The following is a 140,101-nucleotide window of genomic DNA, read 5'->3' as shown; positions in this document are numbered from 1 at the left end:
GGGCACTGAGTATATAGCAGCAATGTGCCGGCAGGTCCAGGCCGCAGCCGCAGGCTCTGGCAAGGCACAGACTTCCCTTTCTGCGCCGGTTAATCCGTACTAGGCAGGGCAGCAGAGGGGTTTATAGCTTTGGCAGATGAAGGTGGAAGCAGCCGCTATCCAACTTTCAATAACTTCCAATAGTCCAGGAGCTGAACAGCAGACGTCCATCTCTGGTCACACACTAGGCACACAAAATGGCCACCGTGACTTTTGTCCCGGGCCCCACCCCGTGAAATCTTGCAGACAGCCTAGCTTCACGTGGGATTTCAGGGAAAAAGTGCGCCAAAAGCTTTTTTGTTGAGTGACAGTTCCTGTGGCCAATGGGGATGCTCGGGGAGAACCTTCAAGCCCGAACCCATGGCCAATTAGTATTCAGGATTTACGATCAGGCCTGCAGGCGCCTTTGCCTATTGCGTTCGGCAGTGCCTGTCAGGAAAATTTAAAGTGACACACACAGCTACTCAGTCCCTCAAGGCAATGGCTCCGCTTTTAATAAAATGGATTCAAAGCACGTTGGGCGCCAAATGTAACACTAGTTTGGTTTAGATTAGGCAAAACAAGGCTAGTAGTGTATTGTAGAGCATGTGTTACATGTGACCCTTAATTCTTAGGCATGGGCCTCCGCTATATGGGAGAAGCTGGATAGGAGCTGAGGGTGTAGTTGAACTACAACTTGCTGAGGCTGTGTAGTGCAGTTGATATAAATGGATGCCAGAAAGGTTCTTATGGTGAACTATATTACAGATTTATTGTCCAAGACAAAGCAGAGTTATCATACTCCCAAACACAAGCAGTGTAGATGGTACAATTGAGGAAATGCACTTTTGCAGAAGAGAGGGTATGCACCTCTTGGTAGAGTCTGGGCCGGGATACACACCTTTCAACCAGTATCCCTTTGGAGGTAGTCCAGGTAATAGGGACTCTTTCAGGTTGATAACCTCTAGTGGATGAGTCCTCAGGGTGAGTAGGATCAGGAGTTATCCTGCCTGTCACTATCTCTACTCCATGGCCCTGCACTGAGGCAACATTGGCGGATAGGAGAACTACTCCTGGATCTAATCACTCCTTTGGTGGGGCTAATGGCTGCCCTTTCTAGCTAGAGCTAACTATGCTCACTTTCCTAGAAAGTGCTATTAAATAATCTGACTGTGCTTGCTAACCTCGTTCACGGGGCCCTGTCCCCGACTTTCACTAGAGGTATAGTGTCCTCTAGGGTACAATGGCTTCTGGGGCCTACAGTCTGCTCCCAGGCTCAGATGGAGCTCTGCTTGGGACACAGAATGCAGTCAAAAGAGGAAGCCACTCCTCCTTGCAAGACACTATATCAGTCTCCAAGGGGAGTGGTCAACCTGACTAAACCTATAAGGAATACAGTTACCTAACTAAACCTGAATATTAGAGCTTTGCCAATAACAGAAAAGATGTAAAGAGGTAGGGTATAAAGCCATAGGGAACTTAATCCTATGGGTCCCTACATCCTCAATCGGGTTTTCCTCTTGGCTTACTATTTTTCCTTCCTTTTTGGCTTCTTTCCTACTTACTTTACTTGTATGTAATGTATGTATGGCACACCTATTATTATGTGTGCAACTTAATACAACAAATTAGGACAGTAAATAGGGGGGTCATTTAAGAAATATTTCCCAAAATACTTAATGCCCTGTACTCTCCTTCAGGCCCGGATTTGTGGCGAGGCCACAAAGGCCCGGGCCTAGGGCGGCAAAAATTTAGGGGCGGCATGCCGCCCCGCCGCAATAAAATGTGTAAGTTTGCCTCCCTTACGGAGCAATGGGGACCTCTCCCCACTGCTCCGTATCGGACTTTAAATGCTTGCGCCTGAGCGCTTGCGACCGGGGGGTGGTGGTTCAGAGTTCGCGCATGCGCACATGGGGGCGGTGGTTCCGCATTCGCGCATGCGCACACGGGGGGGGGGGCTTAGGGGCGACCAACGGGGGTGGCCTAGGGGCGCCGAAAGGACAAATCAGGCGCTGCTCTCCTTTATCAAGGAGGATTATTGTGAAAGCATTGTTTAATAAAGAGTATAAGGGAGAGCCCTGGGAGTTAGTGAGGCCACTTAGCAGCAACTTGCAGCATTTTAGTAGGGTTTGTGTCAGAGCATGCCTTAGTATTGTTACACTTGAAAGTAAAGGGAGTTGGGGATCTATTTGTGTTGCATGTGGGGGAATCACCTGCTCAAACCATTTCTTTTGGAAGTGGGTTCCATGAAAATAAATCTTTTTTTTTTTGGAGAAGTTGTTTGGTATTTCTTGTTTATGGGATTACAGATTGTAGGTACTTATAGGAAATGTAATTGGCAACGATTTGTCCCCGGACTTCATTCCCTCTGGCATCCGCACCTCGGACAGGATCTTGGGGATGTATGGGGTCATCCAGGTCCTCAGCCACATCCCCTGGTAAGCCGTGCCGGTTCGCAAGATTGAGCAGTACAGCACATGCAGCCACAATTTGGGCAACTTTGGTGGGGCTGTACATAAGGCTGCCTCCTGATTTATCCAGGCAGCGGAACCAGCTTTAAAGAACCCCAAATGTCCGCTCAATCACAGACAGACATGTGCTTCGTTAAAAGCACACTCAGCCCGTGTACGCGGCCTGTGAATGGGTGTGATGAGCCACCTAGAGCATGGGTAGTCAGCATCTCCTGAAATAAAATAAGATGGAATAAGATGCAGCAAACAAATAAGCTGCTTCCAGTCTCCCTCTGTCAAAACACGGCCCTTTTGCAACAGATGTGACAGTGTGAGACTGATATGTGACACTACAAGTAGCTGCTTTGACTCTCCCAGTGGCAAAAGAGGGCACTTTTCAAATTGCAAAACAAGCTTATGGCAGGCAGGGACTGGTTTGACAGTGGGAGACAGAAAGCAAATGTGGGTAAGTTGTGCTAGATAGGTGACACAAATACTTACCTAACAGCCACCCGTGAGGCATTTGTCCTGTCTCGAAAGCATCGTAAAGTGCGGACTGCCTTAGGGTGTAAGCATTGTGAGAGGAGCCGGGGAACCCAGACACGATGCTCAGGATTGAATGGCTACACAACAGCTTTGTTTATTTAAACTATAGTAGGGTTTTTCAGGCATACATACAATTTTTGGTGTTACTGTACCTTTATCTAAACACACCTTGCAGGACCCGTTTCAGTTTTGACATGCAACAAAAACTCAGTTGCATAGATGGATGAAAATCTTAAATAAATGTACCTGATGGTAATGCTGGTTCTCAATAAACAGAGTTGTCACAGCTGTCAACTTTACTGAATGGACAGTGTTTGCTGTCATGCCCTACAGCAGTGCAGCCACGTGGATCAGCATGGACTAGAACTAGAAACATTGCTTCTGAAAGAGCTGTTGTTCAGGGCAGTAGTTGGCAATCATTTCTTACAAGCCATCATTTCTATAGTAATCTGTATAGGCCACTATGACTAGTCATGGCCTTGCTGTTGGGGTAGACAGTAGGATGATAGGCCTGTCCAGTACCTTTGGTCAGGTACAGAGAGGGGGCCAGTTAGCTGACCGAGTTTATGCTCAGAGGCCACATATTAACAACTGTCACATTTAGAATCTTAGAAGGGTGCTTGGACCATCAGCAGGCTAGGCTGTGGGTCAGACCCATGAGCTAAGTGGCCTATGGGATTAAGCACTGTGATACAGTTAGTATGGGTCAGTTTCCTTTTAAATCAATAGGTGGATAAATTTATGTCCCCTTACCTAGATTTAATCCTTTCATTATCTGGGTCTTCACTTCCTGTGTGGTGCCCCTATTTTAGAGCATGCAAATGAGTCATGGGCTCTAGATCCAATCTACATGATGAAATCTATTATCCTTTTCAGGGCATATATCCTCATAGGTAACAGGTATAAGAGTTCATCTCTGCAAATGCTAGTCTGGTGGGCATGTAATACAGTTGGACCCCCATTCTATGGCGTGCAGATCCCGTAGTACCATCCAAATTATGCTTGGGCGGGATACCAGGAGTGTAGGATAAGGATCAGTTTTGGCCTTGTCTGAAGCTTGATTTATGCTGTTTCTTCACAGAGGCAGGTACTGTTCATGTCCAGTGGTGGCATGTAGTCTCTGGGGGTTAGTATCTGCAAACCATTCGTTAATAACGTGTGGTAGGTATCAAACTGGCCACTTGGTAGGCTTATGTGTAGGGTACCATCTTAGAGCCTACTGGACTGCCAAGGCTCTTGACTGGCTGGATTTGCCAGGTTATTTTCCCTGAGTCTATTATGCTTAGCTAGATTATTCCCCACATGACTCCTGGCATGGTGCATGGGTTTTGGGGTCTAGGACATGGGCAGGCCCTTTTGCACTCTGTAGACATCTTACAGACATATTGGGCCTGATTCACTAAAGGGCGATAAAAATTATCGCACGCTTTTTCGCGTTAAAAAACGCAAAATAATTTGCGTGCGATTCACCATAGTATTATCGCGTGCGAAAAATCGCCATTTTCGCATGCGGTATTTCTCGCACTAGTTTTACCGCATGCGTTAATTTCCGCCCTGAAAAGAATACAATCGCATGATTCACTATAACTTTTGCGCGCTAAATATCGCATTCGGCTATGCAAAAATTAACACCTACTACAGGCAGGCGAAAAATTATAGAAAAGTACAGTAAATGATTTTTTGCAATAAAATATGGACTTACAGTGTTATTTATTCAAGTCTGTGTTTCCCCTAGAGTGACACAGCCGCCAGTTTGCAGCGAAATGGTCATTTTTAATACAGTAATTTTCTGCAAGTATTGGCGTGTATGGCTAACATGGCGTGCGTTCATTTGCGCGACTATTTCTATTTGGCTACAAGTGATGAAATGTTTCGCCAGGCATGGATTCGCAGCGAAGTTTTGGACGTGCGTTGAATTTTTTTCGCAGCGGATTTTTTCATGCGTTTCTCAAAACAATCTGCCAATGGCAAAACGCATGAAAAAATTTGCCACGCAAAAATTCACCGCACATCCAAAAATTGATACAAGCGTCAAAAAATAATAGTCACAGCAACAATTTTTTTGCCCGCACAACATTTTTGCCGTTTCGTGGATCTTTCGAAAGATTTGCTAATTTTTCACTAAAGAAACCAGAACACATTTGCTCATCACTAGTGGCTACTATTTATATACTACTATTTATATGATACCATTCATATGCGGCGATTATTCGCGTATTTAGCGCATGTACCGGCAAATACCGCATTGAAATAGCCTTTCGTGAGTTAAATAACGCAGGCCCATTATCTATAAGATGCGTCTGTTTTGCAGGGGAAAACAAGATGGCTATCTGTAATAGCTTGTCCTGGTCTGATACATATATATTGTCATTGACTGTGTTTGTTTTTTATTTTTTTCAGCTGCTAAGTCTTTTTCCTCAGGTTTTTACTACTGTAGCTGTTCCAGTAGTGATCGCTGAGAGAGCATGTTATCAGAGGTGTGCTGGTAAGTAGTGGAAGTGAGAAGACCTTCTGGTCTGTTGCTATCCTCCTTCCTTATCAGTAAAGTGTTTAGTCCACTTTCCCCAGATGTGGGTTGCACACTCGGTATCATTACTTTGGTGTGGGCTTTGCCTTTATAGCGTTCTAGTCCTTTCTCGGTCTATCCACACAGCTCATTCCTCTTTAATTCAGTCCAGATTCCTGGGCAGATATAGAGTTCACAGGTTTATACCAGGTATTTGTTTCTACACCCCACAGTGGGGTTTTCTCTTGGTTTGGGATGTATCTGGAATAGATTCATACTCTGGGATCCAGATTTCCTTCCTTTGTGGAACTTTACCCTCCCGATTAGGGATATTAGCTTGCTATGTCCCGGTAAGTGTTGACATGGAGTGGCCAGGGAATAAGGAAAATTGTATCATACTTACCATGATTTTCCTTTCCTGGCCACTCCATGTCAAGGTTCCCACCATTTGTCGGTAGTTTCTAGAAGCTCATTACTAGACGCTGGAGTGGAGGTGGGGTTGGGCTTTTAAAGCTTTGGGGAGGGTCCTTCTGATGGGAGCAGAGGGGAGGGGCTATCCCGGTAAGTGTTGATATGGAGTGGCCAGGAAAGGAAAATCACGGTAAGTATGATACAATTTTCCTTATACCTTCTATAGCATGGAAATGCTATATGTGCATTTCCATGCTCTGTGTGAAAACACAGAGCTACTTAGTAACAGCCAGGGTCAGACTGGGTTGCTGGGATCCTGGGAAAAACCCCAGTGGGTCCCTGTGGCCCAGACCCAATCCCCTTTACTGCCCCCCGCAGCCAGCAGTGTCCTCCCCTGACGCGTTTCAATTGCGCATTCAATGTAGGATGTCGAGATGGTGGCGGGAGCCCCTGTGGGGGGTTAGGGGGGAGCAGCAGGGTCACCTGTGGAGTTGCAGGGGACACAGCTGGCGGGGGCACCCAGCGCCGGATTTCTAATCCGGGCGCCCCGAGGCCAACCCCATTTACTGCCCCCCCCCGCATGCATACGCATTCGCGCAGGTGCCCATTTAAACTCATGGAGCAGTGGGGAGAGGCCCCTATGGGAGCAAAACTTTGGTGCGGCGGGGAAGCATGCCGCCCCTAAATTTTTGCTGCCCTAGGCCCAGGTCTTTGTGGCCTTGCCACAAATCTGGGCCTGGGGGCACCTAGGGGGGGTGCCGTAGCCTGGTGGGCCCTGCACCCCCCCAGTCCGAGCCTGGTAGCAGCTACTTTTCATGGCTACTAAACTCCAGAAACTACCCTGCCATAGAGAATACTGAGAATTGCCTCTGCTAAAACACACATAGAGATAATTATCAGTAAATGATCAGCACTGTCTATTTTAGTAGCCGTGACACGTAGCTGCTAATAGTAGCTCTGTGTGTCTTCACCCTAAGGGCATATATAAATGTGTAGTTATATAACTACATTTCTGTCTGCCAAACATGTACTTCTTCTGTCACCAGATTTATTAAATGTAATTCGAAAAAGGTCAACTCCCGGAGATATTTATACAACACGTGGGCCAGCCAAGTCACACAAACGAAAGGGCATGATAAGAAAGCATAAATCATATTCATGTCACACTGGGAAACATTTTTTTTATTTAAAGAACTGAAGTCTTTTCCTGGGACAAGAATAGAAAAAAATATCTATTTAGGTCCTAGAGGTAAGAAGAGAAATACCAGGTAAAATGTTTAATTAGAAGCAAATCAATTTCAATTCAAACGTTTTGTATTTTTGTATTTACTGTTGCACTTTTCCTTGTACAGGTACAGGGCCCGTAACCCAGAATGCTCGGGTTTTCCACATGAGGTGTCCTGTAATTTGGCTCTCAATACCCTAAATCTACTAATTTAATTAATTAAATAAACCCAATTGGATTGTTTTGCCTCCAATAGAGATTAATTGTATCTTAGTTAAGATATAAGTAGAAGGTTCTGTTTTATTACTACAGAGAAAAAGAAAATCATTTCTAAAAATTTGAATTATTTGATTAAAATGGAGTCAACAGGAAATGGTCTTCTTGTAATTTACAGCTTTTTGGATTAAGGTTTCCTGAAAATTAATCCCAAACCTGTACCTGATCCAGCAAAGTACATGGGCCACACTTGTCACATACACACACACACACACACACACAAGTTTGTATTTAGTGAAGGTCCCTCCGAAGATTTATTCTCAGGGGAGCTCGGCGAACGCTAGTTACATCACTGGGTCAAGAGAACAGTAAGAAGATTATTTCAAGTTGCAAATTTTCCAAATCAAAACATTTACGATTGAGCAAATCAGTCAAACTATAGTTTATTTATGTTTTAATTATCATTGGGATTACTCCACAACCCTTTATATTATCCCACACTTCTTCCTGTAATAGTTAGAGCTCCATTATTTCTGGTCATGTGATCTCTGAGGGAATACACAGCTCATCACAAAATGGTGGATCAAGGGAAAGGATGTAAAAGGGCAATATTTCCTGATATATATATTCCAGTTTGGTAATATTATTTAATAGGCTGCTTAATATGGTATCAACTATCTTTTGGTTAAGTAGTTATTCTGAAGGTATAGTTTTCCTTTAAGTGTTTATGTCCCTCACTCTGTATCTAAAGAGCCACCATGCTCTCACAAAGTGCATGCATCCCAGCTAGGTTACATCAGGCAATGAATGAATTTACAGAGCTTCTCTTCTCTCCAGAGAGTTGAACATTTCCATTAATTTGTACTCCCAGACTTTCCTTTCATTCTCTGTTTTAAAGTTTTCCTTAAGGACCAAAATACTTAAATCGTTTATGGAGTGGTGAGGGCTGTTAAAATGTTTCCCTACTGGTGTGTCCAGTTTTTTATTTGTTATGGTGGTGTGTATTTCTCTTTCTCAGGCTTTGGCCAGTCTCTCCTATACACAGTCCTCCTGTTGGGCATCTAGTGCACTGTATTTGTACACCACATTGGAAGAAGAATAGTGGTACTGGCCATGGATGCTGTATTGCTCTAATGCGTCTGGAATCTTTATTTTGTCTGAATTACAGATGTGTGGGCAGGTTTTGCATTGTTTTTGCCACAGGGATAAGTTCCATTTTTGTTGGGTTGTATTAAGGCACTTCTTGTTATTATTTTTTTTAGGTTTGGGGCTGCCTGAATGCCAGAAGTGGTGGATCTGGGAATATATTTTGGAGCCTCTCATCCTTATGAAGTGTACACTCTAGATCCTTGGCTATTTTTCTGAGGGTCTTTAGTTGGGGATTGTATGTGACCAATAGAGGAATCTGATTTGTTTCTGTTTTTTGTTTGTATTGTAGAAGTTGACTTCTGGGAATCCTGGTGGCTGTATGGATGTATTGATCCACAATCCTTGGGTTGTAGCCCCTGTTAATGAAGCCTGCTTTGAGTGTTTTTATGTATGTTTGTATATCTTTATTTATAAAGTGCTACTTATGTACGCAGCGCTGTACAGTAGAATAGATTAATACAAACAGGGGGTTATTAAGATAATAATAGATAAATACAAAGAATAGCAATAAATACAAGACACAATGACGCAAGAGTATGGAGGTCCCTGCCCCCACCCTTTAGGTGGTGGTCCCTTTTAGTAGTGTCAGAACATATCTGATTATATCATAGAGCCCACACAAACTCCTATGTTCTGGAAATGCCATAGAGATGTAAATACAGTTTACTTCACATGTGCCTAATCTTTTTAACAAATGTGTGCTAGTCAACAACAGAAACCTGTTATGAATTCCTTATCTCCATACGGGACAGGTTGATCCAATACAAGGTCCTGCACCAACTATATATTACACCCACAAAACTCCACCGGTTCGGCAAAGCGCCTGACGATTGCTGCCCCAGGTGCAAATCCCCCCGAGCGGACTTTATTCACCTAATCTGGAGCTGCCCCCCCCATAGCGCAGTTCTGGACTGCTGTGATGGACACTATCTCAACAGTGCTAGCGCTACCTAATGTCATCAATCCCACAACCTGTCTCCTAGGCACGGTGGAGGATATTCTCCCCACCAATGCAGCCAGAATAAGATTTAGATCCCTTACATTCTACGCCAAAAAAGCTATTATAATGAGATGGATGGGCAACAGTGTACCCACGCTCGAACTCTGGCAACAACTCGTCAACGCCGCCCTACCCCTTATAAAACTTACCTATGAGACCAGGGGGGCACACGGAAAATTTGAAAAAATCTGGGCCACGTGGTGTGAATCTAATGGGCCCCTCACCCCTTAAAAGAACCGCGTCCGTATTAATACCTTGTAACAAAACTGTACTCATGATAACAAATCTGTATAACCAACTTGTATTGTGTAAAGTAACCAACCACTCATATCCATATATGTAACCTGTTTGTTTATGTTAACATTTTATTTCACTATCAATAAAAAGAAAAATAAACCTTTAAAAAAAAAAAAATGTGTGCTAGTCATTGAATACAGGGATTACACTTTCTGAGAAAGCAATGACCATTGTGTAGCTGCAGATACAGTTTGGTATCTAAGTCAAAAAATAAGATGCACTGCAAGTCCAAACAAGTTATTACTGTTATTAGCCCTGCACTAAACTGCTGCTTGCCATAATGTTCTTATTCTCGCTATATATACATAATAGATAGAGTGTAAGCCCACATGTGGTATTAATGCTAAGTTTGGGGGATCACTGCTTTTTGGCAACTCTTTCTTTAATGTCGTCAACAAGTTACCACACACCCCTTGTACAGAGGGTTTCCCAGATATATACACAGCATACAAATACAGTATTTAACACACAAACTAATGCTGATACACACAGACTGGAGCAGATTAGATGTATTTATAAACTCACAGCATAAGATACACTCACCATTTGCCTGCACTGACTCCATTCTGTGCTCGCTTGCACTTTGCATATGATAAACAGTCTGAAGAAATGAGAAAGCAGAAAATACACAAATTGAAGCTGGGATTGAATAAAGCCAATGTGACTGAAACCTCTTTCTGTTGTTAAGCACATTCAGTGTTTTTTCACAGTGTAATTTACATTATGAGCCATGCACTGATAGTGACATTGTGCAGGAAGATATTTACAGAATTACAATTACACATTTTATTAACTGATCCTGACCTGCTGACTGCACAGCTAATATACAGCGTATTCTCACCCTGGGCAGTAACTGTGCACTTCCTGCTGCTCCCTCACTACTTCCTCCTCTTTACTCCGCCCATCTGTAACTCACCTGAACTGATTCTGAAGTCAGCCTTGCTCCCTGCCCGCTCCTTTGGCAGAGACAAAAAGCTTTAAAATACAATTCTGGAAAAGGTCAGTGAGGCTGTCCATATGATTTGGTTTGGGGAGGCTTAGCCTTCATTAAAATCCACCTATGCACACCAGTAGGATACCATTTTTTTACAGCCCTCACCAGTCCATAAACGATTTAAGAATCTTGGTCCTTAAGGGAAACTTTAAATCAGAGAATGAAAGGAAGGTTTGGGAGTACAAATTAATGGAAACGTTCAACTCTCTGGAGAAGGGACTGAACCTGGGCCTTGGATTTATGTCAAATTATATAGATTAAGAACTGCCTGCACCCAGCCAGAAATACAAACATCTGTAGAGACACTGGGCCAGTTAATCACATGGAATTCCTCTTACTTCACACTTCAGTAACTTACCCTAATTTATATTATTATTAACATTTATTTATAAAGCGCCAACATATTCTGCAGCGCTGTACAATAAGTGGGTTTATACATTGGACATACTGAGTAACATATAAAGCAATCAATAACCGATACAAGAGGTGAAGAGGGCCCTGCCCAAAAGAGCTTACAATCTACAAGGGAAAAGGTTGAGACACAAGGTGTGGGCAAGCCACTTTGATCCACATTATCCTGTACCTTATCTGTTTGTCCCTCGAGGCCCCCTTTTATATGACTTTGTTAACACCTTCCACATAGATAGACTTTTTTCTGGTTATTTGATCTATGGGATGAATGTTGTATATATATCAAAGAGCCAACAACAAAAGATCCTCTGCACTCACCCATTATCGATATATATAGGACATTAAGACATTCGGTGCATTAAGCTACTAAGAAATGCCCTTCCCTTTAAGCAAAACAGGGATTGTTTGTCCATATATTGCAATATACTTCAAGCTGGCCAACTGCGTCAAAGTCATCCCTTCTGGCCAGTCCTACACTGACTTATGCAATGCATTAAGAATTCTACTGCTTCAATATACATTTAGCAATGTGGTCACAACCTCATTGCACCCCCGCCTAATGGTTTAAAATTTAGTGGTTGAGCACAACTTTCCCTTTTTTTTTTTTTGCTATATATCAAAGAGCACCACAGCTTCATTGTAATCAGCTTGAAAAAGGAACTAAAATGTTCTGAAAACTTGCTATGATTATCTTAGTTAGCCAATAAAGCTATCGCCTTTATACCACTTTTGTTATTTTTTATTTCAAAAGGGTTACCCTGTAAGTGCATGCAGATACAAATAAACAAAGGGAATTCTGGTAATCTGATCAACTATTATCCTGGCTTCTGCTTTTAAAAACCAGTGGGTGAGATTTAGTTTATAGCAGTGCTGCCCAACTGGCGGCCCACAGGCCATATGCCCCCACCTGTCTGGCTGCTATGACTGCTTACCTTAGTGTAAGCTTTAAATGGTATCAGTACTGAGATCAGTACTGGCCCCCCTGCATGGTTCACACCTAAGATTCAAGATGTAATCCTCCTGTATTGTTTAAACATGTAATCCCTTATGATGTTCACACCTTTTAATCTCTACATTGTTTACCCCCTGCATTGTTCACACCTCAGGCTCAGACTGTAACCCCCCACATGGTTCACCTCCTCACAGCTGTAGGAGCAGTAGAAACCCACAAATAAACCCTGCACACTATAAAAAGAACATATACTGAGGTGGTACTGCAATTAAAAAGTTTTTTTAATATTTAGATATTGTGCAGGCTGTAGGAGCAGTGCTAGCATAGTGTCACTGTATGCTGCCTGTGTGTGCCATACTCTGCCTGCCCTATGCTGCCTGAGTGTGCCATACTCTGCCTGCCCTATGCTGCCTGTGTGTGCCATACTCTGCCTGCCCTATGCTGCCTGAGTGTGCCATACGCACAGGCAGCATAGGGCAGGCAGAGTATGGCACACACAGGCAGGGTAGGGAAGGCAGACTATGGCGCACTCAGGCAGCATAGGGCAGGTAGAGTATGGCACACAAAGGCAGAGTGGGGCAGGCAGAGTATGACACACACAGGCAAAAGCAAGAAGCAATATACAACAATAGTTTTTCCTGGTAATATTCACAGACTCAAGAAGTAGGGACATATTAAATGATGGGGACATATTAAAACACATACTTATTCCACAAATTGTCTGGTGAAGCAAAACGGGGCAGTCTCACTTATCTCTAATAAGTAAATTCCTAAAGAGTAGATATGAAGCAAGTGAGCCCTTCAGGCAAGTGGCAGTTTGGGAACAATAAGGGACTAGACAAGCAGAAGAGGCTGAATATCTAGAACAGGACTAGATGGAGCAGGTGACGAAAAAGAGAATGGAGCTTGACAGAGTGGTCGGAGAAGTGGGACACAGCACACAAAGAAGCAGAACTGACTGGACCATGATGAAGTGGGCAAAAACAACAAAAAAAGGACAGGAACAAGACCAAGGCAGGACCACATAATACATGACAGAGCAAAAGCCAGATGAAGAAAGAGCCAGGCTGTTGGAATGTAGCCTACAATGGGGAAGTCAGGTGAAAAGACCAGATTTACCAGTAACCTTATAACTGCTTTCCTGACCCAGTGGTTAGGGAAGGGCGACTAGTAAACTAGAGTAAAATTCCAACAGAACATTATATTATGATGATGCCTACAAATAATTATCAGTTTTATATGTCTGTCCGTTTTAATTTGGCATGAACTCTCCATTTTATTCCACAGATAAGACCACAAAGTCAAAGTGAAGTATAAGTTAGATTTCCTAGAGGTGACGAATCAGTTAGTTTACTGGAACCATGTGTCTGTGCTATAATGGTCCCATATGGCCTCCACTGTGCCTTCACTGTTCACATCTCCAGTGTTACAGTGTTCCTGTTTTAATGACCACAGTTTTCTTTCCTACAGTTAGGGGCACATTTACTAAATGTGTTTTTTTCTGGCCTTGAAACGTGATATGGTATAAATTTGAAATAACCATGATAACTTCTGTGGTTCTAAAATGTCTCGACAATGCTTTTATCGTTCGTATGAAAATATCACAATTGCATTCTGAAAGTCACAAAATTTTGGCGCCAAAAAGTTTGTAAACACCACGAAAACAGTTCTGGCTTAGGAAGCCTTCCATAGGACTCAATGGCACTCAATAGATCAAACCTGGCGAATATACAGTCCTGATGACAGTGTAACCCAACGAATTCCGAAGTGTTCGTAATCTTTGTGCAAAATACAATTTTTTCGTGGAAATTTACCAAAAACCACGAAAAACTTTTTAACGAAATTTTCGCACACATTCCGAAATATTCTATCATTTAGAAAAAGTACAAATTTATCTGAAAATTGTTTAGTAAATGGGCCCCTTTATTGTTTTCCAAGAATGAGTGCCAGTGCTCCTAAAATGGCTGCTGGAGCAAATCTTGTTTGGGAAAAATAAAGAGGAGTCATGGAAACAAACATCCGTTTAAATGCAAAGTTGTCGACAAATTTGCTGTTTTCAAATGTAAACTTGAAATGTTATTATTATGTTGGGTTGAAAACCCCAACATACTGTTCTTCCACTTTGGCTTATTCTTCCGCTTCTTCCGCTTCTTCTTCTTCTTATTCTTAGCGCCCCCCATTTTCTAAACGCTACTCCTCCTACAGTTTTAGGGGTACAACACCCAAACTCCCCACACTTCTTCGCCCTATAGCGGAGCAGGTTGCTTGTGCTTTTCTAAGCGATTGCGCCCACCGTCTTTTTGTGGCGCCGCTCCGAACCCCCCAATTTTCCCATTGACTTTGACAGGGAAGATTTTCAAACTGCTGCCACACTTACAGCTTTGAAGCTACACCCCCCAAACTTGAATAACATAATCATGGGGTCACCCCGAATGAAGCAGCAACATTTGTTGGATGACCCCAAAGTGGGAGGGGCCAACAACAGCCAATCAAATTTTAATCATTGACTTTAATGGGGAAATTGAAACTGCTGCCAGTCTTACAGCTTTGAGGCTACACTCCCCAAACTTGAATCACACAGTCATGGGCTCAGCCTGAATGAAAATAGGATGATTACTGGATGCCCAAAAGTGGGCGGAGCTGTGAACCGCCAATCAGATTTTACCTATTGATTTGGCAGAAATTCAACCTGCTGCCAGTCTCACAGTAATAACGTCGGGGTCCCCAAACTTTTTACACTTGGTCACTAGGGGACTGCAGTTTAAGTTTTGAAAAGTGGGCAGAGCCACCAACAGCCAATCAAATTTCACCTATTGATTTTTATTGGTTTGATGCCAGATTTTCCAAACTTTGCACAGTCAGTCACTGGGTGACTACGCATTCAGGGTTTTTTTTGTTTTGTTTTTTTAAACCGCAAAGTGGAAGGGGCCAACAACAGCCAATCATATTGTACCCATTGACTTTTATGGGGAAATTGAAACTGCTGCCAAACTTACAGCTTTGAGGCTATACTCCCCAAACTTGAATCACACCGTCATGGGCTCAGCCTGAATGAAAATATGATGATTGTTGGATGCCCAAAAGTGGGCGGAGATGTCAACAGCCAATCAGATTTTACCTATTGACTTGGCAGAAATCCAACCTGCTGCCAGTCTCACAGTAATAACACCGGAGTCCCCAAACTTTGCAGAGTTAGGCACCAGGTAACTGTGGTTCAAGGTAAGAAAAAGTGGGTGGAGCCACCAACAGCCAATTAGAGTTTACCTATTGACTTTCAATGTGGAAATTCAACCTGCTGCCATTCTCACAGAATTAACACCAGGGTCCCTAAACTTTTCACAGTTGGTCACTAGGGGACTGCAATTTTAGTTTTGAAAAGTGGGCGGGGCCACCAACAACTAATCAGATTTCACCTATTGATTTTTATTGGTTTGTTGCCAGGGTTCCCAAACTTTGCATAGTAAGACACTGGGTGACTACTCATTTAAGGTTTTTTGTATTTTTGTAAGTGGGTGGAGCCACCAACAGCCAATCAGATTTTACCTATTGACTCTAAATGGGGAAATTCAACCTGCTGCCATTCTCACAGTATTAACACCAGGGTCCCCAAACTTTTCACAGTTGGGCACTAGAGGACTACAGTTTTGGTTTTGAAAAAGTGGGCAGGGCCACCAACAGCCAATCCGATTTCACCTATTGAATTTTATTGGTTTGATGCCAGAGTTCGCAAACTTTGCACAGTCAGTCACTGCGTGACTTTGTACTCAAGGTTAGAAAAAGTGGGCGGGGCCACCAAAAGCCAATCACATTTCTTTCATTGTTTTCAGTGGGAAAATTTTAACTGCCGCCATTCTCACATGTTTAATGGCAGGGTCCCCAAACTTTGCACAGTTTGTCACTGGGTGACTATGTTCCAAGTTTAGAAAAGTGGGTGGGGCCAACAACAACCAATTAGATTTCACCTATAGACTTCATATGTTTAAATTTAAACTGCGGCCATTCTTTAAATATTAATACTAAGGTCTCCAAACTTTGCAGAGCTAGTCACCAGGTAATTGCAGTTCAAAGTTAGAAAAAGTGGGTGGAGCCAACAACAGCCAATCAGATTTTACCTATTGGTTTTCAATGGGAAATTCAACCTGCTGCCATTCTCACAGTATTAACACCAGGGTCACATAGGGAACTGCATCTTTAGGTTTTTAAAAGTGGGTGGAGCCACCAACAGCCAATGAGACTTCACCTATTGAATTTTTTTGGTTTATATTTAAAATGTTGCTTTGCTCACACAAACAAGTGGGAGGAGCCACCAACAGCCAATCCATTTCCACCCATTAGATTTCATTGGTTTATATTTAAACTGATGCCATTATTTAAATATTAATTCCAGGGTTGTTAAAGTTTCCAGAGTTAGTATTTGCCATTCAAAGTTAGAAAGTGGGCGGAGCCACCAACAGGCAATAACATTTCACCTATTTACTTTCAATGGTGAAGTGTAAAATGCTGTCAGCCTCACAATTTTTATGCCTGAGTCCCCAAAATTTGCAAAGTTGGTCACTGGGGGACTGCAGTTCAAAAATAGGAAAAGCAGGTTGGGCCACTAACAGCCAATCAGATTTCATCCATTGAATTTTATTGGTTTAAATTTAAAATGCTGTCATTCTCAAACTATTTATGCCAGGGTGCACACTGTTTGTCACCGGGTGTCTGCGACTCAAGGTTAGAAAAAGTGGGTGGAGCCACCAACCACCAATCACAATTTACCTATTGACTTTTATTGGTTTAAATTTTAATTGCTGCTGTTCTTTAACTATTAATCCTAGGGCCCCTAAACTTCGCAGAGTTAGTCACTGGGTAACTGCAGTTCCAAGTTAGAAAAAGGGGGTGGAGCTACCAACCGCCAATCAGATGTCGTTGACTTTCAGTGGGGAAATTTAAGTTGCTGCCATTCAGACACTATTAAAAGGGTCCCCAAACTTTGCACAGTGGTTTTTACTGTATAACTGTGGTCCAAGGTTAGAGAAAGTGGGCAGAGCCCATTCAGTGACTTCATGTTTTTCAACCCAACATGAAGTTTGTTCTCAAACTTCCCTTTCTAGTTAATAATAATAATATTTGTTATTGTTTGCTCTAAGTTATTGCACCTGAGCAAATTGTATGCCTTTTAATATATATAGGTGTATAGCTTTTGGTTGTTTCCCTTATTATTTCTTTTATACAGTACAGGTATGGGATCCCCTATCCGGAAACCCGTTATCCAGAAAGTTCAGAATTATGGAAAGGCCATCTCTCATAGACTCCATTATAAGAAATTATTCTAATTTTTAAAAATGATTTTCTTTTTCTCTGTAATTATAAAACAGTACCTTGTACTTGATCTCAACTAAGATATACTTAATCCTTATTGGAGGCACAACAAGCCTCTTGGGTTTATTCAATATTTAAATGATTTTTAGCAGACTTAAGTTATGGAGATCCAAATTATGGAAAGATCCCTTATCCAGAATACCCCGGATCCCGAGCAGTCTGGATAACAGGTCCCATACTTGTACAAGTTACTTTAGTTTTCTTACTCTATACATATAACCCAAAATATAACTAAAGAAAACGTACTAATATATTGATCAGTCTGTCACTAGGCTGAGCATACAATAGACACCACAGTGAAAACACCATTCAGTACCGCATTCTACTGAAAACAATAAGAAACACTATACCTATGGCAAACACATCTCCAGTAAATGAAACAAGGATTTCTGAGTAATGCTCTTTGTCACACATGTTTCCCACAAGCAAAACATCTCAGTTAGGGTAACGGCTAAAAGAAACCAAAGACACCATCACAATGCAACAATGTAGTGAAAGCCTTTGTCACGATTGGTATCCCAAAACTCATAACAGGTGCCAAGTGTCCAGTCACAGCTCACCCTTCCGCCTATAACAACCACCTCTCACGTCAGGAGAAGCCCTTCGCTACTCAGATGCCGCCAGGGCTTATAGTGAGAGAAAAAGGAGAGAGTTCTCAGCAGGCACGGGAACCAAACCATGTGGCAGGAAGAAAGGGAACAAGTCAGCGTAATCAGCGGTCAGGCACGCACGATAGGCACGCATGTGCACTCATGTGCGTTAAGAGAAGGACGCACGCGCCTAACAGAAGATGGCGGGCATCCCCGTATGGGATGTGGCGGGTATCCCCACCGTCCCACTAGACCACCAGGTATTGCTCCATTACCCCCCTCCAGAGGGGGCCCCCGGACCCCTAGATTTATCAGGAAACCTAACATGGAACTGACGTACAAGAGGATCTGCCCGAGCATTAGAAGCCAGAACCCAAGACTTCTCCTCAGGGCCATAACCCTTATAGTGCACCAATTACTGTAATTTACCCCTGGAGAGACAAGAATCTACTAACCTCTGTACCACATATTTATGTTGCCCTTCCACAGATATTGGAGGAGGAGGAGACCTCTGCCAAACAGTTCTAGCAGGTTTTAACAAAGAGACATGAAAAGAAATCTTGAGCTCAGAAGGTTCTAACCAGACTGTAATCTTAGATACAGAAAAAGAGCAAATAAATTTAGGCCCTAAGTTGGCAGAGGGAACCTTCAAAGGGACATTTTTAGAAGAAAGCCAGAATCTATCACCAATCTGATACTCCGGTGACATTTTATGACGCTTATCAAAGGCTTTCTTTTGGACAGCAACTGCAGAAGATAAAGAATTTTGAGCATCTTGCCAAATCTTAGAAAAATGATCAACCAAAGAATTGCGGGCACATCAGAGGGAGCAGTAAAAAACGAAAATGCTATAGGATGATAACCGAAAACAACAAAAAAAACGGGGATTCCCCAGTGGATAAATGAGTAGAATTATTAAATGCAAATTCAGCCCACGGAAGAAAATCCGCCCATAAAGATTGATTACTGGAGACATAACATCTGAGGTTCTGTTCTAGAGACTGATTTGTCCTTTCCGCCTGGCCATTAGTCTGCGGGTGATAAGCAGAGGAGAAGGACAAACCTGTACCCATCAGTGCACAAAAAGCTGCCAAAACCTTGAAACAAACTGAACCTCCCTATCAGAGACAATGTTAAGAGGGGCACCATGGAGCCTAAAAATATTGTATACAAAGGGTTCAGCAAGGGACTTTGCAGATGGGAGAGTGGGAAGGCGAATAAAATGAGACATTAAATCCATGGAAATATGAGTCCATGGTCTTTCAGGGATAGGAAGCGACTGTAGTGACTTGACTGAGGCAAGGATCTGGAGGGTTTAGAGCGTTGGCAAACAGGACAGGAATCAATATAATTTCCTGTATCTTGTCTTAAAGTTAGCCACCAAAGGGTGCAAGACAGGAGAGAACAGGTCTTGTTGCAGCCTGGATGCCCAGCTACCCTAGAATCATGGGATTCCAAGAAAACCGCCTCACAAAGGTGTTCTGGAACAGTTAACTTTCCCGTGGGGTACATTAGGAGGAGAGTTAACTTGGACTTCAGTCAAGGAGGAAAGTTAATCCGGACTCAGTGCTGCTACAATCATATCTTTAGGAATAATATACAAGAGATTCTTATGGTCTGTGAATACTGTAACCACATGTTTAGCCCCCTCCAAGAGATGTCTCCATTCTTTGAATGCCAATTTTATGGCCAATAATTCCCTATTACCTATATTATAATTCATCTCCATAGGCGAAAACTTTAGAAAAGTAGCGGCAAGGGTGAACCTTATTGGTAACTGGGTGACTCTGAGATAGGGCCACTCCTGCCCCAACTTCAGAAGCATGCACCTCTACCTGAAAAAGGAGAGCAGCATCAGGATGCAGGAGAACAGGAGCAGACATACTTTAGATGAATATTGTTTGGGAGTAGAAACGCCATTGCCCAAGCAGAACTCCCCAGACCTGCTTAGGCTCTGTTGTTTCCCGGCCTTTTGGGCCAGGTGCTACGGAAGTGACCCCTATCCCCAGAGTACAGACATAACCCATTAGCCCGCCTCCGACCCTTTTCTTCAGAAGATAAATGGGTAGAACCCAACTGCATAGGTTCTTCTGAAGATTTAGAGAAAACCACCTCAGGTTGGGTACAGGTTCTACAGAAAAGGTTTGTGGAGCAGCTGCAGGAATTCTTTACTGGCGTCTTTCCCTATGCCTCCTACCAATTTGAATGGCATGATGCATCATGGAGCATAGAGAGGACAGAGCAGGATAATGTATCAGGCTATCCTTTATAGCATCCGATAGCCCGACTCTAAACTGACTACACTGGAGAAGAGGCGCTTAAGAGGTGACATGATAACTATGTATAAATATATAAAGGGATCATATAATAACCTTTCTAATGTTTTATTTACCAGTAGGTCCTTCCAACGGACACGAGGGCACCCACTCCGTTTAGAAGAAGGGAGGTTCCATTTAAATATTCGGAAAGGATTTTTTACTGTGAGAGCTGTGAAGTTCTGGAATTCCCTCCCCGAATCAGTCGTACTGGCTGATACATTATATAACTTTAAGAAGGGGCTGGATGGATTCTTAGCAAGTGAGGGAATACAGGGTTATGGGAGATAGCTCTCAGTACAAGTGAGGGAATACAGGGTTATGGGAGATAGCTCTCAGTACAAGTGAGGGAATACAGGGGTATGGGGGATAGCTCTTAGTACAAGTTGATCCAGGGACTGGTCCGATTGCCATCTTGGAGTCAGGAAGGAATTTTTTCCCCTCTGCGGCAAATTAGAGAGGCTTTAGATGGGGTTTTTTGCCTTCCTCTGGATCAACTAGTAGTTAGGCAGGTTATTTATAGGCATTATGGTTGAACTTGATGGACGTATGTCTTTTTTCAACCCAACTTACTATGTTACTATGTTACCAAAGGCAGTATCATTCCAGCCCGTTACTACCGCCCAGGTAGAATTCAGTACAATAATCCTTGAACTGTTGTTTACTTTGCCTGAGATTATGAATCGCAGAGGTAACAGAGGTAGAAAGATCAGGGTCGTCATAGATTATTGCCATGGCCTTAAAAAAGTACTCAAGGGATGTACGGGCTGGGTCATAGGGCTGTAAACTAAACTCCAATAATTGAGCACTATTTTATGGAAGCCTATCACCCGCAGCTGGATCCATGGGTGTGGCTTAATGTGAGGCTTGCCATTTCAAAGTCTGGGCATCATGATGAACATTTCCTTTGCCTTACTGTTCACCAATTGGTCAAAAATATATTCCTCCTGCACTTTTATTGACTGTGCACAATTTATCTTACACAAGTCCAGATCTGTTGCTGTGCACTGCAAATCTGTATTTTTATTAATTCCCCTGCTATGCAGAATACTAATATCCACCAGTGGACCAGGACTCCCTGCCCTCAACATCAGGGCATTCCTATTTGTTGCTCTTTTATATACTCATGCTGCCATGCCCCCACTCCATTAATGTCAATGATGGTGTTGGGTCAAGTGGCTCACCAGGTCAGGCTGGGTACGGGTTGATAGAGTTTGGGTTAGGGTCAGGTGCTGGTCGACTTCTTGTTGACCCACACACCGCTGGCCAGAACATATGCTTAAGTGCTGATGTGCCTGACATGGTGGCCCAATGCAGATTGGGGTTGGTAACTTTTTGCAGCTGACCAATTATAAGAATTACATTGCAAGCTGAGTATCTCTGCACCACTTAGTCACTGGTTATACATAAACACTGTCAATATGATTCTTTTGGATAGTTAAACCTATTTATTGATGCAGGGAAAAGCTGAACATCCTGTTTAAACCGAATACACACAGCCAGGTTCTCAGTACTTTTTATTATGTTTGCTATAGGTTTCATAACTTTGTTTCTTAATTTTAATTAAAGCAACTAAACTTGTAACCTGGATCTGCTGCCATAATCCTAGGTCATTATTTAAATATATTCTGTCTTGTTTTAAAACATGGTGTGGTTTTAAAGCATTGATCCATTGCACCATTATTGACTATCACATATAAAAGAAATTACATTTGGAACAATCTTATCTGGACATATTATACATATTCATAATATTTCTTGTTATTTTTTTGTAGATTGTCTCTTTAGTAGGGTTCCTACTATAGACTCTTAATAAAAATAAAAAATATATTGTGTACCCACTACCAAATAAATCAGTGCCCCCAAATCAGGTAGTTATTTTTGAATTCCTGACTTGGGGGCAAGTTTTGGTTGAGTAAAAACAAGATTTACTACCAAATAAAGCCCCCTGTAAGCTGATAGTGTGCATAGAGGCTGCCTAATAGCCAATCTTAGCCCTTATTTGGCTCCTCCATTAACCTTTATGGTGCTTGTGTTGCTCTCCAAGTCTTTTTACATTTCACTGTGGCTCATGAGTAAGAAAGGTTGGGGACCCCTGAAATAAATGCTATTTTGCAGTAATCTCTGCTTGAGGTTTTCCCGGTTATACTATTGATTGGCAATACATGTGAGATCTATTATTATCATATGGGATATATTATCCAGAATTCTTGGGACCCGAGGTTTTCTTGATTATATCTTTCTATAACATGGTTCTTCATACCTTAAGTCTGCTAAAATCTTTTTAACATTAAATAAGTCCAGTACGTTTTTTGACCACCTCTCATACAGAGAATGGGTTATTACAGAGAAAAAGAATTTCAGGCAAAATAATTATTTGAGTAAAATGGAACCTCCTGAAATTCAAAGCTTTTTGGATATCAGGTTTTCGTGTAAGAGATCCCATACCTCTACTATAGTTTATGGAAGAAGGAAAGGTATAATCATTCACCTGAGACCCAGGTCATGACAAGGGGACTCCTCAATTTCCCTTCGCCTTCAGCCATCCCTCTGAACCCCATTGTTACATACATTAATAAAACACCAGGAGCCGGAAATGGGTAAAAAGAGGCCACAGCATTTATTTACATTTTATCAAATAAATAGGACCTTGCCAGCCTCACCCCAAGGCAATATTCAAAGCCAGAATTCCATAAGAGATCACTACTATGCTCTGCTGTTCCTTACTGAAGACTTGAGATCAGCACTATGTCATTATATCCACCACTGAGTATTAGGCTGCCTCTACCTACAGAGAGGATGGCCCCAAACTCTGCTACCAGCAGGAGCTGCATCTCCCACCATGAGAGAAGTTCAGCAGCCCTGCTGCCGGTCCTGAATCTGCAGTGCCTCGATGATAGGAAATCCAAGCAGGCTGTCAGCTAGCACAAGCAGTAGTAGCGTCTGTATCAATCAACCCACCGTGCAGTCAAAGGAGAGAAGCTCCTTTCTCCCTCTTCTAAAATTTCCTGTGCAGTACTCTGGCAAGGTCCTACCGCTGCTGTGACAGAAACAACTTAAAATACATTAACATATATCCACTGTTTTGATCCAGAGGAAGGCAAAAAACCCAGCCTGAAGCCTGTGCCAATTATGCCTCAAAAATTCCTTCCTGACCCCACCTGGCGATTGGAAAATTCCCTGGATCAAGGATTTGACTTTTATTTAACATAAATAATACCATGCAGACTCTCACATTCATACTGTATAGTGTTACCGAAACCGCAATATAACAGTGCATATAGGAAAACATTCACATTCTGTTATTAATAGATAATATGAGAGCATAAAGAAGAAAATATCCTAGCATTTTACAAAATATGCAAAAAAGAGGTGAGGGTGGGTGGGATGTTTCTACCTGTTCAGAAGATAGGAAGTGAACTCCTTATTTTGTGACATCATATCCCTATCCTTCTCCACCCCCCGGCCCAGCTTTCCCCCTCCTTAACTTACTGCTTCTCACCCAATCACAGCTGCATCTGATTTTTCCAATCTTTAAACATAAACCAGTATAATCTGGCTGCTGGTCATTCGGATCCCTTGTCATGCAGCCCCTGCGTTTATAGCTTCAGGGCTTCCTGTTCTTCTGTTCACTGAAAACTTCACCACTCAGGGTACTACTCTTGAAGTGCCGTACCGCCATCTTCTTCCCCTTGTGGATCTGTGTAAACTGCTTCAGTACTTTTCCTTCTCCTAACAGAAAAAATATTGATATAATTATTAATTAAATAAAAGTCTATAATAACCTACTTGCTGGGGTCAGTGGGTTGAGCAACTGGACTGCTTTTTAAAATTTCAGGCCTGAAATAATTAATACTAATATTATGGGGCTCACGTACATCTGCAAGTGCATTTGCAGTCCATGCACTTTTCCTGCAGCCATTTATGCACAAAACCACTTTCATTTAAGGGATTTGCATAAAAATGCACTCCTTGCAGCCCCCTATAGTTGTGCCCAGCGCCTCTCAGTCCTTCCTGCCTTCTGTCCCTGGAGCCACCTCCAGACCAGGCGGTAGCACCCTACATCAATTACCTCTCTTACACGCAAAACACCAGGAATGTCGCCATTGCGGCCAATTTGCATCAAAGCACAGTTGTGCACATTTTGTACAATCTGGTACAATTGCATCACAAGCATCACCCCTTTGTGTCCATAATGACACCAGAATTCTGGGGAAAAAATACTGCATTATGCTAAAAAAACATGGCTATTGGGCTTCAAATTGCACTTATATCCCATGACTTGTATAGGGAAATGTACAAAGAATTATATCACAGTGGAAATAAACTGATCCAAACACAATGGTAACCTATGTTGCTTTACTAAATTGTATTGTTTATACAGTAATTTCAGTGTAATTGCTTGATTGATAAACCTAATGGATTCTTTGGATATAAATAATGGGGGTGCAAAAGTAAAAGAAATAGAATGCTGATGTCTTCCAGTTAATAAATGATCCCTAATATTTTATAGTCAATTGCAGGAAATGGTTTAAAATTGGTCTTAACCACCAAAGAATGACTTAAAATATAGGATAACCTTAATTGTAACAAATAATAACATTTACAGGGGATAAACTCAATGATAAAATCCAGGGAAATATTCCAAATTTGAACAGCAAGGGACTGCAAGAAACACTAAACACAAAGATAGGATTGCTAATATGGAAAGTTCATGCAATAAATGTTCCCCAGAGAGTTCCTAAGAACCCCCTATTACTAGATTTTAAACTCTTTCTATCAATTCTGTATCTATTTATTTGGTTTCTAGCCCATATAGTCCATGTAGCATAGATACTCTCTGTACTCCGCAGCACAATTATGTTTAGCAAACCACAGACAATCACTATTTCTATAGTAAGGTCACATCAGTGTGTACTGTATTCTTGTCAAAGAAGAAACTGAGATTCTAAAAAAATTGAATTTCAAATGAAAAAAAGGAAAATATAAATCCTAATAATTTCTAACTGCTGTTTCATCTTTTATTTGATTTAAAACACAACACAAATTGTAACAACTTCTCCACAACTAAGCAGAAACTACATGACCCACAATGCATTGCACTGTGATGTTCCTTTCCCTATTGACATAATGTGTGCTGGGAATTGTGGGATTTGGAGGATGCAGGCTGAAGGCAGGCTGAGGACAGGCGACTACTGTTACATTTTATTGGAGTCTCAAAGTAGTCAGTCAGATCAGCAGGGGAACAGGGGGCCCGGTTTAGGTAACTGTTCCAAACCATATTATTACATATTATTACATTAGAAATCATGAAAAGGCTGCATACTTTTTAATTGATATATATTGTAAAGTTGAAATTATGTTTGCTTTTCAAAAAGCGCAAGTTGTGTTTGGGTGGAGTTCCCCTTTAAAAAGGGGATTGGCACCTGCTACTTATGTAATATATTCTTATGTAATAAACCTTATTAAAAAAACAGTTATCAAGATTATCAGTAACAGCAGCAAAAGGTTACGTAATAAACCTTATTAAAAACCCAGTTATCAAGATTATCAGTAAAAGCAGGAAAAGGTTATGTAATAGATAATAAAAACTTGGTGACTACCTTCTATTTTGACGTTATTTTTGCAGCCAAACCTTAATTACAAGCTATCAATGCTGGCACACTTGTAGTGTATGCAGAACGCTTAGGTAAACACAGTGTCAGGCTGACCCACAGGGATACCAGGAAAACTCCCGGTGGGCCCAGGTGTCAGTGGGCCCTCCTGCCTCTAGCCATTTGGCCTAATTCATGGTCATTTCTATTTCTCTATGGGAACAAATCTATTAAATATAAAAAATAGATTATGGTACATAAAGATAAAAAACTAGGAAAATATAGGTTTAGTGAAAAGCAGATGAAAAATAGTTTGTGTGGGCCCAGGGTATAAGGTTTTCTGGTGGTTCCCTGGCATCCCAGTCTGACGCTGGGTGAATACCTTATTTGGCAGGTTACGCTGTGAAGTTTGGGCATTTGGATGCAAGATTGCCTATTTATTTTATGGGACAGAGCTTGCACGTGGTTTAGTTGTGCTAGACAGTGTTATGGTGTTTCCAATTCGACACCCAGTTACTAACATCTATGGATGTTTGGACCTAAATCCTCCAGTGGCTTTAATTACTCATCATAATGCCTGTTTTTATCAGTGACTTCAGATACTGTTGATATTGGTGGGGCAGTGCATAAGGGGTCATCTTCCATATGGTTCTTTTTACCTGATTTTGATCCTTTGTACATTATACATGTAGATTAATTCCAAAATCATCAAAATGTCTAACTGGTGGGAGGTGAAAGGTACTTGGAATTCAAAACTGAATTATATGATCACACTATCTGTTAAATTTGGAAATGATTGTATCCACTTTAACTTCTGTGGTTATACATTTAAAATGAACTATATTTATTTTATACTGAACAGAAGAACAGGAAGCGCTTGTAGAATGCTATTCCAAATAAGCAGCTGACATTATTTAACTAGGCACAGACAACCAGGGCAATGTTACTCATTATATTTACACTCTGTGATTAGCAGTGTGATGCCCACATACAACCCACAGACAGGGTTGGACTGTGGGGTGCAGCTCCCGCCAGCAGCGTCCCCTACCAACAACCCCCCCACAGGGGCTCCCACCCGACGTCCTCCCCTGAGCGCGCGTACATTTAACGCGTCAGGGGGGGAACTTCGGGCAGAGGGAGCACCGGCAAGGGTTGGGTCCTGGACGCCAGGGCCCACTAAGGCCGGGGGCAACCGGGATTTTATACGTCACCCACTTTGACAACTTACGTATATGAGATTAGTGGAAAGCAACCACACTTGAACTATCCCTCAGTTTGCTTATATGCAGCTGAGGCATGCATTTATGGCACAGTTTTCTACACTGACATGCCTAATTCAGATAGCTGTGTATAAATCAAGTCTGAGTGCTCCATCCCCCAAACATCTTATAGGCAGTTTGTATGCCTTTCAGTCCCCCCTGTTCACCCAGGGTCATGAGAAATGAAAAGGAACTTTCCATCTATAGAGGAAAACACCTGGGAAGAAGGCACACAAAAAGCCTTCCAATTCCCAATAGCCACTAGGAACAGATAGATCAAATTTAAAACTTTGCTCCAATTATATATGACCTACTTAGGTATATGAGTAACACAAACACTCCTGGCTGCCCCAAATGCGGAAAACACAAAGTCAATTTTAATCATATGCTCTAGTTCTAGCCCCAAATTTCCATCTTTTGGAAGGAAGTAGAGGGCTACAGTACATACAGGATAAGATTGGATTCCCCAAAATGTTATCACCAGAGGTTTGCCTCCTAGGGGCAGTAGATGAAGTGGTGTCAACTAACTTGCAAAGGGACCTCAGGAGAACTCATTTGTGGCTAAAAAGGACAATAATTAGGAACTGGATGTCCCCTAACACTCCTTCATTCGAGAGCTGGTTGATCTCAATAAGAGCCATCTTCCCGCTCATCCAGCTGTCATCATGGTTCTCAGCAAGCCTAGAACATAGTGTAAATATTCCCTCATTTAGTTTAGCATAACTTCAGTGTGCTGTTAAAAGCAATACCCTGTGCTACATCGCTCAATATTCTTAATTCTGATCTTGCCTATTCCCACACCTTGTGGTCAACCCCTTCTCTTTATAGATTGCAAGCCCTTTTGGGCAGGGATCTCTTCACCTCTTGTATTGGTTATTGGTTGCTTTGTATGTAATTCTGCTTCTTATTTCTTTGCAGTGGTGCAATTGAAAACCTGAACTAAGAAAAGTTCATTTAGGGATCACTATGTGGTGCTCATTGCAAAGTACCCTGGGCCAGTGCAATTTCCTACTAACAGAGTATCAGGTAAGTAATTAATATCACTAGAGAGAGCTTAATGTTTAGCATTCCCCTTCTTCTTTAACTTATAGGTTTGAGGATTGAAATGAACTATTCGTAGAACATTTCCTCCAACAAGTTGCAGTGGAGCATCTCAGCAAAGCAACTTACAATGTCATATCCCATCCTTTGTAGGTAACCAGCACCCCAGAACTTTCCCCATCATTGCAGACTTTCAGGATAAAAGTTGAGAAATGCATATAAAAAACATTGCACAATGATAAAATGTTCCTTCAGACTCAATATAAAATAAATTACCTTTTATAGACCCATTTAGCAGCTTTTATTACTGCTAAATAACAGGTGTGTGTTCATAACTATTTCAGTTTGCACTGACTTCAAAGTCCAGTTTTATCTTCGTCAAACAATTTAGGCTTAATTATCAGCATATTGGAGGAAATGTTCTCGGAATAGTTCATTTCAATCCTCAAACCTACTAGGGATGCCAAACGTTAAGCTCCCTCTAGTGATATTAATTATTTACCTGATACTCTGTTAGTAGAAAGTTGCACTGGCCCAGGGTACTTTGCAATGAGCACCACATAGTGATCCCCAAATGAACTTTTCTTGAAAGTTCAGGTTTTCACTTGCACCATTGCAAAGAAATTAGAAGCAGGCAGAAGATCACTGAATGGGAAATATGGGGGGACTTACTGGCACTATTGAGAGAACTGAAGGTATGCCTGTAGCTTGAGATTAACTCTTTATTAGCCTTTCCTTCTCCTTTAACAGTGGACCCAATTGTGCAAGATTCAGTGAGCAGACATTTATTTTTTTCCCCAAATTGCCTGTGGAGTTGAGCTGATCTGCTCTGGAGTAGTGGGGCAGACGTTTCATGTAACAGTAGAGTACTAACGGCAGCCTGGCACTTCTATTCGCTAGTTTTTCAGGCTGGACTGTTGCGCAGTCACTTCTGCTTCCTGGAATTAGGAGAAAATGGGGTTTAACAAGTGATTTTATTTAAGTGAAAGGATAGCAGGAGGACATAGTATATTCTTAACCTGAATCTGCCACCTGTGACGCTCCAGCATTTGTGTCCCTGCCTATAGTAAATATTTCCTTCGGTCCTCTAAATTGTTAGTGATCAGAACCATGGTTTCCAAATCCCCAGTATATCTGCACCCTGAATACTACTGTATGTACTGACAATCTGACACCTCCCTTGTAAAATTCTTCAAGTTGGAGAAAATAGTTCTGTAATTTTAAATGGTCTGAGACCTGTGTCATCTAGAATTAATTGTAATTCTATTCAGCCTCATGTCAGGCTTATATCCACACAGGGTCGTACTGGGGGGTGCAGGGCCCACCGGGGCTTCTGCCTCAGGGGCCCCTGCACCCCCGAATGGCCCCCACCACCTTCACATCCCCCCAGAGGCCCCCAACACCCCCTGACACTCTCCCCTGAGCGCCCCTAAATGAAACTTACCTGTGGTGCTTCGGGGGAGGGAGACCGACGGTTCACAGGAGCACCCTGGGAAGGATCGGATCTGGGCCACTGGGGCTCACCGGGTTTGTTCCCGGTACCCCGGCAGCCCAGAGTTGGTCATTGGGGGACTGCAGTTCAAAAATAGGAAAAGTGAGTTGAGTCACTTTCATCCATTGAATTTCATTGGTTTAAATTTAAAATGATGTCATCCTCACACTATTTATGCCAGGGAACTTTGCAGTTTGTCACTGGGTGAAAAAGTGGGCACACCCACCAACCACCAATCACAATTCACCTATTGACTTTTATTGGTTTAATTTAAACTGCTGCTGTTCTTTAACTATTAAGCCTAGGGTTCCTAGACTTTGCAGCATTAGTCACTGGGTAACTGCAGTTCCAGGTTAGAAAAAGTGGGCGGAGCCACCAACTGCCAATCAGATGTCACTTGTTGACTTTCAGTGGGGAAATTTAAATTAAAACCTATGATATAATTTAATGCAGTGGGTCTTATCCTGTAGTGTTGCCCTCCTTGGTGCACATGGAGCAGTGGCCAGGGGGGTCACTAAAATAGGATGAGATTTGGGGAGAATATTTGCTCTTTTTAGACACATTTTCTTTCTGACATGTTTGCAGAGTCAGACTGGGGTAACCAGAGCTCAGTGGGTACCCAACTCAAGGGCCCACCACCCAGCCACTGCTGCCCCATGCATGCCCTCGCTACTTACTTACTTTACTGTCTATTAGGACGCACCTCCAGGGGAAAAAAATTAAATATGCCTGTGTCTTCCAATGTACATTCCTCATATTTAAACACATTTTGTGTTTCTATCTTTTCAAAGGGCCCAACAGGGTCAGGGCCCTCCAAGATTTTTCACGGTGTCCCCATGGGCCAGTCCAACTCTGTATGTTTAGAACTACAGCTGAATGACTGATAAACCAATATGTTTCTGCATCTGTAACCTTGTTATGAGCTAAGGGGATGCTGACCAAAGGCTGGACCTCTAAAGGGAAACTAAAAACATCCAATAACTACTGGTCTAACATAATCAATTCAATATTAAAACTAAGTCAGTTTTGATCCCAGTTATACCCTTTATTTTTGTAAATAACATGGATTTGTTTCTGCTTACTTTTACACACTTCTCCATGACCTTCAATGCATGTTATATTGCAGTAAAATTAAAAGCACCACTTGAAATTTTTTTTACAAAAAAAAGCACTTGATTTTTTCAGGTTGTATTTTTGACACCAAAATCCAATTTGTTGCAGAAAAAAACTGAGATTTTGTCAGGATTTATTATGTAACAAAATCGTGCCAAATTTGAATGCAAAAATATTATAAAACCGGTCAAGATCATGGCAAATATCCCTTTTACAACTGGTAGATCTTTCCTTTCTTGGTTTTAGAGGTTTTTTTGATACTGGCTTTTATGCAACAATACGTAAAAGTTGTGGTCTCAGGTGACAAAATGAAAAAGCTGCAGTTTGCGTGTTTTTTTCCACGTCTTTTTTTCGTTCATGCTTATTAAAATGCCTTTATTGGATATATTTGGCACAGATTTGAGACAGCAGCGTTCCACGGCTGCACTGACCTTTTATCAAGCTAACCACACCTGCTCTTTATCACCCTTATATAGTACAGACCGCCACCTAGTGGTAATACAAGCCACATTAGTTTTACAAAAATAAAATGTATTAATTACAATGTGAACATTATGATAAAAGTTCATTTTAAACAAAAAAACCTAAAACAAATATGTAAATGAAGAATATCAGTATCGCAAGATAATAGGAGTTATTCCTTATACAATCCATGGGGTATCAGTCTCCAGTCTCCCCTCTCTGTTGCAACTCTTTACCTCTATCATTGCCATGGCAGAATGTATCCCCTGCATCTGTTATCTAAAATTTGAATTGGTTTCATTGTTGAACTCCTTGAAACCTCTTCTGGTTTTTTTGTGTTAATGGCTGACTTCAGTCTTAGGTTCTAATCAGTGTCGGACTGGCCTATTAGGATACCAGGAAAACTCCCGGTGGGCCCTCTTGCTTCTATCTATTTAGCCTATTTCATGGTCATTCCCTATTTCTGTATGGAAACATGGAAGTGTAGGGGAGCTGTGTATACTTGTGTAGGGGTTTACCAAAAACGGACCCTTAGGACAGGAACCCCTAGGACAGGCCACAGGGTGGGGCTGGGAAACAGGGACACTGGGATGACTGGGTTGTCAATAGTTAATAGGGTGTACACCTGTAGTTCGGGTTATGGCCACAGGGTGGTGCATAGGCCCATATAAGGGAAGCAGCAGGTGCTGTGGGGTTGGTTAGTCCAGGGACTGCTCCAGTAGTGGAGAGAGTGCCCTGGGCATAGTTCTAGATAGGAGTCCTGTAATAGATCGCTCTAGGAGTGATATGTAGGGCAGCCTAGGTTAGAATGGGCGGACATGGCCCCTCCAGGAGTAGTAGCGAGGTTAAGACCTCCCGGCATTATATCAGCCGGAGTGCAGGGAACTAAGAACTAAGAACTGGCTGAAGGATAGAGTACAAAGAGTGGTTGTAAATGGAACATTTTCTAATTGGACCAGTGTGGTTAGTGGAGTACCGCAGGGGTCAGTCCTTGGGCCTTTGCTGTTTAACTTGTTTATTAATGACCTGGAGGTGGGCATAGACAGTACTGTTTCTATTTTTGCTGATGACACTAAATTGTGCAAAACTATAAGTTCCATGCAGGATGCTGCCGCTTTGCAGAGCGATTTGACAAAATTAGATAACTGGGCAGCAAACTGGAAAATGAGGTTCAATGTTGATAAGTGCAAAGTTATGCACTTTGGTAGAAATAATATAAACGCAAACTATCTACTGAATGGTAGTGTGTTGGGGGTATCCTTAATGGAGAAGGATCTAGGGGTTTTTGTAGATAACAAGTTGTCTAATGCCAGGCAGTGTCATTCTGTGGCTACTAAAGCAAATAAAGTGCTGTCTTGTTTAAAAAAGGGCATTGACTCAAGGGATGAGAACATAATTTTGCCCCTTTATAGGTCCCTGGTAAGGCCTCACCTTGAGTATGCGGTGCAGTTTTGGGCTCCATTCCTTAAGAAGGATATTAATGACCTGGAGAGAGTGCAGAGACGTGCAACTAAACTGGTTAAGGGGATGGAAGATTTAAACTATGAGGTGAGACTGTCGAGGTTGGGGTTGTTTTCTCTGGAAAAGAGGCGCTTGCGAGGGGACATGATTACTCTGTACAAGTACATTAGAGGGGATTATAGGCAGTTGGGGGATGTTCTTTTTTCCCATAAAAACAATCAACGCACCAGAGGTCACCCCTTTAGATTAGAGGAAAGGAGCTTCCATTTGAAGCAGCGTAGGTGGTTTTTCACGGTGAGGGCAGTGAGGTTATGGAATGCCCTTCCTAGTGATGTGGTAATGGCAGATTCTGTTAATGCCTTTAAGAGGGGCCTGGATGAGTTCTTGATCAATCAGAATATCCAAGGCTATTGTGATACTAATATCTACAGTTAGTACTAGTGGTTGTATATATAGTGTATGTATGTGAGTGTATAGATTGGTAGGTGTGGGTTAAGTGTGCTTGGTTTACTTGGATGGGTTGAACTTGATGGACACTGGTCTTTTTTCAACCCTATGTAACTATGTAACTATGTAAGTGGCTAGGGAAGGTGTACCAAGGCACCACTAGTCCAGGAGGCCGGATCTGAGGATGCCCAATGAGAGTACCGGTGTGGGTCCCTGTGGGGTAACGTCCTAGCGTGAGTACTGGGGGAACTCTATGGTAGAGTGTCTTGCCGTGAGTACCGGGGAGAGCCCCTAGAGGGGAGCACATGTCGGGAGTACCATTGGGTAGACCAACAGGAGATGGTACTCAATGAGACGTATGGAGATATACCCTGCACTGCTTACTATTGTCAAGCTGCTCCTGGAGAGGTGTTCGTCCAATAAACCTTTTCAGTTACTTTATTCATATACCTGTGTGGTGAGATCTATTAGTCTGGAAAAGCCCACCATCCTATGAAGTTCCCAGGGGGGTAGGACATAAGTCCATACCACTATCCCTGGGTGGAGGCACGCCATTGTTGGGAAACGCCTGTCCCCAAAGTAAGCGGGGCTCAGGGCTCCTGTAGCGCCAAGCAAGCAAGTAGTACCACAGATATCAGCTCAGGTGGGCTACATTTGGAGGCACTGCTGAGATGAGAGCAGGAACTTTTTGCCAGACCAGGTCCTAAAGGAACTGAGGCCTAGTGGGTCTGTGAAACCCTTCTTCCGACCGGGCTAGATTTGGGCCATCCTGATCCGCATCCCCAGGTGGGATTTGGCGCGAAAAGAGGAGCAAGGCCGCTCCTAGCCAATAGGATTGCAGGAAAATTGGCGCCAAGAGAGAGCCGGGGAAGACACGTGAGATTGAGGCGTGCCAGAGGGGGAAACTACCTAATTTGCATACCGACCGCCCCGTGAGGTTCAGCGGCCAATAGGACATGCTAGAAAGAGCGCCAAGGGCTGAGGAAGTGACGATGCTAGTTGACGTCACGGCGGCCATTTTGGGACTTTCTCAGTTGATAGTGAGCCGCGAGAGTAAGCTCCTCTGCGATTTCACAGCAAGCATGTCGATCAAGTCCGGAAGTGAAAGAGGGAGTGCGACACCACTGCTTCCTAGACCGGAAGATGGTAGCCTGTATGATGCTAATATTCGCTACGTGTGGCTAGGATCTTTTGTGGAAAAGCCCACGCAGTTGGGAGAATTCATCATGGTGCCAATATGTGGTGACTGCGGGGCCGAAGCCCATTCAGCCCTAAAACAGGCCCTGGGTCGCTGCCCAAGCTGTGGACACAGATGCTGGATGGGACCTTTGAGAGAGGACAAGCTGAGCGGTGGATACGGAACCACGCTGGCAATGTTGGCGACTCTAAATACCAACCAGCCAAGTCCAGCCGTATATGGGCGATACCTAGGGGACGGTGACCTTACCCTGGTGTCCGGACCACTACAACTGTATCCCTGGAAGGTGGAGATCTCGGGGTCAGTAGCCTCAGGGGACGTAAGTAATGAGAAACCCCAGGGGGTGAATGAGGAGTCCCAAGGTTGGGAATCCCAGGCCGAACGGGTAGAGAGTGAGCCTGCAGCCATTTTACCCGAAGCCCCTAGTATCAGTCCAGCCCAGGCTACGGTTGAGCCAGAACCCCAAGGGGTGCAGCAAGGCCCGGAGGGGGCCGAGCAGAGTCCCGAGCCCACTAGTGATAAGGGGGGACCACCTGAAGTAAAGTCTCTACCACCCTATATAGAGGTTCTCAAAAAGAGGAATGAAGCCTCTGAAGGAGCCAACGGGGCAGTTAGTACCCCTAATCCCGGATGGGATAACCTGGATGAGACTGAGGAGGAAGACTTCTATAGTCCTCAGTTGTTTAAACTGCCTAACAGTATCCTAGCTCCTAGAAAAATTACGAAAGAGGAGGAGAAGGACTTCTGGGTCCTGCCTGGTAAGGGTGACCCCGATATATTCTGCCGAGTGTCCAGAATACAGCGGGTCATGAATTACAAGATATTTAGGCTATGGGGATACTATATGCCGTACGCACCCCTCTGGGTGTATGATAAAATGGAGTCCCTAATGGACGATTGGGTGGTGGCGGAGATAGCAGCCAAGGAAAAGAAGGCTGGGAAGTGCCTGTACCACGCTGATCCCCTGAAGAAAATGGCGGCCTGGAAGTTTGTCAGGGCGCTGGAAAAAGAGTGGTGGTGGGGCCGCACTGTGCTACGCCACACCGTATATAGCTGCGGGAGAAAGAGCCCAGAGCCGCGCTATTTTAGTACGGAAGTTGAATTGCCCAGTGGGGTACAAGTGGAAAAGCCACACCCTTGCTACTACGCTTCATATATTGATATACAGATGCGTTTTGCGTATATGGTGTGAGAGAGTCTTCAGTGGGACTTGTTTAATCCCAGGAGGGAACTTTTCAGTTCAGGGGTGAGTGACACCTGCCGTTTAGGTGTGCCCCTCAGGAGGGACTTGTCCTTTTCCCAGGGAGGAACCGTCGGCGATGGGTAAGGACCACCCACGTCGCAGCCAACCGGCTGGTTGGGAGGAAAGTGTCGCTTCTGTCACGATTCCCGGAGGGGAGATTCTGAGTTAGCCCAAGAGGGCGCAAGTTTGCCAGATGTCCACCCGTTGGTGGATGAACGGACCCCAAGGTGCTGATCGCCTTGGGAGCTGGACTCCCTCAAGGAGGAGGGGGGGCCAAGAAGAAATTTAGTTTGCTGTGAAATAAAGAAATTGTTGATTTGGGCAATAACTTGTCCTTTGTGTGTCTTTGAGTGTGAAATGTTTAAGGGACAGAGACTCTTGTGGGGACTTTCACAAAGACTTTGGAGGGTGGGAATGTTGTTATATCTCACTTTTCCTTTTCAGTCATCCATTGTACCCTGGCAGTCTCCTGGAGGAACTGTGAAGCGTGATGTGAAAACAACATGGTAAATGTATTGTATTTAGTAGAATGTGTGTCAGCCAGGAGGTGACAATTTTCTTGTAGGGGGAGAATGTAGGGGTTTACCAAAAACGGACCCTTAGGACAGGAACCCCTAGGACAGGCCACAGGGTGGGGCTGGGAAACAGGGACACTGGGATGACTGGGTTGTCAATAGTTAATAGGGTGTACACCTGTAGTTCGGGTTATGGCCACAGGGTGGTGCATAGGCCCATATAAGGGAAGCAGCAGGTGCTGTGGGGTTGGTTAGTCCAGGGACTGCTCCAGTAGTGGAGAGAGTGCCCAGGGGATTGTTCTAGATAGGAGTCCTGTAATAGATCGCTCTAGGAGTGATATGTAGGGCAGCCTAGGTTAGAATGGGCGGACATGGCCCCTCCAGGAGTAGTAGCGAGGTTAAGACCTCCCGGCATTATATCAGCCGGAGTGCAGGGAACTAAGTGGCTAGGGAAGGTGTACCAAGGCACCACTAGTCCAGGAGGCCGGATCTGAGGATGCCCAATGAGAGTACCGGTGTGGGTCCCTGTGGGGTAACGTCCTAGCGTGAGTACCGGGGGAACTCTATGGTAGAGTGTCTTGCCGTGAGTACCGGGGAGAGCCCCTAGAGGGGAGCACATGTCGGGAGTACCATTGGGTAGGCCAACAGGAGATGGTACTCAATGAGACGTATGGAGATATACCCTGCACTGCTTACTATTGTCAAGCTGCTCCTGGAGAGGTGTTCGTCCAATAAACCTTTTCAGTTACTTTATTCATATACCTGTGTGGTGAGATCTATTAGTCTGGAAAAGCCCACCATCCTATGAAGTTCCCAGGGGGGTTGGACATAAGTCCATACCACTATCCCTGGGTGGAGGCACGCCATTGTTGGGAAACGCCTGTCCCCAAAGTAAGCGGGGCTCAGGGCTCCTGTAGCGCCAAGCAAGCAAGTAGTACCACAGATATCAGCTCAGGTGGGCTACACTTGTCTCTCCTCTGTGTTGTTAATGTGCAGGAGGAGGAGCCCCCACCCCCTGTGTGAGCTGACAGGAAGGAAGTGAGATAAGAGGGTGCTGCTGGGAACGAGGAAGCAGATAGACAAGCAAGGTGCTGGTAGCTCACACAGTGCTCTGTATAATAAAGTAATTGGGAATCCTCCCCAGTGGCAGAAAGCGCGCTCTCTTAGGGTGCGGAAGGAAAGGGGGTCCTGTACAGGGCTCTGAAGAACAAAGCGTGCTCTTCTCAGGGCACGGAAAGCCAAAGGGAGTTCTAAGTCTCTGAAGCACTTGCCATATAAGTGGGGGATTCCCCTCAGCAGTTCAGAGAGTACCACCTACTGTATGTTATGTAAGTGAGGTTGCCCCTGGCTGGCAGGCTGTATCTATCTCTGCTAATTTAAAGGTATAGCGCCCTGCCAAAAAATCCATCAACCTTTCCTGTGTTTGTGAGTTGTGGATCAGAGAAGTTTCCCAGGGAGGGGTACCGCAGTCCAACCTGTCCCGGCCCTGGGTGGAGGCACGCCATTATCAGTGTACCTGCTCTTCCATATAGCGGAGGCCCAGGGCTCCTGTAGCGCCACACACAGGTGAATGCGTGCTAGATCTCATGCAGTAGCAAAAGAGGGCTACAGAAGCATGGTAGATGGAAGAATAGAGTATAGTATGTAGAGAAAAGAGACTAGGATAATAAAGAGTTTGAGGGAGGAGAGGAGGAATTTAAGCTCTGAGAGCAGGCCCATTGTCCAGGGTTTCTGGTGAGTCCTGCCATCTCAGTCTGACACTGATTGTAATGGAATATGCCCTAAGAGAAGGTAAGATAAAAACTAAGCTTTTGTAAGTGAGGTCTATGTAAATATACCAATAACCACTCATTGTAATGATACTTTTAGTCCTCTCTAAAATGAAACACCATATTTTTTTTCCATTCATTATGTCCACATGATCTTCTGTTTCAGGCTTTCTTCAGGGCACAGCACAAGCCTGTGCAGCTTCCTCCTTTCCCCTCCCCATTTCCTTCTCCTTCTCCCTCCACTCAGCAACGAGAAATGAGAAATAGAGGCAGCGGGAGAGATGCAAGCAGGGAAGTGATGTCAGACCAAGCTAAAATGGCTGCTGCTATCTTAAACAAATGGAGGGAGTTTCTATGGCTGTTTACTCAGGTATGGTAAAGCTTTCTGCAGAATAAATATAGCATTCTAGCTTGCACTATAGTGACTAATCTATTGGCAATACCAAAATACCTCAGTAGCTTTCCTTCTCCTATAACAGCATGCTTATAACCTGAATATCCATATGCATATAAATAAGAAGGAGATTTGTAATACAGATTACCTTATAAAATACCATTATGGTACATATTTCATTTAAATTGAAAAAGAATTTGGCAGAATCTGCACTGTACTTCCAGGTCTGCAATAGGCAACAAATCTCCCATACATCTTCATGAGAAAGAGTTGTGCGGAATCAGTGGAATTTGAATCACCCCAGGTGCCATTAGCCTTAGAAATGAGCAAAGAACAAATGAGGTTACTGCAGCAACACAGTAAAGAACTACTCCCAGTGTCTAAGTAAGATAAAGACATACTTTAAAGCAACAGTAACACCAAGAAATGAAAGTTTTTTAAAGTAATTAAAATATAATGCACTGTTGCCCTGTACTGGTAAAACTGGTGTGTTTGCTACAGTAACACTACTATAATTTATATAAATACCCTGCTGTGTAACCAAGGGAACAGCCATTCAAGATGGAAAAAGGGAGAAAAGGCACAGGTTACATAACGGATAACTGCTAAACTTAATTATATACACGGGAGCACTTTACACTTAACTCCAAATGTGCCACACGCAGGCCGGATCCCAAACGCCCACAGCACCAGAAGAAAAATAAAGAAAATTGTGGAGCACCAAGAAGAGAGTACTAACATACACAACATACAGCATTTCTAACCTACTTATTTGTAAAGCATCAGTTCTAACTAAAAGTCTATCATAATTAGTTTCTGATGTGTAAATTCAGTGTCGGACTGAGATGCCAGGGCCCACCAGGAATCCTTGGACCATAGGCCCAATTATGACAGAATCCCTTTAAGGAATTGTCAGATACTCAGGGTATCATTGGTACATGGTGTGAAATAAATAGATCTTTTTCCTACTACAGTGTCGGACTGGTCCACCAGGATACCAAGAAAACTCCCGGTGGGCCCAGGTGTCAGGGGGCCCTCCTGCTCCTGACTATTTGGCCAATTGCATGGTCATTCCCTATTTCTGTATGGGAAAAAGAGATGGAAGGATAAAGAAAAGGAACTTGGATAATAAAGAGGCTGAGGGAGGAGAGGAGGAATAATAGTTTGGAAAGTGGGCCTATGGTCCAAGGATTCCTGGTGGGCCCTGGCATCTCAGTCCGACACTGAATTTACACATTTACACAGAAACTAATTATGATAGACTTTTAGTTAGAACTGATGCTTTACAAATAAGTAGGTTAGAAATGCTGTATGTTGTGTTTTGGATTTCAGTACCAGCCCAAAGATACCCCAGTAGCCCCCATCTTCTTTTCTGCTGATTCCCTGCACATGCTCTGTGCTGCTGTCAGTTACTGAGCTTAGGGGTCGACTCACAATATACAGTATATACAGAATTTAAATGTCACAATACAAGACTCATTATTAATTTGTTCAGATTCTCATTACACGGCAGCTGTAATTTGCATCAGAATTTAGCAATCAGCCCTGTAGCATAAACTTCTATAACAGACAAACCTCATTTTCTTCTTGATGATTTGCAACAACCCTAAGTTGTCTTTTCAACAACTGTCTAGACCACACTGAGCATTTGAGTTTCACTGGGCTTTCCTTGCTTAGAAGGGCAATATACTGACCTGTATACTTGCTAAGCAACATTTTAAAGGTATTCCATTTTCCTTCTGTGTTTAACCCTGTGGCTTTACATACAAACAAACTCCTCCGCCCTTTCTAATCCCTCTGTTTCTCCTAACAAGGGTATAACCATTTGCATTCAAAGCTAATTCACATGTTTCATCCCACCAGGTCTCAGTGATACCAATTATATCATAATTTTTAGCACATGCAATAAACTCCAGCTCTCTTAATTTACCTGACAAGCTCCATGCATTAGCCAGCATACAGAGTTCTACTTGTTTCCATGTAAAAAAAACACATTAAACAATAAAGAGTACTTTAAACTATTACAAAAAATAAGGGCAGAATGGTGCGCAGGAAGGGAAAGAAAAGTGCCCTTCAAGTATGCACCTTCCCATTCAGCAGTGTTACCCTGGAGAATTAGTTCTTATATCTAAAATATATTGTACATTTTTTTAAAAAAGAGGATAAACCTATGTCCTTATAACTTACAATCCTTTAGAGCAGGGAACAGTAGGTTGTACTTATAGTTACATAGTTACATTGTTACATAGGGTTGAAAAAAGACCAGTGTCCATCAAGTTCAACCCATCCAAGTAAACCCAGCACACACAACCCACACCTACCAATCTATATACTCACATACATAAACTATATATACAACCACTAATACTAACTGTAGATATTAGTATCACAATAGCCTTGGATATTCTGATTGATCAAGAACTCATCCAGGCCCCTCTTAAAGGCATTAACAGAATCTGCCATTACCACATCTCTAGGAAGGGCATTCCCCAACCTCACTGCCCTCACCATGAAAAACCCCCTACGCTGCTTCAAATGGAAGCTCCATTCCTCTAATCTAAAGGGGTGACCTCTGGTGCGTTGATCGTTTTTAAGCAAAGTGCAGTTTTCGCAATCACCATGATTTTTTTAACATGTGAATCAATTTACAAATGAGAGCTTCATGAATTCTGAAGGAATAATTAAATGGCGTTAGTATTATTAGTATAGCATTATACTTTATTACACAGCTTCAGCAATGCACATGTCCTTCTGTAGAACATTTCTTTTGGAATGTAAAAAACTCAACTCTTTGTTTTCACTGTCCATCATTATGATATGTAAGAGCTGTGTATGTAATATTTCATGTTTATAAAGGGTACTCAGCATGTCCTGAGTATTGTTCCCTTTAGTGTAGCCTTCTGCACAGCTTTTCCTCGAAGGGAAGCGTCCTGTCCCAGTGCTCCATATGTGAGCGGAAAGGATGCGCATGCACGTGTTCTGGGGGGGATACATCCAGCGCACAGGGTTCTCATACAATAAGGGCAGTTCCAGAAACTGATTTAAATTCCAACATCCCCACCGCATCCCCAGTTGCAGGCAGAACAGTGCCCTGGTCTGAATCAAACCCAAGATCCTTTTACAAGACATATTAACATTAATATGTCTGCAAACACCATTGTGGAACCTGGAGCCAGAAGTGACGCGGCCCAACATTGCAACTCTCACCTTGCTGAGCATCTCTGCAATTTGCCACCCAATGAGCAGTTCACATTTACAAACTTGGGGTGATTCATTTGGGGAGGAGGGCAGTGCAGAGTGATCAATAGTTTAAATGTAAGTAGGGGGGCTTATTAGCTCTTTAAGTACAGCAGCAGGTTGTGCAATCTAATGAGAGAAGTTGCAGAACAGTCTGATAATCCACAAGGTGGCAGCCTTGTACCATAAGTAGTATATTTCTATACAACATCATTAGTTTATTGTACAAGAGTGCTGTCGACATGCTGTGGCCCTATAAGGGATTTTTCCCCCAACCTGGCTCAAGGGCTCCAAAAACCTATTTGTACAAGATCAGAAATTCAATATAATCCAACCTTTGAACATGTGGTATGAGAAATAACCATCACACTACACATAAAATTAAACAGTGCTATTATAGAAATATAATATTAGTGTTTCTAGTAGGTTCTTTAATAGTGTTGCTATGGAAATTTGCCCATCTCTGCAGATGTAAACATTCCTGAACCCACTAATCCTTAGGGGCACATTTACTAAACTTGTTTCCAAGAGGATTCATCTCATTGATCCAGCAAAGAGACCAGTGCCGCTGGCCTGTGTTATTATGTAGGGTAGTACATGCACTCTGGATCATAACAGAGTTGTTAGTGGATTTCAGGAAGCCTTTCTCTGTTCCAGCATTGTCATCTCATAGTAAGGGGCGATTCCCCCCCACTTTCCTTGCTTACCTTTCCAGCAAGGTAGGGGCGTCCTGGGGATGGTGTGTGGCTTAATAACCCGACTTAAAGTTACTAGGAGTGGCTTTTTGTCGCCCCTGGTTATTAGGGGGCACTGCCACCTGACGTAAGGTTCCCATCATTGGGGATTAAAGTTTTCAGACAGCAACCCACTATGGTTTTGTCATCTTGCTTAATTACAGGGGTGCTCCTGTCATGGGGCAAGTTCAGAAACTTGTTTAAGCAGCACTGCCCCCCCCCCCCCCACCCCCAGTAACTAGGCTAACAAAAAGCCACTCATGTTAACTTTATTTAAAATGCTTGATGCCAATGTTATTAATAGGGGAAAAAAAGGCAAAAACATAGAAAGGCCGGTATTTTTTTCCCTAGTTATATATCATCCCCAAAGGGGATTCCAACCTCTACTTCTGGTCACTATTCATGTTCCGCTACTTATGATGTATGTGCAATAAAATCCCTATGGGCCAGTCTTTATATAGGGCAGAGCTCTAGAATGCAAAAACACAGGTCTGAGTGGGACTTTCATTGTACATTACTGTGGTTATATTAAACAATTAAAGGGAATCTGTCTCAAAAATGAAAAAATGAGTATAAGTCTAACCTCCTGGAAATAAAAAGCTTTATAAATATAATATAATGTAATCAATTTACACTTTTACATTGCCTAGGGAGCACCCACCAATATATCTGACCTGTCAGCCACATACTTACTCCTGGCATCTAGGGAGACAGATTGCTGGGATACTGAAGATTATCTGGATTATTTTAGAAACGTTGCAGAATTTTTAATTGATCATATTTAGAAATTTCATCATTTCATGAGAAAAAGGCTCATATTTAGTGATAGTTCCCCTTTACAATTGCATTACCGACAATGCACACAAGATGGCGCTGCAGCAGCGCTGATGAAAGGAAGTGTACTTGGCTATGCAGCTTCATACAGAGCTGTGAGTGAGCGCAAATGTCGCTTATTTGCTGCAGCACAGACAATTGTTAAACAATATATGGACTTCTGCCCAGTGAGCTCTGCTTGGAATTGATCTAATATTCTGGGGATAGTTCACCCGTTACAGAATCATTTGCAAAAAAAAAGCGAGTGATGCCTGTAAATCGTGCTGAGAGAAGAACAACAAATCCCAGAATTCCCTTCAGGAAAAAAAATCCCACCCCTGAGCTCATTTCCTGTGCCACACGGGAGTCAGGCAGTAGGTAGGTATGTGCGTCTCTGCGCTGCTATTGTATCACTCGGGGTATGTACAGAGAAAGGAGCATTTAGCCCTGTGCCTGTAGGTGCCAGGGGGGTATATACACATGCACTTACACATACACTTATATATATATACACCAGACTGGCATTGGCCTCTCACTTCAGCCTTTCTGCCTAAACACCAATTTATGTCTGTTTGGCCAATTCCAAGTACAGGTGTAGGCTCTGTTGTCCAGAATGCTAGGGGGTTTCCAGATAAGGGATCTTCTGGTCATTTGGATCACCATACATTAAGCTTATTTACCATAAAGTACAAGGTACTGTTTTATTATTACAGAGAAAAAGGAATCATTTTTTTAAAAATTGGAATTATTTACCTAAAATGGAGTTTGTGAGAGATGGGCTTCTTGTAATTCAGAGCTTTCTGGATAAGGGATCCCATAAGTTACAAAGGTGGATGGTATATTAACTGCTCAAAGAGCAAAATAGAGGGATGCAATTAAAATAAAGTAAATAACGGATGGTAAGGTTTGCAGGAAACCCTCAGTCAAGGGTGATAAATGCAATTTAAAGTAATAATTAGAGAAGCAGTGTTAGGTAAGATTCAAAAAATCATTTATTAGGACAGAAAAAAGGGGGGCAGCCTAACGCGTTGTGCCTTGTAGGGCATTTACTCATAGGCAATATATATTGCTAATGGGGTGCTTTAATCAGTGACCCCACTGATACGTTTGTGCTGCTACTACATATTCATACATTCTGAGCAACATCGGCATATGATGGGCATGGGACATGACTGGGCCAGACTAAGGGGCTTATTTAACAATCCTACAGAAACAAGTACATGTGCTGGAGTCCTGAGCGGATCAAAACGTGCACCCCTTAGGGCCCATATAGAAAGCACTAGCACCTGAGGGAATGGCACCCCAGCACGAGGTACAGAGAGTGGTGCTGCCAGGCCTGGATTTCCACACTGGGCGCCCCTAGGCTGGCACTGCTCGCCCCCCCCCCCTTATTTGTGTGCCAATGTGCAGGCATGCAGAAGTTTTTTCTCGTCCGCTCCAGAGCACTGAGGATTGGCACGTGGGACTCCCTAGCTTGCAGTGTGCTCCTATCTCCCTTCAAGCACCACTGCATTCAGAGTAGGGTTGCCAACTTTTTCTAATGGTAATACCGGCCTTTATGCCTGGGGCAGGCTGCGATGTCATTTGGGGTGGGGCTATGATGTAATGGGCGGGAAATTTGATGGACTAGGCCTGGAATTGGGCCATTAAATGGGCAGGGAAATGGGGGGACTGGGTGGGGAAATGGGCAGGGTAGAGGTAGGCCTGGGATTATCAAGGCTGATCGGCAGTGGAGAAGGTGAGGAAAGTGTGGGATTTATAGGGTACCAGTGCCTGCCCTAGCTGGTGATTTACAGGCTAGAGTACAACTCTCTGCAAAGCAATCTGAGAGTGCAAAGAGCTGTGCCTCTGGTCAAAAGAAGCTGGGAGATAAGCAAAATGTACTTTGTGCCTGTTTATGTATTTTCTTTTGTACATAAGGCCTTGAGGTCACATACATGTTCTCTGCATATGTGAGTCCCCAAGGTACCAGGGTGCATGTGCTGCCCATTAGAGCCTGGTGCCTGTGGGTCTCCTGAGTACCCCACCTGTTGACCTGCTGAACTTCAGGTACTGGAATACTAGTAGCTAATATTTATAGGAGAAAGAAAGGCATTTTGGCATTTTATTGCTAACAGATCAGCCACCTTAGTGTAAGCTAGAATGCTATATTTATTCTGCAGAAAGCTTTACCATACCTGACATACCCTAGAAGCTCCTTTTGTTTGTTTAAGATAGCAGCTGCCATTTTAGCCTGTTGTCAGTAACTGCCGTGCTGCAGCTTTGGCTGCTGGTAGCTCAGATTACACAGCACAGGTGGAAGGGAGAGTGAGAGATGATGCGAGGGGAAGGAGAAAAAGGGGGGGGGGGAAGAGAAGAGCAAACTGATCAGACTTGTACCGTGCCCTGAGAGATTTTTCTAAAAGAAGGAAGTCTGACACTGAAGAACGTGTACACAAAAGGAGACAAGAAATCCTGAGTTTCTTTTGATAGAGGACTCAGTACATCTTTTCTATGAGTGCTTATGGCTGTATTTACATAGACCTTTATGATAAAGTTTACTTAGTTTTTATCTTTCCTTCTTCTTAAAGAGGAGCATTGCAGGTAGAGGGAATTGTACAAATGCCCTCTACCCTATCACTGCCCTATCTGTATCTCTCCTTCCCCTGTAACTAATGCTGGGATCACACGCACATTTATTAGTGCTGTTCAGTTGGGAATGTATCAAGTGACATATTTAGTGGCGTTAAGTGAGCTTATTTACCAGAAGTGCACAAATCTGCACCTGGGTAGTAACTTATAGCAACCAATCGGTGATTAGCATGTTTGTGTGAGGTAGACCAATGAAAGCCAAAATGTGATTGGTTTCTAGGTGCAAGTTTGCCCACTGGTACCATATGAGATTAGGCCGACCTTAAATTTATGGGTGATGTTTTGCAAACATCAGTTAGAGCTTTGGCACATTCACAAGGCTCCCTAGCAGCCACAGGGTCTGCTGTCATTGCTTTGCACATGGTTATATTATCTCATTATGGGATCTTTTATCCTTTTTTTTTTTTATTCCTTTTCAGTAGGTTGCACCCATGCAGCACCTGTTGGACCCAATAATACTCAACACAATGAATAAAGATAAGAAGCAAATGACTGAGAAGATATTGAATCATGCCCTGGGTATTATATTCTTACTCACCGGCGAGGTATGAGCGATTTCTATTCCTTGTGAAATATTGCACTAATTTCTTATAAAATCTTTATATTGTTTCCTGTATTTAGTTATAATATGAGAAATGTGCTTCACTGTACTCCCTGCTTCAAGATGAACCATCCTTATATTACTTTTAATTTCTATACAAGTTCTCAGCCCAAAATGTATCTTTAATGCCAGATCCAGCTCCCCTCTTTCTCTTGTTTTTAGGGCAGTGGCATAGCACAGGTAATTGCTCCCTTAGGTCTAGGCTATTCATTGTGGGACTGGGAAACAGGGTCGTACTGGGCCGTTGGGGCACCAAGAAAAAACCCTGTGGGCAAGGCCGACCCTGACCTGATGTAGGAGTGGAAGGCAAATAATTTGAAAAATTATAAACAATGAAGACCAACCGCAAATTGCTAGGAATAGGACACTCTACAACATACTAAAAGTTACTGTATAGGTGAACCACCTCTTTAAAGTCAGTGGGGTGAAGGCAGATTGGCAGCATCAAAGCATTTCAGTGAAAAGAATGCACCTGACCAGGACAGGGCCTACCAGGAGTCCCCCCCCCGTACTCCAATGGACCAGTCTAAGCCTGTTTCCATTGATAATGCAGGTGATGTCTTTTAACTAGGCAAACCTAATAGAAAGGGTAGTTGATGATAGTAATGTCAGTTTTATATCTCTGCCAGAATTGCCTGATAATTATCACTTGTACACCTGGGCGCCTGATAGTCTTGGGTTTCCATTTAATTTAACTGTGCATTAACCAACCCAGGGGCAAGTACATTTCTACTGTTTAGTTATATCTTATTAATGAGTTTTGGGCTATGATAGAATGTACAGATAAGTGATCTCTTACCTACAGCCTTTCACCTGTTACTGCTCTACAGGTGTGAGCTCCACACTCGTGTGGGTCTTTCCCCAATATTCCCATTTAGAGGTGGACAATATCAGATGCCGGCTGTCGGGACAAGGACCACATCGTCGCACTGATGCACTCCTTGCCCTGACCAGATTTTTAAACCTCAATCAACATCTGGACAATTTTTAAGTAGATATCTCATGGTCCCATACATGGGCCAATAAGTTTGCCAACTGATCGCCTGCAGCTTTTATTGGCCCCTTTATGGCCATTTTTGCTCAGGAGTATTGCATGAGCTAAACAAGGTTCTGGCCAAAGGTGGACCTTCAAGTGGGGCAGGAACCAAAAAAGATTGACAACCTCTGCCTTACGGCACTTAACTTATGAGTCTGTGTCTCATGTACAGGAATACATCATTGTGAAGAAGAATTATCCCCACAGTAGCATTCAGCTGCTAACTGGAGAGGTGAGCTCTTCTATTCTACTAACTCTTTTTCAATCTGTTGTGTGTTGTCATAAAACATCTCACAAAAAAAATACTGTAAAAAGTATCTGGGCACCTGCCCAACCAGTATTCCAGTCTTTCTGGGCCTTTCATTGAGCATGGCCCCTATATGGACTCGTCCTGTGACTCTTCCCCACTGATAGCAGCACTCAATACATATATTTATATTTTTGGGGCCTAATGGAACTGGTAGATTTATTGTAATTTTATTTCCATAATATAGATTGTAATCAGCCCAGGTTTAAGGAGGAGATAGCTTGATAGATGGGTTGTAGCCTTCATATAGTTATTATATGCAAGTACTGTATATTTAATAAATGTTAAAATTTTGTGTTAATTGAAATTTCTATTACTTTATATTAAAATTCCATTATTTTCTCATAATCATTACTGCACTGAAACACACTTCAGCATTTTTGGGCAAAAAAATCACTAGAGAAACAGGATGGCTCAGTGCGGTGCGGTGTTACACTGTATGTGCCACAGCCCTTAGATGATCCAAGGAGCATTGGAGTACAAATTCATTTGTTTTTAGGTTCCAATAAAGTGTGGGGATGTTGCAGTCTATTTCTCCATGGAGGAATGGGAGTACATAGAAGGACACAAGAAGCATTACACGGATGTTGTAACAGACAATCAGAAGTCTTCAGAAGTTCCAGCACAAGAACACCCTGGTAACACTTTCTTATGAGGTCTATGGACTTTAGGGGAAAAACACTGGTGGTCCAAATGTCTCTATTTGCTGCTTCAGATATAAATGTACGGTAAACACTTTGCCCTTGGGGATTATAGGCAGATCACAGCTCAGAGAGGTTTGACTTGAGAGTCTTGAGAGAGTGAAACTGGCTTATGGGAACTATTGAAGCCTTTCTATGAGTTAAGCTGCCCATGCACATGCCAATAACATAATAATCACAACGTTTTGTATGACTTTGATATGGATATCAGTCAATTCTGGAATTATTCAGTTTAGCAAATGGACCCTGTCGGCCAGTTCATGGTGCATTGAAACAGCAGCTTGCACAAACAATAAAAGGAAAGCAGCCATACTATGTGTGACTCCTCATCCAATCAGCCAGTGCAAAAAGGGTACACGGACGGTATGCGTATGGCCGCTTTTATATATAGAAGCCCTTATTTGGTAATATTGTTGAAATCTCTTTAATTTCCAGGCCTTTGTGACAGAAATCAAAACATGGCGGCAACTAATGACGTGGACAAAATGGAGAAACATGGTAATGCTGTTCAGCAGGATCCTGTTGGTTCAGACACTGGCCCAGGTGGGTAATAAAATCATTCTGCTGGGGTATTTTGGTATCAGATGGAATGAGTGCCAGGGAACCTATTTGTAATAGTAATAGGTTATATTGTTATATTTATAGTGTTTTTCAGTTACATTTTAATGAACATTCTGCCACTTATTACATATTAGGTATAATTTACAAAGTGCAGGGTACAAGGTGCAAAAAAACCTAAGCAAACCACCATATTTTTGTTACGCATTTGCCCCTCAGCCCTGCACTTTTCTAAATTGAATAGAGCACTGCAGCCTACATGTGCCCTATGAATACAGGGCTGCCTGCATTTGGTAATGCTGTATTCATGATAAGTGGTTGAGGATGGGAATTAGGCATCCTCACGCCTGCCTTTTACCCATCCCTTAGGTCAGTGGCCCATGTACAGATAAGTCGCCAGCAGAAGCACTGATTTACTGCAGGCAGCCAGTGGCCCACAGTGGATAATCTCGGCTACCGTGTGCAACTAATCTCCCAGTAATACCTTCCCACCGGCAATAAAGTGCATCGCCGGTGCGAAGGCACAAGTGTTGCTTCGTTTTCCTGCAGGGTGAATAAGTACAGAAATGATGAAAACAGCAGCACACCAGTTTGTTGAAAAAGTGATAACTTTACTTAAGTGCCAAATGCAACATTTCGGGCTTCAATCCAGCCCTTATCAAGCCAGCTCATTCTATTTGTTTTCCTGCAGGAAACTTAAGACGACTTCAGAAGAACAAGATGTGTATGCCTACCCACCAGAGAGTCACTTTTATTGCTGGTGGAAACACATTTCAGGAAGTTTAGTTTCCCGCTGAAACCGAGATTAACCGCAGGCGACTAAGCTCCCCATGGGCCAACCCCTTTAAAGAACATGTAAACCCCTCACAAAAAAATGTAATCAATGAACAGCTTCTTTTAAATTTTTAATTACCTGCCACTCCCGTTGTTCAAAGGTTAATAGTAAGGCTGCAGCCTCCCCTTAAAGGAGGGCTAATAAAGAGTTAATCTCAAGCTGCAGGCATACCTTCAGTTGTCTCAGTAGTGCCCTTAAGTCTCCCCATATTTCTCCTGTTCAGATGATCAGAAGCCAAACGGGAAGAAAAACGCTGAGCTCTGTAAAGAAAGTTCCCATAATGCCTCACACCTGCACAGACACCCAGACCAAGTGAACATGCTCAGTTAGTATGACTATGAGTCAGCTTCCTGCTGATTGGCTCAGATCCAAATTCCTAAGGGGAGAGAGTGAGTTCTTAGCATTCTTGAGGGAGGGGGGAGCAGGAGAGAGCAGAGAGCTGTGTGTCTCTGGCACATGAATTACAGACACAACAAATCTTTTGACAGAGAAGTCAGTGCAGCGTTTCTGTGAGTGCTTATGGCTGTATTTACATAGACCTTTCTGATAAAGCTTACTTAGTTTTTACCTTTCTTTCTCCTTTAATCACTTAGATTTCCTGCTCCTCCTGTTACCCATTCAGCCCCCTCCCTCAGGAACTGACTTTGGCTATTGGCTACTGAGCATGCTCAGTTCTTCTCAACTCAGGTTACAAAACACACCCTCCAGCCTAGCTGATGGCACTGCAGGTTTCCATAGAGACTCTGCTCTAGCTTTGCACTTTTTTCCCTAACCTCCTCTCCTGAGCTCAGTTTAACCATTACCTTTAACTTGTATGTTACTTATATATGCAAGTTGGGGAGCACTGGTGGATGCAGGCTGAAATGGAACCTTGTACATATTACATGCCCCATGGGAGGCAGAAAGGACAGGTCTGCCATTGGCCTACTAGCGTTGCACTCTGCACCTAGCAACAATTTATTGGAACCAGATTAGCCCACGTATGTCCAGCTTTAAATACGATGGCAGATCCTGACAGAAGCAATAAATATACGTTAACAATTGTTATACGTGTACAAATGTTATTCCAGGCTTAAGCTAACTTAGCATTTATATTTGTTTTTAAAGGGTGTTTTTTTAAAAAATAAAAGGCATGTAGTAATGATTGCAGTGTGGATCTGTATTTATTCCAGCAAATACACAGAACAAAGCTCCAGAAAATGTGCTTATTGCCAAGGAGGAGAAAAAAAAGACTGAGGATTTAAATAGAAATCAACATGGGAAAGTCCATTCTGTCTTTTATACCGGTAAGAGATGATAAAAGTAATAATTCTAAATGATGTGTGTATTTTGCTTAATTGTCAGAAAATAAAGCTACTTTTAAAGGGAATCTCTACCCAAAACATTCTAAACAAGTTCAAAGCAACACGTTCTATGCAACTTTGTAATAAAAAAAAAATCCAGTGGTTTTAAAGTTAGGTGTAAATATCATTGCAGCTAAAAGCGGTGTTTATCCCTTATTGAGTCAGTAGCTTGTATGGGCCAGTGGGGCTCATTTATTAACACTGGGCAAATTTGCCCATGGGCAATAGCCCGTAGTAATCAATCGGTGATTGGAATTTTCCAGTCAGCTGCAGGCAGAACAGTGAATGCAACAATTTGATTGGTTGCCATGAGTTCTTTGGTAAGTGGATTTTACCATGTATGGGCTGTGTCTGTTAATGCTCACCACTTGTTTGGTTTGGTTGCACCCACATGCAGAGCCATATCGCTCTATTCCGATCACTGGGCCCAGGGTATACAGAGGACCACATCAATATGTCGACATGTTACTCATCCGAAAAGATTTTCAAACCTGCCCCATTAATATGTGGCTTAATTTCCCCCAGATATTGGTCAGGCAGGCTGACTATATGGTCCAGAGGTACCAAGTTGGCAGCTTTTATTGGGCCTCGTATTACCCCCTTAACATTTCTACTGTGTATTAGAAAGTTATGGGAAAGTTGCATAGAATTACAGTTTTTTCATTAGGCAAAAAACTGGTTTTGGGGTAGAAATTTCCTTTTATATAAGAATTTTTTCTCTTGAGTGTTTGACAGCCTCCCAACCATCCATCGTGTTGTACTATAGGAAAGGAAAATCGGCAGGATATATGTTGCCTATATAAATGGGAGGGAACTCTCACTTGTTAAGTAGGGATCCTTAGCGTAATGGCACTCTCTGCACTTTATTTGCATCTACATAGTAACAAGGGATCCGTGCAGGAACTGAAGTGATGATAATGCTCAGATCTTGCTTTTATCTGGAGCCGGAGCCAGGCCAAGTAGTATTGCTGCCCAAGGCAAACGCTACCTACCACTTTGCTTGGAACTGAGCCCCAACTCAAGACTTTGCTCTGCTCTTAGTTTCTACTGCATGTGGAAGAATGTCTTGGGTAGACTGACACATATTTGCACAGGCTGGTATTGGAACCCCGGAGCTGGCACCACCTTCAGGTGGCTGTAGCTCCAGGATTCACCTGCTTCAGGAAGCGCTCCTGTGCTCAGTTTGGAACAGACTGAGTGGGGCCTAGTGCCAACTGTGCCGAAGTTCAAGAACCAGCTTTGGACGCAAGTACATTAAAGGGATGGTTCCCCTTCAAATAAACTGTGTGTTACAGAATGAGAAATTCTTAACAACTTTTCAATTGGTTTTCAGTTTTTAGTTTGCGTAATTATTCCTTCGTCTGTTTACAACATTTAAATGGGGGTTGCTGACCCTGGATGCCAAAACCTGTTACTCTGTAAGGATACAGATTTATATTCATATTTCAGTCTCTCGCTTACACTGCTGCTTGGTTGCTAGGGCAGTTTGTACCCTAGTAACAAGATAGCTGCTAAAATTCCTATTTGGAGAATTGTTCAACAAAAAGCTAAACAATTTGAAAACCACATATGTTAAAAAATAAAGACCAATTGCAAATTGTCTCAATCATATTAAAAGTTAATTGAAAGGTGAACTACCTCTTTAATGATTGGGAACTTTTGTGCAATGACTGCAGGCAATTTAGCAAACTTTATTGGTAATGTTTCTTTCTCTTTTTTTCAAACAGGGGATTCGCATAACGGAGTCTGCACGAAACATGAAATGAGGCCCTTAAAAAAGAATTTATTAGGAGCTTCCCACAATGCAGTCTGCACATCAGATGAAAGGATGTGCATGAAAAGGAATATATTAGGGGATACCCATAATGCACTCTGCACATCAGATGAAAGGATGTGCATGAAAAGGAATATATTAGGGGATACCCATAATGCAATCTGCACATCAGATGAAAGGATGTGTATGAAAATTAATAAGTTTGGGGATTCCTACAGTTCAATGAATACATCTGAGGCAGTGATGCGTGTCAAAAGCAAAATATTAAACCCCCGCAGTGCACTGGGTACATCAGAGGAAGTGATGCATAGGAAGAATAATATATTAGGAGGCTACACTAATGCAGTTTGCAAATCAGAGGAAGTGATGCATACAAAAAGGGATATTATGGTAAGCTCCCACAATGCAACCCACACAACCGATAAAATGGTGTTTGGTAACACTCGCTTTTGTACAGAGTTTCAGGGCAGAAACTATGGAGTTCCACATAATGAACAAAAGCCGTTTGGAAAAGTCATTCTTACACCTTTTTCAGTACCTTGCCCACGTGGCTACAAAACCCAGGATCTGCGTGAGCAGTTTGTCGCTGGGAGCAATGATGGCGTATCCTATATTAAGTCCATGGTGAATGATCACCAAGCAAAACTTAAGGATGAAAAACCATATAAATATGAAGTTCAGAGACAGTTATCGCCCAAATGCAGAGATTCTGAGGAAAAGCCCCATAAATGTAACGTTTGCGGAAAGCAATTCCCCACCCTTTCAAAGGCTTCCTCGCATTCGAGAATTCACAACAAGCCGTTTGTGTGCCCAGAATGTGGCAAGGGCTTTCCTTTTAGGTCCAATCTGAATAAACATCTCAGGACTCACACAAAAGTAACCCAACATGCCTGCCCTGAATGCGGCAAATACTTTGACAAAAGAACATTGCTGGAGAAACACTTCAGAACCCACACGCAAGAGAAGCCATATGTGTGCCCTGAATGCGGCAGATGCTTCTCTCAGAGGTCGTGCATGGAAACGCACTACCGAATTCACACAAAAGAGAAACCGTATTCTTGCCGGGAATGCGGGAAATGTTTTGCTCAGAGGGGACATCGCAATATGCACCAAAGAATTCACACAGGAGAGAAACCATTTCCTTGCCCTGAGTGTGGGAAATGCTTTACCCAAAGGATACATCTCGACGTCCATTACAGAGTCCACTCGGGAGAGAGACCGTACCCCTGCCCTGAATGTGGCAAATCCTTTACAACAAAGGCTAATATGGATGCACATCTGAAAACCCATGCTCTTTTGAACCCATGTGACCCCTAAATTGGGGATAATTTCATACATTTTAGTTTTGTTAGCCAGCAGTTAGCACATGCTGGAAAGGTGTGTATTATGGGTTATATTTATCATGTGCATAATATGGTGTAATCTCAGATTTCTCAAATGGGTTAAACTCAGTTGAGTAAATTGTATTTGGATGTTCCCAGCACTTATCTCCTAATCCCAGCATTCCTTGTTGTCACCAATCAGGCAACATTAAAAAAAAAACAAAACCTCAATATTTACATTTTCAACAGAAAATTGATTATCTAAATCCCACTGATTTCAGTCATATCACTTTCCAATTCAACAGATATTTATTCCATTTATGCACAAATATATCTCTCTCTCACACACAAAATCTGTATTTTTGTTTAGTTGTTTAGTTTATTTTGTGCTAAAATGTAATTTTCTTTAAAAAATATTGAATAAAACATTAATTGAAGTCGACTAGTTTGGAGTCAGGATCAATAAGGAGTGTTTTTATTTTATTTATTCAGGAGGACTTTCTACACAGGAATCTGTTGGACAAGTCATTGTAGTCTTAATGGATACTGGCCAATGTTGTAGTCCACAGCCTCATGGCATCTGTCCAAAACCGCCATTGATTATACCGTGAGAGGTATACTGCACCAAGTGGCAATCAATTTCTCCTGTTATTTTAGGGACTAAAGATCAGACCCTGACAACCACTGAAATACTTGGGCCAGAAACCTTGCAAACCTGCAACAACAAAGCACCTGTGTGCCACTGCCCTTAAGCCTAATATGTTAGAAAATGATGTTGGGCGGAAAAGTACGGTAACCATGCTTTGACAATCTGTTAATCTTGATAACTTGGTTTCTCGGTAGATAAGCACAATACTAAATAGATGTAACAGTTTATCAAAAGAGTGGACAATATTATTAAATGCTTAACAGGGTTGATTTTTCTTCCCCAAAGATGATTAAAGTGTGTGTGTATGTATGTGTGTATATATATAATATGTATAATTATTTATTGTATATTAATATTACCCTTTTATTTGTATAGTGCCAACATATTCCATATTGCTTTACAAATACATAGAAAAGAAGCATTTCTACAGCATAATGTTAAGTCTTGCATTACTCTGTGTATTTACATAAAGTCTAAACAGTAATGGCTATAGTGGGCCTCTAATATACAGTATTAGTTGACCTAAAATGTAGCAGCTTCTGTACTTATTTTAAATGGAGATCCAGAGGCTACTCACAAAACAATAACTTTAGCAAAATTATCACAGCTTTAAAATAGAAACTAAGTTGTATACAAACTACACTATATGGCCAAATGTATCTGCACACCTGCCTGTCCAGCTTCTCTTTCCCAATCCATAGGTTTTTCATTGCTGCTGTAACAGCCTTTACTCTTCTGGGAAGGCTTTCCGCTAGTTGTGGGGGCAGGGGGTTGTTTCTCTTTAGCCACTAGAGCATTACTAAGGTTGACACAATGTTGGAGATCAGGCCAGGGTTTCAGTTCATCCCACAGTTGTTGGAAGTTATGTTGGTTTGAGGTCAGGACTCTGTGTAGGCCAATCAACTTCTTCGATTCGCATCTCAGCCATACATTTTAGATGGACTTCTGCCAACATTAGGCATTGCACATAGTGATGTTAGGTATGGCTGTTCTGGCATTGTTTCCATGGAAAGTTTTGAACTTGGCAATGAGTGTTCCAAGAGAGGACGTGTCATTTTAGATGCCATGGAGACTTCAATTACACAGAGGGGAGTGATTATAAAAACCTTGATACAATCAATGATGATGTTCTAATCTTCTCCAGAGTTAGAACGGTCAGTCTATGCAGTTTTTATCTCTGTAGTCTCCAAGATACACATTATTTTGCCTTTATAAATCTGTCTACTCAAATAAATAGTGGGTGCCACTTAGCTACAGGTTGACGCAATGTCTGCATCATAAGTTCCCAGTGTCCATCTTCTGCTTTGGTATTCTGGTTGCCTAGGGAGGTCTGTCCAATAAGTTTCCTCCCACTAGCTATAGTTTCATACAGTGAGACAAGAATCAGACAGTGAGTTTTCCCAGGGTCCGGCAGGCCAAAGAGAAAAGTCTCATTAAACACTGTTACTTTGGATTTAGCACGAAGGCTAGATTTCTGGTGCTTCTGTTTATGCTGGTTGGTAAAAACATCTATTCTGGCATACACGTCTGTAAATTAAAGAAAATAAGTAAGGCAAGGTATTGTCAGGTTAGAAGTAGCTATAAAAATATTAGTCCTTTGAAAGGACCTACGTGTAGATATATAGAGAAGCCTCAGCAGCATCTACCCAAGGTAGAACAAAGTGTACTAGCTGCTCAAATTGTTATATTGTAGATAGGTGAGCAAGCAGTTGCATCACGGCCGTGTATCCCCTAGGGTGCTAATAAAGATGCAAAACATGCAGTGATAATTCATGGGGCCCCCTATAGTGCATCATGTAGTTTTTATGGTTGTTGACAAATACTCTCTTTACTTTTAAATTGTGATGAAACGTTCTACTGTATTCCCTTCACCACACATGAATTTAGCTATCCAATTGTTGCTCATTTATCAATAGCCATGGGGATACAGCAAGTTGTACAGCTTTTTGCTGTCTTTTAGGCTTCTTAGTCATTTGAAAGCTATGCTACAATCCAGAATAAGCTGGTTGTTGCATAAAATGCAATAATGGGAAAAGGCACATCACAAACTAGTTTATCTTTTACCTGCTGTGTAAACATGTACCGTAAGGTGGCCATACACTTATTGGCTTGTGTATGGGGCTCACTGACAAGCATGCATGACCGATATCTGGCTGAAAGTTGGCTCAGTATCAATCAGAAAGGCTTGATATTCGTGTCTGATTAGGACTGCGTAAGCTTTTTGATGTGGTCCTTATCTGTGTGACCTGTAGGCCCCAGGGTGTTGGTGGCTAATTTGGACCCAGAGCCATTAATTTGGCAACTTCGCCAAACAAGCGTATCTGGCAGTGTATGGGCAGCTTGTCTGCCCCCATGGCAACACAGCCACTTCTTTATATAAACTGTAGAGGTGATTCTAAGGCAAATGCACAATATTTACCAGCGCAGGGTAACTGCCCTTTTCTCCTATTAGGCTGAAAACATTTTTACAACTCTATATCATAACATACCTCTTTCTGAAATTGTGCTCAGTGAACTGGTTTTGAATTTTAAAATTCCGACTTCTATTTTTTGTGCCGTGGGCAAACATTTTAATGAAATCAAGACCTCGCCGATAGCATCCTACAATACAATAAAAAAGAGAGGGTTACAGAAGTAGTCTTGGGTTAGTCACAAACAAAACAGCTTATACTATGATCAACTCTTGTGTTTTATATGTTGGAATGAAAAAGTCATCTTTTTAACTGGCAAATAGGTATCTCATAGAACCTAGAAAGTGTATTACTCTTTTAATATCAAGCACAAACCATGTAGGGTCAATATTTTATACCCAAAGGTTCATAAAGGCAGAGAGATACCCTGTATAAGATATAACTGTAAGGAGCCTGGAATTCTTGACCCCCAAAGTAGATAACATCCCTTCCCACTTCACAAAGTATGACCTGCACCTTGCATCAATTTTGCCTTTATTGTCACATCTAATGAAAGGTAGCCCCATACTTAATGCCTTGAGCAGGTCCAAGAACCATGTGGGCAGACAAATGTATCAAACATAAGCACAGAGACAGCGAGGAAGGAGCAATCCTGATCGAACACACAAGTACAATATCTGAGACAGAAGCAGAATTGTCAGTATTGCAGCAACATTGAAATTCAGAAACAAGGGTTGTGCTAAATTTTAAAAGTGACAGTGATTGTAAACAAAATATTGCCACATTCAGTTTTAAAAAGCTTTAAAGTCGCATGATTTGAGGGTGCAGTATTGGTTTGCTGGATTCTGAATACTGCAAAAAGCCCGAGGATTTGGCAGAATCCCGGAACGATCCTTCAGTGGATCACTAGCAGAAACGATTTATCTTTTACATTAGACAAATAAAAAGGCAAAAGTGGTCCTTAAAGGGCATATTTACCACCTTTTTGTCAAGGGCGTTCTGGCCCCTAGTGCCACCCTGAGATGGTTTATGAAATGCCGCCTTCCCCACCTCTCCAAATTTTTTTTGGTTGTGGGGCTGCATTACTATCCATGATGGATCTTGGGACTTGAAGTCCCTATCCTTGCCATGGAAACTGTGCAACACCCACTATGGAAAGCGGAGGGACCTCAAGTTCCAGAATTCTTCACTTTACAAGGTGTTGTGCTACCTTGTGATGGCCATGTGGTCCCTGCAGCCCAGGAGATTATCATGGTTTCCTTTTGTTTTGTTTATTCACCTTTTATGCATTAGTCCAACTGAATGAGCTCATAAAGGAGGTATATTTCCTTTTTAAAATAAGGTTAAATAAGCATTTGTTGTATGATAAGCAGATAAGTGTTGTAACGGGCTGTGGCAGCTATAGGGTCAGAGTGGACCTGCATCTATTCTGCTTTCACACATATGGCTTCTTTAACACATTTTTTTAACTAGTTTTCCTTCCTGTCCAGAATGTACATGTAAATATAATATATTGTAAATATACAAATGACCTGGATGAATGAGAACTTTCACAGACACGGGGCAGCTGGTTAAAGAAGACAGCAGGGTTTAGGGAGATACCCATCTGGAAGGTCCTCTTGTGGTAGGAATATATACATAGAAATGTTACTGTACCCTTTCATGGTTCTGCTGGAAAGTATTTAAATCTTTACTTCCTCTTAATGAACCTTAATTGAAAACATTTTTAGGAACCATCAAAATAAAATAATAACTATGAAAGATTGCATTTTAAGAAAAATGTTAAAGAGAACTCTGGCTTCCGAACAAAAATTTGTAAAAGATCCCCACACAACGCAGAAACCCCTACTATACCTATCACTGTAATCTCTTCTCTTAAAAAGTATGAATAAATATTATTTTATATGCTGAAATCCAGCTACAAAAAGAGTTCTTCTCTCTGTATTGTTTAAGAGGAGGAGAGACTAAAACATTGATGTTATAAATTGTAACAACTTCTCCACAACTTACAGACAGCATGCAGAACCTACATAACCAAATGTTCCTTTCCTTATTGACTTCGCATGTGCAGGGAATTGTGGGATTGGGAGAATGCAGGCTGAAGGCAGGCTGAGGAGGACAGCCGACTACTTTTACATTTTTTATTCTCAAAGTAGTCAGGCAGATCAACAGGGGGTGGGGCTTAGGGAACTGTTCCAAACCATTGTTTACATTTCAAAAAGCTCAAGTTGTGTTTGGGTGGAGTTCCAATTTAAAATAAAAAAAATGATCTCTCCACCTAAAAAATGCTGAGATTCAGGTTTAAGAAACTGAGGGGACCAACCGCAACAATCAAGAATTGGGGGAGGACGTGTTCTGTGATCTAGGCAAATTGTGTTGTGCTTTCTCCCAGTTCTTTGGTGACATTAGCCACAGGGTAATTGAAGATGGGCCATTTTGGGCATGTAAGGCCCCCTAACTGATCTCTACTGATTCCAACAAGACTGTGCCATATAGCAGAACATTTCCCTCAATCAGAATGGGAAGCAGCTGGCTGGCCAAGGTTGATTTCTGCAGTTCTTCCAGAGTAGACTATGGTGGTCAATACATCTTATGCAACATTGTTTAAAAAAGCAATATAAATATCTGATATAAAAGGTACCAAAGTATCTTTCATTACCTTCGTTTTTTCTTGCAGATCTTCATAAAGCTCCAGTGTTTTGGAAGTCTTTAAGCCCTGTAGCGTGGCCCTTGTCTCCCCTATTAGGGTATGTCTGGAATATTTGTCGAAATCTTTTACCTTTTTTTGCAAGAAAGAAATAAGACAGAGAAACATTTAATAGTGTTAACTAAACAAGGTCTGGTACAGCCACGTTTTCTGCATAATGAAATAAAGGGATATCAATAAGAACATAGGTTTTGGGACGTAAGGCTCTGTGATGGTGAAGGAACTTTACAGGTAACTAATGATACTTTATATTGTTTATATGCATTGAGGTTCATAGAATTTGTTGTGGTAGGGGAGGCCATTTATTATAGGAATGAGGCTGCCCTGCCGCTTTTCACAGGCAGCATATCTTTTATAGAAACCAATAAAGTAGAATCCTAATCATTGTAATAATATAAAATGGACCTACTAGTAAGTTTGTCATGGAGTGTAATGAGTTAATAATATGAGGGAAATTAAAGCTACTCAATGTTTAGTTCTTGCAGTAAGATCATTAAATAACCAATGTAAAACCTACTCCTTTCACCCTTTGTTGTGGCTGTTTTTAGCAGGAGTCTTATATCTGTACACAGCTAATCTAATTATCTACCACACGAATATCAAACATGGAGTAGATTCCCCTGTTTGCCCTATTTAGCTCAAGAAATTACAAAAATCACCAGGCAAAGATTAAGCACAAACCCTATTGAATGAGCTCATGTTGAAAATGCAGTATATTGTCTCTTTAATCTTAGATTTATTAATAGTATGCAAACAATGACTTGGTATAAAGATGGCAATGCTCATACCTCAAACTTCAGACTGGTAGATAGCAGCTGTGATTCTTTTAAAGTGCAAGTGAAGGACTCTACAAACACTGGGTTTCTGCTGTTTTTCACCACCTTGGTGTCCCATTCATGAATGATGGTTTGAACAGAAGAATGCGGATCATCTGCTTTGGAGAATACCTTAATTCTTACAAATGGATCGTGACTATGGGCTGGGAGGTCTGTGGCTTCAATAACATTAATAAGCAGGGCCATTTTCTTCTTATCATAATAAAGGGATAATTTTAGTTTCCCTCTAGGCATAAGTGGAGGGTTAGAATCCAAATCATCCAAACTTTCTGTACTGGGAGGTGAAGGAGTAAGACGCTCTTCCAACTTTTCCATTTCCTTTCGCATTAGTTGAATCTGAAAACCAGACAATCAAATCATAGCATAAACGCAATAGCTGTGAAAGGTGCTACTTTCTGTACTTTCCTGTGTAACATCTATAGCTATAAGGTTTTACCATAAGATGTGCCATCATGGAACTTCCTTTGGCTCCTTCTTCTAGTGATATAAGTGGCATAAAGCTTCATCTAGGGATATGCGTGGCATAAAGCTTCATCTGGGGATATGCGTGGCATAAAGTTCAGCTATGGATGTGCATTGCTTAAAGCTTTAGCTATGGATATGCATGGCATAAAGTTCAGCTAGGGATATGCATGGCATAAAGTTCAGCTAGGGATATGCATGGCATAAAGTTCAGCTAGGGATATGCATGACATAAAGTTCAGCTAGGCATATGCATGGCATAAAGTTCAGCTAGGGATATGCATGGCATAAAGTTCAGCTAGGGATATGCATGGCATAAAGTTCAGCTAGGCATATGCATGGCATAAAGTTCAGCTAGGCATGAAGCTTTATGTAGGGTTATACAGTAATATATATAGTAATATGCATGGCATAAAGCTTCATTTAAGGATATGAATGGCATGACATTTTTTGTCAAAAGAATCATGTCTAGAAATATGTCACAAATGTAACTGAGCCTCATTTAACAAACTTACCACTAAGCAATTTTAAACCATTAATGTATTGACATAGTTGTCTAGCTTGCATATATTGCAATATATGATGGACAAACAATCCTTGTTTTGTTTAAAGAGGAGTAATTATTAGTACCATTATACACATAGTCGTTATATATTGATAATAAGTGAGTGAGAAGGATTTTTTGTTTTTGTGCACTCATTTAACAACATGCCTTGTGGTAAGATTTGCAGAACAGGCTTAATTCTGCATCCAAAGTGCTGTACAGAAAAGGTTTGCTTCATGCTATTTACAGCATAACACAAGCATTGTTTTACCTAGTGTGACTAAATCTAGTCTTTTTCCAGAAGATCAGCTCAGCAAATCTTTACCGAATTTGGCAACCCACACGCTGGCCCAAATCAGTGTGCAGTGCAATATTATAGGTGCAAGTTGGCCCTGTATTATAACATCGGCCTTTGAGCAGCCATTAGATCCAAGGTCTTACTAGCATTCTGAGCCAACATATAAATGTCAGGATCAATTATTTAGTGCAAGTAGAAGGAATGTCCATATGACACCCATATTGATGCTTAAGCCACACATACAATACTGAGTAACAAAGCAGGAACTTACAAAGTTTACAGAATAAAAATAGAACAGGAGAGACCTGCTCAGAAGAGCTTGCAAATTGCATGTCCTTACTTATATTTTATATTATATCAAAGATTGCACTAGGAAATGCTTGGCACTTTGTGGTTCCTGCTATTAGTACATTACACGTTGATATTTACAAACTTTAAATGTCACTTTGATAAGATAACATTTTCCTACAAGATTCAGAGTACATTTTTAATACAAACATATTTCTAACATGATGGTTTCCTTCTAAGACATGCAGATGACTAGCAGAAGATTAAATCATTTACAGCCACAAGCCTAGTTACCTGTGGGAATAATCTGAAATGTCAATACATAACCCCTCGTGCCCTGCCTGTGCATTTAGAATCCTTTGTTTATCGCATTGCCATATTTATTACAGCATATAAATTAGGAGCAGACTGGCCCTAGATCACAGTTATTTGAAAGAATGTACATGTGTTTGCCTTAAACTAGAGTGCTATTGTAAAGGGCCAATTGAAAAAAATAAGTTGATGATTTGCCGTATTAGTATTAGTTCATTAAGTGTTCCCCTCCAAATTAATGCTGTGGGCTTTGAGTATGGGCCAGCAAAATGCCAGTACCCAACTTTAAAGGGTTAAGGTGGCCATGTATGGGCTGAAATATTCTATAGACTTGGTCAAGTAAGACCAGGCTGATAATTTATTGTCCGGGGTATCAGTTTTATATCTATCTGGGTGGTTTAAAGATCACAATGGATTAGGAACATATCAGCACCTTGATGTGGCCCACTCCCAACAGATCACTTATGATCCAATCATTGGCCTGGCAGGCAAATCATTTTTACTTGGTCAAGGATATTGGTGGCCAAATCAGAGTAAGACCCGTGCCAAATGGGTAGATTTTAAAGTGCATGTTCACCTTAACACGCCAAGCCAGACCACCAGACAAATTAGTTTGTATCATATTTTATAAGAATAAGCGTGGTAATGGAAAACAGGGATGTTTGATGACACCCACCAGTAGAGGAATAGGGCCATGGGACATTACTGGGGAAGAGAATACAATGATATTAAGACTAATTGGCCTGTTTACTGGTGGGTCAGCTATATGGCCTTGTGTGATTTCAACAAACCTATGCCAAACAAAACAGGCCAACTAGAAAGGACAATATTTTGTGATAGTTTAACAAAGATCTGGTAGCATTAATATCAAAGGTAAGAATGCTTTTCTTATTTTGTTGAATATCTCTAATTACTAATGGTCATAGTATATTTCAGTATGGTCACAGATACAAGATAACTTGCCTTTGAGTCTTGTTCTTTTCTGGTTATCTCTAGAAAGGTTGGAGCTACACTTTTCAGTAGGATGTTGCTGGTAGTTTTCTTCTCAACATATGTTCCATCAAGGTATGTCTTTTCTGCAGAAAATCATGTAAAAATTTAGCTACCTAAGAGTAATATAGTAATAGAAAACACTCCAAAACAATGGGCCTTACAATTCTTGTTGGTAAAACACTAAGGGGCCGATTCACTAGGGGCCGATAAAACGAGCACTATTATAGCTATTTCCGCCACGTGCGACATTTCCCGCCGCGCAATATATTTCACTGTGTGCGATATTAGCACACGATATTACGCATGTAACCATTACTTTCGGAAACACATACTTGAAAAAATCCCACTGCAAAGTCCATGTTGTGTTGCCAAAAGCTCACAAACTGCAATTTTTTTAAGTACTGCCTGCCCCAAGTAGGTGTTAATATTTGAACAGATTAATGCGATATTTTGCACGTTTAACGCTTCATATGTGTTTGTGAATCATGCGTTAGTATTATTTCTATTCCCTAATTAACACAATGCGTTAGAAATAACGCTTTGCGATGATGCGGTTTTTTTTCCACATGCGATATGCAGATTAACGCATGTGAAATGACTTTGATGAATCGGTACTTATTTATCGCATGCTTTGTAACGCAAAAAAACATGCGATAAGCGTTATCGACCTTTAGTGAATTGGCCCCTAATTTTCTATTTGTGGACATTATGGATTTTTATGGAGAAATGTTACTTTTATCTATCTTTTAGCTGATAGCTGATACACAGTGTGTTGGGCCTTAATATTCCCTTTAGTTAAACAATACAATACAAAAAAAACCTATACAAATATTTTATGGAATAGTTTAATCTCAGTTGGGACAAGCAATATGGAAGGTTCTACGCATTTGTACAATAGCAAATAAAGGCACATCATCCCTCCAGACATATCTGATATGGTCAAAGTACTTTTCTAATTTGTTTTGCAAGTCTTACCATTTCTAGCAACAGATGATTTATATCTTAGGTACTTGTAAAGGTTGTAGACTAAAAGGAAGATTGCCACCAGGAACAAGAATATTGCCACCCCCAGAAGAATGTATTTAACTGAATTGGAAAAGGGGAGAAATATCTGGAACGAAGCGAGGGCAATTTGCAGCATTGTCCCTGTTGGAGAAAAAAGAAGGTAGATTAAACATACATACTGTAAATAGATGCTCATATTTCATATGTGGGTAAGACATACATGACTTGAAGGCAAATTTAATTATTACCCCTCTAAACACATGACTCTGTAAAAAGATTTAGCACAAGAACACTATATAAAGAATTTGTATTAGTTCTTTTAAGTGTTGGATCAGCCTGCCTATTCTTACATTTCTGCTGCCTGTATGGCCTCTTTCAGAAGCCAGTTATCCTACTAGAATGTTTTTAGAATGTTAATGAATCTGAGGGAAAACCAACATAGTTCCCTTTCAGGTCAGCCTAGCTGCTAATTGGTTCCTATCCTACAGTGCAGTGTGCTGAGTGCTGCTTCCTCCCTGTACAGCCTGGGAAAGGAGGCAACAGGAAGTGAAACATATTGGTGGGACTAGTAGGGTTTTTGGTGAATTTTTCAATAAATCAGTCTGAAAAGCACATTCCTTTAGAGGGGTATTTGAGGAGTATAATGATTCAGTATAGGGATAAAGGAAGACATTCCAGGTTCTAGATGGGGGTAAATATTTAAATGGCAAATTTTTCAAAGGCTAGGCGTTGTCTATTGTGTAATGGCCTAGGGCAGTACAAGCTGGTAAAACACCCTCAGGCTAGTGGCGCACATCTTGTAAAAACACCAGCCCAGGAAACGTCAGTTTCAGCCTCCTACATACGATTGTCCATTTGAAGCAGCGTAGGTGGTTTTTCACGGTGAGGGCAGTGAGGTTGGGGAATGCCCTTCCTAGAGATGTGGTAATGGCAGATTCTGTTAATGCCTATAAGAGGGGCCTGGATGAGTTCTTGAACAATCAGAATATCCAAGGCTATTGTGATACTAATATCTACAGTTAGTATTAGTGGTTGTATATATAGTTTATGTATGTGAGTGTATAGATAGGTCAGTATAGGTTGTGTGTGCTGGCTTTACTTGGAAGGGTTGAACTTGATGGACTCTGGTCTTTTTTCAACCCTATGTAACTATGTATGTAACTATGTCTCTGTTTATCCCCCCCCACCCACACTGCTCCTAAATAATACAGCACTAGTCAGCTCACCTACAGACTCCAATGTCCGCAAAGCCTTGTATTTTCTGTGTTTAAGAGACCTTTACAGAAGAAGAATCCTAGGAGTGTGCAAGGTATTGTGGGAAATAGAGTCTATGCTAGAAGGGAAAAAGTGTGCAAAGTATTGTGGGAATTAGAGTCTTGGCTGGAGGGGAGCTACTGGTACATTTTTATCAGTAAATGAAGCCAGGGTTAGAAGTGCAAAGAATAGAGAAAGATAATGCCTTAAAATAGAAAATACATTTACAAATACCCTTATAATAACTGAAATATTTATTACGGAATATATTGGAAAGATTAAATTTGCATTTGTTATGCACATTTGGGTTTCAATTGCCTTTAGAAATTTAAAGTTGAAAAGTTGCCAATAATATTTATTTAGACATATACTACATCAACAGTCTCTGTTTCCATATAGGGTCAGGTTATGATAAAACTAAGAGGTCTTAAGAGCTTTTGAGAAGCTTAGAAGCCATACAAATGACTACATTCACTAAATAATGTGAGTAACAATTCAGAACAGAAAGAAAGCTATACATTACCAGGCTATCCCAGACACAAGGAGCAAAACTGAATTCAGCAAAGAGTATATTCAGGGCGGCACGCTCCAGTGTATTGAGCATTTGTCTGTAGCTGACGCCCACAGGAAACCATCTGATGGGAAAAAACACACAATTTACAAATTATAAACTCAAAATATTAACCATAGTGGGAGTGCACAGTGTTCCTCCAGCACAATTACACCAACCTAATATCTGTATAGCTAAAAGACAATCAATATTTAAATGTCATGCTCAGTTTTCTCTGTAGTCAGTACCCGCTGCCAAGTGTATGAAGGCTAAAGTCCAGCTGGGACAAAAGAACTGAAGAAATGACAGAAAAGCAGGGCCCTTTTAATAAATGAGTAAAAGGGGCATTTGCCCAGGGCCCACTGAGACAGTGTCCACAATTAAAGCTTTGTCTGCTGTAACTTTTGGCCGAAGCATGCCCCAGAAATAATGGACTCAGATAGAATTTCAATATAATTTTTTTTCATCGGAAAGAGCTCTTCAAGATATCCATTTAATGTATTTGTTTTGCTTTCTTATTTATACTTTTTTGTGATTTATCCTCTCCCATGACTGTTGGGCCAAAGCAGTTCCCCAGGACCTTATGTTTACTTCAGTAAGCATTTCCTAATTGCCTGCCTTCGTATATTTAAACTAACCTGCTATAGCGTAGTTCTATCCCAAATCTATTGGCTGTGAGGACCCACCAATGAGATCTCTGCCCTGGGCCCACTGGTACCTTAAAGCAGCCCTGCACAAAGGTAATGATGTATTCTTAATGGTATAGTGCTGTAAAGGAATTCATTGCATCCTGGAGAGGCATAAATATGCCTTTGCCCTAAGCCAAAACATAAATGTATACATGTATATCATATGGTATCATCTAGGACGTTTGCACGAAAAAATCGGAAAGGTTTTACCGCTGTTTACAATTGTCCGGTACGAAAATTTCGGGACTTTCGGATCGCCAATATGATATTATCGTGACTAATACGATTTTTTCGTAAGCATTTTCGTGATATATGCGATCTTCCGAAATTTTCGTTTCCAATACGATTTTTTCCCATTCGTGATTCGGATTCGTGGATTAGTAAATGTGCCCCTTAGCGTGAATGAAAAGCTGCATATCAAATCATAATAAAGACTAGAAAGGCCTGGCAAAGCTATGTAAATACAAAGTTGTCATTGCACAGAAAGCTTTAGCCAGAATGGCAAATATTTTTATACCCTGCACAGCACTGGAACATAAAACTTCATACCAAATTCAATTAAACATATTAAAGTTTTGACACCCAGACATAAAAAGCTGTATAATAAAAGTCCTTTTCAAATTAAACATGAAACCCAAATTATTTTTTACTTAACACATTATAAAGGCAATTAAAAATCCCAGTTATCAGTCATATATTAACTGCTCCAACTTTTGTTGCCTGATACCCTACACAAGCACACTACAGCAAGGTGCAAGATGTGGACAGCAAAGATGTGGACACCCAAAATATGCAGCAGCAGAGCTTCATCCCATCATGCAGCTCCACTTTGCTCCTGGCACAGCACTATGAGTTGCACCACTGCTTTCATGCAGTTGTATCTCAGGGCATTGCACTGTTCTGTATGGGCCACCACAAATGGTCCTGAGCTGAACGCTAAAACAACGCCTAACAACAGCACAATTTTGACCTAAAATAAATCCAATACCAAATGATAAGACCAAAAACTGTGAAAATGAAAGAGGTCCTCTTATTAGATCCACACCTTTGATCAGTGGTGTTTGGGCTATTTGGGTTTAAGCTCCAAAATTTTTTCAGTACTTCCTTATATTCAATTTCATTTGGGCATCCCATCCATTTCTGTAGGTTCCATATTGGAGGACAAGCCCAACAGTTTGAGAACCATTGCCATAAATTGAGGAAATATGGGAGTGTTAGGGCAATGACCCATGGGGTGATTTGCAACCAGAATTAAAAAATCACTACTTCCCAAAAATGCCTTGCCATAGACTAACATTGGGATCGCCATGAGTAAACATGGGAAGGAACATGGGAATGTTAAAACTGTCCTTCCATCCTCTCATTGACTGTATTGCAAACCATCTGAAAGCGTGTGTCCTTGCCTTTCCACCTGCAGTAATGCGAACCACCAATGAGAAGGCATACGTATTGCAACCCACCTGAAAGTGCATGTCTTTGGGGATCTCAGCCCTTAACACCCAATAAAATTTCTTTTGGGCTAGAAACACCAGTACTTGAACTTCCCAGCAGTTTGCATTAGTCAATGGAAAGTCTCAGAAGTAGTTGTGTACACTTCACTTCCCGCTGCAATAATCCTACAGAGGAAATGCACTGTGTTCCTTCAGTTTTAGGTTCTATATGGTAAGGCTAATGCCCCATGGGGAGATTAGTTGCCTGTGATAAAACTCTTCCCTAAATGCCTTCCCACCTGCAATAATGTGAACCAGCGGTGGGAAGGCATACGCATTGCTAAGTCTCCCCAAGTTTCCATTACCAAATGCTTTCCCACCGGCAATAATGTGAACCGCCGGTGGGAAGGCATTTTGTGGAGAATGGAGATAGCAGAGATTTATCGACGAGTATCTCCCCATGGGGGATATGCATTAACCCTTTTACTGCCAGCCATTTTGGTCAAAGCGGAACTTGTATTGCCAGACAGTTTTTGAACATTTTGCACTGTTTCACTTTAGGGGCCTTTCCTCGGGGGGACTTTTAGTTTACCAAGGAAAACAATATATCGTTTTTTTCAGAACAACCTAAGCTTTCAAAATATGGTAGAATTTTTGTGTAATTCCAATTCTGTAACAAGATATAGGCTTCTAAATGTCTAAAAATGCAAAAAAAATCAAATTTTCCATAATATAATCACACATACTAGAAACAAAAATTATTTTATGCACGAATATACTCACTTGTATAGGTCAAAAACTCCCAGCAGTACACTACCAAATTCCCAAAGCACTGCTCCAAAAAAACTGCATACTTTGGATTTCAAGGCCAAAATTCCACTAACAGAAGGTTTATCCCAGAAAATTGTACATTTTTGGAAAGAACAGATTCTGGGGAATACAGAATAGGCACAACTGTCTGTCTACTCCAAACTATCAAGTCGCAATGCTTTCCTAAAGTTATTGGTTTTTATCAAAATTTGTGATTTTTTTTTAAAATCGCTTCAAAGCTTCTAGTCTATAGTATCTTATCTCCTACAGGTCATAAAGTAACCAAATAAAACACCCTAAATATGAATGCCTGGGGTCCACTGAACAGTTTGATGCCCAATATGTATAGGTTTACCTAAGTATGTGGCATGTAGGGGCCCCAATGTGAACATACCCCATATGAACTGTCATTTCTGTCATTTCAGCTTCTGCAAAATCAACACATTTACATCATTATATGTGGGATGAAGCTAGTAAAAAGTACGCTCACCCCAGAAAGTCATATATTTTTGGAAAGTACACATTCCCCCGAATCTAAAATGGGTACCCATGTCTTTCTACTCCAAAGTACCAAGCCGCACAGCTTTTCTAAAGTTAGCAATTTTGATGACATTTCCAAAAATCCCCTCAAAGCTTCCACTTTGAAGCATCTTATCTCCCACATAGCATTAGGTACCAAGATAAAACACCCTGAATTTGAACGCCAGGGGTCCACTGAACAGTTTGATGCCCAATATGTATAGGTTTACCTAAGTATGTGGCATGTAGGGGCCCCAATGTGAACATACCCCCATATGAACTGTCATTTCTGTCATTTCAGCTCCTGCAAAATCAACACATTTACATTATTATATGTGGGATAAAGCTACAAAAAAGTACGCTCACCCCAGAAAGTCATATATTTTTGGAAAGTACACATTCCCCCGAATCTAAAATGGGTACCCATGTCTTTCTACTCCAAAGTACCAAGCCGCACAGCTTTTCTAAAGTTAGCAATTTTGATGACATTTCCAAAAATCCCCTCAAAGCTTCCATTTTGAAGCATCTTATCTCCCACATAGCATTAGGTACCAAGATAAAACACCCTGAATTTTAACACCAGGGGTCCACTGAACAGTTTGATGCCCAATATGTATAGGTTTACCCAAGTATGTGGCATGTAGGGGCCCGAATGTGAACATACCCCCATATATACTGTCATTTCTGTCATTTCAGCTTCTGCAAAATCAACACATTTACATCATTATATGTGGGATAAAGCTAGTAAAAAGTATGCTCACCCCAGAAAGTCATATATTTTTGGAAAGTACACATTCCCCCGAATCTAAAATGGGTACCTATGTCTTTCTACTCCAAAGTACCAAGCCGCACAGCTTTTCTAAAGTTAGCAATTTTGATGACATTTCCAAAAATCCCCTCAAAGCTTCCACTTTGAAGCATCTTATCTCCCACATAGCATTAGGTACCAAGATAAAACACCCTGAATTTGAACGCCAGGGGTCCACTGAACAGTTTGATGCCCAATATGTATAGGTTTACCTAAGTATGTGGCATGTAGGGGCCCCAATGTGAACATACCCCCATATGAACTGTCATTTCTGTCATTTCAGCTCCTGCAAAATCAACACATTTACATTATTATATGTGGGATAAAGCTACAAAAAAGTACGCTCACCCCAGAAAGTCATATATTTTTGGAAAGTACATATTCCCCCGAATCTAAAATGGGTACCCATGTCTTTCTACTCCAAAGTACCAAGCCGCACAGCTTTTCTAAAGTTAGCAATTTTGATGACATTTCCAAAAATCCCCTCAAAGCTTCCACTTTGAAGCATCTTATCTCCCACATAGCATTAGGTACCAAGATAAAACACCCTGAATTTGAACACCAGGGGTCCACTGAACAGTTTGATGCCCAATATGTATAGGTTTACCCAAGTATGTGGCATGTAGGGGCCCGAATGTGAACATACCCCATATATACTGTCATTTCTGTCATTTCAGCTCCTGCAAAATCAACACATTTACATCATTATATGTGAGATAAAGCTACAAAAAAGTACGCTCACCCCAGAAAGCCATATATTTTTGGAAAGTACACATTCCCCCGAATCTAAAATGGGTACCCATGTCTTTCTACTCCAAAGTACCAAGCCGCACAGCTTTTCTAAAGTTAGCAATTTTGATGACATTTCCAAAAATCCCCTCAAAGCTTCCATTTTGAAGCATCTTATCTCCCACATAGCATTAGGTACCAAGATAAAACACCCTGAATTTGAACGCCAGGGGTCCACTGAACAGTTTGATGCCCAATATGTATAGGTTTACCCAAGTATGTGGCATGTAGGGGCCCGAATGTGAACATACCCCCATATATACTGTCATTTCTGTCATTTCAGCTCCTGCAAAATCAACACATTTACATCATTATATGTGAGATAAAGCTACAAAAAAGTACGCTCACCCCAGAAAGCCATATATTTTTGGAAAGTACACATTCCCCCGAATCTAAAATGGGTACCCATGTCTTTCTACTCCAAAGTACCAAGCCGCACAGCTTTTCTAAAGTTAGCAATTTTGATGACATTTCCAAAAATCCCCTCAAAGCTTCCATTTTGAAGCATCTTATCTCCCACATAGCATTAGGTACCAAGATAAAACACCCTGAATTTGAACGCCAGGGGTCCACTGAACAGTTTGATGCCCAATATGTATAGGTTTACCTAAGTATGTGGCATGTAGGGGCCCCAATGTGAACATACCCCCATATATACTGTCATTTCTGTCATTTCAGCTCATGCAAAATCAACACATTTACATCATTATATGTGGGATAAAGCTACAAAAAAGTACGCTCACCCCAGAAAGTCATATATTTTTGGAAAGTACACATTCCCCCGAATCTAAAATGGGTACCCATGTCTTTCTACTCCAAAGTACCAAGCCGCACAGCTTTTCTAAAGTTAGCAATTTTGATGACATTTCCAAAAATCCCCTCAAAGCTTCCACTTTGCAGCATCTTATCTCCCACATAGTGTTAGGTACCAAGATAAAACACCCTAAATTTGAACGCCAGGGGTCCACTGAACAGTTTGATGCCCAATATGTATAGGTTTACCTAAGTATGTGGCATGTAGGGGCCCCAATGGGAACATACCCCCATATGATCTATCATTTCAGCTCCTGCAAAATCAACACATTTACATCCTTTATGTGGGATAATGCTACAAAAAAAGTACATTCACCCCAGAAAGCCATATATTTTTGGAAAATACGCATCCCCCCGAATCTATAATGGGTAAATATTTCTTATTGCTACAAAGTACCAAGCTGTAAAGCTTTCCTAAGTTTGCAGATTTATATGACATTTTCGAAAATCGCATAAAAATGTTGCAATTTGCCGCATTTATCTCTCACAATTTCTTGATAAAGATCAGATAAAGACAAATCACCCCAAAAAGGAACACCAGAGGTCTACTGAACAGTTTGATGCCCAATATGCATAGATATACCAAAGTCTGCGGTATGTACTGAACCCAAAATGAAAATAGCGCATAAAGATTTCTCGCCTGCCAGCTCAGCTTTTGCACACAGAGCCCCCTGTCAGTGTATTATGTGCCAAAACTTCCCCTAACCATACAGTGACCCCCACAAAACCATATATTTTTGGAAAGTACACATTCTGACAAATCCAACAAGGGTAAAGAGTCCTTTCTACACCAAAGTACCAATCTGCAGAGCTTTCCTAAAGTTATTGGTTTTTATGACATTTCAGAAAATCGCCTAAAAATGTTGCAATTTGTCGCATTTATCTCACACAATTTCTTGCGTACAAAGGCAAGTCACCCCAAATAGGAACACCAGAGGCCTACTGAACAGTTTGATGCCCAATATGCATAGATATACCAAAGTCTGCGGTATGTACTGAACCCTAAATGAAAATAGCGCATAAGGATTTCTCGCCTGCCAGCTCAGCTTTTGCACACAGAGCCCCCTGTCAGTGTATTATGTGCCAAAACTTCCCCTAACTATACAGATCCCCCACAAAACCATATATTTTTGGAAAGTACACATTCTGATGAATTCAAAATAGGTAAAGTTATTTTTGTACACCAAAGTTACACCTGGCAAAGCTACGCTAAAAACAGATCAGGAACACTTATATAGGGATAAAATGTGATAAAACCACAAAAATTGTGCAAATCAGTGAAACAACAAAATAAGTTACATGACAGTGTAATTAGTGGCCAGAATATCTGATCCAATAGTTACGCTGTCAAAATAAACAGTTTTTAGGTAAAAGAAAATAAAAACAAAGTGGTAAAATGAAAAAAAAAAAAAAAAAAAAAGCAAAACAAAAAAAAACCAAAGTGTTTGTGTATACATGTGTGTACATGTGTAAAAGTTGTGTGATAGTGTGTAAGTGTGTATATGAGTGTAAATAAGTGTATAAAAGTGTGAAAAATGAAAAAAAAAAAAAAATAAAATAAAATAAAAAAATGCTAAAATGTGTGCTGTAAGTGTGTGTAAATGTATGTAAGTGTGTATAAATGTATGTAAATGTGTGTATAAGTGTGTAAAAGTGTGTAAATGCAATAAAAAAAAAGTCCTTACCTGTTCCTGAAGACCCGATCGCCTCCTTCCTCATTTGGGCCGGCGCTGGGGGAGAGGGAGGAAGCAGGAAGCAGCAGATGCGATGCGATCGCGTCTGCTGCTTCCTGGAGGGTCCTGCGAGCGATCGGCTCGCAGGACCCTGATGACAGCCCCCCTGGCACATTGCCCAGGGGGGCTGTCATTGTTAGAAGCCCTCTGCAGCGGCGGCACATGCCGCCGCTGCAGAGGGCAGCGCTTAAACGCCAACGACGTATGAGACACGTCGTTGGCGTCTAAGCCCTTTTACTGCCAGCACGTATGCCATACGTGCTTGGCAGTAAAAGAGTTAACAGCATGCTTACAACCAGAAGATCCTGATACATTTGAATAACAAAGAGATTTGTAATAAAGATTACCTGATAAGATAACATTATGGTAACTTGAAATAGAATGTGGCAGTTTCAGCAGAAAAGAAGCTGTAAATTTACAAATGCAGTCTTTAACCTTGAAGCCACTGTGCCTGCAGCTTTAAATCCTGTTTTGCCTCCTTCCTGTTAAGGTGCAAACAGAAGACATTTTTTCTGTCTCTCACACCTTTAGGCACAATTTTGTTTGTTTTTTTTCTTGAACTGGTGTAGTCTGCCTAGCACTCCCAGGTCTGCCATAGGCGTAAACAGTAAAGAACTACTCCCAGTTTTTAAGTAAAATAAAGACAAACATTAAATAATTGTCAGATACTTTGTTATAGGGGTATCACTGGTGCTAGGAGTTAAAAAAGAACTCAAGCTTAACCAAGAAATAACATAGGAATGTTGTACACTATTATTAGGGAATTTGTACCAGCCCCAGGCAACCTTTAGTGGTAAAGTTGTGTGTCCCTGAAATCGCCCCCAGTAGCTCAGGGACCTACTTACAATATACTGTGTATATAGAATATAAATGTCACTATACAAGGCTAAATAGTAATTAATTCAGATTCTCATTACACGGCAGCTCAGAAACCAGTGCAATTAGCATCAGTATTTAATAATCAGCCCTGTAGCATCAGCTTCTATAACATGTGAACCTCATTTTCTGCTTGATAATTTGTTACGAGCCCTAAGCTAAGCTTGTTAACAGCTTCCTAGACTGCACTGAGCATGCGAGTGTCACTGACAGTCCTAACAAAATCCAAGATGGTGACTTCCTGTGCACAGATTTGAAGCCCTGGATTATTACTTTTATAGAGCGATTGAAACTTTAGGCTGTTGCCATAGGTTCAGCATATTAACTACAGCATTTCTGCCTTGTTTTTAGGGTTTAGTTCTCCTTTAAAAAGTTGATTGTAATACATGATGAATTCTGAAAATGTAGAATTTGATTACACACATTTGTGAGTTAATTAGCTTTAAAAGAAAGTGCAAGTGCTGTAAATAATTTAAATAAATAATTATTTAGGTATTTCAAACGAAGAGATCATTTTTAAAACGTTGCATGAACCACAAATTATCCCAGCGTTTACCCACATCTGAACATGCCTAATTATCATCCTCCCCCACCCTCCTGGCTGACTCACTCCCTCCCCACTAGTAGCTCACTTTGGTACTGGACCCCCCTAGCAATGTACCCTAGGCCATGTTATGCCAACCCAGGCAAAGGAAAGTGAATTGGTTGTTGTGTGCTCCTGGGAATGGCCTGTGCGGAGGTACATGGAGCGGATTTCAGCACAGAAATGAGACTGTTATCCATGGCCTGTAGCTCCACGAGCCTGTGAATGTAGCTACGGAAAGGAATGCACTACAGCAGATCCCCTTTCCTTTCCATTTTGTGTGCCCCTGCCCTAGTTGTTGCTGCTTCATGCAATGTGAGCCCATATTTCCCTCTACACATTTCTATATTGCATCTTTCTATTATTCTCCTGTTCTGAATCATACTTAATAAGGTGCCAATCCAACCTGGTAAAACAACTATATGTTCTATGCCCCAACTCTTCATTTAAATACAGTTGTACCTCACCTCATATTCACATTACCCAATATTTCCATAACTGAACCACACTCCATAATTCTCAAGAATTTGAAGACAGAGGTGCTGGGTCAGATAAGTAGGCCTCGAGAAATTTAGGAGCTGCCAGTAAATAGACCACAATATAATAAATGCAAGCATACCTATTGTAATAGACAGTACAGAATAACACTCTAGCTCAGTGGGGGCAGATTATTTCTCATGCCACTTGTTCAATGGCCAGATTATATTCAAATGATAATGTCATATAAAGTGTTCTGTAGGGCCTTTGAACATACTGGGGGCCATGGAAATTCCTTGGAGAATCACATCTGGTCCACAAGCCTCCAGCTGGACACTAATGCTATTTCTTATTATATGCAATGAACATGTACACATGGAATGTAGTACTTCTTGTTCTAAAAAAACAACACCATATTATACTTAAAAGAAGATGTTCTGCATACAAGAAGGTCTGTGGCATCCCTAAACAGGCTTGAGGGCATTAAAAATCAATTAGATTGCAAATTATGGCCTTTGGCAGCCTTGCTTTATTCTATCAGGTCCAACTGGTTTACTTCTAATCTTCTCTTTCACAGGGAATAGTCCAATACCTGGATCTGCTCCATTTCTTGTGCACAAGTCTCATTCCAAACAGTGTTTAATAGAAGCAACATCTCAAACAAGATCAGCTACATACCATATGTGTTCCCCAAAGCTAATCTTTAATCCTTGTGTTTGCATAGTATAGCATATCTAAAAAAGGGAAAACCAATACACCTTTTGTACACAGACTTCAATAAAGTCCCTTGTCTAACTACAATAAACCCTTTCACTGCTTAAAAATATTTGGTGGCTGGCTGGTTAGTATGCTATTAGACTGCAGGCCAACTCACCATTAACCTAATTAAACTAATATTAAGTCATACGGCACACATGGCATTTTGACCACTGCAATCATCTGTCACTAACTGAAAATAATGGTAAATACCCGGCCTTTGGCCATTGCAGGTGGTTTATCAAGTAAAAGTGTTTTCACTGGAAACAATGGCAGCCAATCAAGGACTATATTACATAATACTTAACCATTTTTATTGCACACAATCCGTACCTATACTAGCTATGGTTTCTAAACTTAATTAAGAGGTTATTGTGGAAATGGAAAGCAATATGTGACTTCTTATAAAACTACAGGTATGGGACTCAAGTAATTTAGGATGCTCGAGACCGGACAATGGATCATTCAGTAATTTGGATCATTCAGTAATTTTAATTTTTTGGATCCCATACCTGTGTTATTATTATCACTTACCGAATTTATATAGCGTCAACATATTCTGCAGCGCTTTACAGTGATTATAAATGATTTACATCAGTCCCTGAAATACAATGTCCTGTTTATACAGTGTGATACAGTTATACATCCTTCTGGACAGTGTTTTGTTGCTGCAAATTTCTTCTGTTACATTGTCATGGATCCCACCTCTACATACAGTATATAACCAGAAAATAAGGCTAAATGTAATTTGTGACACTGGTTTAATTAGTGCTGGACCTCACATAAAGGCCATCTGTGCAGTTGCCTGGGGCCCATAATTCCCAGGGTTGCCAATGCTGTTGGGAAGGGGATTGTACATTCCAAATAAAAATATATCTGCCCCTGGGCCTAATTATTCATAATACAGTCAAACCCCAATTTTACATATCCCCATTTTACAATATCCTGGGTTTTACATTTTCTTTATGGTCCCTTCATGTTCTAATGCCTTTCAGGGGGAAATTACTAGATTTTAAATTAATTTTCCTGCATTTCATGTCATAATTTTGGGCCATTTTTCCTAAAATCCCCTTTACCTACATTATCATTTTACATTTTGCCAAATATTAGGTTTTTCCAGTCCGCAGAAACATCAGGATTTGACTGTAATATATGTAGGTAAAACTAATTTCCTTGCTTTTGCCTAAATATTTTTTTCTTTCATTTTAGAGTGTTTGAAATACAGGTATGGGATCCCTTATCCAGAAACCCATTATCCAGAAAGTTCTGAATTTCAGGAAGGCCACCTCCTATAGACTCTGTTTTCATCAAATAATCCAAATGTTTAAAATGACTGCCTTTTTTCTGTAATAATAACTGTGCCTTGTGCTTAATCCCAACTAAGATAAAATTAATCCTTATTGGAAGCAAAATCTATTGGGTTTATTTAATGTTTACATTTTTTTAGTAGACTTTGTGATTAAAAGCTTGGTGATCCAAATTAATACCCCTATCCAACCCCAGATCCAGAGCATTCTGGAAAACAGAAAGGGTAATGGTCTGTGAGTGATAGCCAGGGTGCATTGTGGCACTTTGCTGCCTGAGGTAGCAGTAACAATGGTCCCCTCCTGGGCACCTACCCCTCTGGCATGTTAAGGTGGCCACACACATGGCGATTTTTGATCTTTCATGCGACCATCAGTCGCACGAAAGATCGTTACAACCCTCCACTGACGTTCAGGGCTGAATCGTCAGATATGGAGGTAGAAACAAAAATTTCTACCTCCTTCTGCCGATTCAGCCCTGAACGTAGATTTTGCTCGGGCACCTACAATGGCACCCAATCAAAATCTTCTAACCCACCCAATCGGTGAGTCGACCAATATGAGCAGCCTCCTGTGATATCGGTCACCTCGCCGAGTTGCCATACACGCACCGAATATCGTACGAAACCTATTATAGGTGCGTATGGCCAGATTTAGACCTTGTCTGAGTTTCCAGCAAAGAAACAAAAATTCTGTTCTTAAAATAAACAGAGGGAGCTTATTGCCATCCTTTATAAAACTTCCCACCTTGCCTCCTAGCGGAAGCACCCCTTTGTAAAAACAATATATTCTAGTAAGTGGTTCATAACTTATGGCAGTTATTCAGGTACAAACTATGAAAGTAACAGGTAAAATAAATAAATAAATAAATGGCTGGCAAACTTGGCTAAACTATAAATCACAACTTTGAGGCGGAATTCAGCCAGTGAAGGATAAAAAGTGTAGAATGGAATCTTTCTGAAAATGTACAGGGTTGGGGCAGATGATATTTGAAAGAAAATTTAAAATGGTGACATGGAGTTTTCAAACAAAGTTACACCATCAAGTTCAACTCTTTGGTTAAGTAAATCCTACCAAACCTCAAACTGATCCAGAGGGGGAGATGAAACAAGCTTATCTGTAGCCCTTTTACCAGATACATACTGTTATCACAAGGCAACGTTACCTATATAAAATATAGTCTGTACACTGCATGCATGTTATGGGATATACACTGGCTGCACACACCAGCACAGTTTCTGGCTTTAGTGGTTTACATGCAGTGAAAATGCGGGAGAAATGAAAGCCTAGTAAAGCCTAGTTATACGTGTTTTGTCGTTTCTGGGGGTTTATGCCACTCTGAGGCGGCCTTTTGAATGCAGCCCCAAAAAATAGAATAATGTTCCATCATGATCTGATGTGACTTAAATAAGAAGTGATTTCTGCCTGTGGATTGAAACCTCCTGTATGGAGTGGCCTCCTTAAGATTAGATATACAGGTATAGGATCATTTATCTAGAAACTCGCAATCCAGAAAGCTCCAAATTACAGTAAGGTCATCTCCCATAGACTCCATTTTAATCAAAATAATACTAATTTTAAATCATGTTTTCCATCTTCCCTGTAAAAATAAAACACTGCCTTGTACTTGATGGTAACTAAGCTGCATGAATCCATATTGGTGGCAAAAACAATCCCAACATTGAAATCATTTTTAGCAGATTTAAAACATGGTGATCTTAATTACAGAGTCCTTATCTGGAAAACCCCAGGTCCCAAACATTCTGGATAATACACCCTATACCTGTATATGAAAACCCTGTCATAATAGTAATACTGCTATAGTTCCTTGGATATTCAGGGCAGCAAATCAGCTTGTACCCCTTATCTCACCCTTCAGACTGGGCCCCCCTAAACCCAGCATGGAGAAGGCAGTTCCACAGTTTGGAAACCTCTAACTTGTACTGTTGGACCTTAAACATTAGAAAAACGATTCTAATTTCCTTAATGCTATCCTTAAACCTATGATTAGTGAAAGGGAAATAGTTGCACGGTGGCTGCTCCATAACAGCTGTGAAGTAAATAGCTTACTGCCGTATACACACAGAGAGGAACCGTTCTGATCTATTAATAATTAAATAAAACATTCTTCAACTGACATAGCATTAACTACATTTACATTTGAAAGAAAACATTTTCTCTGTTCACAATGTTGTTATGTTGTTGAAAAAGTATACAGTTTGGGTTAAAGTGAATGCATAGTTAGAAAACAATATGATTATACATTAAATCCATAGTATAAAATATCCAAAAAACGTACACAGTCTGCACATTACCTTTGCATAGATTCCTCTGCAGACAGCCTGCAGTATGTTCTCAGCTCCGCAGCATGTTACATATGCACAGCAATCTTGGCATGTTACACTAGAACAACAAGTTTAACCTGCCCTGTATTATTCTAAGTACTGAGCTGAACACCCTTCCCTACCTGGGAGGCCGGAGCTGCTTTCCTGTTAGCTCATGTGCTTTAAAGCTTTGATGTCACAAATAGCATGAGATATTGGTGAAAACTATAAAACAATAAGGACAGGAGTTTTACTTCTTTTGTTATTTTTTTAAGGGCAGTGCAGGTATAAGATGTTATCCGGAAACCCGTTATCCAGAATGTTTCGAATTACGGAAAGCCCATCTCCCATAGACTCCATTTTAAACAAATAATTCTAATTTTTAAAAATAATTTCCTTTTTCTCTGTAATAATAAAACGGTACCTTGTTCTTGATCCCAACTAAGATATAAGTAATCCTTATTGGATGGAAAATAATCCTATTGGATTTGTTTGATGTTTAAATTATTTTTTAGTGAATTAAAGCATGGAGATCCAAACTATAGAAAGATCCCTTATCCGGAAGACCCCAGGTTCCGAGCATTCTGGATAACAGATCCCATATCTGTATAACCATATAATAAATATGATTTACATATGCTGAACATTCGCTCTCTCCATGTGACTGATGTAACCCTGATGTGAATAGCCAGTGGGTTGGCATATGCACTTAGCTTTTTCGAAATCACATAAAGTTTTCTCATGAGGCAACTTCAGTTGACTTCAGAAATTGAAGCGACACGTATGCCAATCCCCGTGGACAACTAAATCTCTCCATGGGACATCAGCCTAAGGCATACCTCCCAAATGTCCCGATTTTCGTGGGACAGTCCCTCTTTTGACAGCTGAGCCCACAGTCCGGCATTCTCACTGAAAAGTCCCTCATTTCCCTTTGATCTCCTGCACTGAAGCTAAAAAAGATACAAATTTAATTAAAAAGTAGCTTTTGGCAGAGAACCCAGAAAGTTAACAAGCTTCACCTGCACTTAGATACATTGTTTCTCACATTTAATTAAATAAGTGGGCTTTTGGCAGAGAGCCCAGAAAGTTAAAAAGCCCCCCCCCCGCACTAAGATACTATAGTAACTAATAAGCTAAACAGGTCTCCTGGAGGAACTGAGACTCACAGCTTAAAGGGCAATTTTACCTTTTTCAGCAAAACTGTAATAACACATAAAACAGGACCCGAAAACCCCTAGAAATGTTTTCAAACTTTAAAATGATAGCCCCTGATGAAGTCACGTGGAACGTGACGAAACGCGTTGGGCGGGTACCTTGGGTTGGAATGGAGAGGGGAGTATGGAGAGAGGACTGCCTTAGGGGACAGGACTGATTTGTCCGGGTGGGAGTGTGGCTAATGATAGCTGCATGCAGAGAGCAATGGGTGGGAGAGCTGGTGCCAAGTGTGCAGGCTTGAATTATTTGAAGTATGGCGCGGTCTGGGAGGGTGTAGCGCTGAGTGTGAGGAGCCGCTCAGGTCAGGACCGGAAGCGCTTTAGCGAATAGGTAACTGCCTGCTGGGAGGCTGTCCTAGTACTCTAGTACGGAGAAGCGTTGTGGGGGAAGCGCTGGTCCTTTGAGAGCGCGTATCCCTCTGAAGCCGCTTGAAAAGTATAAAGTGTGGGTGCGGGTGTGAGCTATCCGCAGTAGCGAATTTAGGCACTTGTTTACTTACTATATTTACTATATTTATTTTGTTTGTAAATAATCCGGTTTAAACGGTGGGGGTACTTTTGATGTGAGCATGCCCTGATTTCTTGCTCTATATTACGGAGGCAGGAAGGGAGCAGATATTGTGTATATCCCTGCCGGGTTCATATATGGTCGGGCAGTTTGTTTGACACACTTTATACTGCTCAGTGCTGTTACGGACTTTGTAAATAATATTATATACAGTGCCCTCAAGCACCTTTTGACTCCCACCCTGATTCACATTATAGTTATATTGGAGCAGAACTCTCTCTTCCCAATACTCTTTCTCCCCCCTCCCTCTCCCACTAATCAGTGGCGTAGCGTGGGCTTTCGTCGCCTGGGGCCGACCGGAAATTTGCCGCCCCTCTATTTAGTTATTCTTAAAAAAAATCGACAAAATAAAAAAAGCAGCATTAAATTTTTTTTTTTTTTTGATTGAATTTGAAATGCGGTGCGCATGTCATAATTGTCAAAAGTGGATTCAGCTGTGCATCCGTGGCTGCCCATGGTGGCAGGGCCGCCATCAGAAATCACAGGGCCCCTCCCATCAGTACAGGACACACAGACATAAAAAGTATTAGGGTCACCCTACCACAGTGCCCCCTAACGCTATTCTGGCCACGGTCCCCCCATACAACTGCCCCATAGACAGTACCCCCATACACAGTGCCCCCAATTGCCCCATACACAGTGCCCCCCACACACATTGCCTCCAATTGCCCATAGAAAGTGCCCCAATTTCCCCATAGACAGTGCCTCCAATTGCCCCATACACAGTGTCCCCATAGACAGCCCCCTCCACACAGTGTCCCCAATTGCCCTTAGACAGTGCCCCCAATAGGAAGTGCCCCCATACACAGTGCCCCAATTTCCCCATACACAGTTCCCCCATAGACAGTACCCCCCAAAGACCTTGCCCCCCCCACAGAAAGTGCCCCCATACACAGTGCCCCAATTGCCCCATACACAGTTCCCCCAATAGAAAGTGCCCCCATAAACAGTGCCCCCAATTGCCCCATACAAAGTGCCCCCAATAGGAAGTGCCCCCATACACAGTGCCCCAATTTCCCCATACACAGTGTCCCCATAGACAATACCCCCCAAAGACCTTGCCCCCAATAGAAAGTGCCCTCATACACAGAGCCCCAATTGCCCCATACACAGTGCCCCCAATAGGAAGTGCCCCCATACACAATACCCCACAAAGACCTGCCCCCCCCCATGGAAAGTGCCCCAATTTCCCCCATAGTACATACCCCCAACAGACCATCGGCGGCGGCTCCTTCTCTCTTACAGGCAACAGGCGCTTCTATAAGGTTGCGCCTCGTCGCTGACGTGTGACGTCATACGCACGGGCGCAACCTTATAAAAGCGCCTGTTGCCTGTAAGAGAGAAGGAGCCGCCGCCGCCGCCCCTTCTGATACGCCGCCCGGGGCCATGGCCCCCTCGGCACCCCCCTCGCTACGCCACTGCCACTAATCATGAATTAAGGAAATCAGTATATTACTAAATGAATTGTTCAACTTGGCCTATGAACTTTAATATAATCATATATAAGGTTGATTTCCCTATTGATTAGAAGGTACATGAATTGATTTATAGGGTTGATTTTGTGGGTCCAATGGTTTTAATTGTAATTTAGCTATTAATTATTTTAACAATTGGTCTTTTTAATTAGCAATCATTAAAGGTTATATTTTATGGCGCAAACACAGAACAATTTTCTGGACATTTAGCATGTTTTGGTGGAAAACACCTTGTGTATGCCACGCATTAAAAATAGTGCATGTATTGAGCATGCACTTATTTTTCTTTTTCTAGTATTGTGTTCAAACTTTAAATAACCTGACAAATTTATTCAAATGGGAGTGGTGTTTAGGGGGTGTGGTCGCAAAAATGGGGATGGTAAAAAAAATTTGCTGCACTGTGTGCAGCATTTATTTTTCTCCCTCTTTCCATTTTCAAAATGTTGGGAGGTATGGCCTAAGGATAATAATTTCCTTGAAAATGAGTCACCCGCTGTAAAGGAGATTTATTGCAGGCGACTAATCTCTGAGAAAACTTCAGGCTACGTCCGCAAAAACGAAGTGATAAATACGCGGTAGAGGAGATTTATTGCAAGTAACTAATCTCCACATCTGCCATAGCCCTAACAGACAGCCATGACAGAGGATGAGCAGGTTCCTTCTTAGGAAAGAGCAGGAGGATTCTAGTGAAAGAGGGGACAGATGAGGCATAAATTAGTGTTTTAGCCATCACTAAATGGCGGCTCAAGGGAAAGGATGTAAAAGGGCAATATTTAATGATATATATATTCCAGTTTGGCAAGATTATTTAATAGGTCACGTAACATAATATAAACTATCTGTTGGTTAAGTATTCATTCTGGGGGTATAGTTTTCCTTTAAATAGTGTAGGGTGGGGGTGGAGTAAGGAAGGGGGAGGTGCTGGCCGGGAGCAGAAGTTTTGCACAGTCCATCTTTACAACCTCCGTTAGATGCAGGGTCGGACTGGGCCGCCCTTGCCCACGCCCCCCTGGCCGACCGCTCATGCCCCGACGCGTTAAATTTACACTTTCGGGGGAGGACGTTGGGTGGGAGGCCCTGCAAGGGGGGGGGGCATGGGCACCTGCAGGGCCCCTGGGGCGGGAGCCTCGGTTAGATGTCCAGTCTAGAATAGTGTCCAGTCCAGAATAGTGTAACTGTCCATAGTTATAGTCATAAAAATTGTACTATTTCTTGTTTACACACACCTTTGTGAGTCACAACAAAAGGGTTAATAGAAAGGAGGGGTTGTATACAACTTTTCAATTGGTCCTAATTTTATATGGTGTCCAAGGCAGCTGAATCACACAATTATGCGAAAATGTTTTGGACCCTGCGGGTTTTGTCAGAACCAAGGCAAAGGTCTTTTCAGGCATTCTGACACGTCGCCCAGCACTGCTTATCAGACTTCACATTTTGGTGTTAGTTGCCTTGAAAGAAAAGATGGGTGTATAATGCAAGAGGAGTGGCCCTATATATACAGTGTACACCAGATGAAAGACAACGTACAGGACTTTTTGTCTCTCTATTTTTGTGCTGTTAAACAGGGGCAGGCTAGCCAGTAAGTAATGGCTGCATCCAAGAACAGAGAGTAACAATCAGGGCAGGGGGAGTCATGACACATGTTGGCCACCACACCATCTAAGTGTAAACAATTACAAACGAACAATGGATTTTTTTAAATTAAAACAAGTGACCCTTTAAGTAGTGGTTTGCTGCCCTCAGTCTCTCAAATTATGGAAATACCCATTATTCAGTAACCCCCAGGTGCCAAGCATTCAAGATAATAGATTGTATACCTGTAATAAAAATCCTGCCCAGGATCACCCTTGGGGTGGGTGGGCTTTATGGCTGCCGCCTAAGGTGGCAGTAGCCCCAGAATCTGTGCTGATCCTGCCCTATGAAGCTTACCGCTGAACATCCATGCTCTAAGGCAGTGGTCCCCAACCAGTGGCTCAGGAGCAACATGATGCTCATCAGCCCTTTAGATATTGCTCCCGTGGCCTCAAAGCAGATGGTCATTTTTGGTTTGGAGGAAAGTTTTGGTTGCATAAAAATCCAGTGTAATTGCCAAACAGAGCCTTCTGTAGGCTGCCAGCCAACATGGCCCCCTGCATGGTTTACACCTCAGATTCAGGCTGTAATCACATGTATTGCTTAAACATATAAACCCCTGTACTGTTCACACCTTTTAATCCCTGCATTGTTTACCCACTGCATTGTTCACACCTCAGACTTAGACTGTAAGCCTCCACATTGTTCACACCTCAGAAACTGTGCCAGCATTGTGTCACTGTATGTAATGCCTGCCTTATGCTGCCTGTGTGTATGGCAGAGTATGGCACACACAGGCAGCATAGGGCAGGCAGAGTATGGCACATACAGGCAGCATAGGGCAGGTAGAGTATGGCACATACAGGCAGCATAGGGCAGGCAGAGTATGGCACACACAGGCAGCATAGGGCAGGCAGAGTATGGCACATACAGGCAGCATAGGGCAGGCAGAGTATGGAACATACAGGCAGCATAGGGCAGGCAGAGTATGGAACATACAGGCAGCATAGGGCAGGCAGAGTATGGAACACACAGGCAGCATAGGGCAGGCAGAGTATGGCACACGCAGGCAGCATAGGGCAGGCAGAGTATGGCACACACAGGCAGGGTAGGACAGGCAGAGTATGGCACACACAGGCAGCACAGGGCACCTAGAGCAGTGTTTTTCAACCTTTTTTGGGCAAAGGCACACTTGTTTCATGAAAAAAATCACGAGGCACACCACCATTAGAAAATGTTAAAAAATTTAACTCTGTGCCTATATTGACTATATATAAAGTAATTCTCTTGAATAGGAATCAAATAAACACAAAGAAAGTATTTTCCGGGACATTTTCTCCACAAACCCACCCCCCCACTGATTTTTTTTTTTTTTTTTTATACACACAAAAATGTTATATTATATATATATATTATTATTAATTGTTTTCTTACATGTCAGGCTGCGGCATCCAGGGGTGTCCCGGGATTGTCCTCCGGTGGGGAGTAGGGCGGCTGTGCATGGGCCTGGCCCCTGGTGGATCTGGTCTGTCGGGGCAGGGCCTGGGCAGTTGCTCCCCCCGGTCGGGTTGTGCCAGGGCAGGATAGTGCTGCCTCTCCTCTCTGGTTGCTCCGCCCTCCTGGATCCGATGCCGGATGATGTCACAGGCAGTGACGATTTCCGGGCATCAGGGAGCCAGGAAGTGGAAGGTGTCCCAGAGGGGACCGGGGGAGTCTTGTCTTCACCTACGGCACACCAGGCAACATCTCGCGGCACACTAGTGTGCCGCGGAACAGCGGTTGAAAAACGCTGACCTAGAGTATGGTACACACAGGCAACATAGGACATGCAGAGTATGGTACACACAGGTAGCACAGGGCACCTAGAGTAGGGCACACACAGGCAGGGTAGGTAACATGGGTGCGGTTTGAAGTGAGTGCGGATTAAAAAGTAGGCGTGGTCAAAACAGGCTTCCATTGGCGACCCTCTACTATGTATGCTAGAGAAATTCCATCCCTCGGCACCACAGAAATTAGACAGCACTGCTCTAAGGGGTTAAATTCTCACTAGTTCTGATAAGATCACTGTGTTTCGACTGGTAAGTGATTTAGCGCTGTGATGCAAAGAATACGTCTCTCATGGGTTTATTGAGAACATTGTCTGCCTCTGTAATAACTGGCCTTTCCTGGACACAGGTTTTGTTTTCTTCAGCCAAGATCTCTGCCATCCTCTATTGTTAAAGCTCTGATCGTCTGTAAACCACAAATCTACCACCAAACACCAGTTGTTATTATTATTATAGTGTGTTTCCAAAGCTCTGTTCTCTTGCCAGTACTTTAAGCTACTGCTCTTTGTGTGCTTAACAATACTGGTGAGTCAGGTTTATAATTATGTTTGTTTTTATGTCAGATGGGATCAGAACAGTGGAGTAACAACTATGCAGTGCACCCCCCCCACACAAAAAAAATCTTTGGAGGGGCCAGACATGCACAAAATCTCTACACACTTTCCTGTCCTTATTCTGTGCTGTCACAGCTTCTATCTGACATTACTCTATAAAAGGCATTTCATATTAATGAAATAATGTGCTAATGAGTCAGTCAGTTCATTGTTGGTCAGTGGAGTTTGCCCCCTGCCTTCCCCTGTCAAGCTTGTGTCTTGATGACTAATGGCTTTCAAAGATGCAGACCCCCCTTGCCCGGCCAACCCTGTCCCCTGGGCCCCCTGCAGGGTCTGCTTCCCCTATACTTACGACACTGGATGGGATAGATACAGACAAGGAATTTTGTTGGTTGTTTTAATTACAAAGTACTGATAACAGTATTTTTTTGCACAGGTCCATGTTAAAGTGCTTAGCTGGAAGCGTCTATGTAGTTAAATAACTCATGCTTTTTGTTAAACTCTAATATAAAGAATATGGAGCATACTATTCATTTGAAGTAAATACTTGAATGGTAGCTTTTATGATATTGAGAACTTTTATGATATCGGGTAACAATGTATATTGATTTAGTAATGTCACATGAATAACAATCCATTTATGCTGTCTGGAACACTAAAATCTTCTAGACTAGTTAATATTTAAACTCAGCAAAGAAACCAAGCCTTTAAGCTGCCAGCTGGGAAAAGGAAAGAAAAAAAAAAAGAAAATTAATTTGTTTCCAACTACTGGGAACTAATCTCAAAGATCTCCAAGAAAATCCCATTTACATGGGTTTATCCTATAGGCAAAAGCTCACCTACTGGATCTTTAAAGCAGAAGCCAGGAAACCCAGCATAGTGAAGAGTGAATCTGTCCCGTTTCACTTCGCCGAAAAATTTGTGAAACGACAGCAAAATTCATGAAACGGTGCCCATTTTACTGCAACTTTTTTGATGCACTAATTTTCTCTGGAATTTTGCAAAACAATTCGCCAGTGCCGAAATGCAGAAATTCGCTGCGAATCTATGCCTGCCGAAAAAATTCGCTTATCAATAACCCTGCACTGTACTGATGAGCCCCAAGAAGGGTGAAACCGATGTGTAGCTGTGAATCTGATCAGCCATTATCCTGGCTTCTGCTTTTAAAACCCAGTGGATGAGCTTTAGCCTATAGGATAAACTCATCTAAATGGGATTAGTTCCCAGAATTCCTTGTGTTTATTTCTCATTACTGGAGACTCCAACTTAGGCCTTGACTATAGAAGAACCTATTTGACAGAATGGGCAGATTCTTATCTATAAGCTTCTTCTTGCTTATAGATAAGAATTATGTCTGTATTTTAAAGAACAGTAACACCAAAATTAGAGTTTTATAGTAATTAAAATGTAATATACTCTTGTCCTGCGCTGGTAAAACTGGTGTGCTTGCTTCAGAAAGACTTCTAAAGTTTATATAAATAAGCTGCTGTGTGGCCATTGGGGAAAACATTCAGTCTGAAGAAGGAGAAAAGGTGCAGGTTACATAGCAGATAGCAGTTAGCAGATAAGCTCTTGAAGAAGAACTAAACCCTAAACATAAATATGGCTAGAAATACCATATTTATATGCTAAGCTTAGTGCACCAGCCCAAAGGTTCAGTATCTCTATAGCAGCAATGATCCAGGCACAGGAGCTCCTTATCTTGGATTTTGACCCAAGGAGTGTCAGTGGCACTGCTCAGTGGGCTCTAGGCAGCTGTTGAGAAGCAAAGCTAAGAGGTTGTCACAAATCATCAAGCAGAAAATGAGGTTGGCCTATCATTTAAGCTGATGCTACAGGGCTAATTTTAAATTCTAATGCAAATTGCAGTGGTTTTTAGAGCTGCCATGTAGTAATTATCTATATTAATTACTTAATTTGTAACATTTATATCCTGTATACACAGTATATTATAAGTCAGTCCTTAAGTAAGTGACAGCAGCACAGAGCATGTGCAAGGAATCGGCAGACAAGAAGATGGGGGGCTACTGGGGCATCTTTGGAGGCACAGATCTTCCCTGCTAAAGGGCTGTGGGTGCCCTGGGCTGGTACAGAACCCCAAAATATAATGTACAACTTCTTTAGTTAAGCTTTAGTTCTCCTTAAATATTCTTGTGTAAGAACTAAACACATTGTATTCTACAGAGCTTATCTGCTATGTAACCTGTGCCTTTTCTCCTTTTTCAGATGTAGGTACCCAGTAATTAAAATGCTATGATTTATGAAACAGGAACAAGGTGGATTTTACCTTTACATTTTGTTGAACTTTTTAAATTCTTTGTACAATTTTGCATTTATTTCATTTTTAATTTCCAAGGCTACAGTTACTTGCTCAGAAGGTCAGTGTAACTGATCTTGCAGTGTTAGAAATATTTATAATGCCAGGCCCTGACTTGCGAATGCCAGAGGGGCTTCTGTAAAATGCCAGTCACTATTTAGACCAGGATCAATTTTAAATCCCAGTCCAGACCAATGGTCCAAACAATGGTCTTTTTAATCCCAGGGTGTCCAGCTAGTTAGGAATCATGGATAGTACGCAAAACCTCTAAGCAAAATTTTTTTGGCACAAATATCTTTTCTCTGAAGAAAAATAGCCCATTTCTAGCCACAAGGTCAGGCTCGGAAGGAACATTCAAGCTACATTCCTGCTTAATGTGGTCAATGAGAGAGAACTGTACACATAAAAAATGATGTGGTTGAAGTATTGTCTCAGAGGAGCTAAAAGAGTTCACTTGGGAAGGAAACATTCTTGAAAGAGCATCAACCTTTGTATTTTTGGAGCCAGGACGATATGTGAGATGGAAATTGAATCGCGTGAAAAAGAGAGCCCAACGGGCCTGTCTGGGTCTCAGCCTCCTGGCCGTACGAAGGTACTCAAAATTCCTGTGATCAGTGAAGATTAGGATGGGATGAGGACTACCCTCCAGCAGATATCTCCATTCCTCTAAGGCTAATTTGATAGACAAAAGTTTCCGATCAGAGACATCATAATTGTGTTCAGATTTACTTAGTTTGAGGGAGAAGAATGCCACAGGGTGTAAAGAACTAGAGGGATTGAACCTTTGGGAAAGGATTGCTCCTACTGCATTTTCTGAGGCATCTACTTCCAGAACAAAAGGTAGAGATAGATTCGGGTGACACAGAACGGGTGCAGAAGTGAAGCGAGATTTAAGAGCATCGAATGCCTCTTGAGCATGAGATGTCCACTGGAACTTGGAAGTCAAAGCTGTAAGTTTAGTGATCGGTAAAATGATTTGTGAGAAGTCCCTAATAAATTTCCTGTAGAAATTTGCAAATCCAATAAAACGTTGGACTGCTTTTCTTGATGTAGGAGCAGGCCAATTTAGGAGGGCAGAAATCTTCTTCTGATCCATTTGTATCCTTCCAGGAGAAATCATGAATCCCAAAAACTCGATAGAAGATTTATGGAACTCACATTTTTCAAACTTGACATATAACTGGTGAACCCAGAAGACGGGAAAAAATTTTGTTCTGAAAGAGAATTAGAAAAAATAAGAATGTCATCTAGATAAACAATAACAAAAACATCCAAAAAATCTCGGAAAACATCATTGAGAAACTGTTGGAAAGTTGCTGGAGCATTACATAAACCAAAGGGCATCACCAGGTACTCAAAATGTCCATATCTGGTACGGAACACCATCTTCCATTCGTCTCCTTTGCAGATTCTCACCAAATTGTAAGCTCCTCTTAAAGGAACAGTAACACCAAAAAATGAAAGAGCGTTAAAGTAATAAAAATATAATGCACTGTTGCCCTGCACTGATAAAACTGGTGTGTTTGCTACAGTAACACTACTATAATTTATATAATAAGCTGCTGTGTAGCCACGGGGGCAGCCATTAAAGCTGGAAAAAAGGAGAAAAGGCACAGGTTACATAGCAGATAACAGATAAGTTCTGTAGAATACAATAGTGTTTTATCTGTTATCTGCTATGTGCCTGTGCCTTTTCTCCTTTGAATGGCTGCCCCCATGGTTACACAGCAGTTTATTTATATAAATTATAGTAGACTTTCTGAAGTAAACACACAACTTTTACCAGTGCGGGGCAGCAGCACATTATATTTTAGTTACTTTTATATACTTTCATTTTTTGGTGTTACTGTTCCTTTAAGTCTAGTTTGGAAAAAATAGTAGCTGCTCTGAAACTTTGGAACAGTTCAGGTATCAGAGGCAGAGGATATCGATTCTTGACAGTGATTTTATTGAGCTCTCGATGATCTTTCTTCTCCACAAAGAATATTCCTGCACCAGCAGGCGAGGTGGACGGACGGATACATTTCTTTGTAAGGTTTTCTTTGATGTATTCTCGTAATACCTTGAGTTCCGGTTCCGCCAAAGGATAAATTCTTCCAAACGGGTTATGTTTGCGTAGCCAGGGTAGGCCAATGATTATTGGAGATTGTGGCGAAGAGACGATATCAAAACTTAAATGTTTGTGATGAATTTTATTCAGGGTAAGTGACAAAGGGATGGATTCAAGCAAAATGGGACCAGAGCTTATAGGTGACTCATCAGCAACTCGTAAGAAGACTGGAAACCGTTTCTTTTTCAACGGAATTCGATGGACTTCCGCAACTTTAGAGTCGAGGAAGCAACCACTAGCCCCGGAATCAAGTATTGCTGGGAGGATTAAAGTCTTGTTTCCCAACTGCAAGGAAATAGACAAAGTTAATAACGGAGCAAACCTGTACTTGAGAGTATCAGTCTCAATAGTAGGTTTCTTACAAGGGCGAGTAGGGCAATTGCGAAGCAAATGGCCAGCAAGTCCACAATATAGACAGAGATTTAGCCGTCTCCAGCGTAAGCTTTCTTCAGAAGATAGGGCAGTACGCAGTGCCCCAATCTGCATAGGTTCAGGCTCGTCAACGGATGAGGATCCCGGTTCTGGACGAATGGGGGAGGAGCCTTGGGGACGAGCCAGGATGGGTAGAATTGACCAGCCTTCTCCAGTTTCCTTTCCCCCAGGCGTCTGTCAATTTGAATAGACAAATGAATGAGTTCATCAAGTGAGGCTGGAACCCCAACTCGAGCTAGTTCATCCTTAAGACTGTCGGTGAGACCTGATGTTTTAAGGCTGCTTGGTTCCAGTCCACATCAGAAGCGTATTTACGAAATTCTACTGTGTAGTCCTCAACAGGTCTGTTTCTTTGACGCAAATTTCTTAAAGATGCTTCGGCTGCAGCGGTGCAACGCTGGTCATCGTATAAAACTGCTAAAGCTTGAAAAAACGAATCCACCGACAGTAGAGAGGAACTGCGTTGTTCCATAAGGTGAAAAGCCCAGGACTGTGGTTCACCTTGAAGCACAAAATTATAACTCCCACCTTGATTTGCTCAGTGGAATACATTCTCGGCTTAAGAGTAAACAGAAGTTTGCAAGCGTTGAAAGTTCTGAAAGTCTTACGATCGCCGGAAAACTTTTCGGGCATCGCCACCTTAGACTCAGGGACAGGTGAGACGGATGCTCCAGCAGCAGGAGGTGAGACAGCCGGAGCAGGTACAGGTGGTTGCAGGGTACAGAGCTGCTCCTGGACTTGACTATATCCTCCCTGAATCTCCCTTACAGCCTGTGTGAGAGACACAATCTGCTGAGTAAGGGTGGTGAGAGGAGAAGGTTCTTCCTCCCTGTCCATGGCTTGGTTATTCTGTCAGGCCGCAGAGTGTTATCAAGCCGAGGGATGGGTCGTAGCGAGCAAGCCCACAAACGTCTCACACTAACTGGAGGCTTACCCGAAGATGAGAACAGGAAGCACGGGAGTGGAGAGAGGCCAGAGAGCCAAAAACAAAGTACAGAAGGCTCAAACAAAGGGATGGTCATACGGGTCCGAGTCGAGGCAGGCAGAACAGATTCACAAGCGGTTTTCAGGCAGAGGTTCACAACAGAAGATTTAGGATAGGGGAAACGCCAGGCAACAGTGTAAACTTGATAACCAAGCAAAGAACACATGTAAGTGGTGACTATTTACAGGCTAGCGCCGCGCGCGACTTTTCGCCCTTCTACCGTACCGCGCGCGACTAGACGCGTGCTCGTTCCTGTGCGCTGGCTACTAGGCACGTGCGCAGGGAGACTCTTGGATTGGCGCCCATCCTTACAGCCAGCCCGATACTCTCAGGACCCGTGGGTTGGGCGTGTTCGACCTCGGCACAGCACTTGTGGGATCAGGTTGAGCTCTTCCACTCACCCTTCCTGCCTGCGACCTAACACTGCTGGCTGCCTCGTCTGGCTTGTGAATTTATAGGCACGTGCCTGAAATGCCCTGCCCCTTTTGTGATGTCATTCCAGGAGGGTTAGGCGCGGGTCTATAAACAGGGGGAAAAGTCAGGTCTTGTAGGGTTTGGGTTGGGAGCAGACGGGTTAGGGTCAGTGTGGGTCAAATTAATCTAAAAATCATCACTAATCTAAAAATAATATAAAGTACAAGGACACAAATAAATCTTTCAATGCTTTATTAAAGGAACAAGCCCAATACAAATTAATAGACCCCCATACAAGGAAGAAGCACAACAGGATGCACCGGAAGAAGGGGATATTTCCCGAAAGCTTGTGCCACATCTTTCTGCAATAAATGTGTTAAAGGCATTTGCCGGTATGCTAGTGTGCTTCTTGCTTGTATCAAGGTCTATGGATTTGGCTTGGAAGCAGTCGAGGAATTGAATGCACCCTTATGGAATTATGTATATAAGTGGTGTGCTTAAGAACTAAGTATTGTCCAATACAAATTAAGTGACATGGCTAATCAGCACTACAGGTGGGGAAATAAATCAAGGAAATTACTAGCAAAAACAACTAAACAGCAACATACTAACACACATATCCATAAAATAAAGGGTTGGGCCTGTGATGGACTTAGTGTCAAATTTTACAAAATATTAGTATGGGAAATAACCCTAATCTTGACAAAAGTTTACAATAAGATATTAAAAGGCTTGCTGCTTTTGATATAGCAAACAAACCAAGAACAATTCTAATCTCTAAAATTGGCAAAGATTATACAGATCCAACCTCATACAGACCCATATCACTATTAAATCAAGATTTTAAACTACTGACTATATTAATGGCCAACAAACTACAACATATCTTGCCTTCCATTCTTACCCCCAATCAAGTAGGTTTTCTTCAAAACAGTCCATTCGTTACTGATGTTACCAAACTTAATAAATTCTACTTTATTTACTGAAAAGTAACAAGACACAGGTTTGGTCTGGAGTCCTAAAATAGGATAAAACCCAGCCTACCCTTAAATACATCATTAATAAAGAGATGCAAGACACAAAATTTGTTACCAAATACCAGTTTATTTTACAAAACCATGCTGTTAAATAATCTTTTTTTTTCAACAAACCTGCATCTATGTATATATTGTAATAATCTCAAATAAAAGTTTTTGAATGCAAAAAAACAAAACAGTCCATTTGTTGTATTATCGCAACTATATATCAGAGTAAACTAGAAAAACCATTTGATAGAATCTCACATGAATGCAAACATAGGCTCCTAAAATTCCAACACGTTGGAACACATATGCTCAACCTTTTTAAAGCACTCTACACTTTACCCCAAACATATACAACAACAAATGGTTCTAATAGATTCATGATACAACAGGGCACACAGCAAGGCTGCCCCTTATCACACCTTTATTCAGTATAGCCTTAGATCCTTTAATTAGACATCTACTCCAAATTAAATCAATCAAAGGCATTCAAACAGGCCAATCATACCAAAAAGTAGTAGCCTTCCGTGCTACCTTCCGAGCATCACAGACCTTTTCGGTAAAGTGGCAGGATTCCAAATCAATTTGCAAAATCCCGAAGCATTAGGCCTCCATTATGTAGATACTAGAACATGGCCCTCGACATTCCCCTTTACCAAAGCAAAAGCCCACATAATATATTTGGTAATAAAACTGCCAAAACACCATAAAGATATATAGTGCCTAAATATACGCCAAATAATAGTCACAATCCAACAAGATATGCAAAAGTGGGAAAAATCAACATTAACCTTTCTGGGCCAGATACATTTTGTGAAAATGTAAAAATCCAGATGTTACCCTACATTTTAACTACCTCAGACTATAAATGCCTACAAAATCTTTTAAGAAAATTCTTTTGGAACAAAAAAAATACAACTAATCAGCCTCTTTAAACTTTAACAAACAAAAGCTTATGGTGGAGTCCCAAACATAAGAATATAACAAAGCCGTGTTATTAAAATGCATTGGGGACTGGATCTTCAATAGAAACATTTTGACTACAGTAGAATTAGATCAGAGTCTCAAAGAGGGCCTCTCTTTAAACTTCCTAAATCTCTCTCCTCAGAAAAAACATCCACTTTTCGCTAGCACTTACAGGGCCTGGCACTCAGTCAGGAAAATATTTAAATTATCTCCCTATATATCCATCTATTTTACATGGATAGGGAATCAAAAACAAGACTCTTCACAAGTGGCAAAACAGAACTTACACATTATAAAAGACATAACTACATGATTGATTTCATGTACCAAACTTATTCAAAAATATCCCTTCCTAACCAATTTTTCATTATTACCCCTACAGATAATGCACTTATTCAAACTTATTTATAAAAATGTATAAGTTTATTAAAAAATATCCCTTCCTAACCAATTATTCATTATAACCCCTACAGCTAATGCATTTCTCAAATACTGCAATAATCTTCAAATTCAGATAAGAGTAACTCTATCATTCATTTATGGCACAATAAAAACAACCTCACAAATATACAAAATCAGAACAAATCTATCTATGGAAAATTCAGATATGATGCTAAACAATTGGACAATGAATATTCAAGACACAGATGTAGCTAAGATACTCCAGTACCATTCTCAAGTCATGAAAACATTACTGGCAAGTACATACAGTATAAGGAGATGGCCCTACAAATACTTCACAATTTATACCTGACCCCAAAAAAAGGATACCGTATGGGTACCTTAGCCTAGTTGCAAGAACCCACAAGTACCTTATTTATTGTCTCTGGCTGTGTCCTCCAAAACTTTTGGAAAGAAGTCTGTAGCAATTGGTAAAATATAATACAGAAGCCAACACAACTAACAAGTACCTGGGTTATATTTGGTATACCACCACAACATTACAGATTGTCACAATCGGAAAAATGTTTAGCCGCAGCAGGTAGGAAAATTATCTTACACCAATGGCTCTACACAAAACCACCACCAATTGCACTGTTAAAGAAAAAATTCCATTACCTCTTCCATATCGGCTAGCTGTAAACTAATAAAGAAAAACATACAAAAAGTTTCTTCGATACTTGGCATTGGTATGTATCCTCCAACAACACACTACACACCTCACGATATACTGTATGCTTTCAGACACATTGCTTGGAATGACACAGAACTATTACTGAACAACCCCTTAGTCCACAAAAGAAGGAGATGGAAGGTTGCAGAGATCATCCCCAGGAGTTTCCAAACTAATCAATTGTTGTATTCAATTCAACCTGATTCACCTTGAAACCTAGATATTAAAGAGATACTGACACCAGAAATTAAACCTTTTTTACATCTATCATAACATTGTCTTTGCATGATCTTCATTTTTGCCCAATGCTTTTATATTACCTGTCTGATCCCCCATGTTCCCCTATAAGGGGGCTGCCATATTTGTCCAGCAGGAGGCCGTTAGCATTAGAAACTGTAACTGACAGGCTGAGAAGGGACAGTCAGGTTCGCAAAACAGTCAGGTTTAGGTACTTCAAGTAAAAATTATTTACAGAAGCAAATCTCTCAGTGAAAATCAATCAACATGACCTATAGGCAACTTTTTGTGTACATTCATATTTTGAGAAGTCATTTTTTAGTGACAGTATCACTTTAAGTAACTCATCCAAGGAAATTAAATAAATAAATAAATTAAATACATCTTTAAAAAAATAAAGGTCATAAGTAAATATTCTGATGGAGAACTGTTATCAGTTTGCTGTTGTCAGTGGCGCTGTGGCTTAGTTGGTTAAAGCGCCTGTCTAGTAAACAGGAGATCCTGAGTTCGAATCTCAGCAGTGCCTATCTTTAGCAGCTTTTCTGAACAAGCAAAATCATGAGATTTGCCCACAAATATTCTAGTCCATTGGTCACCAAAACGTTGGTTAGTAGAAAGGCCAATTAGGGGTTTAATAACATTTGGGTTTTTACTGTAAATCAGATTTTGAAGGCCACTTTGGATAAAAATATTTTGGGGGAAATATGGAAATGTCCCTCAACAGAGACCTCGTGGCGCAACGGTAGCGCGTCTGACTCCAGATCAGAAGGTTGCGTGTTCAAATCACGTCGGGGTCAAGTGATGTTTTATTTTGCAACATTTCTTGAAATATTAAAAACACAATTAGTGATGAGCAAAATTATTCAGCAGGCATGGATTTGCATCAAATTTCTGTGTTTCGCCATTGGCAGTTTTTTTTCTTTTATGCTCAATTTTTTGATGTGAGCGCAACATTTTCCTCATTCGCAAATTTTTGGCCATTTTGCAAAGTTTCAGAAATCACTATCCACAATGTATTTCTCAAACAATGAGGCTCAGGTGTAGTTTTTGTTAAAACACATGGCCTCTGCATCTTTTCTTGTGAATAAAGATTTAAGAGTAGATCTGCTTTCTGTGTAGGCAATGTAACAACCAAATAACCCTTACTGAAACTTGGTTCTGAAATGTCCAGTGAGTGAGGTTTCAATGGTGACTAATAGCAGGTAAGGTCGACTTTTTAAAAATGTCATAAATCAAAAAAATCCTCTTCGCACAAATAACGTGATAATTTTTTTTTATTTCTGTTGTGCTGATACACTGATGTGCGTGGCTCCATAGCTCAGTGGTTAGAGCACTGGTCTTGTAAACCAGGGGTCGCGAGTTCAATTCTCGCTGGGGCCTTGAGATTTTTTTGGAATGGGTCTCCTATTAGCTGAAATGTTTAAAACGAGTTGTTATAAATATGTGAAATTATCCTTTTTAACAAATAATCATCTACATATAAATAGACAAGAACAATGCCATTTAACTCACAAGCTCTATAGCGGGAACAATGCATGTATTTCTGATAACTTACTTGCTTTTGTGAATTTTATTGTATGTGTACAGATAGGTGACTATAAATTTTCTATATAGAATATTTTTTTTATTAAATTGACTAGTCAGAGAAGTCCCTTAATTTAGGGGTAGCAGAAGATGTTTTTGGTTAGGGGGCCCAAGAGGGAGGATTTGTGGACAAAATTTTTGGACATGTCCCCCTGAAACCCACTTGAGCTGCCCATCTCCCACTGAGCCTGTTTAGCCACAACTTCCAAAACAAGCATAGAAAAACTTCCTGGGGTTGCATATAAGTGCTATTATTGGCTCCTTAGTAGCTCCTATGTCTGTGATCCAAAGCCAGTGGCTCATGAGCAACATGTTGCTCACCAACCCCTTGGATGTTGCTCTCAGTGCCCCCAAACCAGGTAGTTATTTTTTTATACCTGACTTGGTGGCAAGTTTTGGTTAAGTAAAAATGAGATTTACATAAAAGCCTCCTGTAAGACTGGGTGGCTTTTGAGCGGCAGGAAGCCGTTGGCTGAATATACTAATCATAAAGTCAGGGAGAAGTTCAGAGAATGGTGTTCACAGTCTGGAGTTTCCTTCTCATCACCCTCCAAATCGGCAGTGGTCAGGCTTGGAGAAAGACACTTGCCACCGTGAAGGTGCAAGTGTCAGCTCTGTCAACATTGACTAGGGTCAAATGGTGACTAGATTTCTGCAAGAAGTGAAAAGGGTAAAACCACGGGTTAGGTCTGTTGTGTCATCTTGGGACTTTTTAGCCAATTTAGTCCCCCAGCCACATCTGGAGTGGCCATTAAAGACAGCTTTTCTTTGAGATCCAAGATCTGTTGAGGTGTGATCCATATTTGAAGATACTGCAGACAAGGTGGTGCTGAGACTGTTCCTTCCAATCTTCTTTTCATGCTATTAGGGAAATTGTCTTGCAGGTGTTTTTCCACAAACCCAAAAAGTTCTTTGCAGGCTCCTCCCATTAAGGCTCATTACTAGAGCGGTTGCAACGTCCTGGGCATTCAAAGCTCAGGCTACTCCAGAGGAGATTTGCAATTCTGCTGCTTTGTCCTTATTGTCGATATTTTGTCTATTCTATAAGTTGGATGTTGCAGCTGAGAAGGCTTCTTTTTATATACATAAAAAACATGATTTTAGAATAGTATAATTTCTGGAGAACTGTACCATGTGTATCAACTTTAAAGTTTCAGCCTAAGATTTAAAAAAGATCATCCATGAATCTCCACTGGAGTGTGCTAAAGGTTCCACCGAGATTTGAACTCGGATCGCTGGATTCAAAGTCCAGAGTGCTAACCATTACACCATGGAACCAGGTATAAAACAAATCACAGCAAGCTTTCAGAACATTCTATGTAATCAGCTTTGAATTAGGAACTGAAATGTTCTGAAAGCTTGCTGTGATTATGATCCTAGTTAACCAACAAAAAGGTATTACCTTTATAACACCTTTGTTATGCTCCATATCAAAAGTTCTTGCCTATAGCTTTTTTATCTGCATAACATAGATGATTCTGTAGTCAATTGGTTGGTGTATTGGTCTTGTATACAAAGTGTTGTGTGATAAAATCTTGCTGGGGCCTGATATATGTGTTGCTAATAATTGATCCTACAGTAATGTTATATAACAGAATGGCGCCTGATCAAAATCTTTTAACCCGCCCGATCAGCGTGTCGACCGATATCAGCAGCCTCCTGCAATATCGGTCGCCGATAACCTTCTCATAGAAACTTTGTGGCGACTACTCATTCTCATCTTTGGCTATATATATATTATACATATTTATAGAAAACGACCACAGCTATGTAAAGACTTTTGTAAAGCATATATCCCTTGTGAGGTAGAATGTCTGACTAGATTGTATGTTCAAATCACGTTCTGGTCACTTTTAACCTCTTAAAACGCATATATTCACATTGCTTCCTTGAAATATATTTCATGGAATGGCTTGGAGTGTGTAATTGTCTGATTACTGGGGATGTACAAAAACTTTTCATTGCATGAAACAGACATCCCTGGATGATGTGATACACAGAACCCATACCTCCAAAAAGTTTTTTTAAGAAATGGGTCTTCCCAGGAAACAGTCAAGAGATGCTCCCGACTGACACAATATACCGTTATATCAGTACCATTATGTCTCTAAAAGTAGAAATCTAAATTACCAGGATTTTCTTAGAAATAGTGATAATGTTTCACCACTCAAACGGCTTCCTAAGTTCAACCTGCCTTAATAAAATGTATGGTACCAATGTGTTAGCTGTGTAGCAAGGTGCCTGTGAGCAAGTATGGCACTTTCATGAGTGGTGTCTGCCCTTCTTGTGTCACAAGTGAAAAAGTGTTGCATTACCTGTTATTCCTGAAAATTTTAATGCCATCAGAGTAACTTAATAGATGATAACGACTGGAAGAAGTACACAAGAAATGTATCCAGGACTTGATGATGTTAATAGTGGAATGGTTATAAATAAAGTTAGAAAGATTAAGAAATTAAATCAAGAGGATGAAGGAAGAAGAGCAGCAATATATTTCTACATCTGTGTTTTATCTCGTATGAAATGTCTTTGGATCATGGCATAGCTTTCTCGCAGAAACTTTGTGATGACTACTCCTCTTCAACTAATATTTTGTGAGACTTACCACAGTTGTAATGGTCATTAATCATTCAAAGCATCTAGACCTCGTGGCGCAACGGTAGCGCGTCTGACTCCAGATCAGAAGGTTGCGTGTTCAAATCACGTCGGGGTCACTTTTATAAAAAACTCATATAGTCACATTGCTTGCTTATAAGCCAGCATTCGGATTTTTAAAAATGGATCTACTGAGGACACAGTTAGTTATGGAAAGACATATCACTGATTCACATGAAGCCAGATGATTTAGTTGAACCACAAATCAGAATGGTGGGTATAAGCAACGATAGTTCAGGGGCCGCATCAACGAGCCAATGTGGTCCCCGATCCGACAAAAAATCAAGCCTGTCCGACCTGACCGAGTTCAGGCCTGACGTCGGTCGGGCAGGCCCATCGCTCGTGCCCATACATGGATAAGCTGCCGAATCGGTCTAAAGGTGCACAAAAAAAATCCAAAACAAATTAACAATACCAAAAGGACAGTGTTACCTGACAAATGACTTAAATATTTGTTATAATTCATCGAAGGAGGAGCTATTCTAGCAGCACAGTGTGGAAACAATCAAGAAACTTAAGCACAACAACTGGAAAAGCTGTGCAAACACATTCCTGCACACAAAAGCTGCCTAATTTGAGAGTAATACTCTACTACCTCTACATCAGAGTGGGAACCAAAATGAAAAGAATGTAGATCAGCTGTGCCACACAAGAAGCAATGACAGCAGGAGCCAATTTCTTTATGTTAACTGAAAATTCTTTAGTTAGTACCAGCGTGGCCTTGTAATTCTAAATCCCAATTCTGCTAATTGTTTGTTTAAACTTTTCTGTGTCTGATGCTGTTCCTTTGTGCTTTTTTGTGGCTGCTCCTGAGGAGAATTTTGAGTGATCAGTGATGGAAAAAAAGTGGATATGCTGGGGTTTGAACCCAGGGCCTCATACATGCAAAGCAAATTTTCTTGTATATCTGTTTTTGTTTTTTTAACCCTCATTGGAAACGATCATGGCACTCCTTTTTATGCAGAAATTTCACGATGACTACTCCATTTGAAATAACATTTTGTAAAAATGACCACAGCTTTCATGGGACAAAGGTGAATAAGTTTTGTGGAGACCTCGTGGCGCAACGGTAGCGCGTCTGACTCCAGATCAGAAGGTTGCGTGTTCAAATCACGTCGGGGTCAGCTTTAGTTCATAACAACTCAGAATTAACAATTGCAGCAGTGTCCCATGTATTTAAAGGGAAAAGGCAGATGTTATAACTTAACTCATTTGTGTTAATTCAGCTATGGGTATGGCTACTTCCTCTATGGTAGTTTCTGAGGAGAATTTAGATTGAACAATTATTCTTAGAATTGAACCCAGGGCCCTATAAGTGACCATACACATTCAGATTTTAGTCTTCATCCAATGAACGTTTAGATATCAATTGTTTGTTTAAATGCAACAATTTAAAACTACCATTCATTATAGGATAAAGGCCTAAAAATAACAAATCAAGAGGATGTTCTAAACATGAAATAGTTGGCAGACATTGGTCGTACTAAATCAACTTCCTGGAAGTGCATTGCAGGTCCCCCAAGGATATTGTCAGATACACAATACATTCGCAGATTTTATCATTATCGAACAGAGATATTCAAACCTGTGCAATTGATTAAATGACCCATCGCCATGGTAAGAAAATTTGGATTTATATTGGGACGATAATTTAGAGCCTACACATGGCCTGAAAATCATACAAAACTATGCTTTGTTCAATTATATTGGTGTGTGCATGGCCAGCTTTATAGATGCAAAGAGCTGTATCGCTGATCTATATCCCCTCCTGTTGAATTGTGCTCTAAGTAAATGTTGCAACAATATATGTCTATGTCTGTCAGAAATTTCCTTTGATCGTGGCATTGGGGGTCACTTTTAACTCTTCAAAAAAATATTATAGTCAAATTGCTTCCTTAAAATATATTTCTAACAGGGTCCTTATCCTCCTACAACATTCTACTTTACAGCTGTATAGAAAGGGTGATAATCCTATAAAAAACATGTGTGTGGAGTAGTCTGATTACTAAGAGTATAGAAGAACATTTCATTTATGCCCATACCTGGTGCACTCTTACCTTCAAATTTGTGCCTGTATGTTACCCAACCACTTAGATTGTAAGCTCTACGGTGCAGGGACCTCTTTGGAAATGATCATGGCACTGCTTTTTTTGCAGAAACTTCACGATGACTACTCCATTTCAAATAACATTTTGTAAAAATGACCACAGCTTTCATGGGACAAAGGTGAATAAGTTTTGTGGGGACCTCGTGGCGCAACGGTAGCGCGTCTGACTCCAGATCAGAAGGTTGCGTGTTCAAATCACGTCGGGGTCAGCTTTAGTTCATAACAACTCAGAATTAACAATTGCAGCAGGGTCCCATGTATTTAAAGGGAAAAGGCAGATGTTATAACTTAACTCATTTGTGTTAATTCAGCTATGGGTATGGCTACTTCCTCTATGGTAGTTTCTGAGGAGAATTTAGATTGAACAATTATTCTTAGAATTGAACCCAGGGCCCTAAAAGTGACCATACACATTCAGATTTTAGTCTTCATCCAATGAACGTTTAGATATCAATTGTTTGTTTAAATGCAACAATTTAAAACTACCATTCATTATAGGATAAAGGCCTAAAAATAACAAAAAAGAGGATGTTCTAAACATGAAATAGTCCTGAAATGTATCCAGGACTTGATGATGTTAATAGTGGAATGGTTATAAATAAAGTTAGAAAGATTAAGAAATTAAATCAAGAGGATGAAGGAAGAAGAGCAGCAATATATTTCTATATCTGTGTTTTATCTCGTTTGAAATGTCTTTGGATCATGGCATAGCTTTCTCGCAGAAACTTTGTGATGACTTCTCCTCTTCGACTAATATTTTGTGAGACTTACCACAGTTGCAATAGTCATTAATCATTCAAAGCATCTAGACCTCGTGGCGCAACGGTAGCGCGTCTGACTCCAGATCAGAAGGTTGCGTGTTCAAATCACGTCGGGGTCACGTTAAGCTTTTTAAAACGACTCATTTATTTAAATTGCTTCTTTGCAATATATTTCTTAAGGGGTCATTAGCCTACAAAATTCTACTTTATTCCTGAATAGAAAGGGGCGATGACCTTATACAAAGGAATGGCTTGAGGTGTGGAGTAGTCTGATTACTGGGGGTATAAAAGAACTTTTCATTGCATGGAACAGACACTCTGGTTTTTAAAATAATCTACTCACTACAAAGTCATGCCAAGGCATGTTGCCAACTATCTACCCACTTTGCACAATATCCTGCTATATTAGTACATTAAGTGGTATACAGTATCTAATAGTATTAAATCTAAAACAACTGAACTTTCTAAGAAATCTTGCTATTTTACCACTCATATGAGTGACTTTCCTAATTCAACTAAGTAGTACAGAATCCCCAGCATTTAAAACCCCACCTCAAATAAATTCATGGTATCAATATGTTAGCTGGGTAGCAGGGTGTTTGTGACCAGGAGTGGCACTCTAATTAGTGGCATCTGCCCCTCTTGTGCCAAAGTAGAATAAGTGTTAAAGTAGCTGTTATTCCCTGAATATTTAGAATAGCATTAGTTCCATTTCTTAATGCCATCAATCAGAGTAGCATTATAGATGCAAGCACCTTACCTGTGCATTGAAAGTGGCCTTTGTAAGTTATAAATCAGAAAAAAACTACACAATTCAACTTCAACTTTCTGTATCTGAAGAGCTTCGATCTTCCTTTGTACTGCTTTTTGTTTGTTCTACCCTTTCTGTATCTGAAGAGCTTTGATCTTTCTTTGTGCTATAGGCCAGGCAATTTTTAAAAAATGTTTTGGTCTTTCACAGTAGGGACAGTTCTTGGGAAAATGGTATATTGAACAAGTATGGAAGAAAACATGGAGATGCCGGGGATTGAACCCGGGGCCTCATACATGCAAAGCATGCGCTCTACCACTGAGCTACATCCCCTTTATAATCCCTATTGACTGTAATGTTATAGCAATATATTCTTCTGAAATGTCCTTGGATCGTGATATAGCTTTCTTGTAGAAACTCCAAAATGACTACTTCCCTTAAACAAATGTTTTGTGAAAACATTTGTGACTACATCTATGAATGATCTTTAGTAAATTTGAACTGCCTAGACCAGTGGTTCTCAACATGTGGGTCGTGACCCCTTTGGGGATCAAACGACCCTTTAACAGGGGTCGCCTAAGACCATCGGAAAACACATATTTCCAATGGTCTTAGGAAACGAGACACTGCTCCCCTCTCTGTCTTCAGGCGGGTCCACCCACATACAAGTACCCGGCCTGATGACATCATCGCACCAACCCCATCACATACACTCCATACAAATACAGGTGTATGTGTCAGGGTTGGTGCCATAACGTACTTATGCGGACCAGTCACACACGTGTAGAAAGCAGCTACTGTGTAGAAAGCAGCTACTGTGTTTAAAGCAGAAGCTTTGAAGGTAAGTTATGAAGTAGCAACGAAAATAATTTTATGGTTGGGGGTCACCAAAACATGAGGAACTGTATTGAAGGGTCACGGCATTAGGAAGGTTGAGAGCCACTGGCCTAGACCCTGTGATGAAACTTAGCATGTCTGACGCCTGCACATTCAAATAACATTGGGGGTCACTTTTAACTCTTCAAAAAAAATATTATAGTCACATTGCTTCCTTAAAATATATTTCTAACAGGGTCCTTATCCTCCTACAACATTCTACTTTATAGCTGTATAGAAAGGGTGATAATCCTATAAAAAAGGTGTGTGTGGAGTAGTCTGATTACTAGGAGTATAGAAGAACATTTCATTTATGCCCATACCTGGTGCACTCTTACCTTCCAATTTGTGCCTGTATGTTACCCAACCACTTAGATTGTAAGCTCTACGGTTCAGGGACCTCCTTCCTACTGTGTCTCATACCACATGGCACTTATTTCCTGTGCATTTATATATATTTATTTTATTTATTTATGATAACACTTGTCCTACCTGTGTGTAATTTTGTATTTTGTAAGATTGTACAGCCGATGCGTACCCTTGTGGCGCTTTATAAATAAAGTTATACATACATACATGGAATAGGCTGCTGAATGAGTGATACACAGAATCTACCCCAACCAACAATGCTCAGGAAACATATGTTGTTTAGTATACTGTAACAATAATAATGTAGGTTCTCTTGCCTAACACCAATATTGATTAGTTATTTCCTGTTCTCTGCCCCGCCAAGATTGGACAGATACTAATTAGCACAGGAAATAAAATCCTCCCCCTCCGCATCTTTTTTCTGTCCCCACGTCAGGATGTCAGACTCATCCTAAAAGTGATTATTACAGCCAGGTCTCAGGCTCTCTCTTCCTGGTTGAAGTCCTGGGATGAGCGCTGACTGTAATCACTACCCAGGGGCCCCCTTAATGCAACTGGGGGCTGAGGCAGAAAGATTTTTCTGTGGCTGTCAAGTGCTTAAACTGTGTGCAGCAAGCACCATTTTACTTGGGGTTTGCTACGCGCATTGCAATGGTAACGCGTTTTGAATGTCTGATGCCAGACACGTCTAAGGCTTTATATTTTTATCTGTGTTGCCTGTAGATGATGGGGTGTCATTTTTGTGATGTTATGGAAAAGCGTCAAGAAAGGGCTCTCAGGATGGCATATTTGGTTGTCAGAAGGCCCCCAAAAAAAGGCGCTCTTGCTTCAAAAGCTACTATAGAAAGGTACATGACCTTGGAGCTCACTCAACCAGACAAGCTGCAACTTCATGGGTGTTCCATTCTTCTGTGAGTCTGGAGGAGGTGTGCTGAGCTGTATGGTCTTCTATGCATACATTTATAAAACACTACCATTTGGATGTGACTGCTTCTTCAGGCACTAACTTTGGTTTGTCTGTTCTTCAGGCAGTAACTTTGCCTCAATACAGTTTTATCTTCATTGATCTTTTTACTCTCCCTCCCTTTTATTGCTTTGAGAGAAAATTTATCACATCATTTATTCTTTTCCTGGAACAAACTCATGGCAGTGGGTCACTATCCCTCCTAATTCTAACTTGGGGAAAACCTAGAACTGAAGGTGGAAGGGAGGATTTTATTTGCTATCTTAGTTTAGTATCTGTCCTATCCAGGAAGGGCAGGGATACATACAGGTGACCCATTGCCATGAGTTTGTACCAGGGAAAGAAAGTTACGGTAAGTATGATAAATGTTCTCTTTTAAACAGGCTGATTCCCAGATGCCTATATATTGAGGGCTAAAATTGGGAAAGGCAATAGTGCAACTTGTTCATTTACATCTTTCTGTGTTTGATGAGGTTTGCCATTTTTTTGTGCTAAAGGGAAAACAATTTTGTGCTCCCTGGCAGCTCCTGAGGAGAATGTAGATGAATCACTGGTAGAAGAAAACCATGGAGATGCCGGGGATTGAACCCGGGGCCTCATACATGCAAAGCATGCGCTCTACCACTGAGCTACATCCCCTCTGGTGTAAGTGTGGTAAAAGTTGTTCAATATATTTATAAGAGTTTTTGTCCTGACATTTTCTTTAAACATAGCATCACTTCCTTGTAGAAACTTTGCAATGACTATTTCATTTCAAATAATATTTTGTGAAAATGACCATAGCTGTCAAGGGACTTACCTAACACTATAGGGACCTCGTGGCGCAACGGTAGCGCGTCTGACTCCAGATCAGAAGGTTGCGTGTTCAAATCACGTCGGGGTCACTTTTAATTACTTAGAACAACTGATTCACATTGGTGCCTTAAAACCAACTGAAGGTAGTAAATCAGACATTAATAGATAGTGAGTTCACACAGCCTATGGAAGATGGTCCTGGCTGACATAATGGCCAGGTTAAAGGTATATATTATATTGACTGGCAACAATCCAGTATAAAGTATCAGGGTATAAAGGTGAGCGGTTCAATTAAAGTTTTGTATAACGTTGATACAAAAATTAAAGAGCATACAAAAGACTGGATGTTCAAGTTCAAGTAGTGTTGTGCTCTGTGTGCTCTCGGCCATAAGCAAATATCCTAGCTTGGGGGAGCAGCAATTAAGGCTAGGAATAGGTTTTCCAAATATTAAAAATTACTTTCAGGCTATACATCAAATAACCCTTTAACTGCCAAGCAAGTACGCCGTATATGCTTTCAAAAAAAGGCTTTATCTGCCCAGCACGTACAGTGTACATTCTCGGGCTGATAAAGGTTTCAGGAGCAATGACAGCCCCCTGGGCAACGAGCCAGGGGGTCTGTCATGTCGGCCCTGCGACGCGATCATCGCACGACCGACCTCCAAGCAGCAGGCACGATTGCATTTTTGGCCTTGAAATCTAAAATATGAAGCTTTCTGAAGCAGTGTTTGGAAATTTGGTAGTGTACTGCTGGGAGTTTTTGATCTACACAAGTGAGAAATCTCCATAAAACTATATTTCCCTTTACGTCCTTAGGCAGCACAAGTGATTAATAGCACATGTCCTGCTGTTTGGACAGGAAGGTAAACAAATAGTTAACAGCCAAACTCCTCTATAAGTCCACCCCCCCCTACCAGCAAGTTGCGTTTTTTCCTGTTCTGCTGTTCTGGAAGAGGATGGCCTGGACGTGGGTGAAGAACCAGACCTCTAGGGGTTTGAAGGCCGTATGAGCACCACTTGAGAGTGGGTGCCTCAGGGCCTCCGCTGAGTGCCCTTTTTTCTTTGAAGTAACATCATCGGTTTGCACCGCTAACAGAGTTTTCATAGCTGGAATGGAGTTACCTGCATGCTTCTGGGTTTTGCACTCATGCTGGGCACTTTGCAAATGGACTGCATGCTTCTCAGTTGCTGAGCACTCTGCAGTCACTCTACAAGGGCTGCATATGTCTCACTTCTGCTGGGTACTTTGCAGCTATGGTGAATAAGGTAGGAAAAATTTGGTTTTAAAATCTATAGTGTCTGGTAGTGCTTCCTGTGGGGAACACAGGGAAGTTCACTTATATTTATAGATTCCTGAGTGGGATTGGCTAATTTTCTTTCCCTACTTAAATGATTACAGCTTCCTGTTAATTGCAGCTTCCAGTTAATTGCTGCTTCTTGGCTGCCATGTTGCTAAATCCTGTGAGGCTAAAGGTACTGTGTTCACTTACTCCAGTGGTCATTGTCTTGCATATAAAATATTTATGATTATAATAATATTTTATTTGTATTCTCCCACTTTTTTTCTTATTCGATGTCTCCTAATGAGAGACTCTCAGGGAAAAGTTCTGCAAAGATGAAACATAGAATTTGTCTATAGAAGTTGTGAACAGCCTGTACCTGATGAGCAAGTTTCCAGACTCTGTAATACTTGCCTTTCTAAAACAGCTGAAGGGGATAAAGCCCTACAAACTGAGGCATTCATGGGTTGGTTTAAGGCTGATGCCACACGAGGCGTAGGGCTGATATTTTCGGCAAGCGGAAAAACGCTTGCCGAAAATTCAGCCCTATGCCTGCTACTTGTGCCTGCACCCGAATGAATGAAAAACGCTCGGGTGCAGGCACATGTAGCCGATATACGCATGAAAACGCGAGACTTTGCATTCTCACGCATTTTCATGCGTATATCGGCTACATGTGCCGAGCGTATTCCATTCATTCGGGTGCAGGCACAAGTAGCAGGCGTAAGGCTGAATTTTCGCCAAGCGGTTTTCCGCTTGCCGAAAATATCAGCCCTACGCCTTGTGTGACATCAGCCTTAAGGGATGATGTCTCAAACATTTGAGGAAATGATACAAGCTGCTCATTCCACATCTCCTATGAGTTTGGCTGAGCCCCCTCCATTTGACCAAGATGATACTGTGGTTGTGCTTAATTCTGATTCTTCCTCTTCTGCCCCAAAGAACCAGGAAAAAGATGATTTTTACTTGTTTCTTGTTGAGAAAATTTCCAAACTTATTAAGGCAGTTAATAAAGTTATGAATAAAGAAGAGGATAAATCTGTTTCGGGAAGTTCTGAGAATTTTCCTTTTTTTTCATCAAAAGAAACCTAAGAGTTTTTCTTTTAATCCTACTGTAAAATAATTATTCTTTCAAGAGTGGAAAAATCCAGGCCTGAAATTTCTAAAATATTTAACACTATGTTTCCTTTATGGAGGATAATGATGTTAAAGATTGGGTTGAACCACCTTAGGTGGATATTCCAGTGGCTCGTCTTTCTAACAGAACTACAATTCCCATTGAAGATGGCTCAGGGATTTAAGTCCCATTAGTCCTGCTGAGGGTGCACTAAGAAGAATTTATATGTCAGGTTCTGCCATTTCAAAACCTTCCCTGGCTTCTGTATCAGTATCAAGAGCTCTCAAATGCTGATTGTTAAATATTGAGGAAGATATTGAAGGTGGAATTGATAGAGACACTCCTCTTGATATGATGCCTCTGACTTTCTTTGTGATTCTTCATTGGAAATTCTGAAGCTGTCAAGTTGTACTATGGTTCTATCTTCAGCTGGTCGGTGGGCTTTGTGGTTAAAGGCTTGGCCAGCAGACCTTGCCTGTAAGAACTCTCTTTGCAATCTGCCTTGTGAACCTGGGAAACTCTTTGGTTCCGGCTTGGAAAAAATTATTGAATATATGGCTCCTGGTAAAGGTAAAATGCTTCCACAAGACAAGACTAAATCTTCTAAAAAATCAACTTTCATCCTTATACAAGAAGATCCCCTTCAAACAACAGATACAGATCAAGACTCAGATTCCAAGACAGAGAGCAGGACAGGTGTACTAGACAGTCTAGACCCCCTGGATCTAGAATCAATTCTTTCACACCCAAACAGAAGCCAGACTCTGCTAAGAAACAAGATTTCTGACGCCAGGCCTCATCATCCTGTGGGTGGAAGACTTCAAAAGTTTTACCACCAATGGGTATCTATAACTTCAGATGCTTGGGTGCTACAGATTATAAGGGAATGTTATCGCATAGAATTTGTACAGACACCTCTGCAAAAATTTTGCCTCACTTCAATAAAGAATAATTATCTTCGGGATGCAATTCAGGAATACTTAGCTTTGGAAGCTCTGGAACCTGTTCCCCTAGAAGAAAGAGGAAGAGGGGTTTATTCCCGGATTTTCCTAGTTCCAAAACCTGGGGGGAAATTCAGGATGATTATAGATCTCAGATAGCTGAATCAATTCATCCAAAAAACTCACTTTCGTATGGAATCCATATACTCTGCAACTAGCTTCATTGAGCAAGACAACCTTATGATTACTCTTTATTTGTCAAATGCCTATTTCCATGTTCCCATCCATCCTGCAAGCAGACATTTCCTGAGAGTTGCAGTTCTCATGCATAGTTCTATACTTCATCTTCAATTCAAAGCCTTACCCTTCGGCATTACAACTGCGCCAAGAGTGTTCACAAAATTCATCATAACTGCTGTGGCTGCTTTAAGGCAAAGAGGTGTCCTCAACGATTGGCTATCAAAAGCTTCCTCCATACATCAGATTTTAGAACACAAGAATCCTGTCATTCAGGTTCTGACATCACTAGGTTGGCTTCTGAATCTGGAAAAGTCAAATCTTATTCCGTCTACCAGAGTAAAGTTCCTGGGTCTTATCTTAGACTCTTCACAGATGAAAGTATTCCTTCCTCAGGAGAGACTTTCCAAGCTGTCAAGTGAAATCAGAAATGTTATGATCCATCCCTTAATTTCATTTCGTCAAGCAATGAAGTTATTAGGTCTCATGACATCAGCGATAGATGCAGTTCCATGGGCAAAGGTCCATATCAGGGATCTTCAGTCAGAGATCTTATCCAAGTGGAACAAGCAGATCAACTCCTTCGATCACACACTCCGGATATCCAAGGAGACAAGATTGTCCCTTCCCTGGTGGTTGCATCCTCAGAATCTGCTGAAGGGTTCTTCTTTTCGGAAGATTCCTCATCTGGTGATCACAACAGATGCCTCATTAACAGGTTGGGGTGCTCACCTTCAGACATGCAGTACACATGGTCTGTGGCCCATGAGGGACAGGAGTTGTTCCTCGAATTTCAGGGAGCTCAAGGCGGTGTGGCAAGCTCTCCTGGCCTTTCATAACCAAATCCTGGGCAAAGCTGTTTGTATTCAATCGGACAACCAGACCACTGTGTCCTATCTGAATTGTCAGGGCGGAACCAGATCTCCTCGTCTCATGAGTCTTTGTGCCAGGATTCTTGCTTGGGCGGAGTTGAATTTAATAAGTCTTTCCGCTCTGCATATAAAAGGCACAGACAACATCCTGGCAGACCAACTCAGCTGGCAGAAATTCAGTCAGTGGGAGTGGTCTCTGAATCAAGAACTGTTCCTTCAGAGTGTGGATCGTTGCGGTCTTCCACAAATAGACCTAATGGCCATGAAGGTGAACTTTCCCAGGGCAATTTCTGGATTCTACAGCAGAAGAAAGATCTACTAGAATCAGATGTTCTGTCAGGCTGATTCCATGATGCTAGAAAGACAAGGTTTCTCCATAGAAGTAATAAAGACCTTACAATTTTCCAGGAAACCTTCTACTACTCAATCTTATGCAAGACATTTAAAAGTCTTTCATAATTGGTGTCTGAATGCTTCTAAGGATCCTAAAGTTTTTGATCTTCCAGTAATTTTACAATTCCTTCAGAATGGATTTGACAAGGGTCTGGCTCCTAGCACACTGAAAGTTAAAATTTCAGCGTTGTCATTCTTTTATGGAATTAAGTTATATTCAAATCCTCATGTGAAAAGATTTGTTAAAGCTGTCATGAATTTAGAGCCACCTCAGAGAATGCTGATACCTTCCTGGGACCTTAATCTAGTGCTTAACAGACTTACAGTTTTTCCCTTTGAACCATTACCGGAAGTTTCTTTGAAATTCCTTACTTTAAAAGTTATATTTCTAACTGCAATTACATCAGCACGTAGGGTTGGAGAACTCTAAAGTTTGGCTGTGTATCCACCATACAGTACTTTTTTTCCAGACAAAGTTATTTTGAAATCATTGCCTTTCTTCAGACCTAAAGTTAATTCACTTGCTAATCGGAATTCAGAAGTCATTCTTCCATCATTTTTTCATGAACCTAAGAATGAGGAACAGAGGAAATTCCATACCCTGGATCTTTGCAGATGTCTTCGTATTTATATTAAAGGTGGCCATACACGCACCGATAATATCGTACGAAACCTCGTTTTGTACGATATTCGGTGTGTGTATGGTATGTCGGCGAGTCGACCGATATCGCAGGAAGCTGCTGATATCGGCCGACTCGCCGATCAGAACAGTTTGAAAATTTTGATCGGGCACCATAGAAGGCGCCTGACCAAAATCTCCCTTCAGCGCTGAATCGGCAGAAGGAGGTAGAAATCCTATTGTTTCTACCTCCTTACCTGCCGATTCAGCCCTGAATGGTGTGTGGCGGATCTGACGATGTTTCGTGTGACCGATGGTCGCACGAAACATTGTCAGATCACCACGTGTATGGCCAGCTTAACAGAACGAAAGATTTTAGAAAGTCAGAGCATCTCTTTGTTCTTTTCTGGGATAAGAAGAAAGGAGAGAAAGCTTCTATAGTTTCTATTTCAAGATGGATTAAAGAATCTATTCGTGAATCTTATAGACTGGAGAAAATAGAACCTCCTTCAGGTATCAGAGCTCATTCTATGACAGCTATCTCTACTTAATGGGCGGAAAAAGTGTCACCAGCTGAAATCTGTAGAGCTGCTACATGGAGCAACCTCCATACTTTTGCCAAACATTATCGGTTGGATGTATCAGCCTCACAGAAAGCAACGTTTGGCACAAAAGTCCTTGAAGCAGTCTTCCAATAATTGACTGTGCTTCTAGCTATATAAATCACTTGTGCTGCCTGAGGACGTAAAGGGAAAGAGAAAATGTATTTCTTTTCCCTTAGTCCGAAGGCAGCACAGGTTTCCCTCCCTAATAAAGATTGCTAAAGCCAGAAGGGACTGGCAGTGTGGAGCCTCCTTTTGGTCTATAGGGGAGGAGCCTGCAGCTGGTGTTGGCATTCTCTTTAAAGGCCCTCAGCACAGGCTAATTGAAATTTCAGTGGGTCGTCTGTTGTTAGATTTTACCTTGGGTAATACCAGGATGAGGGTCATCAATACATATGGTCCTCAAATCCCCTCAGAGAGAACAAACTTATGGTCTGAAATAGCTCAGTACTTAATTGTTCCATATACTCTGTTGCTATTGGGGGATTTCAATCAGGGTCTCATACCCTCTCGGAAAACTTCTAGGTCCCTGAGAACAATGGTGCACCAAGCAGGCCTAGTTGACCTTTTTGCTGCTAATGGTAGGCGCCCGGCAAATACCTACACGTGTAGCACTCGCTCATCACGCATTGATTTTGTGTTCGCTAATTCAACCACATCCTTCACTGGGTGTAAAGAAGTTGTGGTTGAGTTCTCAGACCATCTGGCCATTTCTGTCACTCTGGGTGTATCCTCCGTGCCCACAAGGGGTAAAGGTTTATGGAGATTAGGGCCAAATGCTCTTACAGACCCTCACACCTTACAAGGTTTCAAAGAATTATTAGATTTGCAGTTGCAGAGAGTTAGTTTCTACGACTCCTATGCTAAATGGTGGGAGCAAGCCAAACAGACATTTAAGCACCATTTTAAATCTTCAGCATCTGCTAAGTCTGCTAGGCAATATCGAGCCTATCTTGCAGTCAGAAGCAAGCTGGAATATGCCATCTCCAACAAGTTGTCCAGCCATGATATACAGAAGCTTAAGGAACGGCTCAGGGAACTCCAGTACTCCCGCTATAAGTCTCTCATCTTTGAGAGGGACTATGGCAAGTTCCTGACGCCCGACCCTTACTTGCAATGTAGAGAGAAGGAGAATGCCAAGATTGTTACTGGTTTCTTAGACTCCAAAGGGCAACTGCAACAGTCAAAAACAGGTATCTTGACAGTAGTTGCTGAGTTTTATAAGGAGCTGTTTAAAGATAAAGCCATTGATTCTTCTCTTATTGATGGTTTTCTGGCATCAGTAGAACACCCCAAAGCTAACACTGATTTCTCGTCACTCACAAGAGAGATAGATGAGGGGGAGATTATGGAAGCTATAGCCTCACTTCCTCTCAAAAAATCCCCTGGTCCTGATGGGCTGACCTCAGAATTTTATAAAGCTTTTAGTAAGGAACTGTCACCAATCCTTCAGAAAGTGTTTACCCAGTGCTTGCAGACAGGGCAGCTGCCAAGGTCCCTGAGGGAATCTGCCCTCATTCTATTGTCTAAGGGCAAAGACCGCAGGCAAATTACTAATTGGAGGCCCATAGCTTTACTCAACACGGACCGTAAAATCCTGGCTAAGGTGCTGTTCAATAGGTTGTATGCTGTCTCTGATCTTTTGCTATCAGAAGATCAATATTGTGCTGTGAAGGGGAGAGGGGTCCTTCAGGCAGCAGCCACAATAAGGGAGACAACTGAATATGCAAAAGTGACAAACTGCGAAAAATACCTTCTTGGTTTGGATCAAGCAAAAGCCTTTGACCGGGTGCAACACCCGTACCTGTGGGCTACTTTGTCTAAGAATGGCATCCCGGTTCCATTTGACAATTGGTTGAAAACATTATACCAGGAGGGAGAATGCTTCCCCTTGATCAATGGTTGGCAGGGCGCTAGGTTCCCGGTGGGTGCTGGGGTGCGGCAGGGCTGCCCGCTCAGTCCACTCCTGTATGTTTTTGCCTTGGATCCTTTTCTCAGGCAACTGCGCAGTGGTGGACTGGTTGGAGTCTGCATCCCTCGGTCTCCTCCGGTCAGCTTGGTGGCTTATGCTGATGATGTCTCAGTTTGGGTATCTGATTCGTCAGAGGTAGATATCCTGATGGAGGCTCTTGACACCTATTCCGAAGCTTCGGGATCGGCGGTTAACATTGACAAGTCAGAGGCACTCTGGGTGTCGGACTCCAAGCCTGCCTTCCAAGTGTCGAGTTTTCCGATGACCTCCAACAAAATTAAGGCTCTGGGGATAAAGTTTGGGAGGGACGTGTCTGGGAAATCCAACTGGGAGGAGAAATTAGATGTCGGAAAAAAAAGGTTCAGCGCTGGTGCAAATTGCGACTGACCTACAGGGAAAGGGTTGCTATAGTCAAGGCTTACTTGGTCCCTATGTTTCTGTACCTGTCCTACATTTACCCAATACCTGCCACACTGTGTGCAGCTTTGCAGGCTATGTTTTTTACAATGCTCTGGGGTAACAAGATCACTTTAGTTAAGAGGGGCATTACTTACCTGCCAAAGAGCAAAGGTGGCCTCGACATGGTGTGCCCTATAGCCTTTTTTGCATCCACATTCTTGACATTTAACTTTTCCAAGTTGGATGCAGACCCCCCTGCATTGTGGCAGATAGGAATCTCATATTGGTCTGAGCCAAACCTCACCAAGTGGTATAAGGGAGAAAGGTTGACCCAAGTCAGACGGAAAAATTGCAACATTCCTGAATATGTCATCACTGCTTTGGTATGGGTCAGGAAGTGGGCCTTGTTCAAGCGCCAGCTCGATACGGTCCCCCGAAAGGCCCTGTATAGTGATATTGTTCAGGGTTATTTTGTTGCTGCCCCTGTGCTCAGTGACTGCATCGGTGACACCGCAGAGCGCTCACTTTGTCTCTTGAACAGCAAATCGTTACCTCCCAAACTGTACAATGTTCAGTGGCTGTCTCTGCATGGGAAACTGAAGGTGCGGGGTAATTACCGGCACCTCTCTCGGCCGGACAGGTTGTGCCCCTGGGGTTGTGCTGTTGAGGAAACTCAATGCCATTTTTTGGTTCACTGCCCAGTGTCAACAGCGGTCAGGCGTTCCCTAGCAACAGAGTTATAGTTTCCTTCTCTCAAAGTGGCCGGATACGCTCACCTAGCCTATGGAACGCTAGATAACGCCGCCTACAGTGCTGACCACACCTACATCATTGTGTCGGTCTTTAAAGGAACAGTAACACCAAAAAATGAAAGAGCTTTAAAGTAATAAAAATATAATGCACTGTTGCCTTGCACTGGTAAAACTGGTGTGTTTGCTACAGTAACACTACTATAATTTATATAATAAGCTGCTGTGTAGCCATGGGGGAAGCCATTCAAGCTGGAAAAAAGGCACAGGTTACATAGCAGATAACAGATAAGCTCTGTAGAATACAATAGTGTTTATCTGTTATCTGCTATGTGCCTGTGCATTTTCTCCTTTGAATGGCTGCCCCCATGGCTACACAGCAGCTTATTTATATAAATTATAGTAGACTTTCTGAAGTAAACATACAACTTTTACCAGTGCAGGGCAGCAGCACATTATATTGTAATTACTTTATACACTTTTATTTTTTGGCGTTACTGTTCCTTTAAGTATTTCCTGTGGCAGTTCCGGTGCAAGCAGACCATTGGGCACCCTAACACCTCTGTAGACACCATGGTGAGGGCAATGGTTAGTGAGTTAACCAAGCTGCGCATCCCACTGCCATGATACCAGGGCCCACATTAGCCGCCCTTACCCTGTTAGCTGCTACCTGGCTTACTGGTTATTTGTGCTCTCAACTGGGATCCCCATGGGGCCATAGTTCAGGTAATAATGTGTTTCTCCCAGGTTTTCTGGGAGTTGTCACGTTGTTATTAGACTGGGTTCTTACATGGGACTTAGAGCTTTCTGGACCTGCCAAGCTCACTATGTTGGACCCCCAGGAGCAACAGGATGTAAATGGTTTTGATTTTCCATCGTCCTCTTCCGGAAATCCACGGCAAAATCATAGACTCTTCCCAGGACTGAGACTGCTTTTGTCCATATGTCAGGATCTTCATCAGGACATTTGGCCAGTGGACTGGGGGGGTGAATTTTTAGTTGTAACTTGAAATTATTGGCCGGCATGTCTGAGTTGTGTTAATTCTCTTTTGTGAAGTTTTTAATAAAACCACATAAAAACCCTAATAAAGATTGTTGCATTGAGGTGGTGTCTTTATTGCTAGTCATTACACAACTTGCTGGTGGGGGGGGGGTGGATTTATAGAGTAGGTTTTGGCTGTTAACTATTTGTTTACCTTCCTGTCCAAACAGCAGGACATGTGTATAAATCACTTGTGCTGCCCCTTCGGACTAAAAGAAAAGAAAATTACCTACAGGTAAGAAATACATTTTCTCTATATTTGGTACTGGCGCATTCAGAAGACATGAGATAAAATAAAATATTTTTTTTTCATTTTTTTAGACATTTAGAAGCCTATATCTTGTTACAGAATTGGAATTACACAAATTGCAGCATATTTTGAAAGCTTAGATTGTCCTAAAAAAAAAAAACAGTATATTGTTTTCCTGGGTAAACTAAAAGTCCCCCTGAGGAAAGGCCCTTAAAGTGAAAGACGGATAAATGTTCAAAAACTGTCTGCCAATAAAATTTCCGCTTTGATCAAATTAGTGCACAGTGAAAGGGTTAAACAATTATTAGCTACATAAACCACAATTAGTTACATCTCAGAGTCTGCTGCAGAATAAAGTTAAACAGCTGGCTCCATAGCTCAGTGGTTAGAGCACTGGTCTTGTAAACCAGGGGTCGCGAGTTCAATTCTCGCTGGGGCCTCATTTATTTACAGTACTGTAATTAGCAAAAAACTAAATAACCAATATGCCAGTCACCTACAACATTTGTCACAGAAAATTATAGTAGCAAAATAAAATGGCACATTTAACAAAGTGCAAAGAGTTGCACCTTATTCTTTACTTTAGTTGTGTCAACAATGATATGCAGAAATTTAAAAAATCTAGAGTAATGATCCCCAACCGGTGCCTCGTGAGCAATATGTTTGTCACCACCCCCTTTGATCTTGCTCCTGGGGGCCATTAAAGTAGGTGTCCAGTTTTACATTTTCAGCTTGAAGCACAGAGACTTTTACTCCAGTTTTACTCCAAGCAGAGCCTCCTGTAGGCTATCAGTCCACATAGGGCTACCAAAGAGCCCTTATTTATCATTCCCAAAAAACTTTTTTCATACTTATGTGGCTCACCAACACTTTTTACATCTGAGTGTGGCTCACAAGTAAAAAAGGTTGGGGATCGTTGATCTATTGCTTCAAAATCTAGACACAATTGCAACAATGAAAAAATACATTTGGAGATGCCGGGGATTGAACCCGGGGCCTCATACATGCAAAGCATGCGCTCTACCACTGAGCTACATCCCCATGCTGCTAAAACAGACTTTACAAAAAAACTTTTTTCATTGACTATATTGGGATTAAACCAAAAACAACTAACAGGTTTATACTTTTATAAATATTTTTCAATCAATTATTAATTTTTTTAAGTATGTTGAAAAATACATTTGCGATATAACACATTTGATCTAAAAATTCTGGTTTAGTTAAAATGCAATATGACTGAAAAAGACAATTTCAAGGAAACAAAATTTTACAATTACTGGCATTTGTAAATATGTCCATATGATTTTGTTTTAATAGCACATAACAGAAAAACCTCCACTATGCAATAATGCAGTGGCTCTTGCCCCAGAGTAGCACAGTGACCTGGTGTATATAATCATGCACTGAGCTTACGAATGTTATATTGACAATCAGAGCATAATAGTGCAGTGATCCTTAAACTGACAATGACCCACCACTAGGAATAGCCAAAATGATTAGCGGCAAACACAGGCATTGCTTTTTATGACATATGCAATGGCTTTTAACGCATGAGTCAAAGGAATGACGTACATGTTTAAAGAAAAACTACGCATGTGTCAAAAGCCGACACACGTGTCATAGACAGCGACACCCGCGTCAAAGGAAGCAACTTTCAGAATTTTTTTTCGCCACGTGAATCATTTCACCCATCCCTACCCACAGCCATATTATGGCATGCTGACCATCTCTATATAGTAACACTTTGACACAGTGGCAGGTTAATCTAAAGCAGTGCTGTCCAACTGGCGGCCCCCCTCTGTGTGGCCCCCCACCTGTCTGGCTGCTTTGATGGCTTACCTTTGAGTAAGCATTAAATGGTATCAGTACTGAGATTAACTGGCCCCCTGCATGGTTCTCACCTCAGATTCAGGCTGTAATCCCTCTGTATTGTTTAAAAATGTAATCCCCTATGTTTTTCACACCTTTTAGTTTCTGCATTGTTCAACCCCTGCAGTGTTCACACCTCAGGCTCAGACTGTAGTCACTCCCATTGTTCACTTCTTCACACTTCAGACATAGGTACTGTAGGCAGAGTATGGCACATACAGCCAGCATAGGGCAGGTAGAGTATGGCACACACAGGCAGCATAGGTCAGGGTGGGTATGGCACACAGGAAGGGTAGGGCAGGCAGAGTATGGCACACACAGTCAGGGTAGGGCAGGCAGAGTATGGCACACACAGGCAGCATAGGGCAGGCAGAGTATGGCACACACAGGAAGGGTAGGGCAGGCAGAGTATGGCACACACAGTAAGGGTAGGGCAGGCAGAGTATGGCACACACAGTAAGGGTAGGGCAGGCAGAGTATGGCACACACAGTAAGGGTGGGGCAGGCAGAGTATGGCACACACAGGAAGGGTAGGGCAGGCAGAGTATGGCACACACAGTCAGGGTAGGGCAGGCAGAGTATGGCACACACAGGCAGGTTAGGACAGGCAGAGTATGGCACACACAGACAGCATAGGACAGGCAGAGTGCTGCCTGTGTGTGCCATACTCTGCTTGCCCTATGCTGCTTGTGGGAGGTGAACCTGGCAGGGGTTTGTTGTGGGAGTTTGTTAGCAGTTGGAAATAGCCATTAAATGGTCCCAAAGGTGTGTAATTATGTACTGGGGGTTGCTCTGCTATCCACAGGGGAGGAGGAGGCATATGGAATTTAAGGGTATATCTTAATATGACATAATTCTTTCACATATGAATGATGGTTGATATCCCCACAGTAAGGACCAAGCATTTGGGATTTTGCTGTGCTACCACCATTGTGATAAAATGGGTGTGGTTTGAAGTGGGTGTGGTTTCAAAAAGGGGAGTGGTCAAAACTGGCTTCCATTAGCGGCCCTCCACCATGTATGCTAGAGAAATTTCGGTCCTCGGCACCGTAGAAGTTGGACAGCACTGATCTAAAGGATATGATTAAGTAGTTTTCATTGAGTATAATATCACAAAAACAGAACAATGCAAAACAGTCCTCATGAAGGGCGCTGTGGCTTAGTTGGTTAAAGCGCCTGTCTAGTAAACAGGAGATCCTGAGTTCGAATCTCAGCAGTGCCTTCAGCCTTTTTAGAAGACATTGATAAATAAACTTTCCATTTATACATTACAGTTATGACTGAATGTCTATGTCTGTAATACGATTTAAATGCCGGGATATTCCCTACCAATCAGTTGAACTGAAGAAGCCGCTTGGATGAGTGGTGAAATGTTTTCAAGAAAACAGTCTTATTGCTTTAAACTTACTAGATACTGTATATCATGACCTTGATGAATGACACTCTTCATAGAAATATGGTTCTATGTAATGTCTTTGCATGGTGGGAGGGAATTAACTGAAAAAATACGCTATTGAAGGTTTAAAGGTATGACAAATAGAGTGATTATATACTTACCATTTAATCTTTTTCTCTTCTCTTACATTGGGGACACAGGCACCATAGGACACTAAAAGGTTAAAAGTGACTACTCCTGCCCAGGGCTACATCCCCTGCCTGCCTTCCTCAATCCTCTGTTTCCAGTCAGAAAAAGTAAAGGACTGCTGAACAAACGTGAAAACTTTGAAAAGAGGAGGATCTCTGCACCCAGAAACAGCAATAGAGTTTTGAGGTTCCCCACAATTTAACTATAACGGAAAAAACTTGTCGCACTCAGATGCAGATGGCAAAACAATAACTCCAGGGAGGGAAGGCCAGTGTAGGAGAAGGGGGGAAAAGAAGTTGCCGACTTTTACGCCTGTTTGGATCTCTGTCGTATGGGACGAAAAAATGGACAGCGCTTGAGATTGTGCCGTTTTGGCTTGTTTTGTGGTAGCAGGGTGCTCTTGCCTCCTGCCGCCTAAGCCAATAGAGTTCCAAAGAGTAGCTTGCCAACAAAGGGTAAACTAACCAGAGATCTTTCGGAGGTTAGGTTCACCGACCATGTCTTAAGCCAGAGAAAACAGTGTGCTGCAATAGATTGGGCCGGACCCTTGGCCAGCAGCTTGGCTGCATCACAAAGATAAGCATTGGAATCCACTATCTTGGAAAGCAGAAGGTCCCTAGCTGGATCCTCTAACCCTAGCAGCTGAGCCACCTGTTCAATCCATACCTCCATAGCCTTGGAGACCCATGCAATGGCACAACTTACCAGTAGCCCCATTGAAAAAAATGAGTTTCTAAAAGCAACCCTGTATTTGTGCCAAGTATACTTAAAGAGTAAGTAAACCTTTTTTTCTATCAGTAAAATTACTCTAAACAGCCTCCAGAATTACCTACCTTTGTCCCAGCATTCTGTCTGACTCCTCAATTAGAAATTGATCGTTTCCTTATTGTTATATTTTTATTAATTATTATTTTAATAACCCCGTTGTATTAATCTATTCTACTGTACAGCGCTGCGTACATAAGTAGCGCTTTATAAATAAAGATATATATACAAAGCCTGACCATAGTACAGTATTCATATCCTGGCAAAAACCTGGAGATGCCGGGGATTGAACCCGGGGCCTCATACATGCAAAGCATGCGCTCTACCACTGAGCTACATCCCCGCCTACAACAGCAAAATCACAGTGAAATTTTTCACACAAGCAGGTTTGTGTTCAGTTTGTAAAGTGACATTTAGGGGCTGATTTACTTACCCACGAACGGGTCGAAATGAGTCCGATTGCGTTTTTTTCGTAATGATCGGTATTTTGCGATTTTTTCGTATGTTTTGCGATTTTTTCGGATTCTTTACGAATTTTTCGTTACCAATACGATTTTTGCGTAAAAACGCGAGTTTTTCGTAGCCATTACGAAAGTTGCGTAAAATCTGGCGATTTTTCGTAGCGTTAAAACTTGCGCAAAAAATTGCGTTTTTTTCGTAGCGTTAAAACTTACGCGAAACTTTGCAGCTTTTAAGTTTTAACGCTACGAAAAATGCGCAACTTTTCGCGTAAGTTTTAACGCTACGAAAAAAGCGCAACTTTTTACGCAACTTTCGTAATGGATACGAAAAACTCGCGTTTTTACGCAAAAATCGTATTGGTAACGAAAAATTCGTAAAGAATCCGAAAAAATCGCAAAACATACGAAAAAGTCGCAAAATGTTCGTTTTCAAGTCGGAACTTTTCCAATTCGGGTCGGATTCGTGGGTAAGTAAATCAGCCCCTTAGTGTCACAAGAAATTCCCAGAATAAACCTTGAAGTTTAAATTACAGATTATGGATTGTCAATCCCCTTCAGCTGGTGGTAATAAGTTATGGTCACAAGAGGAGCATTTTTTGGTCAGGCAAATGTTTGTGAGATACCTAGTGAAAGTGTGAAACTGATGCAAACAACTTCTCAATTATTCTAGGTCAGTGCTGTCCAACTTCTGTGGTGCCAAGGGCCGGAATTTCTCTTGCATACATGGTGGAGGGCCGCTAATGGAAGCCAGTTTTGACCACTCCCCCTTTAAACCACACCCACTTCAAACCTCACCCATTTTATCACGATTACAGCCTGAATCTGAGGTGAGAACCATGCATGGGGCCAGTTAAGCTCAGTACTGATACCATTTAAAGCTTATGTGTTTTCCGATGGTCTTAGGCGACCCCTGGCCAAAGGTTGAGAACCGATGTAATAAAGGGACCTTAATCCTAGGGACATGTTGGTGCTGGGGTCTTGCTGAGGAGCAATTCTGATTGTTTGAAACCTGGGCCAGTCTTGCATGCCACATTTTTACCTGCTACCTAATCCAGGTTGCAACTGCCTTAACTACAACTGCAACCACAGAACTGATATCATCGTCAGTGGGTTGTAAAAATAAAATGTGCTTATATTAAGACCTGTGACTGCAGTAAAGTGGAACTAATACAGATCTGACATGCAACAAATGTAACTCAAACTGTTTATGTGTATACATACCCCAAATCTGCCCATGCATGGCAAGCTAACATTTTACTTTCTTTTGAAAATCGGGTTGTGGAGATGGTGGGGGGGACCAAAAATGGGCAGGGCTAATGCAGAGGAGGCAGTGCTGCTCAGAAAACCAGAGTGAGCTGCAGGGTGGAAGAGGTAATGTGCAGGATGGAGGAAGAGAGGGGGTGGTATTGAGGAGGGCCAGAACATTAGGCATTACAAATTTACCAGCAAGTACATTGCCGGTAAATTTCTTATAGCAGCCCTGGACCTAGCTGTGTTTTTACGGGCTTGGCCGGGGAAATAGCAGCCAGGTGACAACCCAACCTGTAAATCCATAGATGCCAGTACAATTTCCTAAGTCACCTAAAAGAATACTCTCTTACCATCAGAAATAAAAACACGAATCCTTTCCTCCGTTGAAGCAATTACTGCTTACAGACATACATTATTTCAAAACATGTTTTTTAAAATATGGTTAAATATGTTAAAATGCTCTTTAACAGTGTGAGTAGCTTTTCTTAAAAATACATTTAAAAGCTTGCAAAATTAAAGTGGAGATGCCGGGGATTGAACCCGGGGCCTCACACATGCGAAGCGTGCGCTCTACCACTGAGCTACATCCCCGTCACATGTTTGCAAGATTACATGTATTTCTCAATACATGTAGTCTCTATACATTATAAAATCATTTTCATTTGATTAGGTGATCATATGTAGGGTGATGACAATGAAACATATTTACTGTTATTAACAGCAACACTCATATGTCTTTAATAATCAGAGATTTCCAAGCATTCCACTAGGGGGCAGCCTTGACTAGGAGAGCGCTCTCACTCTCTCTAGATAAATACATTGCTCAAAAAAATAAAATCCTAGCTCTGAATGAATGAAATATTCTTATTAAATAATTTGTTCTTTACATAGTTCCCCAGACCTGAATCCAAGTGAGCACATCTGGGACATCATGTCTCACTCCTTCCACCAATGCACTGCACCACAGACTGTCCAGGATTGGTGGATGCTTTAGTCCAGGTCTGGGAGGAGATCCCTCAGGAGACCATCCGCCACCTCATCAGGAGCATGCCCAGGCATTGTAGGGAGGTTATACAGGCATGTGGCCACACACACTACTGAGCCTCATTTTGACTTGTTTTAAGGACATTACATCAAAGTTGGATCAGCCTGTAGTGTTTTTTTCCACTTTAATTTCGAGGACTCCAAATCCAGACCTCCATGGGTTGATAAATTTGATTTCCATTGATAATTTTTGTGTGATTTTGTTGTCAGCACATTCAACTATGTAAAGAACGAAATATTTGATAAGAATATTTCATTCATTCAGATCTAGGATGTCTTATTTTTGTGTTCCCTTTATTTTTTTGAGCAGTGTATGTATGCAATATTTATAATGTGTTAAAAATGAAAAGGTGGCCATACACGGTAAGATTTGCTCTTTTGGCAAGGTTGCCAAACAAGTAGATCTTCTCCCGATATGGGCAACATTGGGTGAAACATAATTTCTGCTTCTTAGGGTGATGGCACATGGGATGTTTTGTCACCTATGATAAATCCAAAGTAATCTAAAGTTTTCATTGTGAGGCACGTTTTACCACCAGTGATTCACATCACTTCTTGTGTGAAGTAAATGAAAAAACTTAATATCGCCCAAAGAAGCGCAGATTTACAATAGGCAACAGAATGTCCCCCTCTGCCATTACATGTATAAAGTGCTCTATAAATTCCCCAATCTATGAGAACTCACACCCAGATAATCCACTAGGTGGCAGTACTCACAAAGAAATAAAGATCTGACCGTTAACGCTTCATAGAAATGCTTATATAAAACAACCAGTGGCTGCATATGCATTTATGATTCTGTGCCTCTTTATTTCACATTATTACAACTTGAGATGGTAATATACTTAGCTGAAAATCTAACCAGCTGCACATGTTCTATATTGTTTTGTCGCCTAAGAATGTAATGAGGTTCTCAGCACTATACCTTCTGGTATATGAGAGTAAATAAACTAGAATGGATGAGCTCTTTTTTTGTCATACTGTCAATTGACTATTTTTATGTGGCCCGATCCCCTGCACCACACGTATCCATATAATGTATATGGATTGTATAACTTAATACTACTACTAACTATGTCCAAACCTCAATATCTCAGCTGGCGCTGTGGCTTAGTTGGTTAAAGCGCCTGTCTAGTAAACAGGAGATCCTGAGTTCGAATCTCAGCAGTGCCTAAGTTTTTTTTTGTTTCTCAAAATCTGAATTCAAGCAAGCATTTCAAATGGAAACTTTTATAGTTTTAGTTAACAGCAATTATTTACTGCATCTTTCAATTTGAAACTAACACATGCTTTGTATTATAGGAAAATTCTTTGTTAAATTTAAATAATTATTTGTAAATACAAATTATTTAAGACTATAAATACATTGTTGTCAACTTCCAGGCTATTCAGATTATTACAGAGAACACCTGCTAATAAAGTCCTGTTCACAATTTCTTTTATTGGAATTGAAAAAATGAGGGGAAAAAAAAATTAAAAGCTTTCGTAGTCGGCAGGATTCGAACCTGCGCGGGGAAACCCCAATGGATTTCAAGTCCATCGCCTTAACCACTCGGCCACGACTACACCCATACTAAAATGTGTTATGAAGGAAAGATCCCATTACGTATTGTTGTGCAACCGAATAGCAATTTAGAAAGAAAACAGATTTCAGTGAGGGAATGGTAAAAATAAAATTGGTTGCACATCACGGCGAACAAAAGTAAATGGCACAGCCTTGTGCAGAAAGCAATTACTGACACATCAATGATGAATTATAAACATCCACAACAATGGCTCCATAGCTCAGGGGTTAGAGCACTGGTCTTGTAAACCAGGGGTCGCGAGTTCAAATCTCGCTGGGGCCTACCTTTTGTTCCCCTCCTCCTCCTTTTTTCCTTCCCTTCCCCTACCCTCCCATTCAATTCCCCCCCTCCCCTCCCCTCCCCTCCCCTCCCCTCCCCTCCCCACACACACAGATAAAGAAGGAACAAAAGTGGCTGGCCTGAACACTGCCTTTATATAGTAAATGTTCTCTGTATCTAGCTAAGCATTAAAAGGTCCAAATTCAAGCAGACGTTTCAAATATATTTAACTTTTTATACAAATGTGCATTGTCATTATGATCTAGTGCATAATGGCATTTTATTTTTTGATGTGTCTCTAGACTTTTTTTAATAAATGCACACTATCTATTCGGTGAGGCTGCAGTAAGAAAACATTACATTACTCTGCATACAAAACACTTTGGAATCTGAACGTCCTAGTTATCTGTAAAAATATAGATGTTTCTGCCCGGTTTCGAACCGGGGACCTTTCGCGTGTGAGGCGAACGTGATAACCACTACACTACAGAAACCAACTGATAACACAAACGTTCAAGTTATTCTGAAGTAGGTATGGTCAGCTGAAAGTATAAGCCTGCTATAGCCTACTACACATACCTTGATAATTTAATCTTTAAATCCTGAAAAGAAAGAACTGCAAGCCAATATAGGCTTTCACAAAAAAAAATATCTATACAGGAAATACATTTACATAGTTACTACCAATGGCATTATTCTTTGCCCACATACAAGACCTCGTGGCGCAACGGTAGCGCGTCTGACTCCAGATCAGAAGGTTGCGTGTTCAAATCACGTCGGGGTCAAAATTTTTGGAAAAAAACAAACAAACAGAATATATCTGCTGTTCCTTGCTGCATACATAAGTGCGCTATAAAAATATCAGACATACCTAATGTAATTGACAGCAGCTGTGGTAGATACCAAAAAGGACTGCATCCTATTACACTGCACCTTCCCATGTCAACCTGTTTTGGCACCCTAATCTAGAAAAATGCACAGAAATAGACAATGCTGATAAATAATCCAAACATTATGGGGCTAATTTACTAAAATTTGTTTTATTCTGGCCTTGAAAGTCGTATAAACTCAACAGGGTATAAAGGAGAAAATTGTTTCATACTGTTATTTTCCTTTTCTAGTCATCCCCATGGCAGCATGTAAATACATATGGGTACGCTCCTCATGTGAGCTTACAGAAGAAAACATATATACGCCTCCTTGTCACACATAAATACCTCCAAGTCTTAGTTTTAAGATGTAAAATAAAGCAGAAAGGTTAATAGGGTGGGCATGCTGCCATGGGCATGACCAGGAAAGGAAAATTACGGTAAGTATGAAACAATTTTCTCCTTTCCTGGTCATCCCCAGGCAGCATGTAAATACATATGGGTAAATACCACAGCAATAAACAAGGGAGGGAGTCAAGACCTTGATGGTGGATTCATTCTTAACACTGCTCTGAAGAATTGTTCAATCAAAGGCTCCTCAGCCTATCTTCACCCTAAGACTGCAGACAAAGCTGAGACTTGTACTTTAAGTGAATATGCTCAATTCATAATCTAACCTGGACTGAAGTAAATCCAAAATAACAGGTGTTGAGGGTTTCAAAGGATTGCAACCTTCACCCTGGGCCCAGGAGACAACCCGATCCCAGATTCTGTCATATGAATTCACTGTACATCTCTTTATTGAACGAATTAGAGTTTCTATAACTTGGTCAGAGCAACCGTGAGATCTTAATCTGGATTTCTCAATCTCCAAGTCGCCAAGTTGAGCTTGGAAAGACTCGGGTGAGGATAAGGACCTTGACATCAGATCCTCCAATAGAGGCAATGTCAGAGGTTCCTGGATTGAAAGTCGCTTCAGCAGCAGAAACCATGGCCTGCGAGACCAGTTTGTAATTATTGATATTAGATTCATGCGGGATACCAAAATCTTTCTCAAAACCCTGAAGATCAGAGCGAACGGAGGAAACACATAAGCCCAAAGGTTCTCCCAGCACTGTGAGAATGCATCTGTCCCCATTGCGAGACGGGATGGGACTCTGGAGGTAGATTTGAGCCCAGTCCTGTCCGATCTTACCTTTACAGCAGAACCCCACAAAAAAGGCCTGAGATGCTTCAGGGCCTCCATGATTGCTCTCAGCTCTCACACATCCGAGGGAAGGTGGAATAGATCCGAACTCCACAAGCCCTGGACTACCTACTGGACTATGAGCTCCCCAGCCGTGGCCTAATGCATCTGAAAAAACTTCCACCCAACTGGGCTCTGCTAGAGGATAACCCATGTGGAGATTGCTTGGTCTCTGCCACCAATGAAATTGAGCTTTCATCTTCGGAGAAAGAAGAATAATCTGCGACCAGTCCTGAGACTCCAGTCTCCACTGGGAAAGAAAACATCTCTGGATGGGTCTCATCTTTCACCTCGCCCACTTCAGGTCGATATTGGATGTTAACAGACCCAGCAAGCCATATACTCCCTGGCTGAGAGACTCTGACAAGACATCAACTGCTTGGTCTTTGCCCAATCGACAGAATCTTCTGTTGCGGAAGAGAAAACATCCCTATCTTTGTATTGAAGAAGGCACCTAGGTAAATTATGGTCTGAGAAGGCTCTGGTTGGCTCTTGCTCTCGTTTATGATCCAACCATACAGCTTCAAAGGTCTTCATGACTTGTACCACGTGACGAAGGAGTATCGACCTGTCCCTCGCAACCACTAGCAGGTTGTCCAAATAATGGTAGAGTTCTATACCTTCCCTTCTCAACTTCGCTATTAGAACAACCAGGACTTTGGTTGAATTGCAGATGTTGACCCCTTCATGCAAATCTGAGGTATTTGTGATGCTCCTCTGCTACTGGGACGTGCAAGTACGCATCCTTTACATCTAACAATGCTAGCCAATCCTCCTGGCTGTACTGCCTTTTTTAGATTTAATGATTCCATCTTGAATCACTGAGGCTTTATGAACTCATACAAATATAAATAAGTGCAATTCTCAGTGTATGCTCCTCACTTCAGATACCTCGCTTTATGAACTCATTCAATCTCCTTAGGTCTAGAATTGGCTGTAACTCTCCTGATGCCTTTGTCACCAGAAACAGGGGCGAATAAAACCCTTGTCCCCTTTGCTCTGAAGGAACTGGCTGAACTGCACCTTTTGCCAGCAGCTGTGCAATATAGTTTTGCAGAATCGAATGGTTTTCTGGCTTTGCCTTCGTGGCCACAAAATAATTCCTTCTGGGTTTTACGATACCCACTTGTCTTTTATATCTTCGGTTCAGACCTGCTGAAATCTTAATAATCTTGCACCTACAGCCGACTGGACTGACCTCTTCTCATAGAGATTTTGGCTGATGCTTCTTGGGAGATCTAGAGACTTTCAGTTGGGTAGAGCGAAAAAAGGCAGACTGCCCTGTAAGCCATGGAGCCCTATACTGCTTACCAGGCTTGTAAGATCTAGCCTCCTCCTCCTCCCTTCGTCTATAGCAGTGCTGTCCAACTTCTGCAGTGCAGAGGGCCGAAAATTCTCGCGCATACATGGTGGAGAGCCGCTAATGGAAGCCAGTTTTGACCACTACCCCTTTAAACCACACCCACTTCAAACCACACCCATTTTATCACTATGGTGGTAGTGCAGCAAAAACCCAAATGCTTCGTTCTCACTCACACCATCATTCATATGTGAAAGAATTATATTATGTCATATTAAGACGTACCCTTAAATTCATATGCCTCCTCCTCCCCTGTGGATAGCACAGCAACCCCCAGCATATACAGTGGAGGAAATAATTATTTGACCCCTCACTGATTTTGTAAGTTTGTCCAATGACAAAGAAATGAAAAGTCTCAGAACAGTATCATTTCAATGGTAGGTGTATTTTAACAGTGGCAGATAGCACATCAAAAGGAAAATAGAAAAAATAACTTTAAATAAAAGATAGCAACTGATTTGCATTTCATTGAGTGTAATAAGTTTTTGAACCCCTACCAACCATTAAGAGTTCTGGCTCCCACAGAGTGGTTAGACACTTCTACTCAATTAGTCAACCTCATTAAGGACACCTGTCTTAACTAGTCACCTGTATAAAAGACACCTGTCCACAGAATCAATCAATCAAGCAGACTCCAAACTCTCCAACATGGGAAAGACCAAAGAGCTGTCCAAGGATGTCAGAGACAAAATTGTAGACCTGCACAAGGCTGGAATGGGCTACAAAACCATTAGCAAGAAGTTGGGAGAGAAGGTGACAACTGTTGGTGCGATTGTTCGAAAATGGAAGGAGCACAAAATGACCATCAATCGACCTCGCTCTGGGGCTCCACGCAAGATCTCACCTCGTGGGGTGTCAATGATTCTGAGAAAGGTGAAAAAGCATCCTAGAACTACACGGGAGGAGTTAGTTAATGACCTCAAATTAGCAGGGACCACAGTCACCAAGAAAACCATTGGAAACACATTACACCGCAATGGATTAAAATCCTGCAGGGCTCGCAAGGTCCCCCTGCTCAAGAAGGCACATGTGCAGGCCCGTCTGAAGTTTGCCAATGAACACCTGAATGATTCTGTGAGTGACTGGGAGAAGGTGCTGTGGTCTGATGAGACCAAAATAGAGCTCTTTGGCATTAACTCAACTCGCTGTGTTTGGAGGAAGAAAAATGCTGCCTATGACCCCCAAAACACCGTCCCCACCGTCAAGCATGGGGGTGAAAACATTTTGCTTTGGGGGTGTTTTTCTGCTAAGGGCACAGGACAACTTATTCGCATTAACGGGAAAATGGACGGAGCCATGTTTCGTGAAATCCTGAACGACAACCTCCTTCCCTCTGCCTGGAAACTGAAAATGGGTCGTGGATGGGTGTTCCAGCACGACAATGACCCAAAACATACAGCAAAGGCAACAAAGGAGTGGCTCAAGAAGAAGCACATTAAGGTCATGGAGTGGCCTAGTCAGTCTCCGGACCTTAATCCAATAGAAAACCTATGGAGGGAGCTCAAGCTCAGAGTTGCACAGAGACAGCCTCGAAACCTTAGGGATTTAGAGATGATCTGCAAAGAGGAGTGGACCAACATTCCTCCTAAAATGTGCGCAAACTTGGTCATCAATTACAAGAAACGTTTGACCTCTGTGCTTGCAAACAAGGGTTTTTCCACTAAGTATTAAGTCTTTTTTTGTTAGAGGGTTCAAAAACTTATTTCACTCAATGAAATGCAAATCAGTTGCTATCTTTTATTTAAAGTTATTTTTTCGATTTTCCTTTTGATGTGCTATCTGCCACTGTTAAAATAAACCTACCATTGAAATGATACTGTTCTGAGACTTTTCATTTCTTTGTCATTGGACAAACTTACAAAATCAGTGAGGGGTCAAATAATTATTTCCTCCACTGTAATTACACACCTTAGGGACCATTTCATCACTATTTCCAACTGCTAACAAACTCCCAAAACATACCCTTGCCAGGTTCACCTCCCACAGGCAGCATAGGGTAGGCAGAGTATAGCACACACAGGCAGCACTCTGCCTGCCCTATGATGCCTGTGTGTGCCATACTCTGCCCTATGCTGCCTGTGTGTGCCGTACTCTGCCTGCCCTGCCTGTGTGTGCCATGCTCTGCCAGCCCTATGCTGTCTGTGTGTGCCATACTCAGCCCTATCCTGCCTGTGTGTGCAATGTTCTGCCAGTCCTATGCTGCCTGTGTGTGCCATGCTCTGCCTGCCCTACCCTGCCTGTGTGTGCCATATCCTCCCTGACCTATGCTGCCTGTGTGTGCCATACTCTGCCTGCCTTCCTGTGTGTGCCATGCTCTGCCAGCCCTATGCTGCCTGTGTGTGCCATACTCAGCCCTATCCTGCCTGTGTGTGCAATGCTCTGCCAGCCCTATGCTGCCTGTGTGTACCATGCTCTGCCTGCCCTATGCTGTCTATGTGCCATACTCTGCTTACCCTATGCTGCCTACACATAGGCAGCATAGACCAGGCAGTACATACAATGTCTGAGGTGTGAACAGGAAAACAATATGGGTAATTACAGCCTGAAGTGTGAACACTGCAGGGGATAAACAATGCAGAGATTAGAAGGTGTGAACAGTACAGGGGATTTAATTTTTAAACAATACAAAGGGATTACTGCCTGAATCTGAGGTGAGAACCATGCATGGGGCCAGTTAAGCTCAGTACTGAAACCATTTAAAGCTTACACAAAGGTAAGCCATCAAAGCAGCCAGACAGGTGGGGGGCCACACAGAGGGGGGGTCGAGGGCCGCCAGTTGGACAGCACTGGTCTATAGGGTATCTGATTACTTCTTCGGCTCATCCAAATTTTTGCAGAAAAGCCATTTTCCTTTATAAGGTAATCTATACAAAGTGTTTTTTGAATCTGTGTCAACATACCAAACACACAGCCATAAGGCACGGCAGGCAGCAACAACATACATCGTATTTTGGGCAGAAAGATTAGAACGATCCACTGCTGCCTCCAGACAGAAATCTGCTGCCTTTTTAAGATCCATAAAGGCTTCAGCTAATTTCTCTTTCGCACAATTCTCCAAAATCACCCGCTCAATGTTCTCTGCCCAAATGGACATACCGGTAGCCTTGGCAAGAGAAACTAGCGACACTGCTGGCTTACAGGCTGCTCCCGCTGTCAAATAAGTTTTCTTTAACTCTGTCTCCATCCTCCTATCCATCGGGTGTCTTCTTTGACAGGCAAGCAAAGGATTATCAGGGCCGTGGGTGATGAGCCGCTGGAAGAATTCCCAGAGGAAGGACCTCTCCTACACCTCCCACTGAGGTAACAGATGCGGAGGGTGAAACAGGACTGGACCAATTGGAGGAGTGGTAGGAGTGCCAAGCCGGGTGTCTAAGCAGAATCGTAAGGCAGGAGAATAGTGAAGCAGGCAGGAAGTCAGTTCAGGCAGCGTGGTTCGAATATCCAAGTGATATTGTGATAACATGGGTGTGGTTTGAAGTGGGTGCAGTTTAAAAAGGGTAGGGGTCAAAACTGGCTTCCATTATTGGCCCTCTACAGCATAGGGCAGAAAAACTGCAGCCCTAAATACTATATAATTGAACAGCATTAATTTAAATAATTGTTGCAAAAATATACCTTAAGCCAGTGCAGTATTCAGCGAAGAAGAGGTGTAGGGGGGTGCCTAAAATATTTTTTTTCTTTTAATAAAATACTTCAGATTAGGTTTTTTGCAATCTTATTGTGTTACCTACCTATCTAGTTCTATTTTATTAACATTATTATTATTAAAGAACTAAACCCTAGCTCATTTTCAGCCACCTCCTCCAAAGTTCCCTCCCTGCAGCATATATTCTCTTCAAAAGTTCCCGTGTGCCAACCTGTCATAAATCTGCAGCACATAGTAAAAGAGTTAAAAGGCACCATTTCCCCCTGACTTCCGTCCTCATCTGTCAGTTCTCAGATATGGATTTTGCAGGAGCATATGCAGTCAAAGCTGATTCAGCAGGTTGATTCGGTTGTGCATGCTTGAAGATGAGGATGACTGAACTCAGCTGTGTAGCTCTGCAGATTTAGGGTGAAGACACATGGGACAATTTAAAAAGTCGGTCATGGTGACTAATCGTGGCAGCTTTTCTGCCATAGGGTGCTGTTTAATCGATGCAACTAATCGTGCGCTGATCTTCACCCTTATGGCACAGGGACACTTTTAAACAGAATAACTCTAGTGGGAGAGAGCTTAAGGGGGGATGGGTTACGGTTTAGTTCTCCTTTACCATGTATTAATAAAGCACCAACATATTCCACAGTTATGTACAATAAATGGGTTTATACAGTGAACCTACAAATTACATAAAGAAAACAAAATCTGATACCAGAGGATTTTGCATGCTGCCCAATCACCTTATTTTGGTATGACCTGTAGAGGTGAACATACATTCAAAAGCAATTAAAATAGTCAGGTAGTAGCACAATAGACTTATTATTGAAAGAATGATGGAAAATTTGTCATTGCCTGGACTTTTCTGGAACTGAAGTGTAACCCCTATATTGTCAAATATACATTGGTTGAAGAACTCACAATGAAACCCATTAACACCAAATAAACAACCAATCAATGCAATTACATTTATCGAAAACAAACTGATCAGTAATAAAACAATCCCATCAGTAGTCAGAATACCTGACTAGGTATTGCACACCGCAATAATCATTTTACAGTTAAAAACAAATAAGCAACAAAACAGACTTAAAAATGCCATCAAACCAATAACATTAAAGTGTATAAATAACTAAATAATTACAATATAATGTACTGCTGTCCTGCCCTGATACAACTGGTATGTCTACCTCAAAAACTTTATAGCAAAAAACAGTTTAGAACAGCACCATTTGTAATTCCTGTGTAAAATGCCTTTATTGCATACATCTTAGGGCATTCCAGCAACATTTCAGGCCACATGTGGCCTTTTAACAAGCTTTAACAAAAAGTTTATACAAATAAAGCTGCTGTTTAGCCATAAGGGCAGGCATTCAAAGGAAAAGGCACAGCCACATAGCAAATAATGGATAAAACACTATTGTATTCTACAGAGTTTATCTGTTATCGGATATGTAACCTGTGCCTTTTCTCCCTTTTTTCAGCTTGAATAGCTGCCCCCATGGATACACAGCAGCTGATTTACCGTATATACTCGAGTATAAGCCGAGTTTTTCAGCACCAATAATGTGCTGAAAAAGGCAGCACATTATACGGTAATGCGTTCTGTTACGCTCGCACACACACCCCCCCCGGCACGCACACACGTCGCTCCTTGCGCGCGGCCGCCGACTGTGTGGCCCGGAGCCCCAAACGGGGGAGCGCCGAGTGGCAGAAGGGGGGTGTACGCGCGTTGCGTGCTGAGTGTGCGCCTGGAGCGGCAGACAGGGGTGTTGTCGCGTTGTGTGCCGAGTGTGCAGCTTGAGCGGCAGACGGGGGTGTTTGCGTGTTGCGACTACAGGACAGCAGGTTTTTATATGTTCATCAAGTCTGCAAAGGCCCTTCCCCATTAGTCTGGAATATGGATCAATACAAGGATCTCATCTAATTATAACTGATGGATCGGTGACCTTAGCTTACTTACAGCTTTACTTACTTAAGAACTGTAGAATCCAGAAGTTCAATATTTTGTGCCTGTTCTTTGCCCAAATGTCATTATTGTAATCAGAATAAAAATGCATCCACAACCTTCTTAGTGTAAAACAATTTAATTTACCCCATAATGTTCACTGAGTTGGGTAATTGCAATGAGACAGCTCCAGTAGGGAGCCAACTTACTATTAATCCATGGTACAATCCAGAAAATTCATTAAAACTGTGTTAGTGCAGCACCATTGTCTTCACACTTTAAGGCTTTGTACCAGTCGATGAGTTCATGATGGCATAGCAGCACTCAACCTGTAATGGTCTCTTATTTATGGGCAGTCATTCCTACACTCCCTTGCAGTGACCTTTTTTGTGAGGTGCCACTGCATGGGGATGCATAAATCATACTGATCTGGACTGGGATTCATGTTGCACTTCACTAGTGGGTTATTATCTAAATCAGCTTTGTTGGTTAATATGTTGAACATTTTACTAGGTTTGTCTCTGCACATACCTTAAATTTGCTAAGTATCTAAACATTAAATAGACCCAATAGAATTGTATATTAGGATTGTAGAATAGGATTAATTATATCTTGGAATTAAGGTTTGGGTTTATTATTACACAGAAAAATGTTATCATTTTTTAAAAAGTGAATTATATGATTAAAATGGAGTCTATGGGGGATGGCCTTTCCGTAATTTGGAGCTTTCTGGATAATGGTTTTTTCAGATAATGGATTCCATACCTGTATGTCAACTTAGGACAATAACTAAAATAGCTTGGTGATGCAGTATCTAAAGCAGCCTTTTGGATCTTTATCTAAAGCAACTTGGTGGGCAAATGCCTAAAGTAGCTTGGCCATGCAGTATCTCTTTATGATCCAAATCATAATCAGTTTGTTCTGTGCAGAGCAGAATAATTAATAGCAAATTGTTCTAGAATTAAACTTGTCTAAAATATCTCAAGAATAGTAGTATGTTTACTAGATCATGTTGTGAGTGAACATTGTACTATAATTGCTCAAAGAAAGATTTTGTCTTCAAATTCTTCCAAATCAGGTTCGTAAATTGAATTCTCTCAATTTACTGCAGACAGCTTGGTTAGAAAGCAACCATTTTTACAATTTATCAATGTAATCGCTTTAAGCCATCAGCAATGTCACCTTACAGTGCCTACATGAAAGTGCCTGGTGCTGAAGAGAACATCCTATGGGAATATCTGGGCAGACCACATAGATACTGCGTGCAGATGTGTTAAAAGAAATGGATGCCTAGGCTTATACTCGAGTTAAAAGTTTTTCCAGTTTTCTTAGGTAAAATTAGGTACCTCGGCTTATATTTGGATCGGCTTATACTCGAGTATATACAGTATATAAACTATAGTAGTGTTACTGTAGCAAACACACAACTTTTACCAGCACAGGGCAACAGTACATTATTTTTTAATTACTAATAACTAAAACTTATTTTTTGGTATTACTGATCCTTTAAAAAAAACAAAAAAAAAAAACACCTTATGCACTTGATACAAGTGCTGGCAAAAAAACAAAAAATGCAATAAAATCACTAAAATCTATAAAAAAAAAAAAAAAAAGAATTATATGGTGTAATCAGTGGTCATAATACCTTGTACATTTGTTGCACTTCATTGCTATCTCTGTGACATCCCATGGTCATAAGTGATTAAACATACATGTCATTCTTTTACAGGATATAGTCAAAACACAGGTATCACACACAACACAAACAGATGTAATTTACATGCAAGTGACTGGGTTGGGTGCAGGTATATATATATATATATATATATATATATAGCAAGAGAATGAGCTGCACACACCAGGACTTGGCAAAAATATAATAAGTTTATTTAAGAAAAGATATCCAACGTTTCGAGCACTAACTGCTCTTCCTCAGGTTTTTTTCCCTGAGGAAGAGCACAGTTAGTGCTCGAAACGTTGGATCTCTTTTCTTAAATAAACTTATTATATTTTTGCCAAGTCCTGGTGTGTGCAGCTCATTCTCTTGCTTTATATTTTTTTGCTAGCACCCTGGGCATTTGAATTTCAATAGGGTGTGCTCCGTTTGTTCTTGTTATATATATATCACTACTGTGCAGCTGGCTTGTTTGGGCTCAGTCAAAGCATGTTAAAGATTTTTAACCAGCAGTTCACTACTGTACAGGTATAGGACCCATTATCCAGAATGCCCGGGACCAAGGGTATTCCGGATAAGGGGTCTTTCCGTAATTTGGATCTTCATACCTTAAGTCTATTAAAAAATCAATAAAACATTAATTAAACTCAATAGGATTATTTTGCATCCAATAAGGATTAATTATATCTTAGTTTGGATCAAATACAAAGCACTTTAAGTTTTACAGAAAAAAAAGGAAATCAATTTTTAAAATCTGAATTATTTGCTTATAATGGAGTCTATGGGAGACAGGCTTTCCGTAATTTGGAGCTTTCTGGATATCGGGTTTCCGGATAAGGGATCCCATACCTGTACAAGATTGTAAGCTCTTTGAGCAGAGCCCTCTAATGCCATGTTTTATTCTGTAACCCTTGGTTAAATTATTTTAAAACCCCTGTTGGTAAATGAATGTAAAGACATGATAAAAGGGCACTAAATTAATAAATAATAATGATGACAAGGCTATATGTAAAATATATAAACTTCCACATCCTCCAAGTTTGCTGGGAGCCAATAAATATGGAGCAGTCCCAGAAAACCAGATAAATGGAAAAAATAGCACTGGAGAGAACACCCCTGTGAGGGGAATCCTCCAACACTTATTGAGATTATCTGAGGGTGCAAACTCCTACACTCCTCAGCCCACAAATGCTGAAAGGCCTGAAGATCTGTATTCCTGATCTGTCTCATGCATTAAATAATGTGTCAGGAGTGGGAGGTTATAGTGGAAATGCTGATCTGTAGGTGCAAATATTGCCAGTTACCTGCCCTATCCTGAATCCCAACAGCGTAGCAATAAACTCACAATCCCTGTCGCCTCTTCCACTCCCGCGCCCTTGTATTGACACCTAGAGGCCCCTCCCCCCATGCGGGGAACTGCCCGTTAGTGGCTCGGCTCCCTCTGCAGGCTGCCTGGCAATAACAATGCAGCGATTTAGCGTGGCCTTCGCGTTCTCTTGACATATCGCTGGTCGGATGATTCCGCACTCTCCGATTTCCTCTCAGTGCGCAAATCAAAATGAAGTGCGCCACAGCAGGGCAGGGAAGCTCAATTTCCCGCGCTTTTCTGTCAAAATGTACATTTGCACTTTTCACAGTCAGGACTCTGTCTGAAGGACTGGGTGTGTGCTAATGACTAAAAAGTGAGCTTTTCAAGTGCTGCTTTAGTGCGTTTAAGTGTGAGTTCCAAAACCAATGAGACTTGTACACTGACACTATCTGGGCAAGGGCTCTGTCACTAGGAGCCTGCAAATCATTCCATTTAAAACTGATAACTTGTAAAAGGCCTCTTGCAGCAGATGGGAGCAGGTCTTTTTTTTTTT

The 140,101-nt window shown here is 41.5% G+C and overlaps 2 protein-coding genes and 21 non-coding genes across 27 annotated transcripts; 14 read left to right on the top strand and 9 right to left on the bottom strand.

The window, feature by feature from the left end:
• Nucleotides 1–43,355: 43,355 nt before the first annotated feature.
• Nucleotides 43,356–54,761, top strand: znf81 (zinc finger protein 81). Of its 3 annotated transcripts, none has more exons than XM_031900631.1 (7): nt 43,356–43,594; nt 46,270–46,392; nt 47,657–47,716; nt 48,291–48,429; nt 48,928–49,035; nt 51,058–51,171; nt 52,956–54,761. In XM_031900631.1, exons 2-7 carry the CDS (start codon nt 46,279–46,281, stop codon nt 54,317–54,319), a joined length of 1,899 nt encoding a protein of 632 aa, XP_031756491.1. In that variant the 5' UTR covers nt 43,356–43,594; nt 46,270–46,278; the 3' UTR covers nt 54,320–54,761. The 3 variants fall into 3 exon arrangements, with proteins under 3 accessions (XP_031756491.1, XP_017948895.2, XP_017948896.2); XM_018093406.2 differs by having other exon boundaries at nt 46,267–46,392; XM_018093407.2 differs by having other exon boundaries at nt 43,356–43,598; nt 46,267–46,392.
• Nucleotides 54,762–54,777: 16 nt separating this feature from the next.
• Nucleotides 54,778–80,640, bottom strand: LOC100497338 (synaptotagmin-1). Of its 3 annotated transcripts, none has more exons than XM_002938707.5 (8): nt 80,536–80,640; nt 66,607–66,718; nt 64,800–64,970; nt 63,795–63,907; nt 60,880–61,263; nt 60,044–60,163; nt 57,463–57,574; nt 54,778–56,500 (listed from the first exon to the last, which is right to left on the bottom strand). In XM_002938707.5, the coding sequence occupies exons 3-8, from the start codon at nt 64,963–64,965 to the stop codon at nt 56,199–56,201; spliced, it is 1,197 nt and encodes a 398-aa protein (XP_002938753.2). In that variant the 5' UTR covers nt 64,966–64,970; nt 66,607–66,718; nt 80,536–80,640; the 3' UTR covers nt 54,778–56,198. The 3 variants fall into 3 exon arrangements, with proteins under 3 accessions (XP_002938753.2, XP_012817850.1, XP_031756492.1); XM_012962396.3 differs by having other exon boundaries at nt 80,520–80,601; XM_031900632.1 differs by lacking the exon at nt 80,536–80,640 and adding an exon at nt 67,272–67,481.
• A 17,162-nt stretch (nt 80,641–97,802) lies between these two features.
• Nucleotides 97,803–97,876, top strand: trnat-agu. Its single transcript has one exon. It is a non-coding gene; the product is annotated as a tRNA-Thr (tRNA).
• A 199-nt stretch (nt 97,877–98,075) lies between these two features.
• Nucleotides 98,076–98,147, top strand: trnaw-cca. The gene has a single exon. It is a non-coding gene; the product is annotated as a tRNA-Trp (tRNA).
• A 510-nt stretch (nt 98,148–98,657) lies between these two features.
• Nucleotides 98,658–98,730, top strand: trnat-ugu. The gene has a single exon. It is a non-coding gene; the product is annotated as a tRNA-Thr (tRNA).
• Nucleotides 98,731–100,140: 1,410 nt separating this feature from the next.
• trnaq-uug lies at nt 100,141–100,212 on the bottom strand. The gene has a single exon. It is a non-coding gene; the product is annotated as a tRNA-Gln (tRNA).
• A 1,364-nt stretch (nt 100,213–101,576) lies between these two features.
• trnaw-cca lies at nt 101,577–101,648 on the top strand. Its single transcript has one exon. It is a non-coding gene; the product is annotated as a tRNA-Trp (tRNA).
• Nucleotides 101,649–102,641: 993 nt separating this feature from the next.
• Nucleotides 102,642–102,713, top strand: trnaw-cca. The gene has a single exon. It is a non-coding gene; the product is annotated as a tRNA-Trp (tRNA).
• Nucleotides 102,714–103,833: 1,120 nt separating this feature from the next.
• trnaw-cca lies at nt 103,834–103,905 on the top strand. The gene has a single exon. It is a non-coding gene; the product is annotated as a tRNA-Trp (tRNA).
• A 599-nt stretch (nt 103,906–104,504) lies between these two features.
• On the top strand, nt 104,505–104,576 carry trnaw-cca. The gene has a single exon. It is a non-coding gene; the product is annotated as a tRNA-Trp (tRNA).
• An 893-nt stretch (nt 104,577–105,469) lies between these two features.
• On the bottom strand, nt 105,470–105,541 carry trnaa-ugc. Its single transcript has one exon. It is a non-coding gene; the product is annotated as a tRNA-Ala (tRNA).
• A 2,443-nt stretch (nt 105,542–107,984) lies between these two features.
• trnaa-ugc lies at nt 107,985–108,056 on the bottom strand. Its single transcript has one exon. It is a non-coding gene; the product is annotated as a tRNA-Ala (tRNA).
• Nucleotides 108,057–108,229: 173 nt separating this feature from the next.
• Nucleotides 108,230–108,301, top strand: trnaw-cca. The gene has a single exon. It is a non-coding gene; the product is annotated as a tRNA-Trp (tRNA).
• A 10,751-nt stretch (nt 108,302–119,052) lies between these two features.
• On the top strand, nt 119,053–119,125 carry trnat-ugu. Its single transcript has one exon. It is a non-coding gene; the product is annotated as a tRNA-Thr (tRNA).
• A 529-nt stretch (nt 119,126–119,654) lies between these two features.
• On the bottom strand, nt 119,655–119,726 carry trnaa-ugc. The gene has a single exon. It is a non-coding gene; the product is annotated as a tRNA-Ala (tRNA).
• A 1,976-nt stretch (nt 119,727–121,702) lies between these two features.
• On the top strand, nt 121,703–121,776 carry trnat-agu. Its single transcript has one exon. It is a non-coding gene; the product is annotated as a tRNA-Thr (tRNA).
• A 1,399-nt stretch (nt 121,777–123,175) lies between these two features.
• On the bottom strand, nt 123,176–123,247 carry trnaa-ugc. Its single transcript has one exon. It is a non-coding gene; the product is annotated as a tRNA-Ala (tRNA).
• A 1,888-nt stretch (nt 123,248–125,135) lies between these two features.
• Nucleotides 125,136–125,207, bottom strand: trnaa-cgc. The gene has a single exon. It is a non-coding gene; the product is annotated as a tRNA-Ala (tRNA).
• A 1,552-nt stretch (nt 125,208–126,759) lies between these two features.
• Nucleotides 126,760–126,833, top strand: trnat-agu. The gene has a single exon. It is a non-coding gene; the product is annotated as a tRNA-Thr (tRNA).
• Nucleotides 126,834–127,144: 311 nt separating this feature from the next.
• trnas-uga lies at nt 127,145–127,226 on the bottom strand. The gene has a single exon. It is a non-coding gene; the product is annotated as a tRNA-Ser (tRNA).
• Nucleotides 127,227–127,434: 208 nt separating this feature from the next.
• Nucleotides 127,435–127,507, top strand: trnat-ugu. The gene has a single exon. It is a non-coding gene; the product is annotated as a tRNA-Thr (tRNA).
• A 418-nt stretch (nt 127,508–127,925) lies between these two features.
• Nucleotides 127,926–127,998, bottom strand: trnav-cac. The gene has a single exon. It is a non-coding gene; the product is annotated as a tRNA-Val (tRNA).
• Nucleotides 127,999–128,217: 219 nt separating this feature from the next.
• On the top strand, nt 128,218–128,289 carry trnaw-cca. The gene has a single exon. It is a non-coding gene; the product is annotated as a tRNA-Trp (tRNA).
• The last annotated feature ends 11,812 nt before the right edge of the window (nt 128,290–140,101 follow it).

This window comes from Xenopus tropicalis, chromosome 4, assembly GCF_000004195.4.
Source record: "Xenopus tropicalis strain Nigerian chromosome 4, UCB_Xtro_10.0, whole genome shotgun sequence".
Lineage (NCBI taxonomy): Eukaryota > Metazoa > Chordata > Amphibia > Anura > Pipidae > Xenopus > Xenopus tropicalis.
This window is presented reverse-complemented; position numbering and strand designations above follow the sequence as displayed.

Coding starts and splice junctions, on each gene's coding strand:
- znf81 (XM_031900631.1), top strand. CDS start 46,279: ATGCAGCACCTGTTGGACCCAATAATACTCAACACAATGAATAAAGAT. Junction 47,717..48,290: donor TTCAGCTGCTAACTGGAGAG/GTGAGCTCTTCT, acceptor ATTTGTTTTTAG/GTTCCAATAAAGTGTGGGGA. Junction 48,430..48,927: donor TCCAGCACAAGAACACCCTG/GTAACACTTTCT, acceptor TTTAATTTCCAG/GCCTTTGTGACAGAAATCAA.
- LOC100497338 (XM_002938707.5), bottom strand. CDS start 64,965: ATGCTGCAAATTGCCCTCGCTTCGTTCCAGATATTTCTCCCCTTTTCC. Junction 60,164..60,879: donor CTACCAGTCTGAAGTTTGAG/GTATGAGCATTG, acceptor TTGCAAAAAAAG/GTAAAAGATTTCGACAAATA. Junction 57,575..60,043: donor ATCTGCAAGAAAAAACGAAG/GTAATGAAAGAT, acceptor ATTGTATTGTAG/GATGCTATCGGCGAGGTCTT.